Consider the following 144,179-nt stretch of genomic DNA (forward strand, 5'->3'; position numbering starts at 1 on the left):
CCTGTCTTGTCCTCCTAGTTTTTTAGGCTTCTTTTTGGTATTTATTTTGTTTGTTTGTTTATCTATGTAGGTATTGGTGTCATTTTTATAGTATTTGTTGTTGATTTATTCTTCATTAGAGTTTATTTTCTTGATCCTTCGTGTTTTTTATGTATTTTATCATCCTATTCGTTCTTAACTCCTTTTAGTATTTTTGTTATTTGTTCAATGGGCCTCAACCCCATATTTTATTGTTGACCATGTTTTATTTATTGATTACTTTTCTTTGGATATATATATATGTTTCTATTTTTATTTATTTATATATTTCTTTTGACTTGTGTATATTTTTGTTTTATTTTATTTATTTTTCCATTAATTATTTTTAATTTAGTTTATTTTATTTCTATTAATTATTTTATTTATCAAATGATCTTGTCTCGATTAGGGTCTTGACTCATTTTTATAATTTTTGACTTCCCTCCTTTAGAGTTTGACTTTGATTTTTTTAATAAATTAATTTAAATATTATTTCTCAAAAACTCGCTGTTTAATATAGCGGTTACTTGTTAATATTTGTTTTTAATAAATTAAAAAACTAATATCATAATTTAAATATTATTTTTCAGAAACTAATAATATTTGGTTTTAATAAATTAATTTAAATATTTTTTTCAAAAACTAGTCGTTTAATATTGTCATTACTTATTACTATTTTTTAATAAGTTAATAAACTAATATCATTATTTAAATATTATTTTTCAAAAAGTAGCCGTTCAATATAGCCGTTACCTATTAATATTTTTAATAAATTAATATCTTTATTTAAATATTTTTTCAAAAATTGTTTGTTTAATATAGCTGTTACTTAATAATATTTGTTTTTAATATATTAATAAATTAATATCATAATTTAAATATTATTGTTCAAATATAGCCATTACTTGAAATTATGTTTCTACATTGCTCTCTATTTAAGCCTTTGTCATGGTCTGCCTCTTCATCTGGCCCTGATGATGAACCACACTTGTTGGTTCGAAACGTGCCAGCTAATATTTTCTCTTATGTGATTTCTACTAAAAGACTTTGCTTATTCGAATTTTTGTTTTCTTTTGTATTATTTTTTGTGCTTTCTTTTTATTGTTTTTATTTTTTTCAATATTTGAATTTTGTTTTTTCTTTTTATCAATATTTGAATTTTTGTTTTCTTTTGTATTATTTTTTGTGTTTTTTATTGTTTTTATTTTTTTCGATATTTGATTTTTTTTATTTTTTTTGCAAGGTCCGTGTCAATGCTTGTCTAGCAACCCAATCCCATTATGTGCAATTTGATAGTTGATTTTAAAAATTTTGTTGTAATGAATCAAGTCTACCCCCACAATGTGTCAATTTCATGGTTGGTCTTTAAATTTTCATTACAACGGGTCGACTTCACCTACACCACATGTCAATTTGATGGTTGATTTTTAATTTTTCGCTGCAATGTATCAAGTTGTTTTAAGCTAAGATTTTAATATCGCTATATATTTAACATTTAAAAAATAAATTACTCTCAGTATAATAACTCTTTCATTTAGGTGTTCATTTTTAAAGGTTTTTTAGTCATAATTTTTTTCCATAAAGTCATGCTTGAAATATTTTGAAAACTTAAGATTTTTTTGTAGTCATAATCTTTGGTTATAATTGCACGGTTGAAAAATTGTCAAGATTTGAATGGTTTTCTAAGTCATGATATTTTATCTGTAATGCTATGGTTGAAAACAATTACAATTTCAGGTTTTTTTAGAGTCAAGATATTTTATCTTTAACAACATGGATGGAAATTGTTGGAATTATCAGAATTTGAGACATGATATTTTATCTTTAACATCATGTTTGAGAATTGTTGGAATTTTACAGTTTTTCAATGTCCAGATATTTTATCTTTAATTCCATTACTAAAAAGTGTCAAAATTGTAACCTGGTTTTTATTTTGTTATTCGAGAATCAACACTTATTTTTTTAAGGGTGCTTTTTTCATCCATTTTGCAAAAAAAAAAAATGGTTTTCACTTCCATTTAAAAAAAATGTTGAAAATTTACCCTAAAAAAATCATCGTTATGGCATACACAATTTTCGTTTTTGGGTTGTTTTTTCATGTTTTTTTTTGGGGTTTTGGCCTAGAGTACCCGTTTTGAGGTAATAGTTCCTGTTTGATCAGTAACTATGTTATATATGAAGCGTATCTAGAATATATTTTTGGTCTTTTGCTTTCTCTAAAAGTTCCTTTCGCAGCTCCATGTCCTTCGACATCTTCAATAGTAGCTTTTAACCAATTTGGTCTCTTCTTTGTGTCGAATATGATCACAGGTTGAATAGGCTCACTTGGTCCTTCTTCTTGTTCTTCTTGATTTGTAGTAGGATTGTCGTGATGCTCTTCTTCTTCTTCGAATAGTGGTATGTCTTCGTCATCAGAATCTATAGAAATATCTTTGTATATTTTGTAGGCATGATTTTTATCAAATATAACGTCCCTACTTACTTCAATATGTCTTCCTTTATTGATGTAGATTCTATATGCCTTTGAAGAAAGATTGTAGCCAATGAAAATCCCTTTATTGCTTGTAGAATCTAGCTTCTTTCATTTGTCCTTTGAAACGTGGATATAGGAGGGACATCCAAATATTTGGAGATGGTCCACACGTGGCTTCCTTCCTGTGAATGCTTCTTCGTGTTTCATATTATTGAGGATTCTATGAGGACTTCTATTTTGTATATATACATCAGCCATTGCTACTTCTCCCAATAGAATTTTTGGTATATCTTGATCAAAAATCATTGTTCGTATACACTCTTCAAGTGTTCTATTTATCCTTTCTACAACTCCGTTTTGTTCCGAATTGTAGGGAACAATAAGCTCCCTCTTAATCCCTGCTTCTTTACAATATGCAATTATTTCTTTTGAAGTGTATTCTCCACCATTATCAGATCTCAAAATTTTATTCTTCTTTCAGTTAAGGTCTCTACTTCAGAACTAAATTCCTTGAACTTTTCAAATACTTCGTCTGTTGTTTTGAGGAGATAGAGCGATGTCTTTCTAGAGTGATCATAAATGAAGGTTACATAATAAAGATGACCTCCAAGTGATTTGTCAGACATAGGCCCACACACATCTGAATGAATGAGGTCCAATATTTCTTTAGACCTTGTTTCGCTACTTGTAAATGGTTTCCTTGTGTTCTTTTCTAAGGCACATCCCTTGCATATTCCTTCATGATCTTCTTTAATATTGGGAATCTCATTTACCAATTTATTGAGAGAGGGAATAACCTTGTAATGTAAATGTCTGTTATGAAACCAGCGCAAGAAAAAGATAGAAAAGATAGATCAATGTCTTAAAATTTAGCCTCTTTGAGGGGGCAACCTCCTTTACATTACATAAATGAACAATTCTTGGATGATTCAAATGACAAAACCTCCTTTCTATATATAGGAGTCTAAGGAGTCACAATATAACCCAGCCGACCTAACAATAATAATATAAAGCCACAAAAATAACAATAGAGGGATTCTATGGGGCACAGTAATAACAATATGGGGACAATAGGGGCACAACAATATTAATAAGGGGTACAACTACAATAGTAATGGGGTAATCACTAGTATTATAGGGACCCAACATGCCCCTCTCCTTCAAAAAAGTGTTGTCCTCAACGCTTGAGTAGTTCTGGATGCTTCTGTATAAAATTCTCATCCTTCCATGTGGAATCTTCAGCAGATAAGTTCTTCCACTTGATAAGATACTCTGAAATTGATCGATTTCGTAGCTGTCGAGTTCTTGTTTCTGTGACTGCTTCTAGTTCCAATATAATTTTTTCTTCCTCGTCAAGTTCTGGAAATATTGTTTGAACTGGGAGCTTGTCGCCTATAACCTTCTTTAAACATGAAACATGGAAAACTGGGTGCAATCGAGAAGCTGCAGGAAGCTCCAATTTGTATGCCATAGTACCAATCTTTTGCAACACCTTGTACGAACCATAATACTTTGGTGATAATTTATTATCCTTCTTAGCTTGCTTGAGGGACATTTGCTTATATGGTTGTAGCCGTAGGAATACCCAATCACCTACATCAAAACTTCTTTCACTGCGATGTTGATCTGGCTGTTGTTTCATTCTATTCTGTGCCAACACGAGGTTATCCTTTAAGAGTTGGAGGACTTGTTGTTGATGTTCGATGTGATGTTCCACTGCTTGAACCTTAGAATTTTCTCTTAAATATGATGTGATGGATGGTGGCTGATACCCATAAAGTGCCATAAATGGGGTCATTTTTGTTGTTGTATGGAAGGAAGTGTTATACCACCATTCAGCCAGAGGCAACCATTTGACCCATTGTGTCTGTTTATCAGATACAAAGCAACGAAGATATCCTTCCAAACATTTGTTTACTATCTCAGTTTGCCCATCAGATTGAGGATGATAAGATGAGCTATGAGCTAACTGAGTACCAAGACAAGAAAATAATTCTGTCCAAAAATTTCCAGTGAAAATGGGATCTCTGTCACTTACAATAATCTTTGGGTTTCCATGTAGCTTTTGAATTGTTTCCATAAATGCAGTAGAAACTGTACTGGCTTTAAATGGATGTGATAATGCACAAAAGTGTGCATACTTGGTAAGTTTGTCAACTACCACCATGATGACACTCTTTCCCTCAGACTTGGGTAAACCTGTGATAAAATCCATTGAAACCTCCTCCCAACGTTGGCTTGGAATGGATAAAGGTTGTAATAGACCCGGTGTCTTAATTGTTTCAACTTTATTTTGTTGGCAAACCAAACATTCCGCCACAAACTTTTGAATATCTGATTTAAGGCCATCCCAAAAAAATTCCTTCTTAACCCTGTGGTAAGTTTTTAAAAATCCTGAGTGCCCTCCTAAGGGAGAAGTGTGCAATTCCATAAGAATCTTTTGTTTTAGTTGGGAATTCTTACAGAGGTATAAGCGATCTTTGTACCATAATGAATCATTTTTCCAGCTAAATGTATCAGACGTACTGGAATCTTGTTGTAACTTTTGAATAAGTGCCCACACTTCTTCGTCATTCTTCCATTCCTCCCTTGCTTCGTTTATCCAATCTGGTTGGATAATAGAAATGGCACACAACAATGCTTCCACATCCTCATCCTTTCTTGAGAGTGCATCTGCCACCACATTTTGCTTCCCTTTTTTGTAGATGATTTCAAAGTCATAACCCAACATCTTTGTGACCCACTTTTGTTGCTCTTCAGAGGATAATCTTTGTTCTAAAAAGTATTTAAGGCTATCATGATCCGTTTTTACCTTGAAGTGTCTTCCCATTAGGTAGGGTCGCCATTTCTTAAGTGCATGGAGTATTGCCAACATTTCCTTCTCATAAATAGCTTTGTGTAAAAACTTTCCCTTGATTGGACGACTTTCAAAAGCAATGGGTCTTTCATCTTGCATTAAAACAACACCAATTCCATTTCCTGAAGCATCACATTCCACAATAAAGGTTTTTGTGAAGTCCGGTGTAGCTAAGACAGGTGCTTGGCACATTGCCTCTTTAAGATGTTCGAAGGCCTTTGTTGCTTCTAAAGTCCATGAAAATGCATCTTTCTTCAATAATGTTGTTAGAGGTGCTGCTATTCTCCCATAATTCTTAAAAAACTTGCGATAATACCCTGTCAACCCGAGAAATCCTCGCAGATGCTTTATGGATGTGGGGATTTTCCATTCCTTAATGGCTTTAATTTTGCTAGGGTCTACCTTAACTCCTTCATGAGATACAATATGACCCAGATATTCCACCTCTTGTACTCCAAAGAAACATTTGGATCTTTTTGCATATAATTGTTTCTCCTCCAATAGTTGTAGCACCCTGTCAACATGTTCAACATGATCCTTCCAAGACTTGCTGTAGATTAGTATATCATCAAAAAATACTAACACAAATTTTCTAAGGAATGGTTTGAAAATTGAATTCATCAAACCTTGAAATGTTGAGGTGCATTGGTAAGGCCAAAAGGCATGACCAAAAATTCATAATGACCCTCATGAGTTCTAAATGTTGTTTTCGGAATGTCTTCAGTCTTCATTCTGATTTGATGATATCCTGAACGAAGATCCAACTTGGTGAAGTAAATTGATCCATGCAATTCATCCAGTAATTCATCAATGACAGGAATGGGAAACTTATCTTTAATAGTGAGCTTGTTGAGCTCCCTATAATCCGGACACATGCGCCATGATCCATCCTTCTTGTGCACCAATACTACTGGAGCAGAGAAAGAACTTTGACTCGGTTGAATTATACCAGCCTCTAGCATTTCTGCAACCATACGTTCAATTTCACTCTTTTGGGCATAGGGATATCTGTACGGCCTGATGTTTGGAGGAACACTTCCTGGAATCAGATGAATAGCATGATCATGATCACGAATAGGTGGGAGACCTTTGGGAGTCTCAAATACCTTGGAATGATTGTCCAAGACTTTTTGGAGATCTGGAGAAATAGATGATTCCAATGTGGAAACATCTAGCGAACATAATTGTGCAATTACACCTTTTCGTTCCTTTTTAGAAGCTTTGTCATACCGTTAGAGCTGATTATCTTTCTCGGTTTCCCTGCAATACCCCTTAATTCAACTTCCTTTCCTTCCACAGAAAATTTCATGAAAAGTTCTTGAAAATTAAAAGCTATTGTACCCAAGGATTGTAGCCATTGGACTCCTAGTACAACATCAACACCTCCCATTGGAATGGAAAGCATTGGGCTAGTCAATACATATTCTCCCATGGATAGCTTGATATTATGGCACTTTCCAGAGCAATTTATTGTTCCTCCATTTGCAACCATCACTTGACACTCTGGTGCTGGATATAAGAAGCAATTCAATTCTTTTGCTACCTTACAATGAATAAAATTGTGGGTACTTCCTGAATCAATCAACACTATTACCTTTTTCTTCTTGATTTTTCCTTCTATCTTGATGGTTTGAGGAGTGGTAATTCCCGCCAATGCATTACAAGATATGGTCGGATTCATTTGTTCTTCATCTAGGCTTTGTTTCTGGAGTATATCTTCTTCTTTTGACCTTTCTTGCTCCTTTTCTTCTTCCTCTTCACAATCTATGTAGAATAATTTCTTCTCAGCACACTTATGACCTTTAGTGTATTTGCTATCACAACTGTAACAAAGCCCTTTTGCTCTTTTTTCTTCCAATTGTTGTGGTGTCAACCTTATAGGTTGTGGAAGACTAGCGGCAACAACACTTCCGTCTTTATAGTTGTGAGTGGTATGCTTCCTGGTTGCCATAATTTTGCTTTCCATTTTTCTTGCTAACCTGAATGCCTTCTCTAATGAATCAGGTTCCCAAAGGCGAACATCATGTTGGATATTATCCTTTAAAGACCCTATGAACACATCAATCCTATGCTCCTCTGGAATATTTTTTACCCTTATGTTCAATTTTTGGAACTCCTCAATGTGCTCCATTATTGAACCCTTTTGTTTGAGACTTATCAATTGGCTAAAAAAAGTGTTGCTTTTTGTATCCTCATAATGTGCTATCAATTCTTCCGTAAAAATTGCCCAAGTGATAAATTGTTTACGAGAGAAAAGCCATTGATACCATACAAACTGATTTGGTTCCAAATATAAAGTTGCAATACGTACCTTTGTGTGTTTTGCACATTATTGAGATCGAAAAATTGCTCCATCTGTAATATCCATGTTGCGGGATCCTTGCCATCAAACTTCCTCATATCGATTTTTGGAATATGGTGCGTCTTCGATCCAACATTAGAGTCTATGAAATCATGATTAACATTTCTTTTGTTTGCATCATGAGTTTCCTTTACTCCCCTTTCACCATTAGTAAGTATTTCTTGTATAAAATTTGTCAAATCTGCCTTCAAATCTATCTTCAAATCGTCAATCTTGGCTTCCATGCCCTTTATCTTAGATTCCACTCCATTTATCTTAGCTTCTGTTAGCTTTTGTGAGAGTGAAATTTGTTGCACTTGGTCTTGTAATTTTGATATATCATGTAGCATTTCTTCCTCTTCTTCATGAGTCATGCTAGAGCTTTCAGATTGCTTACTAGGTGTTTGCATTTTCTTTCCTCGGGGCATCAGTTACCGATAATAATGCTCTACTATGCCCTTTGAATTCCTTCAAAATAATTTTTCAAACCAAGCTTAAGCAAAAATTTAAAAAATCTACACACCTTTTTTCACTTTGTAGGAGCTTGATATTGCCTCTGATGTATCTCTGTAATTTCGGATCATCCAATTTTAAAATTGCGACCTGTGGTAGCCCTCTGTGTCCTCTTTCCAATGCCACCATTCTGACCCCAATTGGATTCTCCAATGAAGAGTTATGCCAAATCTCCCACAGTGACTTAATTATAGACTAATTCAGTAGAGCGAACTTGTACGATGTGCCACGTGTCCCCGTTTTGACCTTTGGCTCTGAAAAATATATACAAGAAACTAAAGTCCATCCTCTTTCTGTAACTTCTTACAAAATTTCAATCCGATGCTCAGAGAGAAAGTTATGATGATTTTCCCCTGGTCACCTGTTTGGAATGTAATTTAGGAGTCTGCAAAAATACAAACTTCCTCAGATCATATCTCTACAAATATAGCGCGAAAAACTCTGAAATTCGGACCCGAGCTTCAGCGCGATGTCTTCTCAAATGGGTTTTTTTTTAGCTTCTGAAACATCGCAGAAAAAAGTTATAGTGAAAATTCCATGATGACCTGTTTGGAGCAGCGAAACCCTAGAATCCAAAGCTCTGATACCAAATGTTATGAAACCAGCTCAAGAAAAAGATAGAAAAGATAGATCAACGCCTTAAAATTCAGCCTCTTTGAGGGGGCAACCTCCTTTACATTACATAAATGAACAATTCTTGGATGATTCAAATGACAAAACCTCCTTTCTATATATAGGAGTCTAAGGAGTCACAATATAACCCAGCCGACCTAACAATAATAATATAAAGCCACAAAAATAACAATAGAGGGATTCTATGGGGCACAGTAATAACAATATGGGGACAATAGGGGCACAACAATATTAATAAGGGGTACAACTACAATAGTAATGGGGTAATCACTAGTATTATAGGGACCCAACAATGTCCATATCTTCTATGCCATAGTTTGATGGGATTGATTCCATTTGAACTAGGGCTTGAGGAGATGGTGTTATGACTCTATATGGACTTCCTTCTCGTATTCCAATAACCCTAGCTTTATCAATGCTTGAATCTTTACCCCAAGCCAAAAATTTTCCATCTACAAAAGAAAATCTATCACCTTTATCTTTTAAGCAATAAATTGAAAGTAAACACTTTTTCAAACCTGGAACATATAGTATATTTTTGAGATGTAGCCTTGCTCCATTGTGCAGCTTCAAAGAAGTTGATCCTAGGCCTTTAACAACATAGCCTTTGTTGTCTCCCAATTCCACTGCATGAGAATATTGTTCCTTTAATAGAGTGTGAATTTGTTTGCTATCTCATGTCATGTGTCTTGATGATCCACTATCAATAATCCATGCATTGTCATCATTGAGTGAACCTGTGAGTGCAGCCAAAAACTATTTTCTTTTGATCTTGTTAAATAAGTTGTAGATGATTCTTATGATCCAACTTCATATAATATTGAATCCCATTTTCAAGTATGTTATCATAGAGGGAGTAGTCATTTCTTACAAGCCAATAGAGTGATCTCCAATATTCCTTGACCTTAGCTCTTATACCATGTTGAGAAATCAATGCTAGTATAATTAGGGTTAGATTTCGCTTCCTTGATAATTACTTGTGAATTTTTTTTGCTTCTTTTATTTCTTTATTATATTCTTTCATCAAGAAATTACCAAATTATGTGTGTATGAAGATCACAAGAACAAGAGACACAAGATGTAGAGACTCTGCCAGCGAAAAAACCACGTCTAGGGGAAAACCCAATCCAACTTCTTCCTATAATAGTTAAGACGAGATAATCCAAGACTCTTCAACCTAGACATATACCTCCTCGAACCACCAAGTCAGCCCTTCCTTCCAGCAACTTCGATCTAGATATTTGACCTTGCAGAAACAACACTTTGACCCAGCAAATCCAAAATTTCAACCTTCCTAGTAGCAAAACTTCGACCCAACACATTCATAATTTCGACCTTCCGAGAAACATAACTTCGACCCAACAAATAACCCAGTAAATTCACATAAAATAGAGAGAAAGAAAACCCAGAAACTCTGACTTGTACTTCTTCCTTATTCTCAGTAAACTTCGCACTTTTTCTGCACTTCCTTGATGTGTATCGAACTTGTTGAGTTGATGTCCAAATAGATTGAACTACTCTTGTATATATAGCCTCTTCTGTGGGTTGAATTGTCCTCTTGTAGGCCGACTTCATCAGGCAAGGGTTGTCTTGGTGTGGAGGTGACAAATTACATTTTTGACTCAATAATAATTCTTTTTACATGATTGAAAAACCCAAGAAGGGTCTCATTAAATGGAAAATGACTCTAGTGACTCAAAATAAAACCTATAAGTCCTCAATGGGGACTTTGACCTATAAAATGATGACCCAAGCAAGAAACTCATGCTTTAATAAGTCATTGTAATAATAAATAAACAAATCTTTTTCATTCTTTGAATCAAATATAAATATGAATATTGAACCTAGTTACATTCTTCAACACTCCCTCTTAACTAGGGAGGTATTCATAATTTACACGTGTATATAAAAGTATAAGGAAGATCAAAAAACACAAGAAATACGAAGAACCTAGGCACACACGTTGCCACAGACTAGATTCCTGACCAAGGAAATCTATCCGAGTGGGACTAAGATGGACTAAAGCTTCCTGCCTCTCTAGGTACCATTAGGCTTACTTTCTAACCATCAACCGAGGGAACTAGGTTCGTAATTCAAGGCCAGCGCTCTATGACCAATGCCACCCTCCCTACTTTGGGAACTAGAAATCAACACGTATTTTGGCCAAATGTCCTCCTAGATATTTTGTATCACACAAGATACCTCCTCAAGTCTCTTCCAAACACTTTTCGTTAATGAAATCAGTGATATCAACCAAACCAAGCATGCTTCTCAAATATTCAAACTTCTTATTAGGAAGATACTTGGTCAGCACATCAACTACTTGTTCGTCAGTCAAAACATAGTGTAGCTTCATGATCCCATCTTGTACCAAAATTTTGATATAGTGGTACTTATTATTGATATGCTTTGTCCTTTCATGGAAAACATGATCTTCAAACATCTTAAAACTGCTTTGATTATCACAATTTATCACAGTAGGACTTATAGGTTTCTCAAACAAATCTGACAGAAGTTTCCTTAATCATACAACCTCCTTTCCTACTTGACATGCAGCCACATACTCAAATTCAACACTACTTAAAGTAACAGGATCTTGCTTTCTACTCATTCATGAAATCATTGCAAATCCCAAACTAAAACATCCACCAGTAATGCTTCTTCCATTAGTCTCACTGCCACCCCAATTAGAATCTGTAAAACATGTCAGCTTGACTTCCTTGCTATCCTACTTTAGGAAGTGATGAATATTAACACTTAGATATATTAATATATGCTTGGAAGCTATCCAATGATCATGATGAGGCTCCAACTGAAATTGACTAAGAATGTTCACAACAAAGCATGTATCTAGTCAAGTGTTTACCAGATATATCAGAGAACCCACCAACTTTTGATAGGAGGTAGGATCTACGAGACTTGATTCAGAGCTTATTTACTTCTTGAGATTTGTGATCATGGGAATAGTCATGGGCTTGGAATCCATCATATCGAATTTATGCAATAACTTAATTATATACTTTCTTTTCCCCAGATATATCTCCCCAGGTTCCTTCCATACTTCCAAACCTAGGTAATAATGCATCAGTCCCAGATCCAAGCAAGAAATTGAAAGTAAATTCTTTTTCAAACCTGGAACGTAGAGTATATTTTTGAGATGTAGCTTTGCTCCATTGTCCAGCTTCAAAGAATTTGATCCCAGGCCTTTAACAACATATCTTTTGTTGTCTCCCAATTCCACTGCATGAGAAGATTGTTCCTTTGATAGAGCGTGAAGTTGTTTGCTATCTCTTATCATGTGTCTTGATCACCCACTATCAATAATCCATGCATTTTCATCATTTAGTGAACCTGTGAGTGCAACCAAAAGCCCTTTGCTTTTGATCTTGTTAAATAAGTTGTAGATGATTCTTTTGATCCAGATTCCTGTAATATTGGATTCTATTTTCAAGTATCTTATCATAGAGGGAATAGTCCTTTCTTTCAAACCAATAGAGTGATCTCCAATATTCCTTAACCTTAGCTCTGATACCATGTTGAGAAATCAATGTTAGTATAATTAGGGTTAGATTTCTTTTCCTTGATAATTACTTGTGAATTATGTTGGCTTATTTTATTTCTTTATTATATTATCTTTCATCAAGCAATTACCAAATTATGTGTGTATGAATATCACAAGAACAAGAGACACAAGATGTATGCACTCTACTAGGGAAAAACCCAGTCAAAATTCTTCCTATAGTAGTTAAGACGAGATAATCCAAGACTCTTCAACCTAGACACAGACCTCCTCCAACCACCAAGTCAACCCTTCCTTCTAGCAACTTCGATCTAGATCTTCGACCTTGTAGTAACATCACTTCAACCCAGTAAATCCAAAATTTTGACCTTCCCAGCAGCAAAACTTCAACCCAACACATTTAGAATTTCGACCTTCCTAGTAGCAGAACTTCAATCCAACAAATAGCCTAGTAACTTCGCATAAGAGAGAGAGAGAGAGAGAGCCCAGAAACTTTGACTTGCACTTCTTCCTTCTTCTCCTTGAACTTCACACTTTTTCTGCACTTCCTTGATGTGTATCGAACTTGTTGAGTTGATGTCCAAATAGATTGAACTGCTCTTGTATATATAGCCTCTTATGTGGGTTGAATTGTCCTCTTGTAGGCCTACTTCATCAAGAAAGGGCCAACTTGGTGTGGAGGTGACAAATTACATTTTTGACTCAATAATAATTCTTTTCACATGGTTGAAAAGCCCAAGAAGGTTCTCATTAAATAGACAATGACTCTAATGACTTAGTATAAAACCTAGAAGTCCTCAATGGGGACTTTGACCTTTAAAATGATGACCCAAGCATGAAACCCATGCTTTAATAAGTCATTGTAATAATAATAAAAATTCATTTTTCATTCTTTGAATCAAATATAAATATGAAGACCAAACCTATTTACATTCTTCAACAACATTGCAGACCTAGCTCTAATAGAGTGGGTGGCGCAAGTTTTATTTATGCTTGTGTAAGCATTAGGTCTCGTAAGGCATGGAAAGGCATGGATGAGTTAGCAGATGGGGTCAAGTTGCCACATGGGTGTTGACTGAGTTGGCCATGTAGGCACCACATCAGTGCACGTTAGTGCCATGTCTCAGGTCAAGGTGACCCAACAGAGTTTAATAGGAAATCCTTATGGGGTTATAACTTATGAATTTGAAGCTCGATGGAGGAAAAATTATATATCGTCGGAATTATCTCGATGAGCAGAACACAATGGTATCGTTCATTCTAAATTTTGCAAGAGTGAAGGAGGAAAACCATTTGGACCTCATCTCCATAACTAGACTTTGGAGGTCGGGTCCAACATAAGATCTGCCTTCTACTACCTTAGGAAGGGATATGGATAGTAGGGGGTATGTCACAACAAAGGACTTAAGCTCGCATTAAAGATGGCTTTCCAAGCGATCCAAATGAGTATCTAAGCTAACCGAACATGAGCATCGATATCGATGCACTTGCTTGATCTGATTCAAGGAAGAAATGATGTCATTATGATCTTCATACTTCTCTTTTAAGACTCTACCCAAAAGAGTTTTCATTTTCCAATGGAGGGTGATGGATTTTAGGTACTAGATTTGTCTTCCCTTAGTATGACCATGGTCAGGAACCTAATGGTCTACCTCCTCTAGAATTTTAGAGTCGAAATATGCCTAGCAGTCATTAGTGGTGACAATTTCAAATTGGTGGATTTCTTCATGAATGTCAGGAGGTATAATAGAGTGGAATATGGATACAGGTTCCTTGGCTTAAGCTCGGGCACATGTCCGACCTTGCGATCCTCTACCATCGACTCCCTTCTGGCTATGCAGATATTGTCAACGTGTTTTGCACCAATAGGAAAGAAGTCGAACGAGATTACTAAACCCAAACAAACCAAAACTGAGGGGATTGATACTAAATAGGCTGAGACATAAGAAAGGTCAGAAGATATAGGGTATTTGGGACATCTCGATCCAACACAAATAAAATTACCAATAAACCAAAGGCAGATAAGGCCACCTCTAGGTAGAAACACTTGCTTTCTAGGAGAACCCAAGGCGTAGGACATTGTGAACCCGCATTAAATTAAAAGGAAATATCAAAACTTGAACCAAACAAACACATAGTAATAACAACAGATAACGAGGGTTAAGATAAAAGCATGTAACCTAAAAGCGCTAGCCCATTTTTCTGGAGCTGGAAAGGTTTTAGACGCTGAGTGGATGGTGGTGACACTGATAAGGTTTCAAAAATTGAGTGCAGGGTGGCGATGCCGATAGCTTCCGCCTTCAACCCCAATGAAATTTGTAGTGTTATGAGGCATAAACGCTTTGTATGCTTAGTTTCTGGCTTGATCCATAATCCATCCCTAGAAAGCAACTATTCCTACCAGACTTAGAAGTCAATTTGGCTTGCATGCAATCACAGGTCACTACCACTGTATAACCTTTGTAAAGCGACCCCTTCTCAGAAAAATGCCAAGAATCACGCCATAGCTCGAAATACTTTCCTTTGTGCATATGACTGACATTATCATACAACCAAGAAAATTAATCCCACCAACAATGGGGAAGGAGTCTAGGCACCATAAATTCTGATGAACAATGATACGCTTCATAAGACAAGTGAATTGAAAAAGGCTTAACACCATAGTGAATGGAGAATGAACTCACATGTGTTATGTATGGGGTGGGATGGCAATGCTAACCCCCTCTTAAATGCAGTGGGAGGTGGTAGGGTGGAGGGCGCACCCCCCTAACTCCATTGTCGCGTCACCAATCACCTTGATCAGGGGAAAACAATATTTCAGTCTAAATAATATACATTAAAAGAAGCAATAATTATGTCGATACACATAACTCTTTTGGAATAGGGCATTCATAATTTTAATTTACTTCTTAATAATTATTAGGTGGATGGTAGGCATTTAACCTCCATAGAATATTCTTAGTAGTATACACAAATCAAAGACTAAGATTTATTACCAAAGTAGTTATGATTTATTTACCCTTTTAATTAAATTCATTATTGCTCGGAGAGGCACTCTATAGCTCAATACATGAGGGAGATGATGTCACATAATGTTACATTAAAAAAAATTAATATATATATGTGTGTGTGTGTGTGTGTAGGCTAATATATGTATATGCAAGAGATGTTGTGTGTAACATTACTTTAGAAAAAAATAATAGTGTTACATTAAAAATCATTGTCGGCCATAAATAAAATACTTCAATTTTCACTTTTTTTTTTACATTAGACTTTATATAGTGAGATAAAGTAATTGAAATTAAAAATAAAAATAAAAATCAATTTTTAGTAATTGATTCAACATCTAATGCCTATAGTATGCTACAAATATAGTATGTTACAAATGTGTGAAAATAAAATAAAAATAACCCTATGAAAATTACTAATTAAAAATAAATAAAAAAGGCCCATGGTTTTAAGAATCCATGGTATTAACCCATGGTATTCAAGTGGAATATAACCTATATCAGGGGGAAATTAAACTAGCTTAGATACATCTTAGTTTGATGTTATATTTAGATACATAACTAGTCATAGAAAATGATGACATTGAACCCATGTAGCCTGTAAAGGTAAAAGTTCTTTTTTGATATGTTTGTGCTGGGAATTCATATGTATGTTAGAGGTAGATACATAACTAGTCATAGGAAATGATGACATTGAACCCATGTAGCTTGTAAAGGTTAAAAAAAAATTTGATATGTTTGTGCTGGAATTTGTATGTTATAGGTGGCTGGAATATTAGGAAAAATGTAATTATTACATTTTATCTAATATTTTTTCCTACATCCATCCACTTTTTACTAGGTTATATTGAGTAAAATATAATATTATAATATTACATTTTACCCAATATTTCCCCTCAATTGGTCCACTTCTCATTGTAATTTTTCTTTATGTTTGAAGTTTGAAAATAATCAAACTCAACTATAAAATTAGCACGTGTAGGAAGAAATATCGAATAAAATGTAATATTTAGGCTGAGGTGTGATGGGGAATATTACGTAAAATGTAATAATATTACATTTTAATTGGTATTTCGCCTCACCCATAGCCATTTTTTATTGGTTGGGGGTGGTGATAAATATTGTAATACTAGTATAACCACATTAAAAATATTAATGTGGTTGATATAGTCGAAGGCTTCATAAATATAACAAAAGAAAATATTGCAACATGCCTTACCAATCCACTCATTTACCTGATTAACCAAGTATAAAAAGATTATGGGCCAACTTTAACTTGAGAGGAAAAAGGAATGACACATCTTAGTGTAAAATGGACCATTACATTTACCTGATTAACCATGTATAAAAATATTATGGATAAACTTTAACTTGAGAAAAAATAATTTCCGCGTCTAATTAGAATATAAACTTATTAGAATTGGAATAATCTCAAATCCTTAGGAAATTGGTGTGCAAGGAGCTACATGACACGAATCTAATTTAACTTGAGAAAAAAAAGGAATTACATATCTTATTCTAAAATAGACCATTTTGTTAAATAAAATTTGCTTATATATTAATTTCCCCATCTAATTAGAATATGAACATATTAGAATTGGAATAATCTCAAATCCCTAGGAAAGCGGTGAGTAAGGAGCCACATGGCACAAATATAATCATATGCTGAGCATATTCCCTTGAGAATCAATCTAATCCGTAAATTAAAACAATAAAAAATAAAAAGTCAATTGATCCTATCCACCTTTAAGTTGAAATAAGAAGCCTCCAAGATTCCCCCTCACCTAATTCACTTTTTATTAAAAAATTTCATTAAAAGTTTTTGTTTTTTTTTGTTTTTTTTAATAATATTTGAGGTTCATAAATAAACCTAACTCGTATGTAAACATTTGATCCCATTGTGATAGAGATGTTGTAATCTCTAACATTTTGCCCGTAAAAATAAAATAAAAAACATAAAAATTAATAATTAAACCTGCTTAGATCCATCCTAAACATAAACTTAATAATTATATTTATATTTATAATTAATTATAATTAATAATTAAACCAGCCTAGATCCATCTTAATTCTGGATCTACCAAGCCGAGAGGGATCAAATATTTCTTGAGATGCAAACCTCTTTTAAAGTGAAAAGAGATTTGATCCCTATCTGCTGCGAGGAGTTAAAATGGATCTAGGCTGGTAAAAAGAAAAGTTGAGTTATGGTTTTTTTAGGCATATGGTATTGTTAAGCAATGATATTTGTAATTGATTTTCGAGATCCATCCCATTCAAGTGTTAGAAAATATAGAGAGTGATAATACAAAACATAAAGTTGAGTTATCGTTTTTTTAGGCATATGGTATTGTTTGATTTTTCGGATCCATCCCATTCAAGTGTTAGAAAATATAGAGAGTGATAATACAAAACACAAATCACACTTGAGTTAAAATGGATCTAGGCTAGTTAAAAGAAAAGTTGAGTTATGGATTTTTTAGGCATATGGTATTGTTAAGCAATAATATTTGTATTTTATTTTTTGGATCCATCCCATTCAAGTGTTAGAAAATATAGAGAGCGATAATACAAAACACAAATCACACTCACTGTATTTTATTGATCTCAATGGTTACATATTTATAGTATCTAGATTACTAACAACGACACATCTAGATAGCTATTACAACTCACACATAGGAAATTGACTACTTCTAGATTGACACCTAAGGACTCACAATGACAACCCACACATGACATGGAAGCATTACTTCCAACACCCTCCCTTAATGCTTAAATATTAAAAACACACATTACAACAACAATATGACATATGTCTTACTGGTCTTCATCAGCACTGGCATCCACTCTGGAATCTCGCAAACACTGTTCTTTCTTCACCACCACATCTTCGAGCTGCCACTTGACCTCTGTTTAAAACATAACTGCTTCAGACCATCTTTGACGTACTTTGCAGAATTGACGCTTCTTGACCTCCCGGAGTAGGACAAGTCAGTCTCAATACTGAACCGTCCTATGGACACACCTCCATCTGTTGAATACATGGCCTTGCGTTGTATTCCCCAGTTATCTAGGAAGGTAGTCTGAGTACTGAATGTATTCAGAAGTCAATTTGACAAGATGACCTCTTAAACACATAATCAAATTAACTAGTAAGTTGATGTTCTCGGTTCAATAGGTTGCCACCAGCTTATAACAAATTATACATAATCAAATTCGTGATATATTCTTATGTCACATATACATCAATAACCACCAATTTAAAATATATTAATATGTTTTACAATTTTACAATGATTACACTTTAACAATAACACATTAAAACACATTTCAACTCTCACCTTTCACCACTTAAAAAATTATTTTAAATCCTTTAAACCACATGCAATTTACTCTCCATAAAAACAAACTCACATTGTATGGGTTGGCTTGAAAATCAAAATCAACCCTTTGAAGAATATTAGCTTTATCGGCCACCATGTTCAAAGTAGATATTGGACCAAAAATCACCCAAGGATTAGACACTGCATTTCATGCCTATGATAATTGATATGAGATATGTTCACCATAGCTCATTGGCGAAATCAATGGTTGTTGTTTAGTATATTGCAGAGCTCTGCCCATTTCTTTCAATGGGGCAATATAATTGTAGATCTTTGTCCCAAATGACTGTGATGCAGCCATTCGATCTAGAATATTCCATGCTACATGTAGCCACAATGCCCTTCTGGAGCTCGATTTGGCTAAAAGTTCATAGACACAAAAAATACTTCTTCACTACTTGACTTGGTGAAATGAAACAAACAACCCTTTGCAGGCATAGTCATGAGCAACAATTAAACTCTACAGTTTTGCAGGCCGAGTAGACTGCTCGAGCCTTCTCCTTGAATGTCCTGATGACCCATGACAAGTCAAGAGCAGATCGAATTTTTTTCGAGCATCGATACATTGCAAGATGTATCTTTTGTCTTTCTTTTACACAGATCCTCTTTCCACTGTCAATCATCAAAGGCACAAAAACTCCAGATCTATTCAAGAAACAAATATACACACAACTCACTAAAAATAAACTCTCACACATTAAATATAAATGGTCACACACCTATACTAATACGTACAAAAACAATAACATTGAGGCTCTCTCACATCTTCCTAGCCCTCGTGTGAAGGAGTCAAGCCATAATAGGCTCGGATACCATGTTAGAAAATATAGAGAGTGATAATACACAACACAAATCACACTCATTGTATTTTATTGATCTTAATGGTTACATATTTATAGTATCTAGATCACTGACGACGACACATCTAGATAGCTATTACAACTCACACATAGGAAACTGACTACTTCTAGATTGACACCTAGGGGCTCACAATGACAACTCACACATGACATGGAAGCATTACTTCCAACATCAAGTTGATATTAAATCGACATTTCGAACCTGCCACTGAGGTTCATCATTAGGGAACAGAAATATATGGAAAATTGATTCAACCTTGGTATGATAAATAAGGGAATGTATTTTAGGTTTTACAAAAGCAATGATATTGTAACAAAGTTTATTTATAGATTAAGAATCTCCATAATAAAATGTCATATAAATTGAGATATGGTTTTTTGGGCATATAGTATTGTTAAACAATAATATTGTAACAAAATTTTATATAAATTAAAATCTCCATAATAAAATAAAGTGAATCTCTATAATTAAAAATTTTGTTACATGATATTTTTTTCAACTTATATATAAATTTTTTAATCATTAATAAAATAATTATCCTTTTAAATAAAATTATAATTTAGTTAATTATTATAATTTTTTAAATTTTAACCATTTAAAAATTACTTTGATTACTTTAATGAAAGCACTACTTCATAAATATATAATTTTAATTTCATATATTATAATCTTACCACAATCACCGTCAATACCAACCTTAAAAAATTTATTTAAATATTTTAAAAAATGACGGATAACGAAAAATTGGACACAAGTACAGCGTTTATGTTCCCACGCACTTTCCAAGCTCCTTCCGTTATCGGTATCATTACGTACTTTCATGTCTCAATTAAACGGTGGTAATGGTGATTGAAAAAATATCCACAAAATTTCGTTGACTTCTAAGGCTTTAACTAGTCGGAAGAATTGTCGGGAAAGTTATAGAAATTTTAGTTATATTTAGAGAAAATTTGACAAGGATTTTTGTAAATCTAAATTATAGTTGTTAAACTTCGAAATTTTAGGTGCCCTAGATGTTTTTGATGGCGCTGAATCATTTCCACCATCAAAAACATGATTCAAATATTGTTTCTACAAAATTTTTTGAAATATTTTTGCCCCGATTCGGACCACTTCCGCCTCGTACAATTCCTCCACATCGATAGACGACTCATATATCTAATCCCATTTAAACGCACATCCCAATGTTGTTCGACTAGCCTTCGCTTTCAACGAATTTGCAAGGAAGCTTCGTTGAGCTTCGTGACATCAAAATCTTGTTCCTCCTGGCTCGGAGCCGCAATAGTATATGATGTTTGTTCCATGCGTATGACGTCATCTGTTTGTCAGTTGTGCAGTATTAGCATATAAATTGTTCTCGTGTGACCAAAATGTGATAAATCTGAAGGTTCTAAGAACGTGGTCTGTGCGAGCTATTGGGGAATGAATTTGGGCTTTCATGGCTCTGTGTCCTGCACTGCCCATTAAGGTTTCTCTGCCATAAAAAGAGCGCTACTGACAACAGAGGATAGTTATACTACACATGTGAGTAACCTCCTCTTAACTTGGCAGGTTTAGTGTAACCTCCTCTTAACTTGGCAGGTTTAGATACTTTTAGAGGGAGTGTTTAGAGGATTTCAAGCATGCACCTTATAAAATAGAATGGAAATTTTTTGGTTTACTGTCATGGTTATAGAATACACTATTTGTATTTACGTCGTATAGAAGCATTTTAGTTTTTAATGGCTTTGTTAGCTAGGACTTTGGTTCCAAAGATTCCAAATTCATATTTCACTGGTCAAATTCAAGTTTCAATTGCCAATTGCCAATAGTTTTGTTAGCAAGAACTTTGGTCCCCAAAGATTCCAAATTCAAGGTTTCTAGTCTCGATGGCCAATGGTTTTGTTACCAAATATTTCGGTCCTAAAAATAATAATAATAAATATTATACATTATTTATATGTAAATGATTAGTTTAATAGATTTTTTGGACTTTCCTGTGCTGGAATCTAACACAAAAATTTGATATGAAATTTTGATTTGTGTTATTTAAACTTGCTTTTTGATTGTATATCTGGATTCAGCACCCTCAAAAACTTTTAGGACACATCAATTGTATAAGGGTTACTCATCAAACTTGTGATTTCAATAAATTCTTGCTAAATTTTTATAGAAATTGAAAAACTTCCAAAAAAATTACACTAAAAACCACTCGTTTTTATAAATATTACATTCATCTCATCAAATAAAATGAAAAAACAATAAATAATTATATTGCTTATTATTTATCCTCCTAAATCTATATTATAGATGTCTAATAATGTCCACTACATATAAGTCACAACTTCTAAAATCAAGTTGCTCTTTGGCTTTGGCCCAAAGGTAGAGATACCTTTGTTGTGGCACAATTCAGTAGGTAGCTGCATCTGTACAATAAAGTCATACGTTAAATTTAATGTGGTTACATTGTATATACAACAATAAAATAAAAGACCATTGATATCAGTGTTTTTATGGAGTTGTTAGGATTGGTGTGTGATAATATTATATATAAACCTTAATATCGGGAAAGGTATTATTAATATATAAATCGGAGTAATATACTCATAAATTAGTGTTTTTTATATGTTTTTTTATATTAAAATTTTAATATGAAGTTTATTATTTTTTATTTTCTGTATATATAAATTTTAATATAGAAAAACAAATAGTTCACCAAATCATTCTGGTTAAGATGAATTTATTATATTCTAAAATTTAAACAAACACGTTACGCATAAATTTTAAAAATTAATATGTAATAATATTATATATAAAATTATTATTAAAATATAAATCAGAGTAATATATATATCTTCACACATAAATTAATGTTTTTTTATATCATAATGATATATTATATAAATCTTAATATGGGATTTATTATTTTTTATATCCACAGTTTCACAATTTATATATAAACAAACTGTTAGTCAAACCAGTCTAGTTAAAATGAATTTATTAGGTTCTAATATAAAAATAATGTTGTGTTTTCTAACGTTTATTGGTTAGGAAGTGAGTGCGTTTGCTGGTTTATTTTCTCATTTTTTAATGTCTTTTTGAACATTATAAGGATTAATGTTTGGTTGATTAGGAAGTAAGCGTGTTTGTTGTTTATTTTTATTTTTTCTACTTTATAGCATCTGTAAGTATATATAAAATAAAATTTATTTATCATTTAAAAACTTTTTTTACAATTATGAAATGAAATCTCAGTCATAGTATATTGGTGTCAGATTTATGTGAGAGTTTTTACTTACATATTAGTGATGGCCACAGTGCAGTGACAGCTTTTATTAACTTATGTTTAATTTGTTGCAATTCATTGCTTGGTTCTGTTACTTTTTCCCTTTGGATTGATAGTCCTCTTGTTGGAGTGGCATTTTTTGGCACTTAGATTGTGGGAAACATTTTTTTTTGGTTGGGAGAAATTGTAAATTAGTTGACATTAGGTTAGGATATACTTAAAAATTATTAATTTATTAATACTAAATTGAAAAGATGTTAATTTGTTGACAGTATAATATTCTATCAAAAGTAAGAAAAATTTAGGTAAAAATCATATCATCAAAGTTTTGTCTATTTTCCAGCCATCTAATGTGGTTCATTGTCAGGATGAGATGAACCACAGGATAATTCTAGAAAAAACTCTGGTGATATAATTTTTACCAAAATTTTCTTACTTTTAATAATATAGATCACAAAAACCTAAATTCAATTAGTATAACATAGATCACAAAAACCTAAATTCAATTAGTATAACATTCTGTTTTAAATCGTACTCCAGAAATTATAACAGTTTGTTTATTGAGCCTTTTCATATGATTGTCTTGAAATTGTGAAGTGTTATTAATTTCAATATTCATTGGATTTTATCATATGCAGAACTGTTGCCTTGGTTTTAAGACAAATTTACTGAGTTTATTGTTCTATTCAAGTGATATCCATACTCAATTGGTTTTATTATAAGCAGAGATGTTTTATTGGTTCTGGTTTTAAGACAAATTTACAACTTAATTATTCTGTTTTTTATTTTTATTTTTTGCTTACCACTGATAGCCTTAAGTCTTGACTTGAATCTTTCCCATCCCTTGGACTCTTTGGTGTCAAAAACTGAGTTTTTTTGTTGGGCTCCAGGATCTCCTCAGTTTCATTTTGAAAATCAGAATTTATACAACATACCTAAGAGGTTGTTAATTTACTTTACTGACACTGAAACATTATGTTTCGAATCAAATCCTGAAGCTTGTAACTCTTTGTCTGTTGATTGTGAGCTTTATGTAATTTTCTTGAAATTGTACAGTTCTGCCTTTCTCCCTGCAATTGATTCACCATCCAGTTTCCTTGGGACTGCACTTTTTTTGGAGGTTGGATTCTTTAATGGCAATAATTGAATTTTTTTGGTTGGATTCGAGACTCTTTATTTGCTTCTAGTTTAGATTAGAAACATTGGTGCAACGATCTTTGTCTGTTGATTGTGAGCTTTATGTAATTTTCTTGAAATTGTACAGTTCTGCCTTTCTTCCTGCAACTGATTCACCATCCAGTTTCCTTGGCACTGCATCTTTTTTGGAGGTTGGATTCTTTAATGGCAATAATTGAATTTTTTTGGTTGGATTCGAGACTCTTTATTTGCTTCTAGTTTAGATAAGAAACATTGGTGCAACGATCTTGTTCTATATATATATATATCCCTTCAGCATTTGATCTATGAGCTTACATTATGTTCAATTTGAATGGTAACTTTTATTGTTCATTGAGTTTTTAGTTTCTTGATGTTTGAAAAGGAATCCATTGGCATGGTGGCTGCAGAACAAATGCTTTCAAGTTGTGTATATGAAATTGGATTTTCTTCATTCCAGAAGACCATTTGAGTTAGAACTTTGTTAGTACTTGAACAATATTTCTAAATTCAATCATTTTTTAGCATGTAGAATCGTAGTCAAAGCTCGTGTACTAAGTTATCAGGGTTCTTGAAAGTATTGATTCTGGAGTTTTTCACACACATTGTAGATATGTTAATGGTGGAGCAATTTGTTTGAATTCAGAATCTGATCATCTAATTCACAAAACATGGAGGACAAGATATTCCCTGCTTGGTCTAAAACTGTTGAAGAATGCTTAGAAGAATATGATGTGAGCTTAGAGAATGGTTTAAATTCTCATGAAGTGGAGAAACAACGTCAAATATATGGATGGAATGAGCTCCAGAAGAAAAATGGTACACCTTTGTGGAAGCTGGTAGTGGAGCAATTTGATGACACAGTTGTTAAAATACTTCTGGTGGCAGCTGGCATTTCATTTATTCTTGCCTATCTGCGTGATAATGTGTCTTCTGAGGAGGGTATAACAGCCTATGTAGAGCCCCTGGTCATTCTCTTGATTCTAATCCTTAATGCCATTGTTGGAGTATGGCAGGAGAATAATTCTGAGAAGGCTTTGGAAGCTCTCAAAGAAATGCAATCTGATAATGCAAAGGTCTTGAGAGATGGACATTATGTTGTAGATCTTCCCTCCAGAGAACTTGTTCCAGGAGATATAGTGGAACTGAAGGTGGGAGACAAGGTTCCTGCAGACATGAGAATTGTGTCCCTCAAGACATCCACCTTTAGGATGGAGCAGAGCTCCCTGACTGGAGAGAGCATGCCTGTGGTCAAAAGAACATATCCAGTCACCTTGTGTGACTGTGAGTTGCAGTCAAAAGAATGCATGGTGTTTGCAGGAACTACAGTTACCAATGGCTGCTGCACTTGTATTGTTGTGAGCACTGGCATGTTTACAGAAATAGGTAAAATTCAGGCACAAATTCAGGAAGCTTCAATGGAATGTCATGAGACCCCTTTGAAAAGAAAGTTAGATGAATTTGGTGAAAGACTGACAAAAGTGATTGGTGCTATTTGTATTCTTGTCTGGATCATGAACTACAAATATTTTCTTTCATGGGAAGTCATAGATGGGTGGCCAAAAAATATCAGGTTTTCCTTTGAGAAGTGTACTTACTACTTCAAGATTGCTGTAGCTCTGGCAGTTGCTGCTATACCAGAGGGATTGCCTGCTGTGATTACCACATGTTTGGCTCTTGGCACTCGTAAGATGGCACAAAAGAATGCTATTGTGCGTAAGCTACCTAGCGTGGAGACTTTGGGTTGCACCACAGTGATTTGCTCTGATAAGACAGGTACTCTTACAACCAATCAGATGTCTGTCAGTGAGTTTATAGCCATAGGGCACAGTGCTGGTTCACTTAGAGAGTTTACTGTTGAAGGAACAACATATAATCCTGAGGATGGAAAAATATTGGATTGGCCTGCACATAATATGGGGGCAAATTTAGAAACTCTAGCAGAAATTGCTGCAGTTTGCAATGATGCAGGGATATCTTGTCAAGGTCACCAGTTTCAAGCTACTGGTATTCCGACTGAGGCAGCCTTGAAGGTTAGTAATTGCTTAGATAATTGATTTGTTTGATTTGTTTACTAGTTTTCATGTTTTGTTTCACTATGTGAAAATGTCCAGCAATTTGGAAATACCTGGACTAGTAATGAATAGCAATGCAGAGGAATAATGAACAGAATGGAATCTCCACTTTGAAAAACCATCCTAAGGAACAATATATGACACATTTTTCCAATCAAGATAGAGAAGTCTGATTTCATGATCCATAGGTGATTCGTTATGAAATGGAACATCTGATATGATCTGCCATTTGTTGCTCTAATAACCTCCCCATTTGTTTCTGGCTTCTCGTGTGAAGGTATTGGTTGAAAAGATGGGAGTTCCAGATCCGATGGCAGGTGATACAAGTGTCATTTCTAACAGTAGCACAGTGAAATTAGGTGATTAATTATGCCCATAATCTGCTTAAAACATGTGATTCAGAATTTAAAAATCTTATCTTTTTGCAGGAAAGCATTGTATAATTGTGATTGGTTGGTTTTGTATAGGTAATTGTGATTGGTGGATACAAAGATCAAAGAGGTTGGCTTTAATGGAGTTTGATTGTGATCGGAAATCCATGGGTGTTATTGTCAAGGAACCATTGGGACAAAATCGTCTGCTAGTGAAGGTTCTCTTGTTTTATTCAGTTTTCCTCAATCTACTCAATGTTCGAAGGATTTCAATTGTGTACCTTGCATTGTTTCTATTTGATAATTATCATGATAATGTTACATTATCCCAGATTGCTTTGACCTTTCATTCGTGCACTTTGCCTTGTTTCTATTTGAAAATTATCTTGATAATGTTACATCATCCATGATTGCTCGTTAAAGGATAACTTTTAAACTAGGATTGGAAAAGTTCTAAAATTGCATATTTTCCCATACTTTGCCTTTATCTATTTGCAAAACATCATGATAATGTCATGTCCAAGATGTTTGGTTAAATGAATTGAAAAAGCCTAATATTGTAAATTTATATTTTCCTGTATGTTTTCTCAGTGCATTATGATAATGCCATGCCCAAGATACTATGATAATGTCATGTGGAAGATATTTCGGTAAAGTATAATTAATTTTAAAATTAGTAATTTCAAAATATTTATTATATTAGTGTAATTTTATATAATTATAAATAGTTATAATTTTAATATTTCTTAGAATTATTATGGAAATGATGATAGAAAATTATTGATGATATAGGCATGGAAATATATATTCAAAATATATATAGTTTAATTTCTAGTATTTGAAATGTAATCAAGATTATGGACACAGATGGCTTGCTACTTTGTATTGACTTTCTTAACATGTATTTTTTACTAAGAAAATAAGTCAAACCAACTTTGTTTGGCAATATTAAAGTTTAGCTATTTTTGCAGGGTGCCATTGAAAATTTGCTTGAAAGGAGTGCTTTTCAACAACTTGCAGATGGATCAGTGGTTGAATTAGACGATGCATCAAGGGAATTACTCTTGAGGAAGTTTCATCAAATGAGTTCAAAGGCTTTGCGTTGTTTGGGATTGGCATACAAGGAAGATTTGGGAGATTTCAATGATTATGATGGAGAGAAACATCCTGCTCATATGAAATTGTTGGACCCAACCAATTACTCTGATATAGAAAACAACCTTATCTTTGTTGGTCTTGTTGGATTAAGAGTAAGTTTTGGCATTTTTAAGGATTATTGTGCCTACATTTTTTCTTGAGTCTCTTATCTTTTATCTAATATGATGCTTGAAATATGGCCCATTGTGGGTTTGTGGTAGGATACCTTCTTTTCTCAATGCATTGTATTCTTTTCTAATGAACATACTAACATGGCCAACTTCAATTAATAGGATCCTCCTCGTAAAGAAGTTCGCAAGGCCATTGAGGATTGTGGAGATGCAGGTATTCGAGTAATGGTGATCACTGGTGATAGCAAGTCCACAGCAGAAGCCATATGTCAGGAAATAGGTGTGTTCTATGAAGGAGAGGATCTCGGTGGTAAAAGTTTTACTGGAAAAGAGTTCATGAAACTCCCTTTGGATAAGCGCGTTGAAATCTTGGCAAAACCAGGTGGTCGGGTTTTCTCTCGAGCAGAACCAAAGCATAAGAAGGATATAGTTTGGATGCTCAAAGAAATTGGTGAAGTTGTGGCAATGACTGGAGATGGTGTCAATGATGCCCCTGCTTTGAAGCTTGCAGACATTGGAATAGCCATGGGAATCGCTGGGACAGAGGTATGCTTACAATTTCTTCCACAAGATTTTCCATTTACTTCTTTTGTTTTTTTCATTCCCCACTGATTTCTTAGGAGTTTGCATTGACACGAAATTATAATTTATGTTTAGAAGGAGTATTTTATAATTTCTAATAAGGTTAGTGTCTCCTGCATGTGACCTAAAGGAAGAATTAAAAAAGATGCACATTAGATTTCACTAGCAGTATTATAAGGTTCTAACTTGTGATGTTGTTTTCATCGTTATTATTCACTACATTTACTATTCTTTTCAAAATATAAACATGTATTATAAATTTTCAATCTAAGTTGCTCATCTTAGTGTTTTTTTATCATGTTTTTACCTTAAAACAACTCAAATTTTTATTTAGGCATCATCTGAAATATTAGGAAAAAAATATTGAAGCCTCTAGGTTATTTTGAATTAGGGACCTGTGCTCTCGTAAGATGGATTGGTAGATGGTTTTATACCCATATTAGTTTTTGGTACACAGTTAAATGTGTGTGATATTATAGAAATATCACATTAATAAAGTAATCCCTTTCCAAAAGCTATAGAAATAAAAAAATTGGGGGATGAATGTTTTGTTACTTTCATAATTTTATCTTTTTTATTTAAAGTGAAAATTATAACAATTTAATGAAAGATCATTCTTCAATTACATTACTATGTAAGGAATTTGAGGCTTGTACATTGTGTACACATTTCTTTGTGTGTTTTAGGTTGCCAAGGAAGCATCAGATATGATATTAGCTGATGATAATTTCAGCACTATTGTTTCAGCTATTGCAGAAGGTCGTTCCATCTACAACAACATGAAATCTTTCATAAGGTATCCATTTCTATGTCTAGATACAAATATAAAAACTTTTTATCAAGTTCATTTTCTTCCAAGTTTAGTATACTCCTTTTTTGTACTCTTATTTTTTGGTATTCATTATAGGTACATGATATCATCTAATATGGGAGAGGTGGCTTCCATATTTATAACCGCTATGTTAGGCATGCCTGAAGGCTTGATACCTGTGCAACTTTTATGGGTGAATTTAGTCACGGATGGTCCTCCAGCAACAGCTCTTGGATTTAATCCCGCTGACAAAGATATAATGCAAAAACCACCTCGTAAAGGCAATGATGCCCTGATTAGTGCGTGGGTGTTTTTCCATTACATGGTATTCATCCTTTTATACATTTGGTTATTTTTTTCTTAAAATCTCAAAATTCTGTTTTTTTCTTCTTTAATCATCATCTTTAATGTTTTTCCCTCTCTTTCAACTGCAGGTTAGTGGTTTATATGTTGGAATTGCAACAGTAGGTGTTTTTGCTTTGTGGTACACACATGATTCATTTTTAGGGATACAATTCTCTACGGATGGCCACACATTGGTAACCTTTTCGCAGCTCAGGTCTTGGGGAGAGTGCCCATCTTGGGAGGGTTTCGAGGTTTCACCATTTTCCATCGGTGGGAAAACTCTCTCATTTTCCAATCCTTGCGATTATTTTTCAACTGGAAAAGTAAAAGCTACAACCCTTTCCCTCTCCGTATTGGTGTCCATTGAAATGTTCAACACATTAAATTCTCTATCAGAGGATAATAGTTTGCTCACTATGCCACCTTGGACTAATCCTTGGCTATTGGTGGCAATGTCTATTTCATTTGGACTTCACTTTCTGATCCTTTATGTTCCATTTCTAGCCAATATCTTTGGCATCGTACCCTTGACTTTAAGTGAATGGTGTGTAGTTATAGTAGTTTCATTTCCAGTGATTATGATAGATGAAGTGTTGAAACTAGTTCATAGGAGAATGCGTAAAGGACATAAAAAATACAAACTTGTTTAAACCACCTGGTCATATTAGTGTAAAACAATATATATTCAACCATACTTATTATATAAAGTGTGGATTGACATGTACATATTTTTTTATCTGGACTAATTGGGTGGATGAATGTATCAAGGGAATTATGTATCTACAGATGGCATACATGCCATAAACGTTTTTCTATGTTTGGAATAGTTCTAATTACCTCTATATTTTATAAATAAAAGGAGAGTTAGGGAAATGTAGTGTTGTTATGTCCTTTGAGATTTCAAAAAATACTTTAAAAACTTGTATTGCCTTAAAATTTCAATATAATCAATGGTTGAAAAGTTATTTAGACTTGTGGATTTTATTTTACAAGGATATGAATTCAAGATCTATATCTATGGTAACTCACTAAACTTAGACGCATGTTATTGAATTTTGAATTTTGAATATGAGAAGTTTTCTTATACCATAATTAGGACATGGTGTGGCTCAAACTAGGTTTCATGTCATAACTTGATACTTGAAACAAGTAACATTCAACATGTTTTTGTTGGATGTGAATATTATAACAAATGAGTATCCTATGTTTACATGATTTAAGTATTTTATGTTTATAAATTTATGAATTTATTGTATAATTTAACTTACCCATTATGTTAGAAAGTGGTAGATTTAATTGACTATTTAAATTATAAATATGAATTATTTTATTTAAAAGGAAATTTTAGATTTGGAGAATTGTTTAGATAAAGTAATTATTTGTTTGTAGCCTAAGGTCATTATAGATACAATATAGAGTATATTCAATTAAGGACACAACATATTGACTATATAAGTAGCCATATAATTAATGTAGAAATTATGTTGAGTTATAGCGCAATATTTATGAATATAATGAAGACTATCTGTAATGATAATTGCTATCATTGTGAAAGTTATCTGCAAGTCAAAATACTTGGAATTATAACAGTGAAAATTGTTGGCCATCGTATGTTGGAGCCGTGAAGGAAATTGCATGAGCCTAATGGAATGTTGATTTGTGAAACCGATCCCATTCATTGGATTACAAGCTAATGTGAAAGAGTGTTATGGATTGGGGTTGTTGTAGGTGAAAAAGTGATTGTGAATAAAGGAATTGGACTATATAAAGAAAGCTTAAGTCAACCATAGGTAAATCACCTTTGTGGATTCATAGTTTTAGCTTAAGGGTTGACCTCTATTACAGTGAGAGTTGGTGCAACAGGGAGACTATGGTTGGGTGGAGTGTCCCTTTTTCACAATCAGTTAGTAGATACTTCCTAGAAATGTAGGTGTTCATAACTTGTGATTATGTTGTGTTAATGTTGTTTTTTCATGGATTATATTACTTTCCAGTCTGTTAAATTCTATTTGCAAGTTTAAGCCTGCATTTTAAATTTATGATTTACGATGACCAAATGGTTTAATTATATTGTATAAGAAACTTATCTTAATTTCTCGCATCCCCTTATATCAAAGAATTTTGATCCGGAGCAATGTGCATTGGCATATAGAATGAACATGTTTGATTTGCAAGCCTAGAGAAAGACAAACATCCATGAAAGTTATCATTATTGGATTTAATAAGTAATTCAAATGATATCCTTGTTTGTTAAAATATTTGTTCAATTGCAATCTTTGGCTCTATTACTGCCAACCATCACATTAATAGGTGAATCTTCGAGTATACTTCTTAATTCATGCTAAGGTGCAACACACGATAATCATATTTTTCAGGTAAGGATTAACCTGGGTATTGCTTTAATATTATTCCATGTTAGAGGTTTATGGATGTTGTTTGATAGTTGTATTGCACAAATCATCTTGGTCGCAATTCCTTACATGTCACTCATTGAAAATTATTGCAATTAGGGTATGAGGATCGACGATTTCATCATATCATAACACTTTTTTGGCAATGTTCAATTTAGGTTCCAGAGATTCTTCGTCTCATAGAAGTTCTTTACTATTATCTATGCCCATAAGGATGATGTAGATATCTACATCACTGATTTTCCAACCACAACGTCATCAATCATGTTTTGAGATTATGTTATGACTGAATCAACCACTTTAGCCTCTTATCTATTACTGTAAATCATTTTTTTTAATATCATGATTGTGGGAGATTCCTTCCTCATTGTATAAAGCAATAAATTTGCTAATAATATTATGGTTTTGTAGGTGGTTTCTTCTCCTTTCTCCCAAGCCATCCTTGGTTCATTCTATCTCTCTCTCTCTCTCTCCAATATCATGATGATGTATTTTGGCTATATATTTGCTCCTAACCTTACATATGAGGGGGGAAATATTATCACCTAAAACTATATCATATCAAGATACAAGTGATTAATGAAACCAACATCATTAAGGTGAATTGTGGCATTAATATACCCACCAAATTAAGTGCTGAAAAATTATGGAACATTAGATTTTGTATATTTGTGCTAGTTTCCTTCATAAAACTCATGCAATTGCACAAGTTTTCTCCACAAAACTAACACAATTTTCACATTACCCTTCAAAGACATGAAAGTTAGTAAATTCATTCAAAACGACATAATTGATTCAGGAAAATATATCCACATTGCTTCAAGTCTAAGTTCCAAAAGGCTCTATTCCATTTTGTCTTTGGTGCATGTAAATCATGAAGAAACATAGAGATCACTTTGCCTTAAGTGACCAAAAAATTGTCAAGTCCAACGGGCATGAACCTCCTCCACAATTCAACTATAAAAACAATCCATGGGTATGCATTTCCAAAGTTTTCATCAGAGTTCATAGGTATTTTTATGATTGTACTTTAATTCTTGAGTTCCACCTTCTTGAGAATTATTTCATTTTGCATGTGTGTGTGGGGGGGAGGGGAGAGAGAGAGGGACTGAGAATCATCAAGAACCCTCCTAAGGAGGAGGAAGATCCCACTGCTTGTTGCTTCTTCATAGTGTTTTAAAACATCATTTTATGTTACCATTGGCTTAATAAAGGTATACTTGATTCATTATTCAATGTGTCATTTTTGCTTGGTCATTTTATTTTTTCATATTTGTTTTTCTTATTTATTTTTACGATGCATATTACTAAGTCCATTAATTGGACATATACTTTTTTTATCACCTTGGCTAAACAATTCTCTCAACACACATTCACTAAAATCTCAACTCTCAATGATTCATTATGGGAAATAATGGAACACTTACAAATCAAGGACTTCTAACTAAAATTGAGTGGGGCAATTCATTTACTGATCATCTTCCATGAATGATCACATCAATAATGATAATTAAACATGCACAAGTGTTACCAATAAAAACATTTAAAAATAAAACCTATACTAAAACCTCTAATGGCTCAAATTTTTAGTTATAGGAAACATTTGTTGAAACCTCGACTATGAATGACATAGGTTGTAGTAGATGGTTTTTCGAAAAAAAAATCTCAATCTTACAACACTAAAATCCTTTGTAAAAACATATGGGACAAGGTGTTTTTCTCCTGGTGATTGGGAGGGGAGGTGCATGTTCCTAGTTCTAGGTCCATCCATTAAAGCACCAATAGTCACACTTACTATGAATGACATAGGTGTTGGGAATAATACTGAGAGTGCTCGGGTGAATCAGTATATACAAATCAATAAATTTTTCATTTCCATAATCAGATTTATATACACTACTTCAGTGAAGGGAACTCGCGTGTGCACGCAACTATTCTTAAGGCAACCAACGTATATCCAGTGAACTTATGATTCAGTTAATTCATCATATGTTGATCTTTAATCAGTGCATCAATACTTTATTAAACATTAAACAGTAACCATGTGCAGTAATAATAGAATAAACCATCACACATAAGAAACACACATGAACACCAAGATTTAAGGTGGAAACCCAATGCAGGGGAAAAACCACCTGTTGTTGTTGTCTCTATCTTCTTTTAATATAAAGAATAATATGTTAACAATCTTGTACTGGTGCTGACTCATACCAGTACGCAGGCACCCACTTGCAAAAGGCTACAACCTTCTCTCGTTTTCCAACTTCTAATGGAAGGGAGCTACAACCCCCTAGCTCTTGTACTAGCCGATGTGTTTACTAGTACGTAGGTGTCAGCCTATAGAAGGCTATGACCTTCTCTCTTCTTCCAGGGACCACGTTTCATTAATTTTCATATTGGATGCTCCTGGTACTATTGATGGGCTGGAATTCTCCGCCAACAGCAAGGGGTACCTCCCCGGTGTAGGTTCCCAACTAGAGCATGCACCGTTTGTGATAGGGATCCCTTCTGGTATGTAGGCCCGGTTGCCGTTCAGTTTTGTTGAGATTTCTTCGGAAGGAGGCGAAATATGAACTAAATTGAAAGCATGTACCTCAATAAATACAAGGAAATAATTGACAAATATTTTATGCCACATAAACCATGAATAGCCAGACTATAAACAACATAAATCTTATGTAAAGTTACTGTTAGTAGGCTTCAAATAAGACTCATGTTTTCCAAGATAAAATTCTTAGTAATTGTAAATCAATTCACAATGATCAAACATTTATGAGCATAAACAAAGGTGCAGTCAAACAGATTATACCAATACCAAAGAAATAGTTCACCAGCATGAGCATAGAGTTAGTGAATCAAATACCATTCATACGAAGCAACACAAATTTTGGAGTATGAGACAGCATATGAGGAAACCGCACATCAAAGAGCTTTCAGGAACATTCGATCCATCAAGTGAAGAAAATACTCATGGCATTAGAACATAAAATATCTGAGGAATCCAATATTGGAAATGTACAATCACTCCTTGTATCAATTAGAAGGACATAAATTCTCTTAAGCAATGTATATATCTCCAAAAGAGTCCTTAGAAAAATCCATTTACAAATGAGGCATGAGGGTATATTTATAGGGTGAGAGTGACTCTTGGCCTACCCTTGACTCTTGAACTTCCTCATGACTTTTCATCTACCTGGTGACTTTTGGTATTCCACGTGACCTTTCATATTCACAAAAATGTTCTATGCTACTACAGAAGATGGCAATATATTTCTACCTTCCTTCTGCCTTGGAGCTAGCTTGACTTCAATATCTGTTGTTGACCAAGATCATGCATTTCCACAACATCGATCCCTTGGGTCATTTTAGCAACAAATTGGGCTCAAGTGTCTGCATAAATGACAGGGACTTGCCTTCGCCACTTCAATCCTACACATGTACAAAATCATAAATTAATCATCAAGAAAAAATGTACTTTGATGAAATACAAGATATAAATATCACAATTAATAACGAGCCAAAATTCTTAGCCTTGACATCTCTTGCAATTTCATGGTCACAAATCTGTGCGTTGATACGTTCCATGTCTTGGCATCAATCGTTTCTTTCCTTGAGTGGTTAGATTATCATTGTTATATCACCTTTCACGCTCCTGTTCATCCTCATTGTACATGTTGGCCATTGTTGCATTATGTTGCTTTTAAACATTTGCAAAGGTGCTAAGTAAATGATCGGTTGAGGCCTATATTTATAGTCTTAGGTCGTGCATGTGGGGTCGCATGGGTCATAGGGCCTGATATAGGTTAGTGTGCGACCTTTGTGACCCATGCGACCTATGCGACCTGTGTGACCTATGTGAACTTTGCTACATGTGCGACCTATGCGACCTGTGTGACCTGTGTGACCTGTGTGACCTATGCGACATGTGCGACTTGTGTGACCTTTGCGACCTTTGCGACCTGTGTGTCATGTGTGACCTATGCGACCTATGCGACCTATGCGACCTATGCGACCTATGTGACCTATGCGACCTTTGCTACCTATGTGACCTATGTGACCTTTGCGACCTGTGTGACTCGTGTGACCTGTGCAACCTGTGCGACCTTTGTGGTCCTGCGACCTATGCGACCTTTGCTACCTGTGACCTGTGACCTGCGACCTTTACGACCTGTGCAACCTATGCAACCTGTGACTGACTTATGTGACCTTTGCGACCTATGTGACCTGTGCGACCTGTACGATCTTAGCGACCTATGCGACCTTTGCGACCTCCGTGACTTGTGCGACCTGTGCAATCTTTGCGACCTTTGCGACCTATGTAATCTTTGCGACCTTTGTGACCTTTGCGACCTGTGCGACCTGTGTGACCTATGCGAATTTTGCTACCTATACGACCTTTGTGACCTATGCGACTTATGCGATCTTTGCGATCTTTGCGACCTATGTGACCTTTGCGACCTTTGCGACCTGTGCGACCTTTGCGACTTGTGCGACCTGTGCGACCTATGCGACCTGTGCGACCTATGCGACTTGCAACCTACATGACCTATGTGACCTTTGTAACCAAGGCGACCTGTGCGACTTGTGCAACCTATGTGACCTGTGCAACTTGTGTGACCTTTGCGACCTTTGTGACCTTTGCGACTTGTGTGACCTGTCCAACCTGTGCGACCTGTGAAATCTTTGCGAACTTTGCGACCTTGTGACCTTTGCGAGCTATGCGACCTATGCGACCTATGTAACCTTTGCGACCTATGTGACTTTTGCGACTTGTGTGACCTGTGTGACCTATGCGACCTATGCGACCTGTGCGACTTGTGTGACCTGTGGGATCTTTGTGACCTGTGTAACCTTTGCAACTTGTGCAACCTGTGCAACCTATGCGATCTTTGCGACCTTTGAGACCTATGCAACGTGTGCGACCTTTATGACCTGTGTGACCTATGTGACCTGTGCGACCTATGTGACCTTTGCGACCTATGCAACCTTTGCGACCTGTGCGACCTGTGTGATCTTTGCGACCTTTGTGACCTATGCGACCTTTGCAATCTTTGCGACCTGCGCGACCTATGTGACCTACGACCTATGCAACCTTTGCGACCTGTGCGACCTGTGCGACCTGTGTGACCTTGCGACTTGGTTTGGCTTATGAAAGAGACATGAGTCTTTTCCAGACTTTTATGGGGATTCCCGGTGGTAGCTACAGAAAAGGTGAAGGGGCTTCAAAATTTAGAAGAGTTGGAAAATTTTGGAGGGGTTGTTGTAGCAGCTACAATAATTTGCGATTCACTGGTAGAATTCATCATCTCGGCCCACATCCCTACAATAGTTTGAGTCTAGATAACGATGCAAGGGAATATTAAACAGTTACTATGGGTACCTGTTACCTTGACCTTTATAGATATGCCTTCTCTTTGTGTCTCATCCAGGTCCTGTTAGTTAGTAAACATCCAATTAGGATTTCACACGTGCCAATAGTCGATGATGATGCAGAGAATGAGGCAGAGGGATTATTATATTTATAATTTTAAAATAAGTTTGTGGTGTTGCTCCACTGCCAGCAGGCCTGGACAGTACCCCGATGGAGTCACTCCAAGAAATCACAAATGTTTCTCCGCTGCCAACGAGGCTGGACATTACCCCGACGGAGTCGTTCCATTACCTCTATGCGCAAGAAGCCTTTATCAATCCTTTACCCTTTATTTAACTTCATTTTCTTTTATGTGTAAATTTATACTTATTACTGGGCGTTCATTGCGCTAGGGTGGACGAGGGATCCTGACTTATTTTATGAGCAGAGGAGGTTGTTTCTTGTTTGAAAGAAACTAAAATATATCCTTATTTAGGTTTTCCTTCATGTCAAGCTTCCACGTCTCATCTCCAGTTAACAAGTGAACAAACAAAACAAGTCATTGAAATAGTCATGACCATGGTGAGCACAAGGTTCAGGTTAAGGGTATAGGTCATTCAAACTGATTAGGGTTCACCACGAGCAATGTTCTTATCTCCCTTGTAAGTAAATTAGACTTGTAGTAAAGATATCCAGGAGGAAACTTTGACGGTTGGTTCTAAGAGAAGCTACCCATTGGCGTGACCATCACAACTTCACACAATCATTAGGGCTCGAGTTTTAATTCTAGCGTTTCTGATGACAAGGGAAGCTCTCCTATGGCTTCAACATGTGCGAAGAGGTCGAAGTAACGCAGTTTAAGGTTTGAGCAAGTGAAAAGAAGGCATGAGAAATATATTCACAGTACCAAAGGTTCGAAAGCTTCAGGTTCATGGAGACTCAATCAGGTGGTATGCGAAATAGAGGGAATTTCCAGGTTAGGTCCAAGGCAAGTGTTTGTTAAGCAAGAAAAAGATGTATGATGTAATGCAGTGGATAGGGCTTATGATGCAATGTAATGCTATGTACATAAGAGATAAGCTAATTGCAATTAAAAGACCAATGCAATGCATATGCAGAGGTTTCACAGATTCCATGTAATAATAAGAAAATGCAAGGACATGAGTGCAAAATAAACATGCAGGGAACTAACTACCTACAGTAAAGAAAATGAAGCATGAAAAATTTAAATCATAAAGCAAATTCCAATTAGCCAACTAATAAGAAAAACTAAAACCTAACTAGTCTAAAACCCTAAATCCTAATTTAACCAAAGCATAGGTCGGGTTATGTGAAATCAAACTTCCAATGTAGCCACCGCAGCAGTTCCCAACCTGCAAAAACAAAGATGACAACAATTAGAATTTGTGGAAAGAGTTGTGCAAAACATAACATGTTTACCTGTAAAGCATGCACAACAGCAAGAACATCTCGTCCACCTACAGGGAAATGTGTTAGAGAATACCTTTCAAGGCGAACTGCAACCCAATCCTGGTAAATCAAAACACAAGCGTGAAATTTATATTCATCCAGCCATAACATACATCCATTTGTGCTTAACCCTAAATCCAATGCAAGTAAGGCAAGATGATGTCAGATAATAAAGGAATATGCCAGATTAATCCAATCAGCAACCTTATCATGATGAAGAGGATGATCAACTTGATAACCCTGAAAAGAGGGGCCTTTGTCAGGTGTAACTGAGATCCCTGAGGATTCAAACACAGAAACCCTAATTTCAGAAACCCTAGTTTGAAATTGTTCATGGACTTCGTCAAGGACGTGAGGACCTGACATAACCATCAGTGGAAGTTGAAGTGCCTCATTGTCCTGGCCAACCTCTGAACCTTCAAACGACACACCATCCAATATTGGTAGCTTCGTAAGATTTGTAGATGGGTGTATACGGTTATTGTTGGTTGTGACCGAGAAATTATCAGTGAAAATATTGTGGATTGGATTCATCGTCTAAATATGAATAGATCGGCAGCTCGACAGATCAGATTCTTTAGATTCCCAAAAATGAACTGAATCAACCGAAAGAGTCTCAGGTAGAGGGGAGGTCAAGAGATTTTCCCCTTCCCCTATAGGGGATTGTAAGACATCATTTGATTGTGTATGTTGACAGACTGTATTGGTTGGGAGACAATAAAAAATATTCGTGACAATGGCCAGAGCACCCCCTTCAGCAAACAAATTAGGATATAGAGGTTAATGTGCATCAGTCAAAAGGTGATGGAAATATTTTCTGAGAGAGACATTTCTTGAATTAGAGGGTTTGCAAGATGAGCTTGCATCCAACGAGGTGACGTTGAGAGGAGGGTGATGTGCAGAAACCCTAATTCAACTTGGTTCAGGGGTCTCATCAGGAACGTGAGAACCTGACATAACCATCAGCGGAAGATGAAGTGCCTCAACTTCTTGATGAGTCCCTAAACGTTCGAAAGGCGGGTCAACAAATTTTGGTGGCTTCATAGGATCAACAGACGAATACGTAGGATAATCACTAGAGGCATGAGCAAATATATTTATGGTAAAATGAGAATCGATGAAACCACCAGTTTGATCAAGTTGGGTATCTGATACATAAGGCTCCTCTTGGCTTGGGGGTGAAGAGGGATTAATGAGGGAACGAACTTGAGTTGGAAAGGATGAAGGGCCCTCTTCTTCACCTATTAAATATTGTGAGTGGCAAAGATCAAGCATAAGGGATTCAGACTCTGCATCCCTTGATTGTGAAACCTCACCCCCATGCACATGATTGCAATTAATGTGAGCAAGATAAAGATATGAATGATCTGAAGGAACCGCCGATGTAGTAGACCCATGGACTAAATCAGGGTAGAATGGATGCACAGGGTCAGATGAAGGAGCACTAATCAGACCCAGACTCATATCTTGCCCATTTATGTTCGCCAAAGAGAAAGACGGATTTACAGGCTTGATGTGTTTCGTGGATTTGATAAGACAGTCAACATTACCTGAGACAAGACCAAAGTCATCATGCACAGGTGAATGAGATCCCAGAATATAGTGAGACGTATGTTGAATGGACTCGATTGGGGTTCCATAAGCAGGAAGAGATGTTATGTGATTTTCATATTCAAGACCAAAAGAATGTATGAGGGATTTAGAGGCAAGACCATCAGATATGTTTCCCAGAAAGCATTGTTCATCGTTTGAACCATTTATAGCCACAATCTTATTATGTAACAAGTCAAAATGAGGATGAGAAATCCCACAAACAATAATCTCTTCCTCAGGGGGTTGAGGTTGTTCCAGATTCAAAGAGATAGGCAAAAAAAAATTACGGGTAGAATCTAGACACTTTGTAATCTACAAATTATGATAATACTCATATGAAACAGGACTTGTTTCTAATTGAAAATATTGTAAAGAAACGAGAACCAATTGTTGAAAATTTATATTCAAATACACCCAGTCGACATCACTTTCAGGAAATTCAAAACAAAGATTGCTTTAACTTTTCATTGGTGTATTTTGCCTTGGTTCTATTTTGAAAGTTATCTTGATAATGTTACATCATCCAAGATTTCTGGTTAAAGGATAATTTTTAAACTATGATTGGAAAAGTTCTAAAATTGCATATTTGGAAAAGTTCTAAAATTGCATATTTTCCCATACTTGGCCTTGTATCTATTTGCAAAACATCATGCTAATGTCATATCCAAGATGCTTTGTTAAATGAATTGAAAAAGCCTAATATTGTATATTCTTTTATATTTTTCCTTGTATGTTTTTCCAACGCATTAGGATAATGTCATGATCAAGATACTATGATAATATCAGGTCGAAGATAATAGTAATTTCAAAATATATTTATTATATTAGTGTAGTTTTACATAATTATGAATAGTTATAATTTTAATTTTTTTTTTGAAAAATTATTATAAAAATGATGATAGAAAAATATTAATGATATAGACATGGAAATCTATACTAAAAAAATATGTACTTTAATTTCTAGTTTTTTAAACGTAATCAAGATCATGGATACAAATGGCTTGCTACTTTGTATTGACTTTCTTAACATGTATTTTTTACTAAGAAAATAAGTCAAACCAACTTTGTTTGGCAATATTAAAGTTTAGCTATTTTTGCAGGGTGCCATTGAAAATTTGCTTGAAAGGAGTGCTTTTCAACAACTTGCAAATGGATAAGTGGTTGAATTAAACGATGCATCAAGGGAATTACTCTTGAGGAAGTTTCATTGAATGAGTTCAAAGGATTTGTGTTGTTTGGGATTGGCATACAAGGAGGATTTGGGAGATTTCAATGATTATGATGGAGAGAAACATCTCGCTCATATGAAATTGTTGGACCCAACCAGTTACTCTGATATAGAAAACAACCTTATCTTTGTTGGTCTTGTTGGATTAAGAGTAAGTTTTGACATTTTTAAGGATTATTGTGCCTACATTTTTTTCTTGACTCTCTTATCTTTTATCTAATATGATGCTTGAAATATGGCCCATTGTGGACATTTTTATATTTTTTCCTCCCTGCTTTTTCCCCTAGATTTGTGGTAGGATACCTTCTTTTCTCAATGCATTGTATTCTTTTCTAATGAACATACTAACATGGCCAACTTCAATTAATAGGATACTCCAAGTAAAGAAGTTCTCAAGGCCATTGAGGATTGTGGAGATGCAGGTATTCGAGTAATGGTGATCACTAGTGATAGCAAGTCCACAACATAAGCCATATGTCAGGAAATAGGTGTGTTCTATGAAGGAGAGGATCTTGGCAGTAAAATTTTTACTGTAAAAGAGTTCATGACACTCCCTTTGGATAAGCGCGTTGAAATCTTGGAAAAACCAGGTGGTCGGGTTTTCTCTCGAGTAGAACCAAATCATAAGAAGGATATAGTTTGGATGCTCAAAGAAATTGATGAAGTTGTGGCAATGACTGGAGATGGTGTCAATGATGCCCCTACTTTGAAGCTTGCAGACATTGGAATAGCCATGGGAATTGCTGGGACAAAGGTATGCTTACAATTTCCTCCACAAGATTTTCCATTTACTTCTTTTGTTTTTTTCATTCCCCACTGATTTCTTAGGAGTTTGCATTGACACGAAATTATAATTTATGTTTACAAGGTGTAATTTATAATTTCTAATAATGTTAGTGTCTCCTGCATGTGACCTATTAAGGAAGAATTAAAAAATATGCACATTAGATTTCAGTAGCAGTATTATAAGGTTCTAACTTGTGTTGCTGTTTTCATCGTTATTATTCACTACCTTTACTATTCTTTTCAAAATATAAACATATATTATAAATTTTCAATCTAAGTTGCTCATCTTGGTGTTTTTTTATCATGTTTTTACCTTAAAACAACTCAAAATTTTATTTAGGCATCATCTGAAATATTAGGAAAAAATACTGAAGCCTCTAGGTTATTTTGAATTAGGGACTTGTGCCCTAGTAAGATGGATTAGTAGTTGGTTTTATACCCATATTAGTTTTTGGTACACAATTAAATGTGTGTGATATTATAGAACTATCACATTAATAAATCAATCCCTTTCCAAGAGGTAATGAAATAAAAAATTGGGGGATGGATGTTTTGTTACTTTTATAATTTTATCTTTTCGATTTAAAGTGAAAATTATAACAATTTAATGAAAGATCATTTGTCAATTACATTACTATGTAAGGAATTTGAGGCTTGTACATTGTGTACACATTTCTTTGTGTGTTTTAGGTTGCCAAGGAAGCATCAGATATGATATTCGCTGATGATAATTTCAGCATTATTGTTTCTGCTATTGCAGAAGGTCGATCCATCTACAACAACATGAAATATTTCATAAGGTATCCATTTCTATGTCTAGATACAAATATAAAAACTTTTTATCAAGTTCATTTTCTTCCAAGTTTAGTATACTCCTTTTTTGTACTCTTATTTTTTGGTATTCATTATAGGTACATGATATCATCTAATATGGGAGAGGTGGCTTCCATATTTATTACCACTATGTTAGGCATGCCTGAAGGCTTGATACCTGTGCAACTTTTATGGGTGAATTTAGTCACAAATGGTCCTCTAGCAATAGATCTTGGATTTAATCCCGCTGACAAAGATATAATGCAAAAACCACCTCGTAAAAGCAATGATGCCCTGATTAGTGCATGCGTGTTTTTCCATTACATGGTATTCATCCTTTTATACATTTGGTTATTTTTTTTTCTTAAAATCTCAAAATTCTGTTTTTTATTCTTTAATCATCATCTTTAATGTTTTTCCCTCTCTTTCAACTACAGATTAGTGGTTTATATGTTGGAATTGCAACAGTAGGTATTTTTGCTTTGTGGTACACACATGATTCATTTTTAGGGATACAATTCTCTACGAATGGCCACACATTGGTAACCTTTTCGTAGCTTAGGTCTTGGGGAGAGTGCCCATCTTGGGAGGGTTTCGAGGTTTCACCATTTTCCATCGGTGGGAAAACTCTCACATTTTCAAATCCTTGCGATTATTTTTCAACTGGAAAAGTAAAAGCTACAACCCTTTCCCTCTCCGTATGGTGTCCATTGAAATGCTCAACACATTAAATTCTCTATCAGAGGATAATAGTTTGCTCACTATGCTACCTTGGACTAATCCGTGGCTATTGGTGGCAATGTCTATTTCATTTGGACTTCACTTTCTGATCCTTTATGTTCCATTTCTGGCCAATATCTTTGGCATCGTACCCTTGACTTTAAGTGAATGGTGTGTAGTTATAGTAGTTTCATTTCCAGTGATTATGATAGATGAAGTGTTGAAACTAGTCGATAGGAGAATACGTAAAGGACATAAAAAATACAAACTTGTTTAAACCACCTAGCCATATTAGTGTAAAACAATATATATTCGACCATACTTATTATATAAAGTGTGGATTGACATGTGCATATTTTTTTATCTGGACTAATTGGGTGGATGAATGTATCAAGGGAATTATGTATCTACAGATGGCATACATGCCATATACGTTTTTCTATGTTTGGAATAGTTCTAACTACCTCTATATTTTATAAATAAAAGGAGAGTTATGGAAATGTAGTGTTGTTATGTCCTTCTGAGATTTCAAAAAATACTTTAAAAACTTGTTTTTCCTTAAAATTTCAATATAATCAATGGTTGAAAAGTTAATTAGACTTGTGGATTTTATTTTACAAGGATATGAATTCAAGATCTATATCTATGGTAACTCACTAAACTTAGACACATGTTATTGAATTTTGAATTTTGAATATGAGAAGTTTTCGTATACCATAATTAGGACAGGGTGTGGCTCAAACTAGGTTTCATGTCATAGCTTGAAACTTGAAACAAGTAGCATTCAACATGTTTTTGTTGGATGTGAATATTATAACAAATGAGTATATGTTTACATGATTTAAGTATTTTATGTCTATAAATTTATGAATTTATTTTATAATTTAACTTGCCCATTAGGGGTAGAAAGTGTTAGATAGGTCATTATTTTCTTTATTCTAGTAGCATAATATTTAAACATTACTGACCTTTAAATTTAAGGTTTCTTGATATTGATATGGTCTTTTTGTATATTCATTATATTGATAGACATGCTTTGAATGGGATCCACATATTTTTCAAATTTAAACATAAACTAGCAATTGCACCAAATGTTGCAAAGGAAACGATGTAAGGCTGTAGCATAGGAAAGAGTAGCATAGAAGTAAGAAGATGTGATATATTATGTGATTTAATTGACTATTTAAATTATAAATATGAATTATTTTATTTAAAAGGAAATTTTAGGTTTGGAGAATTGTTTGGATAAAGTAATTATTTTTTGTAGCCTAAGGTCATTATAGATACAATATAGAGTATATTCACTTAAGGACACAACAGATTGACTATATAGGCAGCCATATAATTAATGTAGAAATTATGTTGAGTTATAGCGCAATATTTATGAATATAATGAAGACTATATGTAATGATAATTTCTATCATTGTGAAAGTTATCTACAAGTCAAAATACTTGGAATTATAGCAGTGAAAATTGTTGGCCATCGTATCTTGGAGCCGTGAAAAAAATTGCATGAGCCTAATGGAATGTTGATTTGTGAAACCGATCCCATTAATTGGATTACAATCTAATGCGAAAGAGTGATATGGATTGGGGTTGTTGTAGGTGAAAAAGTGATTGTGAATAATGGAATTGGACTATATAAAGAAAGCTTTAGTCAACCATAGTTAAATCACCTTTGTGGATTTATAGTTTTAGCTTAAGGGTTGACCTCTGTTACAGTGAGAGTTGGTGCAACAGGGAGACTATGGTTGGGTGGAGTGTCCCTTTTTCACAATCAGTTAGTAGATACTTCCTAGAAATGTAGGTGTTCATAACTTGTGATTATGTTGTGTTAATGTTGTTTTTTCATGGATTATATTATTTTCGAGTCTGTTAAATTCTATTTGCAAGTTTAAGCTTGCATTTTAAATTTATGATTTACGATGACCAAATGGTTTAATTATATTGTATAAGCAACTTATATTAATTTCTTGCATCCCCTTTTATCAAAGAATTTTGATCCAGAGCAATGTGCATTGGCATATAGAATGAACATGTTTGATTTGCAAGCCTAGAGAAAGACAAACATCCATGAAAGTTATCATTATTGGATTTAATAAGTAAGTCAAATAATATCTGTGTTTGTTAAAATATTTGTTCAATTGCAATCTTTGGCTCTATCATTGCCAACCATAACATTAATAGGTGAATCTTCGAGTAAAATTCTTAATTCATGCTAAGGTGCAACACAAGATAATCATATTTGTCAGGTAAGGATTAACCTGGGTATAGATTTAATATTAGTCCATGTTAGAGGTTTATGGATGTTGTTTGATAGTTGTATTACACAAATCACCTTGGTCGCAATTCCTTACATGTCACTCATTGAAAATTATTGCAATTAGGGTATGAGGATCGACGATTTCATCATATCATAACAATTTTTTGGCAATGTTCAATTTAGGTTCCAGAGATTGTTCATATCATAGAAAGTCTTTACTATTATCTATGCCCATAAGGATAATGTAGATATCTACATCACTGATTTTCCAACCACAATGTCATCAATCATGTTTTGAGATTATGTTATGACCGAAGCAACCACTTTAGCCTCTTATCTATTACTGTAAATCATTTTTTTAATATCATGATTGTGGGAGATTCCTTCCTCATTGTATAACTCAATAAATTTGCTAAGAATATTATGGTTTTGTAGGTGGTTTCTTCTCCTTTCTCCCAATATATCCTTGGTTCTCTCTCTCTCTCTCTCTCCCCAATATCATGATGATGTATTTTGGCTATATATTTGCTCCTAAACTTACACATGAGGGGGAAATATTATCACCTAAAACTATCTCATATCAAGATACAAGTGATTAATGAAACCAACATCATTAAGGTGAATTGTGGCATTAATATACCCACCAAATTAAGTTCTGAAAAATTATGGAACATTAGATTTTGTATATTTGTGCTAGTTTCCTTCATAAAACTCATGCAATTGCACAAGTTTTCTCCACAAAACTAACACAATTTTCACATTATCCTTCAAAGGCATGAAAGTTAGTAAATTCATTCAAAACAACATAATTGATTTAGGAAAATATGTCCACATTGCTTCATGTCTAAGTTCCAAAAGGCTCTATTCCATTTTGTCTTTGGTGCATGTAAATCATGAAGAAACATAGAGATCATTTTTCCTTAGGTGACCAAAAAATTGTCAAGTCCAACGGGCATGAACCTCCTCCACAATTCAATTATAAAACAATCCATAGGTATGCATTTCCAAAGTTTTCATCAGAGTTCATAGGTATTTTTATGATTGTACTTTAATTCTTGAGTTCCACCTTCTTGAGAATTATTTCATTTTACATGTGTGTGCGGGGGGGAGAGAGAGATTGAGAATCATCAAGGACCCTCCTAAGGAGGAGGAAGATCCCACTGCTTATTGCTTCTTCTTAGTGTTTTAAAACATCATTTTATGTTACCATTGTCTTAAATAAGGTATACTTGATTCATTATTCAATGTGTCATTTTTGCTTGGTCATTTTATTTTTTCATATTTGTTTTTCTTATTTATTTTTATGATGCAACATACTAAGTCCATTAATTGGACATATACTTTTTTTATCACCTTGGCTAAACAATTCTCTCAACACACATTCACTAAACTCTCAACTCTCAATAATTTATTATGGGAAATAATGGAACACTTACAAATCAAAAACTTCTAACTAAAATTGAGCGGGGCAGTTCATTTACTAATCATCTTCCATGAATGATCACATCAATAATGATAATTAAAAATGCACACGTGTTACCAATAACAACAATTTGAAAATAAAACCTATACTAAAACCTCTAATGGCTCAAATTTTTTAGTTGTAGGAAACATTTGTTGAAACCTCGACTATGAATGGCATAGGTTGCACTAGATGGATTTTCGAAAAAAAAATCTCAATCTTACAACACTAAAATCCTCTGTAAAAACATATGGGACAAGGTGTTTTTCTCCTGTTGATTGGGGGGGGGGGGGGGGGGGGGGGGGGGGTGTAGGTTCATAGTTCTAGGTCCATCCATTAAAGCACCAATAATCACACTTGCTATGAATGACATAGGTGTTGGCAATAATACTAAGGGAAAGTGGGGGGGGTGGGGCGGGGAGGGGGCGGGTGGGTGTGAATCAGTATTTACAAATCAATAACTTTTTCATTTCCATAATAAAATTTATATATGCTACTTCAGTGAAGGGAACTCGCATGTGCACACAACTATTATTAAGGCAACCAACGTATATCCAATGAATTTATGATTCATTTAATTCATCATATGCTGATCTTTAATCAGTATCAATACTTTATTAAACATTAAATAGTAACCATGTGCAGTAATAACAGAATAAACCATCACACATAAACAACACACATGAACACCAAGATTTAAGGTGGAAACCCAATGCAAGAGAAAAACCACCTGTTGTTTTTGTCTCTGTCTTCTTTTAATATAAAGAATAATCTATTTACAATCTTGTATTGATGCAGACTCATACCAGTACGCAGGCACCCACCTGCAGAAGGCTACAACCTTCTCTCATTTTCCAGCTTCTAATGGAAGGGAGCTACAGCCCCCTAGCTCTTGTACTAGCCGATGTGTTTACTAGTACATAGGCACCGACCTACAGAAGGCTATGACCTTCTCTCTTCTTCTAGGGACCACGTTTCATTAATTTTCAGACTGGATACTCCTGGTACACAACAACACAATATGAAGGCCTCGTTTCATCAAATTTTCACACTAGACCCATCAGTAACATTGAAGCTCAAAATCAATCACCATTGCAATACATCCATCAAATACATTTGCATCAACCAATCACTGAAACTCAATCATGAATCTCTGATATAACTGAAACCCAATCATCAATCTCTGAATCAACCATAACTTAATCAGTCAATCACTGAAACCTCTGACATATTGAAGCAAACAATCTCTGAACCTCTCACACCACTGAATCAATCATCACTGAAACCTCTGACATATAGAATCAAACAATCACAACTGAATCAACCATTCATTCAAACTTAATCAAATCCAACCAATCAATTGGAACAAACAGATCACTATAGTCAGTACACATATTTGAACCCAGAACATTGCAATAACAACCAGAACCAACTGTAACATCAAAAGTCATGTGTCAGAATGTATACGCTCCTTCAATGAAGCCAACCTGCGTGTATACGCTACATCCTTTAGCCCAACCTGTGTAGACCTCTAAAGATATTGAATCATAAAACCTCTGAACCACAATTGTACCAACAAGTAACAATCTGAAGATCTATTGTCAAATCACAGATATCCAAATAGACAACAACAAAGATCACCCTTCTCACTTAATCAATCAATCAATCATACTCAATCTCCTTATGTATTCAGTTCTACTTTCAGATCTAAGAAGACATCATTGGCAGACATCGGTAAAACAACAACACTGGTTAGATAGATTAGTCATCTCTGAACAATAGGCTTTTCTTTTGCATACGATTCTTGGAAGTGTCGAACCAGCGTATAAATGCGACTTCACCAAGGCAAACCAACGTACAAATCTGCAGATAAAAACTTATAACTTCGCAGCGATTCCAGTCTTCAGATATACCCATATAATAGCATTTAAAGCACAAAACATTTGTTAACACTCAGATCTAGCCTATTCATTATTAGATCTCATAATGATAAGTCATTATGATCCTGATCCATCATTAGATCTCATCCATCATCAAACACTCAGGTGAATACTTAGTCTAGATCAAGCATAGCATCAGAAACGCATAACATGCATAATTGCTTTTGATCTAACACTTCATAATGTAGAAATTCCCACTGTAGATCAATAGATTATGCAATATACTAAAACACAATACAAGATCTACTTCTACAACACTTTGTGGAAGCTTAATTAATTTGAGCACGATCAATGAGAACACATATAACTGAGAATGAGAAGCAATCACACATAACACAGAAGAAACAACCTGGGGAAAGCCTCAACCTAAAACCCTAATCTCTGTATTATCATACAAGTGGAAAATAGTCACAAAATTAAACAAAGCCTTAGCTTGGAAGCCAACCAGCTCTCAGTATAATCCCTCTGCTGCTCATAGACAATCAAAGGCCTCTTACAAACCTTCTCCTCTGCCCTCCAAGCCTCCTATTTCTTTGCGCAATTTTCCTTGGGGTCCAGTGCAACCACTTGTGTGAATTGGCTTCTTCACACACTCACTAACCTCTGATCCAACTGCGCAATCCTGAAGGAGATAAATCCTCATCATGGATGAGTTTCCTTTCTAGCAAAAATATTCATCCAACTAATAGTACACTGTCCCTTCTTTGATCTCAACTGGATCTCTGTCTGAACTGACATGCATGAGTTATTCATGAGAGAATATTTAGTTATCTGAAGTGCAGCAGTTATATGAAAGCATACATTAACTTGACTCAGTTAACTGAGCCAACTAATTACTACTCAATTTAGAACTCATCCTTATCTCTTTAACTAATGGATAAATTCCTCAATTAATAGATAAATTGTTGCATGTCCTCACATAGACTTCATGTTTGATTTTTCACAACTAATTAACTCATGGATAATTAATTTATTTATTTTCAAATAGCTGCTAAGTTCAAATTCGAATTTTACTTCCTATTTTTAGTCCAGGGACTGACTAAAATAGGAATCTGTCCTAAACTGCTAAAATTAGAATGCTATTTTTAGCACTTCCATTTTTCATTCCCTATTGCTCAATCCAGCACTGGTACCCAAATTGCTATTTATAGTAGTTCTATTTTTAGCACTTTTATTTTTAGCATTTCTTGTTGCCATTTTCAACACTCCCTCTCAACAAGAAAGGCTTCAACTCGAACCTGGTCCTATACCTTTGGAATGTTCTGCATGCAACACTTCTACCAAGTGTGGTTGCTCCAGCAACTCTCAGAAAAAAAGCTGCCCACTAACCTCTCAATTGGGATAGAAACATACTTTGATGCTAAAGCTCTACCTACTGCTAACAAGTGCTCCCTCTCTGACCTCTGAGCTACTGCAACACTCCATGCATCTCGCACCATTTCACACCTCTCTGTGCCATCCTGCACTGGTGCAACACTCTTGTGCCTCTCGCATTGTTGCAGCCTGCTAGCTCTACACAGTCCTAGGACTCCTGCACTGTAGCTCTCTCTGCCGCTCCATCCGCATCTGTCTCTACCCACTCAGCTAGTCCTGCTACTCCTCATTGGGGCTCCTGTAGCAAAGTCAAATCAAAGAGGTTGGGTACCTCAAGGATCCTGCCCCTATTCCAGCCTTCTTGGGACGATCACTCCACATCACCCCACCTCCTACCTGGAGGTATGGATGCATGTGATCCCTCTACCCACCTGGCTCGAAATTTCCCCCTACTGGAGGTCTCTGCATGAGTGGATGCCTCCACTCGGTCTCCTCTCGGCTTCCCTAGTTGTGACTGCTCCACAACCTCCTGAAGCTGCTTCACCAATTGTGGCTCCTCCACAATTGTCTGAGACTTCTTCTGGCACTGCATGTTAAGAGGTAATGTACTTTCCCTCTCAACCATCAAGTATCTAACCTTTGCCTTGCTCCTCAAGGCTTTGCATGCATCTTGTACCTCAAGTGCATACAGGTTCTTCGCTAGCACACCAATCTGTTTCATCTTTCCCGCCGTCACGAAATTTTCTGGAAAATGCGCTAATTTTAAATCAGTGATATCTCCCTCATTCGAACTTTGATTCAGCTGATTTTTTTTTTTTGAATTTGGGTCTTTTTCCGCAAGGAATCCAAATTTGCTATTTGTTTCTGAAAATTTTGTACATAAATTTTCAGATCTTCTCTGCAAACTCTCGGCCCAAAACTCAAAACTTTGAAATCTTCTCTCAGTATACTGTTCTCTCATTTGATCACCTTTGCTCTGATACCATGTAGAACTTTTTCTACAAAACCTCACTCTGATACCATTTTTCAACACATAAGATATTCATTACTTATGCACTTAGCCCTTTGATCTTCTCCTCCTTATATAGTTTTAGCCTTTCTCAATACCTCGGATCAAAACAACCCTTAGGACCTATGGTATTCTTAGACGAGATCAAATAATTGTTACCCCACTCAATATTGTGGGCTAATACCATGGTATTGACCCTTGGTATTCTTTAATCCTAAATTTCCTTTATTTTCCAACCCATACGTGTTTTTCCTCTTGTGAAAGTGTGTGCATATGTATACACTCTTTTTGTATAGTGAACCCACATGTATGCACTCTTTTTGTACAGTGAACCTACGTATACAACTTAACATACCTGAAAATGTCATTTTTCTTCAACTTCTTGATTCTGATCTGTAGTCCTTTGTTCCTTCATCTTATTCTTTTGTACCATTACTTTGTTCCCTCTAAACAGACCTGTTATAATATGATTTGTCATTGTACATTACTTCTGAACTGATTCCTTTGAACTGCCCTGCATTTTGTCACATATGTAAACCCAACTGCCATGCATTCTGTCACATCTAATAACTCACCTGTAGATTCATCTAGTTACGTAGAGTCATCTAGTTACCATATACAAGTGAGTTGTTCTGCTACAAGTGGGTTGCCATCAAGTACAAAACATGTATCATAATGCCAACAATATCCCCCTTTGGACTTGATGGCAACCATATTGGTGTTGATTACTTCAAGCTGTAGAACCTATTAGATGTATCAAGCAACACCAAGATACTCTCTCCCTTTGACATCAAGGGAAAACAACAGACCAAGATATTCTCTCCTTTTGAGATCAAGGGCAAAGGGTTGACCAAAATGAGGACTTCCATATCTGAACAGTTGAATATGAGCATTGATCATGCTTCCCCTAGGCACACGCTAAATTCTCTGATTAAACTCCCCCTTTGTACATGCTGAGGTGCACTAAACCGACCATGCTCCCCCTGACCACATGCAGGGTTTGCAAAATATCTTCTAAAAAGAATAACATGAATCTATAACTCAACTATGTGAGTATGACCTTCTTATCACCAATGACTCATACATACATAAATCTTCCAACCAAGTGGGAATATACCAAATTTGACTCATCTACCCAACCAAGTGGGGATATACCAATTGTTTATACATCACTGAAATATAGCAATTATTACATCATCCTTCCCATGCATAGTGGGGGTACAAATTACATTAGATGACCAAAAAAGACTCATTAAAAGACTATGACATACAGAGACATATTATTACATCATGGGCCTTTACATGACCTTTACATCAAACGATATTACATTTATAACAAAGACCAAATATCTAAACAAGACCATGATAGTCATCAGCAACTATCATACACCATATATGCTCTGCACCATAAGCATCTGTCAGCAGCATCCAAACCAACAACCTATATATGTCCATCATCAGTTCACAAGATATGACAATGTAAATATCATCAACCTATGACAAAGTATTCTGCATATAGATATCAACTCATCCTCTTGATCTCATCAAGATCAACTTGCTTCGTTTTCTTAGTAGAAAGAGCCTTATCATAACCTTGCATGTCCAAGCAGTAACACAAAATCATTCACATCATATCATATGTATGTGAAAACACCATAGTCATCATATATGATCATAACATCATCATCAAGAACTGCATGATCTTTCCACAAGAACCCTCAATATATCAACCATGTAGCATCACTAGGGAACATCCCACATCTAATAAGCATCAACCATGATAATCAACATATGTGAATATCAAACCTATCATCATAAAGTCTGGAAAGCATCGGATAATTCTACATCTTCCCCCCTTACAACCATAAGCATGCAACCCTTACTGGAATTCACCAACCTCTTCATTTGTCCTGCACTTACAAGGCTGGCATTGATTTTCGTTTGATGAGCCCTTACAATATATTCTACCCCATCTTTTGTGATTTGGTATTTGTTTTCATGACAGAAGAAGATTGCCTTTTTATCATATAGATATGGACTCCCTAACACCATGCCATAGATATCCAATGGTATCACATCAAGTTTTACCTCATCCGCTAACTTAGAAGCGATCACAAATTTAACCTTACACTACTTAGTTACATTCAGTTTTGCTTTATCATGTATCCATCCAAGTGAGTAAGGTTTTGGATGTGGTTTGGTTTCCAAGCCTAGCTTCTTTACCAAAGACTTTGAAATTAAGTTTGTTTGGGATCCGGTATCAAATAGAGTTTCCACTTTTGTATGATTTATGATAACTCTAATATGAAATAGCTCAATTCTCTTTCGTTCATTAGGAAGAGACTCATATATTGAACTAGTGCCTTCATGTGATTCAGAATTAACATGAGGTGTAAGAGTACCTTTTGTTCCTGCTGCTGTGATTAATGCTTCATCTCCAGAATCAGATCCAAGGTCTTGCTGCACAGTTGCCACTGTCTTCTACTTGCCTTTTCCTCCATACTTCTTTGGTCTCTTTTCTGGGTACAGTTTCCAACAATGATCGTCGTCATGACCTTCCTTTTTGCAATGAGTGCAATAAGGTCTTTCTCCTTCATCTTTCTTGGTTGATGCCATCCTCTTCTCCTTTCCTTTTCCTTTCACTTTGGGTTTGCCATTTTGAGGTTTGAAAGGTGGTTTCTTGAAATGAACATCTCTTTCATTTTTGCCTTTGTTCTCAAGATGAATGGCCTTTACATTGGCCGAGTCAATAGTAGTTGGTTCAAACAATAATAATGAATGTCTAAGGTAACTATGTAATGATCCAATATACTTAGTTACTACTTCAGGTGAGTCCAATGCAATGCCCAAATTAAGTGCCTGTTTTCTAAATTCCTCTATAAAGCTTTGAACATCCTGACCTCTGCCTTGCCTTAAGTATTGCCAATCCATTAAGGCTTTTTGTTTATAACCCAAGGGATAAAATTATTCCTTTAATGCATAAATGAAACTAGGCAATGAGGAAAGAAGATTACCCACACTCTTATTGCGTCGCAATTTTCTCTCCCACCAAACGAGAGCGGTGCTACTCAGCGGAAGAGAGGCCAGTTGAATATTTGCCTCGTCCTCTTCGATCCGCTGAATCCTGCATTAGATTTCAATCTGCCTAATCCAGTTATTAAGCTTTTCTGCATTACTTTCATCGTTAAACATGGAAAGATCAAATTTGACATCTAATTTAAAGAAAGGTTTCTTAGATGCATCCCTTAAATTTCTATGATGATGGTGATGAGAGGAAGAAGAACTTTCACTCGTGGAAGGAGAAGGAGGGGGTTCTTCTCCACCATTTCCATGCATTGAACCTTGTTCTTCTAGATTAATCTCTTCTACTTTATCCAGCCTTGAAAGCAACTGACTGACATTTTCTGCCATTGTATAGAAGGTTTTGCGGAAATTGCGCTCCTCTTCATGACGAGCCTCTTCATTTGCCATGTTTCTCCTTCGATGTGCACGCCTCGCTTCAGGATCGAAAGACTTTAGTTTCCCTTCGCCTCTTCGGAGCTTGTTTCTTGTTAGGATACAAACATGCAATTCACATCTAAAAAGACCTGCTCTGATACCACTTGATCCAAGATCTTTTGCTTATAGGTGTGTTAAAGAATTACATGCATAAATTGTAACTTAACATAGAAACTTAATGTGCACATGAGAGAAGAGGAGAAACACATAAAATATGAAAGAAGACAACAAGACTTGATAACGAAGTTTGTCTGACTTGGACTACGTCTCCCGGCCCTACTCAATTAGTGGAGAGGCCTTCATTCATTAAGTGGCATGAGAAAAAAGAGTACAAGCATCAGTTACAAAAAAGGAGTTTTATACCTCCATACTGAAAAATGACCGAAAAATGCAGAACTCTGATGGAGAAATGGATAGCGCCATTGTGTTCGTGGCATCGAGAAATGCTGAAACCATATAAACTTTGTCAAAATCTAACAAAGTGAAAATACAACCCTCATACAAAATCTGCCTCGAACTACGTGCATTGCCTCCTCTCTGCCTAGGTGCACTGATAAACTGAGTTTTAAATAAAAAAAATGCTAAAAGACTTCTCATTAATTTCGTTGGCTGAGTTGGTTCTAAGATTCGGTTATGATGGAGGAGGTCAAGTGGTCAAACCCCGCCTCCTCTTTTTTTAATATAACAAATCCTTTATTTAAAATATGAGTTGGGTTGGGCCCACCTTGGGCGGCCCGCCCACCATACCTACCTCTGGCTCCAAAATTTTTAGGCGGTGGTTGAGGCTGGGTCCGTGCCCCAAGGGTCGGCCCATGCTTTACTTGGAAATGGTGGTTCGCTTTTGTTTTGAATGGGTTGGGTCTGCACCCCAAGCGTCGGCCCACCCAAACTCTCCAATTAATACGATGGTTCCTTGGGATGTGGGGAGGGGCCGGAGGTCGTGGCCTGCCCCTCCATAAATATTACATTGAATGGTTGGGGTGGCGGGGTTGGTGGCTCGCCACCCCCCTTTTTTTAATTTTTTGTTTAATAAAACAATATGTTCGTTTGTAAAAATACCAATTTTAAGCCGAAGGAGTCATTTTAACGAGGCGATAATTTCACTCGGAATCTGGCCAAAGTTGGCCAGATTCCATCTGTTGGAAAAATCCAAATTGTGTCTTCATTAATCCTGCCAGTGAGCAAAAAGTCAACCCAACTTTGACTACCTCTATCTTCCTCATCCGGATATCTTCCTCATCCGAACTCGGATTGGAGTGTGATTCACACCGTTGGAATCAAGGCGACCGGTACTTTGATCTGATGTCAAGTTAATCATCTTTCCACCACTTTGAATTTTGAGCCTTTTCCATGCAACTAGTGTCTAGAGATCCACCTGAATTAGCTGAGGTCTACTTCTACACATATACCTGCAAAGGTGTAAACTCTTTCCTCCACTCGTTGGATATCAGTCTTGATGTACTGCCCAATGTTGTTTCCTATGCCTGCTAGGACCAGGGTGTCCCAAAAATGGAGGGGAAGTTTGTGCAGCCGAACCCAAACCGGCATTTTGGAGATGACCATGGTATTTGCATCAAATTCTGGAAATCGGGGAATGGTGAAGAGGCCCGTCGAACCCCAGAACCATGGTCCTTCCTGTAAGATTGTGTCTCTAGCCTCAGATGTTGGAAACTTTACAATAAAGAAACCTTTGCAGCATAGATGAATTTCACAATCTAATGAACAGTTAGTTAAATTCTAGTGAAAATTTTCTACTGGTTTTGGCCAGAAGCAATTGAATCGACATATAATGGTTTGTGATTCCAATAAGGCACAATGCTCATCTGTTTCTGGAGTGTCTATGTTTAGTTCTGGGGTGTAGTTTAGTTTCTCCACTATGTATGGGCTTGGTGAATTTCCTACTTGTTTTGTTGGTTCTATGGCTGCCTTTTTTCCCTATAATATGCTCTTGAAGGATAGTCCCCCATTTGAATGCTTCTGTTTTTAAATCTGTGCCTTTTGATGTGTTGCACCCAAAACCCCTACCTGCGTTTTTTTATTTTACTAAGTGCCGCAACTCCTCCCCTGAGTCTCGAGTTAAGGATTATGGTGGAAACTGGTAAGATGTGATAATCCATTAGGAGCTAGTTATGCTGCAATTTTATGCCCCCATATAACAAGTTTTGAATATGCACGGGGTATCCAGTTTTTAGTGTGATATATTGCTTCAGATGCATCACTATGTCTGATATATTTACCCAAATGAATAACGAACTCTCCACGGGGATTTTTAGGAAAATTTGAATGCAGGCCATAATTACCAGTTGCTTGGAGCCGATATCTTCCTTGTTGCCACAGGGTTGTACTGCTTAACAAATTTATAATTTTAATTTCATATATTATAATTTTACCACAATCACCGTCAATACCAAAATTAAAAAAAAAATATTTAAATATTTTAAAAAATGGCGGATAACCAAAAATTGGACACAAGCAGAGCGTTTATGTTCGCACGCACTTTCCAAGCTCCTTCCGTTCTCGTTATCATTACGTACTTTCATGTCTCACTTAAACAGTGGTAATGGTGATTGAAAAAATAACCACAAAATCCCATTGACCTCCAATGCCTCAACTCTTTATTTGGGGACGCATACATCTAATCCCAATGTTGTTCGACTAGCCTTCGCTTTCTAACGAATTTGCAAGGAAGCTTCGTTGAGCTTCGTGACATCAAAATCTTGTTCCTCCTGGCTCGGAGCCGCAATAGTATATGATGTTTGTTCCATGCGTATGACGTCATCTGTTTGTCAGTTGTGCAGTATTAGCATATAAATTGTTCTCGTGTGACCAAAATGTGATAAATCTGAAGGTTCTAAAAACGTGGTCTGTGCGAGCTATTGGGGAATGAATTTGGGCTTTCATGGCTCTGTGTCCTGCACTGCCCATTAAGGTTTCTCTGCCATAAAAAGAGCGCTACTGACAACAGAGGATAGTTATACTACACATGTGAGTAACCTCCTCTTAACTTGGCAGGTTTAGTGTAACCTCCTCTTAACTTGGCAGGTTTAGATACTTTTAGAGGGAGTGTTTAGAGGATTTCAAGCATGCACCTTATAAAAATAGAATGGAAATTTTTTGGTTTACTGTCATGGTTATAGAATACACTATTTGTATTTACGTTGTATAGAAGCAATTTAGTTTTTAATGGCTTTGTTAGCTAGGACTTTGGTTCCCAAAGGTTCCAAATTCATATTTCAATGGTCAAATTCAAGTTTCAATTGCCAATAGTTTTGTTAGCCAGAACTTTGGTCCCCAAAGATTCCAAATTCAAGGCTTCTAGTCTCAATCGCCAATGGTTTTGTGACCAAAAACTTCTGTCCCAAAAATTCCAAATTCAACTCTTTTACTTATAATAAATTTATGTTTATATTAATAAATATTAATCAATAATAATAATAAATATTATATGTAAATGATTAGTTTAGTGGATTTTTTGGATTTTTAGGTACCAGAATCGGACACAAAAATTTGACATGAAATTTTGATTTGTGTTATTTAAACTAGTTTTTTCACTGTATATATGGATTCAGCACCCTGAAAAACTTCTAGGGCACATTAATTGTGTAAAAGTTACTCATCAAGCTTGTAATTTCAATAAATTTTTACTAGATTTTATTGAAATTACACCAGAAAAACCCACTTAAAAAACTTCCAAAAAATTACACTAAATCACATCAAATAAAATGAAAAAGCAATAAATAATTATATTGCTTATTATTTATCCTCCTAAATCTATATTATAGATGTCTAATAATGTCCACTGCATATAAGTCACAACTTCTAAAATCAAGTTGTGCTTTGGCTTTCGCCCAAAGGTACAGATACCTTTGGTGCAGTACAATTCAGTAGGTAGCTGCATCGGTACAGTAAAGTCAGACTTTTCAATTTAATGCGATTACATTTTATATACAACAATAAAATAAAAGAGCATTGATCAGTGTTTTTATGCTTTGGAATTGTTTTTATTAACATTAATGATAAGTTCTGAGGATGTGGGTGTAATAATATTATATATAAACCTTAATATCGAGAAAGTTATTATTAATATATAAATTGGAATAACATATAAATCTTCACTTCCATAAATTAGTGTTTTTTTATATTAAAATTTTAATATGAAATTTATTATTTTTTATATCCAGTATATATAAATTTTAATATAGAGAAACAAATGGTTCACTAATTTACTCTAGTTAAATTGAATTTATTATCTTTTAAAATTTAAACAAACATTAGTATGTAATAATATTATATATAAAGTTATTATTAAAATATAAATCAGAGTAATATATAAATCTTCACACATAAATTAATTTTTTTATATCATAATGTTATATTATAAAATTTTAATATGAAATTTATTATTTTTTATATCCACAATTTCACAATTTATATATAAAGTTTAATATAGAAACAAATGGTTAGTCAAACCAATCTAGTTAAAATCAATTTATTAAGTTCTAAAATAAAAATAATATTATGTTTTCTAATATTCTATTGGTTTGCTGGTTTATTTACTCATTTTTTAATGTTTTTTAAATCTTATAAAGATTAATGTTTAATATTTGGTTGATTAAGAAGTAAGTAAGTTTAATATGGAAACAAATGGTGAGTAAAACCAGTCTAATTAAAATGAATTTATTAGGTTTTAATATAAAAATAATGTTGTGTTTTCTAATGTTTTATTGCTTAGGAAGTAGAATGTTTGCTGGTTTATTTTCTTATTTTTTAATGTTTTTTAAACATTTTAAAGATTAATGTTTGATTGATTAGGAAATAAGTGTGTTTGTTGTTTATTTTTATTTTTTCTACTTTATAGCATGTGTAAGTATATATAAAATAAAAATAATTTATCATTTTAAAAATGTTTTTACAATTATGAAATGAAATCTCTACTTATGGTATATTAGTGTCAGATTTATGTGAGAGTTTTTACTTACATATTAGTGATGGCCATGGTGCAGTGACAGCGTTTTTTAACATAAGCTTAATTTGCTGCAATTCATTGCTTGGTTCTGTTAATTTTTTCCCTTTGGATTGATAGTGGTTTTGTTGGAGTTGCATATTTTGGTATATAGATTGTTGGCAGTTTTTTTGGTTGGGCTCTAGGTTTGTTTAGTTGGTTTTTTTTGGAAACCCGTACATTGAGAAATTGTTAATGTGTTGATATTAAGTTAGGATATATATTTAAAAACTACTATTTGTTGATATTAGATTGAAAAGATGTTAATTTGTTGATAGTATAATATTCTATGAAAAGTAAGAAAATTTTAGGTAAAAATCATATTATCAGAGTTTTGTTTAAGTTTGAATCATCCAGTGTGGTTTATAGTCAAGACAAGATGAATCACACTAGATGGTTCCAAACTGTCAACAAAACTATGATGACGTGATTTTTACCAAAACTTTTCATACTTTTCATAATATAGATCACAGAAGCCTAAATTCAATTAATATAACATTTTATTTTGAATCATATTCTAGAAATTGTAACAGTTTGTTTATTAAGCCATTGTGTATGATTGTCTTGGAATTGTAGTGTTATTAATTCAATATTCATTGGATTTTATCATACGCAGAACTGTTGCCAAGACAAATTTACTGAGATTATTGTTCTATTCAAGTGATATCCGTATTCAATCGGTTTTATTATACGCAGATATGTTTTATTGATTTTAAGACAAATTTACAACTGAATTATTCTGTTTTTTGCTTTTGTATTTTGCTTATCACTGATAGCCTTTAAGTCTTGAGTTCAATCTTTCCCATCCCTTGGATTCTTTGGTGACAAAAATTGAATTTTTTTGGTTGGGCTCCAGGATCTTCTCAGTTTCTTTTTGAAAATCGAATTTATACAGCATACCTAAGAGGTTGTTAATTTACTGACACTGAAACATTATGTTTCGAATCAAATCCTGAAGCTTGTAACTCTTTGTCTGTTGATTGTGAGCTTTATGTAATTTTCTTGAAAATGTACAGTTCTGCCTTTCTTCCAGCAACTGATTCACCATCCAGTCTCCTTGGCACTGCATCTTTTTCGGAGGTTGGATTCTTTATTGGCAATAATTGAATTCTTTTAGTTGGATTCTATAGTTTGTTCAGTTGATTTGAATGGAAACGCTGGTACAAAATACTAAAAAGTAGAATATTATGTTCAGAATCATATTTTACAAACTTTTGTAAGAGCTTGTCTTGATTGTGAGTGGCAAGCAGGGTTGGAATTTCAAAACAGAGTCACTCGTCAAATTTAATGGTTTTAACACTTTCTCGACCTTTTTCCTAATATCAAGTAAAGATTTTAACAGCTTTGCAAAATTTTGAACTATATTTATGGACAAATCACCCCATAACAAATAAATTGCCTATCAAATTCCATCCCTGGTAGCAATAGTTTCATCTGATATTCTCTTGAAATTGCATTACTTTGTTCCTTTTTGCCACCAAATGATCAGCCATGAGGTCTCTTCGGAGTCCAAATTTTTTCAGCATGTGGAATCTTTGTTCGGGGGTGGTAACGATTGAATTTTTGGGTTGGATTCAAGACTTTTTATTTGCTTCGAGTTTGGATTAGAAACATTGGTGCAACATTCTTGTTATAGAAATTTATATATAGAGATATATAGAATCAATGCCTATTGTTTATCATAGCACAATGTTATGGCCTTATTGAATTGATGAGAATAGGAGTCAGAGGAGTCATGGTCTATTTTGTATCAAAAGATATTTCTGAGATGTCTGATATGTAGTTTGTGATATGTAAATATTTTTTTTAAATACAAGTATTGGTTTTTTTCTTCTAGAATCAATCTATTTATCTATTCATCCATAACTACAGCATTTAATCTATGAGCTTACATTGTGTTCAATTTGAATGGGTTTTGTTGTTTGTTGAGTTTTATTTTTCTTAATATTTGAAATGGAATCCATTGGCATGGTGACTGTAAGAACAAATGTTTTCAAGTTTGTGTATATGAAATTGGATTTTCTTCATTCCAGAAGACCATTTGAATTAGAACTTTGTTAGTACTTGAACCATATTTCTAAATTCAACCCTTTTTTGGCATGTAGAATCGTAGTCAAAGCTCGTGTACTAAGTTATCAGGGTTCTTGAAAGTATTGATTTTGGAGTTTTTCACACACATTGTAGATATGTTAATGGTGGAGCAATTTGTTTGAATTCAGAATCTGATCATCTAATTCACAATCCATGGAGGACAAGATATTCCCTGCTTGGTCTAAAACTGTTGAAGAATGCTTAGAAGAATATGATGTGAGCTTAGAGAATGGTTTAAATTCTCATGAAGTGGAGAAACAACGTCAAATATATGGATGGAATGAGCTCCAGAAGAAAAATGGTACACCTTTGTGGAAGCTTGTAGTGGAGCAATTTGATGACACAGTTGTTAAAATACTTCTGGTGGCAGCTGGCATTTCATTTATTCTTGCCTACATGCGTGATAATGTGTCTTCTGAGGAGGGTATAACAGCCTATGTAGAACCCCTGGTCATTCTCTTGATTCTAATCCTTAATGCCATTGTTGGAGTATGGCAGGAGAATAATTCTGAGAAGGCTTTGGAAGCTCTCAAAGAAATGCAATCTGATCATGCAAAGGTCTTGAGAGATGGACATTATGTTGTAGATCTTCCCTCCAGAGAACTTGTTCCAGGAGATATAGTGGAACTGAAGGTGGGAGACAAGGTTCCTGCAGACATGAGAATTGTGTCCCTCAAGACATTCACCTTTAGGATGGAGCAGAGCTCCCTGACTGGAGAGAGCATGCCTGTGGTCAAAAGAACATATCCAGTCACCCTGTGTGACTGTGAGTTGCAGTCAAAAGAATGCATGGTGTTTGCAGGAACTGCAGTTACCAATGGCTGTTGCACTTGTATTGTTGTGAGCACTGGCATGTCTACAGAAATAGGTAAAATTCAGGCACAAATTCAGGAAGCTTCAATGGAATGTCATGATACCCCTTTGAAAAGAAAGTTAGATGAATTTGGTGAAAGACTGACAAAAGTGATTGGTGCTATTTGTATTCTTGTCTGGATCATGAACTACAAATATTTTCTTTCATGGGAAGTCATAGATGGGTGGCCAAAAAATATCAGGTTTTCCTTTGAGAAGTGTACTTACTACTTCAAGATTGCTGTAGCTCTGGCAGTTGCTGCTATACCAGAGGGATTGCCTGCTGTGATTACCACATGTTTGGCTCTTGGCACTCGTAAGATGGCACAAAAGAATGCTATTGTGCGTAAGCTACCTAGCGTGGAGACTTTGGGTTGCACCACAGTGATTTGCTCTGATAAGACTGGTACTCTTACAACCAATCAGATGTCTGTCAGTGAGTTTATAGCCATAGGGCACAGTGCTGGTTCACTTAGAGAATTTACTGTTGAAGGAACAACATATAATCCTGAGGATGGAAAAATATTGGATTGGCCTGCACATGATATGGGTGCAAATTTAGAAACTCTAGCAGAAATTGCTGCAGTTTGCAATGATGCAGGGATATCTTGTCAAGGTCACCAGTTTCAAGCTACTGGTATTCCGACTGAGGCAGCCTTGAAGGTTAGTAATTGCTTAGATAATTGATTTGTTTACTAGTTTTCATGTTTTGTTTCACCATGTGAAAATGTCCAGGAATTTGGGAATACCTGGACTAGTAATGAATAGCAGTGCAGAGGAATAACGAACAGAATGAAATCTCCACTTTGAAAAGCAAACTATGGAAAGGAAACAAAAACCATCCTAAGGAATAATATATGACACATTTTTCCAATCAAGATATAGAAGTCTGATTTCATGATCAATACGTGATTCGTTATGAAATGGAATGTCTGATTTGATCTGATTTCATGTTTTGTTTCACCATTTATTTCTGGGTTCTCGTGTGAAGGTATTGGTTGAAAAGATGGGAGTTCCAGAACCGATGGCAGGTGATACAAGTGTCGTTCTTAACAGTGGCACAGTGAAATTAGGTGATTAATTATGCCCATAATCTGCTTAAAACATGTGATTCAGAATTTAAAAATCTTATCTTTTTGCAGGAAAGCATTGTATAATTGTGATTGGTTGGTTTTGTATAGGTAATTGTGATTGGTGGATACAAAGATCAAAGAGGTTGGCTTTAATGGAGTTTGATTGTGATCGGAAATCCATGGGTGTTATTGTCAAGGAACCATTGGGACAAAATCGTCTGCTAGTGAAGGTTCTCTTGTTTTATTCAGTTCTCCTCAATCTACTCATTCGAAGGATTTCAATTGTGTACTTTGCATTGTTTCTATTGGATAATTATCATGATAATGTTACATTATCCCAGATTGCTTTGACCTTTCATTCGTGCACTTTGCCTTGTTTCTATTTGAAAATTATCTTGATAATGTTACATCATCCATGATTGCTCGTTAAAGGATAACTTTTAAACTAGGATTGGAAAAGTTCTAAAATTGCATATTTTCCCATACTTTGCCTTTATCTATTTGCAAAACATCATGATAATGTCATGTCCAAGATGTTTGGTTAAATGAATTGAAAAAGCCTAATATTGTAAATTCTTTTATATTTTCCTGGTATGTTTTCTCAGTACATTATGATAATGCCATGCCCAAGATACTATGATAATGTCATGTGGAAGATATTTCGGTAAAGTATAATTAATTTTAAAATTAGTAATTTCAAAATATTTATTATATTAGTGTAATTTTATATAATTATAAATAGTTATAATTTTAATATTTCTTAGAATTATTATGGAAATGATGATAGAAAATTATTGATGATATAGGCATGGAAATATATATTCAAAATATATATAGTTTAATTTCTAGTATTTGAAATGTAATCAAGATTATGGACACAGATGGCTTGCTACTTTGTATTGACTTTCTTAACATGTATTTTTTACTAAGAAAATAAGTCAGACCAACTTTGTTTGGCAATATTAAAGTTTAGCTATTTTTGCAGGGTGCCATTGAAAATTTGCTTGAAAGGAGTGCTTTTCAACAACTTGCAAATGGATCAGTGGTTGAATTAGACGATGCATCAAGGGAATTACTCTTGAGGAAGTTTCATCAAATGAGTTCAAAGGCTTTGCGTTGTTTGGGATTGGCATACAAGGAAGATTTGGGAGATTTCAATGATTATGATGGAGAGAAACATCCTGCTCATATGAAATTGCTAGACCCAACCAATTACTCTGATATAGAAAACAACCTTATCTTTGTTGGTCTTGTTGGATTAAGAGTAAGTTTTGGCATTTTTAAGGATTATTGTGCTTACATTTTTTCTTGAGTCTCTTATCTTTTATCTAATATGATGCTTGAAATATGGCCCATTGTGGACATTTTTATATTTTTTCCTCCCTACTTTTTCCCCTAGGTTTGTGGTAGGATACCTTCTTTTCTCAATGCATTGTATTCTTTTCTAATGAACATACTAACATGGCCAACTTCAATTAATAGGATCCTCCTCGTAAAGAAGTTCGCAAGGCCATTGAGGATTGTGGAGATGCAGGTATTCGAGTAATGGTGATCACTGGTGATAGCAAGTCCACAGCAGAAGCCATATGTCAGGAAATAGGTGTGTTCTATGAAGGAGAGGATCTCGGTGGTAAAAGTTTTACTGGAAAAGAGTTCATGAAACTCCCTTTGGATAAGCGCGTTGAAATCTTGGCAAAACCAGGTGGTCGGGTTTTCTCTCGAGCAGAACCAAAGCATAAGAAGGATATAGTTTGGATGCTCAAAGAAATTGGTGAAGTTGTGGCAATGACTGGAGATGGTGTCAATGATGCCCCTGCTTTGAAGCTTGCAGACATTGGAATAGCCATGGGAATTGCTGGGACAGAGGTATGCTTACAATTTCTTCCACAAGATTTTTCATTTACTTCTTTTGTTTTTTCATTCCCCGCTGATTTCTTAGGAGTTTGCATTGACACGAAATTATAATTTATGTTTAGAAGGTGTATTTTATAATTTCTAATAAGGTTAGTGTCTCTTGCATGTGACCTAAAGGAAGAATTAAAAAAGATGCACATTAGATTTCACTAGCAGTATTATAAGGTTCTAACTTGTGATGTTGTTTTCATCGTTATTATCCACTACATTTAATATTCTTTTCAAAATATAAACATGTATTATAAATTTTCAATCTAAGTTGCTCATCTTAGTGTTTTTTTTATCAAGTTTTTACCTTAAAACAACTCAAATTTTTATTTAGGCATCATCTGAAATCTTAGGAAAAAAATATTGAAGCCTCTAGGTTATTTTGAATTAGGGACCTGTGCTCTCGTAAGATGGATTGGTAGATGGTTTTATACCCATATTAGTTTTTGGTACACAGTTAAATGTGTGTGACATTATAAAAATATCACATTAATATAGTAATCCCTTTCCAAAAGCTATAGAAATAAAAAAAATTGGGGGATGAATGTTTTGTTACTTTTATAATTTTATCTTTTTTATTTAAAGTGAAAATTATAACAATTTAATGAAAGATCATTCTTCAATTACATTACTATGTAAGGAATTTGAGGCTTGTACATTGTGTACACATTTCTTTGTGTGTTTTAGGTTGCCAAGGAAGCATCAGATATGATATTGGCTGATGATAATTTCAGCACTATTGTTTCGGCTATTGCAGAAGGTCGTTCCATATACAACAACATGAAATCTTTCATAAGGTATCCATTTCTATATTTAGATACAAATATAAAAACTTTTTATCAAGTTCATTTTCTTCCAAGTTTAGTATACTCCTTTTTTGTACTCTTATTTTTTGGTATTCATTATAGGTACATGATATCATCTAATATGGGAGAGGTGGCTTCCATATTTATAACCGCTATGTTAGGCATGCCTGAAGGCTTGATACCTGTGCAACTTTTATGGGTGAATTTAGTCACGGATGGTCCTCCAGCAACAGCTCTTGGATTTAATCCCGCTGACAAAGATATAATGCAAAAACCACCTCGTAAAGGCAATGATGCCATGATTAGTGCATGGGTGTTTTTCCATTACATGGTATTCATCCTTTTATACATTTGGTTATTTGTTTTTCTTAAAATCTCAAAATTCTGTTTTTTTTTCTTCTTTAATCATCATCTTTAATGTTTTTCCCTCTCTTTCAACTGCAGGTTAGTGGTTTATATGTTGGAATTGCAACAGTAGGTGTTTTTGCTTTGTGGTACACACATGATTCATTTTTAGGGATACAATTCTCTACGGATGGCCACACATTGTTAACCTTTTCGCAGCTCAGGTCTTGGGGAGAGTGCCCATCTTGGGAGGGTTTCGAGGTTTCACCATTTTCCATCGGTGGGAAAACTCTCTCATTTTCCAATCCTTGCGATTATTTTTCAACTGGAAAAGTAAAAGCTACAACCCTTTCCCTCTCCGTATTGGTGTCCATTGAAATGTTCAACACATTAAATTCTCTATCAGAGGATAATAGTTTGCTCACTATGCCACCTTGGACTAATCCTTGGCTATTGGTGGCAATGTCTATTTCATTTGGACTTCACTTTCTGATCCTTTATGTTCCATTTCTAGCCAATATCTTTGGCATCGTACCCTTGACTTTAAGTGAATGGTGTGTAGTTATAGTAGTTTCACTTCCAGTGATTATGATAGATGAAGTGTTGAAACTAGTTCATAGGAGAATGCGTAAAGGACATAAAAAATACAAACTTGTTTAAACCACCTGGTCATATTAGTGTAAAACAATATATATTCAACCATACTTATTATATAAAGTGTGGATTGACATGTACATATTTTTTTATCTGGACTAATTGGGTGGATGAATGTATGAAGGGAATTATGTATCTACAGATGGCATACATGCCATAAACGTTTTTCTATGTTTGGAATAGTTCTAATTACCTCTATATTTTATAAATAAAAGGAGAGTTAGGGAAATGTAGTGTTGTTATGTCCTTTGAGATTTCAAAAAATACTTTAAAAACTTGTATTGCCTTAAAATTTCAATATAATCAATGGTTGAAAAGTTATTTAGACTTGTGGATTTTATTTTACAAGGATATGAATTCAAGATCTATATCTATGGTAACTCAATAAACTTAGGCGCATGTTATTGAATTTTGAATTTTGAATATGAGAAGTTTTCTTATACCATAATTAGGACATGGTGTGGCTCAAACTAGGTTTCATGTCATAACTTGATACTTGAAACAAGTAACATTCAACATGTCTTTGTTGGATGTGAATATTATAACAAATGAGTATCCTATGTTTACATGATTTAAGTATTTTATGTTTATAAATTTATGAATTTATTGTATAATTTAACTTACCCATTATGGTTAGAAAGTGGTAGATTTAATTGACTATTTAAATTATAAATATGAATTATTTTATTTAAAATGAAATTTTAGATTTGGAGAATTGTTTAGATAAAGTAATTATTTGTTTGTAGCCTAAGGTCATTATATATACAATATAGAGTATATTCACTTAAGGATACAACAGAGTGACTATATAGGCAGCCATATAATTAATATAGAAATTATGTTGAGTTATAGCGTAATATTTATGAATATAATTAAGACTATCTGTAATGATAATTGCTATCATTGTGAAAGTTATCTGCAAGTCAAAATACTTGGAATTATAACAGTGAAAATTGTTGGCCATCGTATGTTGTAGCCGTGAAGGAAATTGCATGAGCCTAATGGAATATTGATTTGTGAAACAGATCCCATTCATTGGATTACAAGCTAATGTGAAAGAGTGTTATGGGGTTGTTGTAGGTGAAAAAGTGATTGTGAATAATGGAATTGGACTATATAAAGAAAGCTTAAGTCAACCATAGTTAAATCACCTTTGTGGATTCATAGTTTTAGCTTAAGGGTTGACCTCTATTACAGTGAGAGTTGGTGCAACAGGGGGACTATGGTTGGGTGGAGTGTCCCTTTTTCACAATCTGTTAGTAGATACTTCCTAGAAATGTAGGTGTTCATAACTTGCGATTATGTTGTGTTAATGTTGTTTTTTCATGGATTATATTACTTTCCAGTCTATTAAATTCTATTTGCAAGTTTAAGCCTGCATTTTAAATTTATGATTTACGATGACCAAATGGTTTAATTATATTGTATAAGAAACTTATCTTAATTTCTCGCATCCCCTTATATCAAAGAATTTTGATCCGGAGCAATGTGCATTGGCATATATAATGAATATGTTTGATTTGCAAGCCTAGAGAAAGACAAACATCCATGAAAGTTATCATTATTGGATTTAATAAGTAATTCAAATGATATCCTTGTTTGTTAAAATATTTTTTCAATTGCAATCTTTGGCTCTATTACTGCCAACCATCACATTAATAGGTTTCGAGTATACTTCTTAATTCATGCTAAGGTGCAACACACGATAATCATATTTTTCAGGTAAGGATTAACCTGGGTATTGCTTTAATATTATTCCATGTTAGAGGTTTATGGATGTTGTTTGATAGTTGTATTGCACAAATCATCTTGGTCGCAATTCCTTACATGTCACTCATTGAAAATTATTGCAATTAGGGTATGAGGATCGATGATTTCATCATATCATAACACTTTTTTGGCAATGTTCAATTTAGGTTCCAGATATTCTTCGTCTCATAGAAGTTCTTTACTATTATCTATGCCCATAAGGATAATGTAGATATATACATCACTGATTTTCCAACCACAATGTCATCAATCATGTTTTGAGATTATGTTATAACTGAATCAACCACTTTAGCCTCTTATCTATTACTGTAAATCATTTTTTTTAATATCATGATTGTGGGAGATTCCTTCCTCATTGTATAAAGCAATAAATTTGCTAATAATATTATGGTTTTGTAGCTGGCTTCTTCTCCTTTATCCCATGACATCCTTGGTTCATTCTATCTCTCTCTCTCTCTCTCCAATATCATGATGATGTATTTTGGCTATATATTTGCTCCTAACCTTACATATGAGGGGGGAAATATTATCACCTAAAACTATATCATATCAAGATACAAGTGATTAATGAAACCAACATCAATAAGGTGAATTGTGGTATTAATATACCCACCAAATTAAGTGCTGAAAAATTATGGAACATTAGATTTTGTATATTTGTGCTAGTTTCCTTCATAAAACTCATGCAATTGCACAAGTTTTCTCCACAAAACTAACACAATTTTCACATTACCCTTCAAAGACATGAAAGTTAGTAAATTCATTCAAAACGACATAATTGATTCAGGAAAATATATCCACATTGCTTCAAGTCTAAGTTCCAAAAGGCTCTATTCCATTTTGTCTTTGGTGCATGTAAATCATGAAGAAACATAGAGATCACTTTGCCTTAAGTGACCAAAAAATTGTCAAGTCCAATGGGCATGAATCTCCTCCACAATTCAACTATAAAAACAATCCATGGGTATGCATTTCCAAAGTTTTCATCAGAGTTCATAGGTATTTTTATGATTGTGCTTTAATTCTTGAGTTCCACCTTCTTGAGAATTATTTCATTTTGCATGTGTGTGTAGGGGAGGGGGGGAGGGGGGAGAGAGAGGGACTGAGAATCATCAAGAACCCTCCTAAGGAGGAGGAAGATCCCACTGCTTGTTGCTTCTTCATATTGTTTTAAAACATCATTTTATGTTACCATTGGCTTAATAAAGGTATACTTGATTCATTATTTAATGTGTCATTTTTGCTTGGTCATTTTATTTTTTCATATTTGTTTTTCCTATTTATTTTTACGATGCATATTACTAAGTCCATTAATTGGACATATACTTTTTTTATCACCTTGGCTAAACAATTCTCTCAACACACATTCACTAAAATCTCAACTCTCAATGATTCATTATGGGAAATAATGGAACACTTACAAATCAAGGACTTCTAACTAAAATTGAGTGGGGAAATTCATTTACTGATCATCTTCCATGAATGATCACATCAATAATGATAATTAAACATGCACCAGTGTTACCAATAAAAACATTTAAAAATAAAACCTATACTAAAACCTCTAATGGCTCAAATTCTTTAGTTATAGGAAACATTTGTTGAAACCTCGACTATGAATGGCATAGGCTATAGTAGATGGCTTTTCGAAAAAAAAATCTCAATCTTACAACACTAAAATCCTTTGTAAAAATATATGGGACAAGGTGTTTTTCTCCGGTGATTGGGAGGGGAGGTGCATGTTCCTAGTTCTAGGTCCATCCATCAAAGCACCAATAGTCACACTTACTATGAATGACATAGGTGTTGGGAATAATACTGAGAGTGCTCGGGTGAATCAGTATATACAAATCAATAAATTTTTCATTTCTATAATCAGATTTATATACACTATTTCAGTGAAGGGAACTTGCGTGTGCACGCAACTATTCTTAAGGCAACCAACGTATATCCAGTGAACTTATGATTCAGTTAATTCATCATATGTTGATCTTTAATCAGTGCATCAATACTTTATTAAACATTAAATAGGTACCATGTGCAGTAATAATAGAATCAACCATCACACATAAGCAACACACTTGAACACCAAGATTTAAGTTGGAAAGCCAATGCAGGGGAAAAACAACCTGTTGTTGTTGTCTCTATATTCTTTTAATATAAAGAATAATATGTTAACAATCTTGTACTGGTGCTGACTCATACCAGTACGCAGGGACGCACTTGCAAAAGGCTACAGCCTTCTCTCGTTTTCCAACTTCTAATGGAAGGGAGCTACAACCCCCTAGCTCTTGTACTAGTCGATGTGTTTACTAGTACGTAGGTGTCAGCCTATAGAAGGCTATGACCTTCTCTCTTCTTCCAGGGACCACGTTTCATTAATTTTCATATTGGATGCTCCTGGTACTATTGATGGGCTGGAATTCTCCGCCAACAGCAAGGGGTACCTCGCTGGTATAGGTTCCCAACTAGAGCATGCACCGTTTGTGATAGGGATCCCTTCTGGTATGTAGGCCCGGCTGCCGTTCAATTTTGTTGAGCTTTCTTCAGAAGGAGGCGAAATATGAACTAAATTGAAAGCATGTACCTCAATAAATACAAGGAAATAATTGACAAATATTTTATGCCACATAAACCATGAATAGCCAGACTATAAACAACATAAATGTTATGTAAAGTTACTGTTAGTGGGCTTCAAATAAGACTCTTGTTTTCCAAGATAAAATTCTTAGTAATTGTAAATCAATTCACAATGATCAAACATTTATGAGCATAAACAAAGGTGTAGTCAAACAGATTATACCAATACCAAAGAAATAGTTCACCAACATGAGCATAGAGTTAGTGAATCAAATACCATTCATACAAAGCAACAAAATTTTTGGAGTATGAGACAGCATATGAGGAAACCGCACATCAAAGAGCTTTCAGGAACATTCGATCCATCAAGTGAAGAAAATACTCATGGCATTAGAACATAAAATATTTGAGGAATCCAATATTGGAAATGTACAATCACTCCTTGTATCAATTAGAAGGACATAAATTCTCTTAAGCAATGTATATATCTCCAAAAGAGTCCTTAGAAAAATCCATTTACAAATGAGGCATGAGGATATATTTATAGGGTGAGAGTGACGCTTGGCCTACCCTTGACTCTTGAACTTCCTCATGACTTTTCATCTACCTGGTGACTTTTGGTATTCCACGTGACCTTTCATATTCACAAACATGTTCTATGCTACTGCAGAAGATGGCAATATATTTCTACCTTCCTTCTGCCTTGGAGCTAGCTTGACTTCAATATCTGTTGTTGACCAAGATCATGCATTTCCACAACATCGATCCCTTGGGTCATTTTAGCAACAAATTGGGCTCAAGTGTCTGCATAAATGACAGGGACTTGCCTTCGCCACTTCAATCCTACACATGTACAAAATCATAAATTAATCATCAAGAAAAAATGTACTTTGATGAAATATAAGATATAAATATCACAATTAATAACGAGCCAGAATTCTTAGCCTTGACATCTCTTGCAATTTCATGGTCACAAATCTGTGCGTTGATACGTTCCATGTCTTGGCATCAATCGTTTCTTTCCTTGAGTTGTTAGATTATCATTGTTATATCACCTTTCATGCTCCTATTCATCCTTGTCGTACATGTTGGCCATTGTTGCATTATGTTGCTTTTAACATTTGCAAAGGTGCTAAGTAAATGATCGGTTGAGGCCTATATTTATAGTCTTAGGTCATGCATGTGGGGTCGCATGGGTCGCAGGGCCTGATATAGGTTAGTGTGCGACCTTTGAGACCCATGCGACCTATGCAACCTGTGAAACCTATGTGACTTATGCGACCTGTCTGACCTATGCGACTTGTGTGACCTGTGCGACCTATGCGACCTGTGTGACCTATGTGAACTTTGCTACATGTGCAACCTATGTGACCTATGTGACCTACGCGACATATGCGACATGTGCGACTTGTGTGAGCTTTGCGACCTTTGCGACTTATGTGTCCTGTGCGACCTGTGCGACCTATGCGACCTATGTGACCTATGTGACCTTTGCTACCTGTGTGACCTATGCGACCTTTATGACCTGTGTGATTCGTGTGACCTATGTGACCTGTGCCGCCTTTGTGATCTTGTGACCTATGCGACCTATGTGACCTGTGCAACCTATGCGACCTTCGCTACCTGTGCAACCTATGCAACCTTTACGATCTGTGTGACCTATGCAACCTATGTGACTTGTGTGACCTTTGCGACCTGTGTGACCTGTGCAACCAGTGCAATCTTTGCGACCTGTGCGACCTTTGCGACCTCTGTGACCTGTGCAATCTTTGTGACCTTTGTGACCTATGCGACCTTTGCGACCTCTGTGACCTGTGCAATCTTTGTGACCTTTGCGACCTATGCGACCTTTGCGACCTTTGTGACCTTTGCGACCTGTGCAATCTTTGCGACCTTTGCGACCTATGCGACCTTTGCGACCTTTGTGACCTTTGCGACCTGTGCAACCTATGTGACCTATGCGACCTATGTGACCTATGTGACTTTTGCTACCTATACGACCTTTGTGACCTATGCGACCTATGCGATCTTTATGATCTTTGCGACCTATGTGACCTGTGCAACCTTTGTGACCTGTGCGACCTTTGTGACCTATGCGACCTGTGCGACTTATGCGACCTGTGCGACCTATGCGACCTGCGACCTACGCGACCTATGCGACCTTTGCAACCAAGGTGACCTGTGCGACCTGTGCAACCTGTGTAACTTGTGCAACTTGTGTGACCTTTGCGACCTTTGTGACCTTTGCGACTTGTGCGACCTATCCAACCTGTGCGACCTGTGAAATCTTTGCGACCTTTGCGACCTTGCGACCTGTGCGAGCTATGCGACCTATGTAACCTTTGCGACCTATGTGACCTTTGCGACCTGTGTGACCTGTGTGACCTGTGCGACCTATGCGACCTGTGCGACTTGTGTGACCTGTGCGATCTTTGCGACCTTTGCAACTTTTGCGACCTGTGCAACCTATGCGATCTTTGCGACCTTTGAGACCTATGCAATGTGTGTGACCTTTGTGACCTGTGCGACCTGTGTGACCTGTGCGACCTATGTGACCTTTGCGACCTATGCAACCTTTGCGACCTGTGTGACCTGTGTGATCTTTGCGACCTTTGTGACTTATGCGACCTTTGCAACCTTTGCGACCTATGCAACCTATGCGACTTATGCGACCTTTGCGACCTGTGCGACCTATGCGACCTGTGACCTATGCGACCTTTGTGACCTTGCGACTTGGTTTGGCTTATGAAAGAGACATGAGTCTTTTCCAGAATTTTATGGGGATTCCCGGTGGTAGCTATGGAAAAGGTGAAGGGGCTTCAAAATTTAGAAGAGTTGGAAAATTTCGGAAGGGTTGTTGTAGCGGCTACAATAATTGGCGATTCACTGGTAGAATTCAGCATCTCGGCCCACATCCCTACAATAGTTTGAGTCTAGATAATGATGCAAGGGAATATTGAACAGTTACTATGGGTACCTGTTACCTTGACCTTTATAGATATGCCTTCTCTTTGTGTCTCATCCAGGTCCTGTTAGTTAGTAAACATCCAATTAGGATTTCACACGTGCCAATGGTCGATGATGATGCAGAGAATGAGGCAGAGGGATTATTATATTTAGAATTTTAAAATAAGTTTATGGTGTTGCTCCACTACCAGCAAGCCTGGAAAGTACCCCGATGGAGTCACTCCAAGAAATCACAAATGTTGCTCCGCTGCCAGCGAGCCTGGACAGTACCCGTGCAGAGTCGTTCCATTACCTCTCTGCGCAGGAAGCCTTTATCAATCCTTTACCCTTTATTTAACTTCATTTTCTTTTATGTGTAAATTTACACTTATTACTGGGTGTTCATTGCGCTAGGGTGGACGAGGGATCCTGACTTATTTTACGAGTAGGAGAGGTTGTTTCTTGTTTGAAAGAAACTAAAATATATCCTTATTTAGGTTTTCCTTCATGTTAAGCTTCCACATCTCATCTCCAGTTAACAAGTGAACAAACAAAACAAGTCATTGAAATAGTCACGACCATGGTGAGCACAAGGTTCAGGTTAAGGGTATAGGTCATTCAAACTGATTAGGGTTCGCCACGAGCAATCTGTTCTTATCTTCCTTGTAAGTAAATTAGACTCGTAGGAAAGATATCCAGGAGGAAACTTTGATGGTTGGTTCTAAGAGAAGCTACCCATTGGCGTGACCATCACAACTTCACACAATCATTAGGGCTCGAGTTTTAATTCTAGGGTTTCTGATGACCAGGGAAGCTCTCCTATGGCTTCAACATGTGCGAAGAGGTCGAAGTAACGCAGTTTAAGGTTTGAGCAAGTGAAAAAAAGGTGTGAGAAATATAGTCACAGTACCAAAGGTTCAAAAGCTTCAGGCTCATGGAGGCTCAATCAGGTGGTATGCGAAATAGAGGGAATTTCCAGGTTAGGTCCAAGGCAAGTGTTTGTTAAGCAAGAAAAAGATGTATGATGTAATGCAGTGGATATGTTAGAAAATTATATATTACAGAGCAATGGAACACATAAAATATTGCAGAAATATAAACACAGAAAACACATAAAACAAGAGAGACACGGATATACGTGGTTCACCCAGTTTGGGCTACATCCACGGAGAAACAGCCAGTCCTTATTTATTGTATTATCCAGCAAACTGAAGAGATACAAGCTACATCAGATCTGTTGTAACACCCTCTTTGCTCTCAATCTCCTCTCTCTTCCTCACCCAAAATATAGATGTGCATAGACGCAGTACAATTCCCTCATATATAGTGAGGGATTGCCTTCTAGGGCAAAAAACCCTAAATTAACCATAACTTCTACCGTCAGATCATCCGCCTAATGAACGGCCCAGATTGACTAGAAATTACTAGACTTTTACAAGGCAATTTTACATCTATTTTTAGCTTCGGGGGCACTGCCCCCGAACCCCCGCCGGGGGACTACTGGCCCTCGGACCCCCCAGCCAAGGGGGATTAGTCCCCCCGCGTGGAGGGGTGTACAGTCTTCCTGGGCTATACATCCGATTGAGACATTTGAATATAGAAGATAGTCAGGCTCCACACCCAACAAGATAGGGCTTATGATGCAATGTAATGCTATGTACAAAAGAGATAAGATAATTTCAATTAAAAGACAAATGTAATGCATATGCAGAGGTTTCACAGATTCCATGTAATAATAAGAAAATGCAACGACATGAGTGCAAAATAAACATGCAGGGAACTAACTACCTACAATAAAGAAAATGAAGCATGAAAAATTTAAATCATAAAGCAAATTCCAATTAGCCAAATAATAAGAAAAACTAAAACCTAACTAGTCTAAAACCCTAAATCCTAATTTAACCAAAGCATAGGTCGGGTTATGTGAAATCAAACTTCCAATGCAGCCACCGCAGCAATTCCCAACCTGCAAAAACAAAGATGACAACAATTAGAATTTGTGGAAAGAGTTGTGCAAAACATAACATGTTTACCTGTAAAGCATGCATAACAGCAAGAACATCTCGTCCACCTACAGGGAAATGTGTTAGAGAATATCTTTCAAGGCGAACTGCAACCCAATCCTGGTAAATCGAAACACAAGCATGAAATTCATATTCATCTAGCCATAACATACATCCGTTTGTGCTTAACCCTAAATCCAATGCAAGTAAGGCAAGATGATGTCAGCTAATAAAGGAATCTGCCAGATTAATCCAATCAGCAACCCTATCATGATGAAGAGGATGATCAACTTGATAACCTTGAAAAGAGGGGCCTCTGTCAGGTGTAACTGAGATCCCTGAGGATTCAAACACAGAAACCCTAATTTCAGAAACCCTAGTTTGAAATTGTTCATGGACTTCGTCAAGGACGTGAGGACCTGACATAACCATCAGCGAAATTTGAAGTGCCTCATCATCCTAGCCAACATCTGAACCTTCAAACGACACGCCATCCAATATTGGTAGCTTCGCAAGGTTTGTAGATGGGTGTATACAGCTATTGTTGGTTGTGACCAGACAATTATCAGTGAAAATATTGTGGATTGGATTCATCGTCTGAATATGAATAGATCGGCAGCTCGACATATCAGATTCTTTAGATTCCAAAAAATGAATTGAATCAACCGAAAGAGTCTCAGGTAGAGGGGAGGTCAAGAGATTTTATCCTTCCCCTATAGGGGATTGTAAGACATCATTTGATTGTGTATGTTGACAGACTGTATTGGTTGGGAGACAATCAAAAATATTCATGACAATGGCCATAGCACCCCCTTCAGCAAACAAATTAGGATATAGAGGTTGATGTGCATCAGTCAAAAGGTGATGGAAATATTTTCTCAGAGAGACATTGCTCGAATCAGAGGGTTTGCAAGATGAGATTGCATCTGACGAGGTGATGTTGAGAGGAGCGTGATGTGCAGAAACCCTAATTTCAGAAACCCTAATTCGACTTGGTTCAGGGGTCTCATCAGGAACGTGAGAACCTGACATAACCATCAGCGGAAGCTGAAGTGCCTCAACTTCCTGATGAGTCCCTAAATGTTCGAAAGGTGGGTCAACAAATTTTGGTGGCTTCGTAGGATCAATAGACGAATACGTAGGATAATCACTAGAGGCATGAGCGAATATATTTCCGGTAAAATGAGAATCGATGAGACCACCAGTTTGATCAAGTTGGGTATCTCATACATAAGGCTCCTCTTCGCTTGGGGGTGAAGAGGGATTAATGAGGGAACAACTTGAGTTGGACAAGATGAAGGGCCCTCTTCTTCACCTATCAAATATTGTGAGTGGCAAAGATTAGGCATAAGGGATTCAGACTCTGCATCCCTTGACTGTGAAACCTCACCCCCATGCACATGATTGCAATTAATGTGAGCAAGATAAAGATATGAATGATCTGAAGGAATCGTCGATGCAGCAGACCCATGGACTAAATCAGGGTAGAATGGATGCACAGGGTCAGATGAAGGAGCACTGATCAGACCCAGACTCATATCCTGCCCATTTATGTTCGCCAAAGAAAAAGACAAATTTACAGGCCTGATGTGTTTCGTGGATTTGATAAGATAGTCAACATTACCTGAGACAAGACCAAAGTCATCATGCACAGGTGAATGAGATCCCGCTATATAGTGAGACGTATGTTGAATGGACTCAATTGGGGTTCCATAAGCAGGAAGAGATGTTATGTGGTTTTCATATTCAAGACCAAAAGAATGTATGAGGGATTTAGAGGCAAGACCATTAGATCCGTTTCCCAGAAAGCATTGTTCATCATTTGAACCATTTACAGCCACAATCTTATTATGTAACAAGTCAAAAGGAGGATGAGAAATCCCACAAACAATAATCTCTTCCTCAGGGGGTTGAGGTTGTTCCAGATTCAAAGAGATAGGCAAAAAAAAATACGGGTAGAATCTAGACACTTTGTAATCTACAAATTATGATAATACTCATGTGAAACAGGACTTGTTTCTAATTGAAAATGTTGTAAAGAAACGAGAACCAATTGTTGAAAATTTATATTCAAATACACCCAGTCGACATCACTTTCAGGAAATTCAAAACAAAGATTGCTTTAACTTTTCATTAGTGTATTTTTCCTTGTTTCTATTTTGAAAGTTATCTTGATAATGTTACATCATCCAAGATTTCTGGTTAAAGGATAATTTTTAAACTATGATTGGAAAAGTTCTAAAATTGCATATTTGGAAAAGTTCTAAAATTGCATATTTTCCCATACTTGGCCTTGTATCTATTTGCAAAACATCATGCTAATGTCATATCCAAGATGCTTTGTTAAATGAATTGAAAAAGCCTAATATTGTATATTCTTTTATATTTTTCCTTGTATGTTTTTCCAACGCATTAGGATAAAGTCATGCTCAAGATACTATGATAATATTAGGTTGAAGATAATAGTAATTTCAAAATATATTTATTATATTAGTGTAGTTTTATATAATCATGAATAGTTATAATTTTAATTTTTTTTTTGAAAAAATATTATAAAAATGATGATAGAAAATATTAATGATATAGACATGGAAATCTATACTCAAAAAATATGTAGTTTAATTTCTAGTTTTGTAAATGTAATCAAGATCATGGATACAAATGGCTTGCTACTTTGTATTGAATTTCTTAACATGTATTTTTTACTAAGAAAATAAGTCAAACCAACTTTGTTTGGCAATATTAAAGTTTAGCTATTTTTGTAGGGCGCCAATGAAAATTTGCTTGAAAGGAGTGCTTTTCAACAACTTGCAAATGGATTAGTGGTTGAATTAGACGATGCATCAAGGGAATTACTCTTGAGGAAGTTTCATTGAATGAGTTCAAAGGCTTTGCATTGTTTTGGATTGGCATACAAGGAAGATTTGGGAGATTTCAATGATTATGATGGAGAAAAACATCCTGCTCTTATGAAATTGTTGGACCCAACCAATTACTCTAATATAGAAAACAACCTTATCTTTGTTGGTCTTGTTGGATTAAGAGTAAGTTTTGACATTTTTAAGGATTATTGTGTCTACATTTTTTCTTGAGTCTCTTATCTTTTATCTAATATGATGCTTGAAATATGGCCCATTGTGGACATTTTAATATGTTTTCCTCCCTACTTTTTCCCCTAGCTTTGTGGTAGGATACCTTCTTTTCTCAATGCATTGTGTTCTTTTCTAAGGAACATACTAACATGGCCAACTTCAATTAATAGGATCCTCCTTGTAAAGAAGTTCGCAAGGCCATTGAGGATTGTGGAGATGCAGGTATTCGATTAATGGTGATAGCAAGTCCATAGTAGAAGCCATATGCCAGGAAATAGGTGTGTTCTATGAAGGTGAGGATCTCGGCGGTAAAAGTTTTACTGGAAAAGAGTTCATGACACTCCCTTTGGATAAGCGCATTGAAATCTTGGCAAAACGAGGTGGTCGGGTTTTCTCTCGAGCATAACCAAAGCATAAGAAGGATATAATTTGGATGCTTAAAGAAATTGGTGAAGTTGTGGCAATGACTGGAGATGGTGTCAATGATGCCCCTGCTTTGAAGCTTGCAGACATTGGAATAGCCATGGGAATTGTTGGGACAAAGGTATGCTTACAATTTCCTCCACAAGATTTTCCATTTACTTCTTTTGTTTTTTTCATTCCCCAATGATTTCTTAGTAGTTTGCATTAACATGAAATTATAATTTATGTTTACAAGGTGTAATTTATAATTTCTAATAATGTTAGTGTCTCCTGCATGTGACCTATTAAGGAAGAATTAAAAAATATGCACATTAGATTTCAGTAGTAGTATTATAAGGTTCTAACTTGTGCTGTTGTTTTCATCGTTATTATTCACTACATTTACTATTCTTTTCAAAATATAAACATGTATTATAAATTTTCAATCTATGTTGCTCATCTTGGTGTTTTTTTGTCGTGTTTTTACCTTAAAACAACTCAAAATTTTATTTAGGCATCGTCTGAAATATTAGGAAAAAAATATTGAGGCCTCTAGGTTATTTTGAATTAGGGACTTGTGCCCTAGTAAGATGGATTAGTAGATGGTTTTATACCCATATTAGTTTTTGGTACACAATTAAATGTGTGTGATATTATAGAAATATCACATTAATAAATCAATCCCTTTCCAAAAGCTAATGAAATAAAAAATTGGGGGATGAATGTTTTGTTACTTTTAAAATTTTATCTTTTCGATTTAAAGTGAAAATTATAACAATTTAATGAAAGATCATTCTTCAATTACATCACTATGTAAGGAATTTGAGGCTTGTACATTGTGTACACATTTCTTTGTGTGTTTTAGGTTGCCAAGGAAGCATCAGATATGATATTCGTTGATGATAATTTCAGCACTATTGTTTCTGCTATTGCAGAAGGTTGTTCCATCTACAACAACATGAAATCTTTCATAAGGTATCCATTTCTATGTCTAGATACAAATATAAAACTTTTTATCGAGTTCATTTTCTTCCAACTTTAGTATACTGCTTTTTTGTACTCTTATTTTTTGGTATGCATTATAGGTACATGATATCATCTAATATGGGATAGGCAGCTTCCATATTTATTACCGCTATGTTAGGCATGCCTGAAGGCTTGATACCTGTGCAACTTTTATGGGTGAATTTAGTCACAGATGGTCCTCCAACAACAACTCTTGGATTTAATCCTACTGACAAAGATAAAATGCAAAAACCACCTCATAAAAGAAATGATGCCCTGATTAGTGCATGCATGGTTTTCCATTACATGGTATTCATCCTTTTATACATTTGGTTGTTTGTTTTTCTTAAAATCTCAAAATTCTGTTTTTTATTCTTTAATCATCATCTTTAATGTTTTTCCCACTCTTTCAATTGCAAATTAGTGGTTTATATGTTGGAATTGCAACAGTAGGTGTTTTTGCTTTGGGGTACACACATGATTCATTTTTAGGGATACAATTCTCTACGAATGGCCACACATTGGTAACCTTTTCATAGCTCAGGTCTTGGGGAGAGTGCCCATCTTGGGAGGGTTTCGAGGTTTCACCGTTTTCCATCGGTGGGAAAACTCTCTCATTTTCAAATCCTTGCGATTATTTTTCAACTGGAAAAGTAAAAGCTGCAACCCTTTCCCTCTTCGTATTGGTGTCCATTGAAATGTTCAACACATTAAATTCTCTATCAGAGGATAATAGTTTGCTCACTATGCTACCTTGGACTAATCCTTGGCTATTGGTGGCAATGTCTATTTCATTTGGACTTCACTTTCTGATCCTTTATGTTCCATTTCTGGCCAATATCTTTGGCATCGTACTCTTGACTTTAAGTGAATGGTGTGTAGTTATAGTAGTTTCATTTCCAGTGATTATGATAGATGAAGTGTTGAAACTAGTCAATAGGAGAATGCGTAAAAGACATAAAAAATACAAACTTGTTTAAACCACCTAGCCATATTAGTGTAAAACAATATATATTCGACCATACTTATTATATAAAGTGTGGATTGACATGTACATATTTTTTTATCTGGACTAATTGGGTGGATGAATGTATCAAGGGAATTATGTATCTACAGATGGCATACATGCCATAAACGTTTTTCTATGTTTGGAATAGTTCTAACTACCTCTATATTTTATAAATAAAAGGAGAGTTAGGGAAATGTAGTGTTGTTATGTCCTTCTGAGATTTCAAAAAATACTTTAAAAACTTGTTTTGCCTTAAAATTTCAATATAATGAATGGCTGAAAAGTTCTTTAGACTTGTGGATTTTATTTTACAAGGATATGAATTCAAGACCTATATCTATGGTAACTCACTAAACTTAGACGCATGTTATTGAATTTTTAATTTTGAATATGAGAAGTTTTCTTATACCATAATTAGGACAGGGTGTGGCTCAAACTAGGTTTCATGTCATAGCTTGAAACTTGAAACAAGTAACATTCAACATGTTTTTGTTGGATGTGAATATTATAACAAATGAGTATCCTATGTTTACATGATTTAAGTATTTTATGTTTATAAATTTATGAATTTATTTTATAATTTAACTTGCCAATTATGGGTAGAAAGTGTTAGATAGGTCATTATTTTCTTTATTCTATTATCAAAATATCTAAACATTACTGACCTTTAAATTTAAGGTTTCTTGATATTGATATGGTCTTATTGTATATTCATTATATTGATAGACATGCTTTGAATGGGATCCACATATTTGTCAAATTTAAACATAAACTAGCATTTGCACCAAATGTTGCAAAGGAAACGATGTGAGGCTGTAGCGTAGGAAAAAGTAGCATAGAAGTAAGAAGATGTGATATATTATGTGATTTAATTGACTATTTAAATTATAAATATGAATTATTTTATTTAAAAGGAAATTTTAGGTTTGGAGAATTGTTTGGATAAAGTAATTATTTTTTGTAGCCTGAGGTCATTATAGATACAATATAGAGTATATTCACTTAAGGACACAATAGATTGACTATATAGGCAGCCATATAATTAATGTAGAAATTATGTTGAGTTATAGCGCAATATTTATGAATATAATGAAGACTATATGTAATGATAATTGCTATCATTGTGAAAGTTATCTACAAGTCAAAATACTTGGAATTATAACAGTGAAAATTGTTGGCCATCGTATGTTGGAGCCGTGAAAGAAATTGCATGAGCCTAATTGAATGTTGATTTGTGAAACCGATCCCATTAATTGGATTACAAGCTAATCTGAAAGAGTGATATGGATTGGGGTTGTTGTAGGTGAAAAAGTGATTGTGAATAATGGAATTGGACTATACAAAGAAAGCTTAAGTCAACCATAGTTAAATCACCTTTGTGGATTTATAGTTTTAGCTTAAGGTTTGACCTTTGTTACAATGAGAGTTGGTGCAACAGGGAGACTATGGTTGGGTGGAGTGTCCCTTTTTCACAATCAGTTAGTAGATACTTCCTAGAAATGTAGGTGTTCATAACTTGCGATTATGTTGTGTTAATGTTGTTTTTTCATGGATTATATTACTTTCAAGTCTGTTAAATTCTATTTGCAAGTTTAAGCCTGCATTTTAAATTTATGATTTACAATGACCAAATGGTTTAATTATATTGTATAAGCAACTTATCTTAATTTCTTGCATCCCCTTATATCAAAGAATTTTGATCCAGAGCAATGTGCATTGACATATAGAATGAACATGTTTGATTTGCAAGCCTAGAGAACGACAAACATCCATTAAAGTTATCATTATTGGATTTAATAAGTAAGTCAAATGATATCCGTGTTTGTTAAAATATTTGTTCAATTGCAATCTTTGGCTCTATTACTGCCAACCATAACATTAATAGGTGAATCTTCGAGTAAAATTCTTAATTCATGCTAAGGTGCAACACACGATAATCATATTTGTCAGGTAAGGATTAACCTGGGTATTGATTTAATATTAGTCCATGTTAGAGGTTTATGGATGTTGTTTGATAGTTGTATTGCACAAATCACCTTGGTCGCAATTTCTTACATGTCACTCATTGAAAATTATTGCAATTAGGGTATGAGGATCAATGATTTCATCATATCATAACAATTTTTTGGCAATGTTCAATTTAGGTTCCAGAGATTGTTCGTCTCATAGAATTTCTTTACTATTATCTATGCCCATAACGATAATGTAGATATCTACATCACTGATTTTCCAACCACAACGTCATCAATCATGTTTTGAGATTATGTTATAACCGAATCAACCACTTTAGCCTCTTATCTATTACTGTAAATCATTTTTTTAATATCATGATTTTGGGAGATTCCTTCCTCATTGTATAACTCAATAAATTTGCTAAGAATATTATGGTTTTGTAGGTGGTTTCTTCTCCTTTCTCCCAATATATCCTTGGTTCTCTCTCTCTCTCTCTCTCTCTCTCTCTCTCTCTCTCTCTCTCTCTCTCTCTCTCTCCAATATCATGATGATGTATTTTGGCTATATATTTGCTCCTAAACTTACACATGAGGGGGGAAATATTATCACCTAAAACTATCTCATATCAAGATACAAGTGATTAATTAAACCAACATCATTAAGGTGAATTGTGGCATTAATATACCCACCAAATTAAGTGCTGAAAAATTATGGAACATTAGATTTTGTATATTTGTGTTAGTTTCCTTCATAAAACTCATGCAATTGCACAAGTTTTCTCCACAAAACTAACACAATTTTCACATTATCCTTCAAAGGCATGAAAGTTACTAAATTCATTCAAAACGACATAATTGATTCAATAAAATATGTCCACATTGCTTCATGTCTAAGTTCCAAAAGGCTCTATTCCATTTTGTCTTTGGTGCGTGTAAATCATGAAGAAACATAGAGATCATTTTTCCTTAAGTGGCCAAAAAATTGTCAAGTCCAACGGGCATGAACCTCCTCCACAATTCAATTATAAAAAAATCCATAGGTATGCATTTCCAAAGTTTTCATCAGAGTTCATAGGTATTTTTATGATTGTACTTTAATTCTTGAGTTCCACCTTCTTGAGAATTATTTCATTTTACATGTGTGTGCGGGGGGGAGAGAGAGACTGAGAATCATCAGGGACCCTCCTAAGGAGGAGGAAGATCCCACTGCTTGTTGCTTCTTCTTAGTGTTTTAAAACATCATTTTATGTTAGCATTGTCTTAATAAAGGTATACTTGATTCATTATTCAATGTGTCATTTTTTCTTGGTCATTTTATTTTTTCATATTTGTTTTTCTTATTTATTTTTACGATGCAACATACTAAGTCCATTAATTGGACAGATACTTTTTTTATCACCTTGGCTAAACAATTCTCTCAACACACATTCACTAAACTCTCAACTCTCAATAATTCATTATGGGAAATAATGGAACACTTACAAATCAAGAACTTCTAACTAAAATTGAGCGGGGCAGTTCATTTACTGATCATCTTCCATGAATGATCACATCAATAATGATAATTAAAAATGCACAAGTGTTACCAATAACAACAATTTGAAAATAAAACCTATGCTAAAACCTCTAATGGCTCAAATTTTTTAGTTATAGGAAACATTTGTTGAAACCTCGACTATGAATGGCATAGGTTGCACTAGATGGTTTTTCGAAAAAAAATCTCAATCTTACAACACTAAAATCCTTTGTAAAAACATATGGGACAAGGTGTTTTTCTCCTGTTGATTGGGAGGGGGGGTGCATGTTCATAGTTCTAGGTCCATCCATTAAAGCACCAATAATCACACTTGCTATGAATGACATAAGTGTTGGGAATAATACTAAGGGGGGTTCGGGGGGGGTGAATCAGTGTTTACAAATCAATAACTTTTTCATTTCCATAATCAGATTTATATATGCTACTTCAGTGAAGGGAACTTGCGTGTGCACGCAACTATTATTAAGGCAACCAACGTATATCCAATGAACTTATGATTCAGTTAATTCATCATATGTTGATCTTTAATCAGTGCATCAGTACTTTATTAAACATTAAATAGTAACCATGTGCAGTAATAACAGAATAAACCATCACACATAAGCAACACACATGAACACCAAGATTTAAGGTGGAAACCCAATGCAGGAGAAAAACCACATGTTTTTTTTGTCTCTATCTTCTTTTAATATAAAGAATAATCTATTTACAATCTTGTATTGGTGCAGACTCATACCAGTACGCAGGCACCCACCTGCAGAAGGCTACAACCTTCTCTCGTTTTCCATCTTCTACTGGAAGGGAGCTACAACCCCCTAGCTCTTGTACTAGCCGATGTGTTTACTAGTATGTAGGCGCCGACCTACAGAAGGCTACGACCTTCTCTCTTCTTCCAGGGACCACGTTTCATTAATTTTCAGACTGGATGCTCCTGGTACAAAACAACACAATATGAAGGCCTCGTTTCATCAAATTTTCACACTGGACCCATCAGTAACATTGAAGCTCAAAATCAATCACCACTGCAATACATCCATCAAATGCATCTGCATCAACCAATCACTGAAACTCAATCATGAATCTCTGATATAACTGAAACCCAATCATCAATCTTTGAATCAACCATAACTTAATCAATCAATCACTGAAACCTCTGACATACTGAATCAAACAATCACTGAACCTCTCACACAACTGAATCAATCATTCACTGAAACCTCTCACATACATAATCAAACAATCACAACTAAATCAACCATTCATTCAAACTTAATCAAATTCAACCAATCAATTGGAATAGAAAGATCACTGTAGTCAGTACACAGATCTGAACCTAGAACATTGCATTAACAACCAGAACCAACTGTAACATCAAAAGTCATGTGTCAAAATGTATACGCTCCTTCAATGGAGCCAACCTGCATGTATACGCTACATCCTTTAGCCCAACCTGCGTATACCTCTAAAGATACTGAATCATAAAACCTCTGAACCACAATTGTACCAACCAGTAACAATTTGAAGATCTACTGTCAAATTATAGATATCTAAATAGACAACAACAAAGATCACCCTTCTCACTTAATCAATCAATCAATCATACTCAATCTCCTTATGCATTCAGTTCTACTTTCAGATCTAAGAAGACATCATTGGCAGACAGCAATTAAACAACAACACTAGTTAGATAGATCAGACATCTCTGAACAATAGGCTTTTCTTTTGCATACGATTCTTGGAAGTGTCGAACCAGTGTATAAACGTGAATTTACCAAGGCAAACCAATGTACAAATCTGTAGATAAAAACTTATAACTTCACAGCTTTTCTAGTCTTCAGATATACCCATATAATAGCATTTAAAGCACAAAACATTTGTTAACACTCAGATCTAGCCTATCCATTATCATATCTCATAATGATAAGTCATTATGATCCTGATCCATCATTAGATCTCATCCATCATCAAACACTCAGGTGCATACTTAGTCTAGATCAAGCAAAGCACCAGAAATGCATAACATGCATAATTGCTTTTGATCTAACACTTCATAATGTAGAAATTCCTACTATAGATCAACAGATTATGCAAGATACTAAAACACAATACAAGATCTACTTCTACAACACTTTGCGGAAGCTTAATTAATTTGAGCACGATTAATGAGAACACGTATAACTGAGAATGAGAAGCAATCACACATAACACAGAAGAAATAGCCTAGGGAAAGCCTCAGCCTAAAACCCCAATCTCTATATTATCATACAAGTGGAAAATAGTCACAGAATTACACAAAGCCTTAGCTTGGAAGCCAACCAGCTCTCAGTATAATCCCTCTGCTGCTCATAGACAGTCAAAGGCCTCTCACAAACCCTCTCCTCTGCCCTCCAAGCCTTCTATTTCTTTGCGCAATTTTCCTTGGGGTCCAGTGCAGCCACTTGTGTGAATTGGCCTCTTCACACACTCACTAACCTCTGATCCAACTGCGCAATCCTGAAGGAGATAAATCCTCATCATGGATGAGCTTCCTTTATAGGAAAAATATTCATCCAACTGATAGTACACTGTCCCTTCTTTGATCTCAACTGGGTCTCTGTCTGAACTGACATGCATGAGTTATTCATGAGAGAATATTCAGTTATCTGAAGTGCAACAGTTATATGAAAGCATGCATTAACTAACTAAACTTACTTAATTTAAACAAATTGTTTAAATCAATTATAACTGGACTTGACTCAGTTAACTGAGCCAACTAATTAATACTCAATTTAGAACTCATCCTTATCTCTTTAACTAATGGATAAATTCCTCAATTAATAGATAAATTGTTGCATGTCTTCACATAGACTTCATGTTTGATTTTTCACAACTAATTAACTCATGGAGAATTAATTAATTTATTTTCAAATAGCTATTAAGTTCAAATTCGAATTTTACTTCCTATTTTTATTCCAGGGACTGACTAAAATAGGAATCCATCCTAAACTGCTAAAAATAGAATGTTAATTTTTGCACTTCCATTTTTCATTCCCTGTTGCTCAATCCAGCACTGGTACCCAAATTGCTATTTATAGTAGTGCTATTTTTAGCACTTCTATTTTTAGCATTTATTGTTTCCATTTTCAACACTCCCTCTCAACAAGAAAGGCTTCAACTCGAACCCGGTCCTGTACCTTTGGAATGTTCTGCATGCAACACTTCTACCAAGTGTGGTTGCTACAGCAACTCTCGGAACAAAAAAAAGCTCCCCACTGACCTCTCAGTTGGGATAGAAACATACTCTGACGTTGAAGCTCTACCTGCTGCTGACAAGTGCTCCCTCTCTGACCTCTGAGTTGCTGCAACACTCCATGCATCTCGCACCGTTGCACACCTCTCTGTGCCATCCTGCACTGGTGCAACACTCTTGTGCCTCTCGCATTGTTGCATCCTGCTAGCTCTACACAGTCCTGGGACTCCTGCATTGTAGCTCTCTCTACTGCTCCATCCGCATCTGTATCTACCCACTCAGCCAGTCTTGCTACTCCTCATCGGGGCTCCTATAGCAAAGTCAAATCAAAGAGGTTGGGTACCTCAAGGATCCTGCCCCTATTCTAGCGTTCTTGGGACGATCACTCCACATCGCCCCACCTCCTACCTGGAGGTATGGATGCATGTGATCCCCCTACTCACCTGGCTCGAAATTTCCCCCTACTGGAGGTCTCTGCATGAGTGGATGCCTCCACTCGGTCTCCTCTCGACTTCCCCAGTTGTGACTGCTCCACAACTTCCTGAAACTGCTTCACCAATTGTGGCTCCTCCACAATTGTCTGAGACTTCTTCTGGCGCTGCATGTTGAGAGGTAATGTACTCTCCCTCTCAACCACCAAGTACCTAAGCTTTGCCTTGCTCCTCAAGGCTTTGCATGCATCTTGTACCTCAAGTGCATACAGGTTCTTGGCTAGCACACTAATCTGTTTCATCTTTCCCGCTGTCATGAAATTTTCTGGAAAAAGAGCTGATTTTAAATCAGCGATATCTCCCTCATCCGAACTCCGATTCAACTGATTTTTTTTTTTTTGAATTTGGGTCTTTTTCCACAAGGAATCCAAATCTGTTATTTGTTTCTGAAAATTTTGTACATAAATTTTCAGATCTGCTATGCAAACTCTCGACCCAAAACTTAAAACTTTGAAATCTCCTCTTAGTATACTGTTCTCTCATTTGATCACCTTTGCTCTGATACCATGTAGAACCTTTTCTACAAAACCTCACTCTAATACCATTTTTCAACACATAAGATATTCATTACTTGTGCACTTAGCCCTTTGATCTTCTCCTCGTTATATAGTTTTAGCCTTTCTCAATACCTCGGAACAAAATAACCCTTAGAACCTATGTATTCTTAGACAAGATCAAATAATCGTTACCTCGCTCAATATTGTGGGCTAATACCATGGTATTGACCCTTGGTATTATTTAATCTAAAATTTCCTTTATTTTCCAGCCCATACACGTTTTTCCTTTTGTGAAAGTGCGTGCATATGTATACACTCTTTTTGTACAGTGAACCTGCTTATACAACTTAACATACCTGAAAATGTCATTTTTCTTCAACTTCTTGATTCTGGTCTATAGTCCTTTGTTCTTTCATCCTATTCTTTGTACCATTACTTTGTTCCCTCTGAATAGACCTATTATAATGTGATTTGCCATTGTACATTACCTCTGAACTAATTCCTTTGAACTGCCCTGCATTCTGTCACATCTGATAACTCTCCTGTAGATTCATCTAGTTACCATATACAAGTGAGTTGTTCTGCTACAAGTGGGTTGCCATCAAGTACAACACATGTATCATAATGCCAACAATATCCCCCTTTGGACTTGATGGCAACCATATTGGTGTTGATTACTTCAAGTTGTAGAACCTATTAGATGTGTCAAGCAACACCAAGATACTCTCTCCCTTTGACATCAAGGGAAAACAACGGACCAAGATATTCTCTCCTTATGAGATCAAGGGCAAAGGGTTGACCAAAATGAAGACTTCCATATCTCAACAGTTGAATATGAGCATTGATCATGCTTCCCCTAGGCACATGCTAAATTCTCTGATTAAACTCCCCCTTTGTACATGCTGAGGTGCACTAAACCGACCATGCTCCCCCTGAGCACATGCAGAGTTTGCAAAATATCTTCTAAAAAGAATAACATGACTCTACAACTCAACTATGTGAGTATGACCTTCCTATCACCAATGACTCATACATACATCAATCTTCCAACCAAGTGGGGATATACCAAATTTGCTTCATCTACCCAACCAAGTGGGAATATACCAATTGTTTATACATGACTGAAATATAGCAATTATTACATCATCCTTCCCATGCATAGTGGGGGTACAAATTACATTAGATGACCAAAAAGGACTCATTAAAAGACTATGACATACAGAGACATATTATTACATCATGGGCCTTTACATGACCTTTACATCAAACGCTATGACATTTATAACAAAGACCAAATATCTAAACAAGACCATGATAGTTATCAACAACTATCATACACCATATATGCTCTGCACCATAAGCATCTGTCAGCAGCATCCAAACTAGCAACCTATATATTTCCATCATCAGTTCCCAAGATATGATAATGTAAATATCATCAATCTATGACATAGTATTCCGCATATAGATATCAACTCATCCTCTTGATCTCATCAAGATCAACTTGCTTCGTTTCCTTAGTAGAAAGAGCCTTATCATAACCTTCCATGTCCAAGAAGTAACACAAAATCATTCACATCATATCATATGTATGTGAAAACACCATAGTCATCATATATGATCATAACATCATCATCAAGAACTGCATGATCTTTCCACAAGAACCCTCAATATATCAACCATGTAGCATCACTAGGGAACATCCCACATATGATAAGCATCAACCATGATAATCAACGTATGTGAATATCAAACCTATCATCATAAAGTCTGGAAAGCATCGGATAATTCTGCATCTTCCCCCCTTACAACCATAAGCATGCAACCCTTACTGGAATTCACCAACCTCTTCATTTGTCCTGCACTTACAAGGCTGGCATTGATTTTAGTTTGATGAGCCCTTACAATATATTCTACCCCATCTTTTGTGATTTGGTATTTGTTTTCATGATGGAAGAAGATTGCCTTTCTATCATAGAGATATGGACTCCCTAACACCATGCCACAGATATCCAATGGTATCACATCAAGTTTTACCTCATTCGCTAACTTAGAAGCGATCACAAATTTAACCTTACACTGCTTAGTTACATTCAGTTTTGCTTTATCATGTATCCATCCAAGAGAGTAAGGTTTTGGATGTGGTTTGGTTTCCAAGCCTAGCTTCTTTACCAAGGACTCTGAAATTAAGTTTGCTTGGGATCCGGTATCAAATAGAGTTTCCACTTTTGTATGATTTATGATAACTCTAATATGAAATAGCTCAATTCTCTTTCGTTCATTAGGAAGAGACTCATATATTGAACTAGTGCCTTCATGTGATTCAGAATTAACATGAGTTGTAAGAGTACCTTTTGTTCCTGCTGCTATGATTAATGCTTCATCTCCAGAATCAGATCCAAGGTCTTGCTACACAGTTGCCACTATCTTCTGCTTGCCTTTTCCTCCATACTTCTTTGGTCTCTTTTCCGGGTACAGTTTCCAACAATGATCGTCGTCATGACCTTCCTTTTTGCAGTGAGTGCAATAAGGTCTTTCTCCTTCATATTTCTTGGTTGATGCCATCCTCTTCTCCTTTTCTTTTCCTTTCACTTTGGGTTTGCCAATTTGAGGTTTGAAAGATGGTTTCTTGAAATGATCATTTCTTTCATTTTTGCCTTTGTTCTCAAGATGAATGGCCTTTACACTGGCCGATTCAATAGTAGTTGGTTCAAACAATAATAATGAATGTCTAAGGTAACTATGTAATGATCCAGTATACTTAGTTACTACTTCAGGTGAGTCAAGTGCAATGCCCAAATTAAGTGTCTGTTTTCTAAATTCCTCTGTAAAGCTTTGAACATCATGACCTCTGCCTTGCCTTAAGTATTTCCAATCCATTAAGGCTTTTTGTTTATAACCCAAGGGATAAAATTGTTCCTTTAATGCAGAAATGAAACTAGGCCATGAGGAAAGAAGCTTACCCACACTCTTACTGCTTCGCAATTTTCTCTTCCACCAAACAAGAGCGGTGCTACTCAGCCGAAGAGAGGATAGCTTAATATTTGCCTCGTCCTATTCAATCTGCTAAATCCCGCAGTAGATTTCAATCTGCCTAATCCAGTTATTAAGCTTTTCTGCATTACTTTCATCGTTAAACATGGGAAGATCAAATTTGACATCTAATTTAAAGAAAGGTTTCTTAGATGCATCCCTTGAATTTCTATGATGATGGTGATGAGAGGAAGAAGAATTTTCACTCGTGGAAGGAGGAGGGGGTTCTTCTCCACCATTTCCATGCACTGAACCTTGTTCTTCTAGATTTCTCTCTTCTTCTTTCTCCAGCCTTGAAAGCAACTGACTGACATTTTTTGCCATTGTATAGAAGGTTTTGCGGAAATTGCGCTCCTCTTCATGACAAGCCTCTTCATTTGCCATGTTTCTCCTTCGATGTGCACGCCTCGCTTCGGGATCGAAAGACTTTAGTTTCCCTTCGCCTCTTCAGAGATTGTTTCTTGTTAGCATACAAACATGCAATTCACATCTAAAAAGACCTGCTCTGATACCACTTGATCCAAGATCTTTTGCTTATAGATGTGTTAAAGAATTACATGCATAAATTGTAGCTTAACATAGAAATTTAATGTGCACATGAGAGAAGAGGAGAAACACATAAAACATGAAAGAAGACAACAAGACTTGATAACAAAGTTCGTCTGACTTGGACTACGTCTCCGAGCCCTGCTCGATCAATGGAGAGGCCTTAATTCATTAAGTGGCATGAGAAAGAAGAGTACAAGCATCAGTTACAAAAAAGGAGTTTTATACCTCCATATTGAAAAATGGCCGAAAAATGCAGAACTCTAATGGAGAAATGGATAGCGCCATTGCATTCGTGGCATTGAGAAACGCTGAAACCATATAAAATTTGTCAAAATCTGACAAAGTGAAAATTCAGCGCTCCTGCAAAATCTGCCTTGAACTGCGTGCACTGCCTCCTCTCTGCCTGGGCGCACTGATGAACTGAGTTTTAAACTAAAAAAATGTTGACAAACTTCTCAATAATTTTGTTGGCTGAGTTGGTTCTAGGATTCGGTTATGATGGAGGAGGTCGGGTGGTCAAACCCCACCTCCTCCTTTTTTAATATAACAAATCCTTTATTTAAAATATGGGTTGGGTTGGGCCCGCTTTGGGCAGCCCGCCCACCGTACCTACCTCCGGCTCCAACTTTTTTAGGCAGTGGTTGAGGCTGGGTCCACGCCCCAAGGGCTGGCCCATGCTTTACTTGGCAATGGTGGTTTGCTTTTGTTTTGAATGGGTTGGGTCTGCGCCCCAAGCGCCGGCCCACCCAAACTCTCCAATTAATACGATGGTTCCATGGGATGTGGGGAGGGGTCAAAGGTCGTGGCCCGCCCCTCCATAAATATTACGTTGAATGGTTGGGGTGGCGGGGTTGGTGGCCTGCCACCCCCCTTTTTTATATTTTTTTATTTAATAAAACAATATGTTTGTTTGTAAAAATTCCAATTTTAAGCCGAAGGAGTCATTTTAACAAGGCGAAAATTTCGCCCAGAATCTGGCCGGAGTTGGCCAGATTCCATCCGTCGGAAAAGTCCAAATTGTGTCTTCATTAATCCTGCCCAGTGAGCAAAAAGTCAACCCAACTTTGACTACCTCTATCTTCTTCATCCGAACTCGGATTGGAGTGTGATTCACACCATTGGAATCAGGGCGACCGGTACTTCGATCTAATGTCAAGTTAATCATCTTTCCACCACTTTGAATTTTGAACCTTTGGCATGCCACTGGCGTCTAGAGATCCACCTGAATTAGCTAAGGTCTACTTCTACACATATACCTGCAAAGGTGTAAACCCTTTCCTCCACTCGTTGGATATCAGTCTTGATATACTACCCAATGTTGTTTCCTATGCCTGCTAGGACCAGGTTGTCCCAAAAATGGAGGGGAAGTTTGTGCAGCCGAACCCAAACCGGCATTCTAGAGATGACCATGGTATTTGCATCAAATTCTGGAAACCAGGGAATGGTGAAGAGGCCCGTCGAACCCCGGAACTATGGTCCTTCCTGTAATATTGTGTCTCTAGCCTCAAATATTGGAAACTTTACAATAAAGTAATCTTTGCAGCATAGATGAATTTCACAATCTAATAAACAGTTAGTTAAATTCTAATGAAAATTTTCTACTGGTTTTGGCCAGAAGCAGTTGAATCGACATATAATGGTTTGTGATTCCAATAAGGCACAATGCTCATCTATTTCTGGATTGTCTATGTTTAGTTTTTGGGTGTAGTTTAGTTTCTCCACTATGTATGGGCTTGGTGAATTTCCTACTTGTTTTGTTGGTTCTATGGCTGCCTTTTTTCCCTATAATATGCTCTTGAAGGATAGTCCCCCATTTGAATGCTTCTGTTTTTACTCTGTGCCTTTTGATGTATTGCACCCAAAACCCCCACCTGCGTTTTTTTATTTTACTAGGTGCCGCAACTCCTCCCTTGAGTCTCGAGTTTAGGATTATGGTGGAAACTGGTAAGATGTGATAATCCATTAGGAGCTAGTTATGCTGCAATTTTATGCCCCCATATAACAAGTTTTGAATATGCACAGGGTATCCAGTTTTTAGTGTGATATATTGCTTCAGATGCATCACTATGTTTGATATATTTACCCAAATGAATAACGAACTCTCCACATGGATTTTTAGGAAAATTTCAATGCAGGCAGTGATTACCAGTGGCTTGGGGCCGATATCTTCCTTGTTGCCACATGGTTGTATTGCTTAACAAATATATAATTTTACCACAATCACCGTCAATACCAAAATTAAAAAATTTATTTAAATATTTTAAAAAATGGCGGATAACCAAAAATTGGACACAAGTAGAGCGTTCATGTTACCATGCACTTTCCAAGCTCCTTCCGTTCTCGTTATCATTACGTACTTTCATGTCTCACTTAAATGGTGGTAATGGTGATTGAAAAAATATCCCCAAAATCCCATTGACCTCTAATGCCTCAGCTCTTTACTTGGGGACGCATACATCTAATCCCATAGATTTAAACGAACATCGCAATGTTGTTCGACTAGCCTTTGTTAAGCTCCACTAATTTATGAATAATTGCTGCCTACAATTATGGAATTTAAACTGCAGTCTTTCCTTAACTAAATGTAAAATAATTATAACAACGATTCTGCATGCGGAAAAAATTCAATGAATCGTTGAAACTTAATGCCCAGGGATACGAATTACCTCCAGCCATTGGTGAAACTCTTGATGCAACTTCTTTATGAAAAACCACGCTCCAGCTATCCAAGTAAAAAGAAAAGAATGCAGAAATTCTGAAGGCACTTCCAAGCTCTGCTATCTCAGCTAGATGGTGTAAAAAACTGAAGGGGATTGAGATGAGAGCTTGGGGACCAAACAGATGAATTTATAGCCAAGCTTCCATCAAGCTTCTGATAGCTATGTGTCAGATGTCCCACAGATCAAGGCAGAGAACTCCAGATGGAGTAATGGACCACTTCAGTAGCTCCCAACAATAAATTTATTAACTGCAGTTGATTTCCTTAACTTAAGGAAACTACTGCAACGATTCTGCATGCGGAAAAAATTCAATGAATCGTTGAAACTTAATGCCCAGGGATACGAATTACCTCCAGCCATTGGTGAAACTCTTGATGCAACTTCTTTCTGAAAAACCACGCTCCAGCTATCCAAGCAAAAAGAAAAGAATGCAGAAATTTTGAAGGCACTTCCAAGCTCTGCTATCTCAGCTAGATGGTGTAAAAAACTGAAGGGGATTGAGATGAGAGCTTGGGGACCAAACAGATGAATTTATAGCCAAGCTTCCATCAAGCTTCTGATAGCTATGTGTCAGATGTCCCACAGATCAAGGCAGAGAACTCCAGATGGAGTAATGGAGCACTTCAGTAGCTCCCAACAATAAATTTATTAACTGCAGTTGATTTCCTTAACTTAAGGAAACTACTGCAGTTGGTTTCCATAAGTTAAGGAAAGACTGCAGTTTAAATTCCATAATTGTAGGAAGCAATTATTCATAAATTAATGGAGCTTAACATTCTCCCACTTGGTCCATACTTCCAAACTTAATGTCTCAACTTAAAAACCATTGATAATCTATATTAAGTAATAGATACATGAATCATGGTGATAAGTCCTCTAATAACGAGTATTATCTTCCATGTATTACTATGTATTTATTCTTATTATAATTTATGTGGCAACAATTTCTTAATGAATAAACCTTATGTTTATTCTTGGTCCTTCTTAAATGAATTTTCTCAAATCAACTTAAGGTGCACATAAATATGAGAAAAAACATCACAATAATTAAGAATTTCATTAAAATAACATTGTCCATACAATGAGAAACTACATAATGGAACCAAGTCCCATATTCATTACATGATCTTTGAATTTAAACGGTGGCATGCCCTTAGTCAAAGGATCAGCGATCATTAACTCAGTGCTGACATGCTCAATGACCACTTTCTTTTCTTTAACACGTTCCCTTATAGCTAAATACTTAATGTCGATGTGTTTATTTCGACTCCCACTTTTATTGTTTTTAGCCATAAAAACAGCAGCTGAATTATTACAATATATTCTCAATGGCTTAGAGATAGAATCCATAATTCTAAGCCCAGAAATGAAACTCCTAAGCCATACACCATGTAAAGTAGCCTCAAAACAGGAGACGAACTCGGCTTCCATAGTGGAAGTGGCAATCAAGGTCTGCTTGGCACTCCTCCATGATACAGCTCCACCGGCCATCATAAAAATGTAACCTGATGTTGATTTACGTGAATCAACACATCCAGCAAAGTCAGAATCTGAGTAGCCAATTACTCCCAAGTTGTCCGTCCGTCTATACATAAGCATGTAGTCTTTGGTTCCTTGAAGGTACCTCATTACTTTCTTTGCAGCGCTCCAGTGGTCTAAACCTGGATCACTCTGATATCGTCCCAACATTCCCACAACAAATGCAATGTCAGGTCTTGTGCAGACTTGAGCATACATTAGGCTTCCGACAGCAGAAGCATATGGAATGTTCTTCATTTGTTCCCTTTCAAGGTCGTTCCTTGGGCATTGGTTCAAATTGAACCTATCACCCTTCACAATGGGAGCTACACTTGGTGAACAATCCTTCATCCGAAATCTCTCTAAAATTTTATTAATATAGGTTTCCTGTGACAGACCCAAGATGCCTCGAAATCTGTCTCTATGGATCTTAATGCCAATGACATAAGATGCCTCACCCATATCCTTCATATCAAAATTTTTAGAGAGGAATTGTTTCACCTCATGTAGCAAACCCTTATCATTGGTTGCTAGCAAAATGTCATCCACATATAAAACAAGAAAACAAATTTTACTCCCACTAACTTTCAGGTATATACATTGATCCATAATGTTTTCTACAAACCCAAAAGAAGAAATTATATTATGGAATTTCAAATACCATTGGCGGGATGCTTGTTTTAAACCATATAATGACTTTTTGAGCTTGCAAACCAATTGCTCACCATCACTAGAGGGGAATCCTTCAGGTTGTTTCATGTAAACCTCCTCCTCTATATCTCCATTAAGAAAAGCCGTTTTCACATCCATTTGTTGCAACTCCAAGTCAAAATGGGCTACTAATGCCATAATAATGCGCAAGGAATCTTTCTTAGATACAGGAGAAAAAGTCTCCGTGTAGTCGATTCCTTCTTTCTGAGTGAATCCCTTAGCAACAAGTCTTGCCTTGTATCTCTCAATGTTGCCTAATGAGTCTTTCTTTGTCTTAAAGACCCATTTACATCCAATGGCTTTTGCACCATTAGGCAACCCAACAAGATCCCAAACTTCGTTACTATTTATGGAATTCATCTCTTCCTTCATGGCATTGTACCATAGTTCTGATTCTTTGCAACTCATGGCTTGTGAAAATGACTCGGAATCATTTTCGGCTCCAATCTTGTAGTCAGATTCTTGTAGATACACAATATAATCATTAGGAATTGCTGATCTCTTAGGTATAGTAGATCTTCTTAATGTTGTACCATCATCTTCCTGAGAAGTATGTGGTTCACAAAAGTTCTTGGCAACTCTTGAACTCCTTGATCTACTGGAATATCGTCAGCAGCTTGTGGAACTTCAACAATTGGTTATTCAACACCAGTTTGTACTTGAGGGGTGATATGAACAATAACCAATCTATCACTTGAAGTGGAAGGTTGAGATTCTGAATGATCCTTCTCAGAAACTATGTTTCTGGTTTGATCGCTCCCACTGATCAAGTCATTTTCAAGAAACGTTGCATTTCTTGATTCCACAATCCTAGTGCTGTGAGATGGACAATAAAATCTGTAACCTTTAGACCTTTCAGCATATCCAATGAAATACCCACTAATGGTCATTGGGTCCAGCTTCTTCTCTTGTGGATTATAAATTCTCACTTCAGACGGGCATCCCCAAACGCGCATATGTCCCAAACTTGGTTTCCAACCTTTCCATAATTCAAATGGCATTTTAGGAACCGCCTTGGTTGGAACTCGGTTTAATATATACACTGCCGTCTTAAGTGCTTCAATCCACAAGGATTTAGGAAGATTGGAGCTGCTAAGCATACTCCGCACCATGTCCAATAATGTTCGATTTCTTCTTTCTGCTACACCATTCTGGTCGGGTGAACCAGGCATGGTGTATTGGGCAACAATCCCATGCTCTTGAAGAAATTTAGCAAATGGCCCAGGTGCTTGTCCATCTTCTGTGTATCTACCATAATATTCTCCACCTCTATCTGATCTCACGATCTTAATTTGCTTGCCGCATTGTTTCTCTACTTCAGCCTTAAATATCTTAAAGGCATCTAATGCTTCGCTCTTTTTATGAAGCATGTAGAGATACATATATCATGAGTAATCATCTATAAAGGAGATGAAGTATCTCTGACCATGTGAGTCCATGTCTGGACTACATATATCAATATGTATGATCTCTAATATGTCCGAACTCCTTTTGGCACCTTTCTTTGACTTGTTGGTCTGCTTTCCCTTTATGTAGTCCATACAAGTCTCAAAATCAGTAAAATCTAGAGTATTAAGTACCCCTTCATTTACCAATCTTTTAATTCTTTCTATGGAGATATGACCTAGTCTCCGGTGCCATAATTTAGAGGAATCTTCATTAATAACACATCTTTTAGTGCCAGTGTGAACATGCATTGAATCATAAGTGACATCGTTTTGTAAATTAATGCAGTAAAGACCATTAGACAAAATACCATTCCCAACATAATCAGATTTATAGAATAGACTGAAAGATTTTTCTGAAAAGTTTAAGGAATATCCAAAAGGTACAAGCCTTGAAACTGAAATCAAGTTTCTAGAAAAACTTGGAACATAGAAGGTCTTTTCTAATTCTAAAACAAAGCCACTACTTAAAGTTAAATAACATGTTCCTATAGCTTCTACACGCGAGCCCATCATGTTTCCTGATAAGATGCTTTGCTCACTTCCCACTGGCTTCCTTAGGTTTTGCAAACCTTGCAAGGAATTCGAAATGTGAATTGTTGATCCAGAATCAATCCACCATGTGTTAATATTAACGTTAACCATATTAGATTCATAACAAACAAACGAGATTACTTCCTTAAGTTCGGGAATGTCACAACGAATTTCAGAGAAATTTGCAGGTTGTACTACTGCATTAAAAAATCACATGCTTATGTTAAAATTGAGGCTTAATAAACTTTCATGTTTTACCAATGTAAATCATGCTAAAAAAATTGAATCTAATGACATAAAAATTGCCTGTGGGCTAAATTTTCATTTCAAACAGATTCAATAAAACTTTATGATAAAACTTATTAATTCATAACTCCTGTGGGTAGGTTATGAAATTTTATCCTAATTAATTACATAAATATAATAAAAATTCATGTGGGATAAAATTTATTATATTCAATGTAAATCATGCTAAAACGAACTGAATCTAATGACATAAAAATTGCCTGTGGGCTAAATTTTCAATTCAAACAGATTCAATAAAACTTTATGATAAAACTTATTAATTCATAACTCCTGTGGGTAGGTTATGAAATTTTATCCTAATTAATTAGATAAATATAATAAAGATTCCTGTGGGATAAAATTTATTATATTCAGTCTAATTAATTACAATTTAATGTCTAAATAATCTTTATGTGATCTAACCAATCAAAATATATAATTTTATTTAATTAAAGATGCTGTGGCTATTCTCTAATTAATTAAAATTATATGGATCACTAGACATTATTTTTGTTGCATAAACAAAACTTAACCAGAGAAAAAATAATGTTTACTGAAAAGAGTAAGTCAAAATGACATTTTAAATAAACTCCATATAACTGTAATAATTCTTCACAAAATCAAAATTAAGGTTAAAGCAGTCAGCATTACCGTAAATCACTGCAAATAGATTGTTCACTTTATAAACAAAATCCGGAGATTGACTGAAGCAGCGTTGATCTACTTTGCACTTGCATAGCAAAAGCAGTTCGAAGGCTAGCTGGCTTGACTTCAGGCTCCGTCCTTAAGTTTATAAAACAAACAAAATAGACCAGCAAACAAGCTATTTTGCTCAGAATTTTTAGAAGGCCCGACTAATAGATTCAAATCCCGAAACCAGTTAATTTAATCCGGATTTGGGATTCAATTCTTTATAAGCATGTGTATGTACTTATATGCGTAAGTTTGGTTGATATGTCTCTACACTCTGTTTTTAGTAAAAAAAATTTAAAAGAAATCCATATTTGCTCAAAGCAATATATTAAAACTTTTGCATAGCTTACTATCTGTAGCCCATAGGTAGGCTTGGAATTTTAATTACTGGACTATAATAGACAGCCTCTGATTAGTGCACTACAGTCCAAAAATAAACTATGCACTAGAGTCCAAGAAACTATCTTATGGTCCAGAATGTCCACGAAGCATCTAATGTAGTAACCCATAGGTGTAGACAAACTGTAGTTAAAATGGCAAATAGATGCTTTTATACCATCAGTCACACTTGAAATAACAAATGGGCCATGTTGTGTGTAACCACCAGAGGTTACTCGTGTAACCAATAGATCTCAGTAATCATTTAAGTATTTTAAAGAAAGCAACACCTGCAAAATACAGGTGTTCATGTCTTACCTGAGACTTACTTTAATCGCAGGATATTTATGCAATCATAAGGCTCTAACACAGATATGCATGGTTCAAACATTAAACAAATCCACACCAACCGAATGCAAGTAAACCCTAATGAAGTTAGATTGACGCAGAGAGACAGGGTTGAATACAATTGCAAAAATAATAATATTTATTACAGCTGCGGGCTGCTGCAGAATCCCCTGTAATAAAATTGGGTGTGTGATTGGAAACTAGAAGTATAAAAATTGAAGACAGAAACCAAGAAATGTGGAAAGCTAATTGACTGAATTGCGTAAAAAAAAAACGACAAAAAAAGGAAACAAAACAAGCCAAAATTTTACATCTAATGGCGTTCTAAGTTTCGTTCGGTGCGTTTGGAGTGGCTGATCTTAAAACAAGGAAAATCCAAGTGGAGTCAGAAATGCTTTCACAAATGAGTGTTACGTTTAATAGAAGGCTTTCACGAGTTTTAAGATTTATATGTGCATATATATGTAGTGGCATCTCCATTAGATGGGAATGAGACAATTCCGTTAAAACAAGAGAATGCCAAGAAATTACGACCAACAAAATGCCCAAATGAATTGAACCACATCATTTCAACGCAATGGGCGGAAGGAGCAATTAAATAGATTATGTTTACGGCTTGACAATTCCTTTGATGGCACGGGCTGAATAGAGGAAGATAGTCTATCAGGCAGCAAACAACCTCACATAATATGGTTAACGCATACTTCAATTAGTCAAATGCACAGGCAGCGCTCCTCCAAATGCATGACGGGCTCGAAACCACTCAATATTTTAGCCAACACACAGCAAGGCAGAGGTAAAAGGGCTCTGATACCAAATGTAAAATAATTATAACAACGATTCTGCATGCGGAAAAAAATTCAATGAATCGTTGAAACTTAATGCCCAAGGATACGAATTACCTCCAGCCATTGGTGAAACTCTTGATGCAACTTCTTTCTGAAAAACCACGCTCCAGCTATCCAAGCAAAAAGAAAAGAATGCAGAAATTCTGAAGGCACTTCCAAGCTCTGCTATCTCAGCTAGATGGTGTAAAAAACTAAAGGGGATTGAGATGAGAGCTTGGGGACCAAACAGATGAATTTATAGCCAAGCTTCCATCAAGCTTCTGATAGCTATGTGTCAGATGTCCCACAGATCAAGGCAGAGAACTCCAGATGGAGTAATGGACCATTTCAGTAGCTCCCAACAATAAATTTATTAACTGCAGTTGATTTACTTAACTTAAGGAAACTACTGCAGTTGGTTTCCATAAGTTAAGGAAAGACTGCAGTTTAAATTCCATAATTATAAGCAGCAATTATTCATAAATTAATGGAGCTTAACAGCCTTCACTTTCAATGAATTTGCAAGGAAGCTTCGTTGAGTTTCGTGACATCAAAATCTTGTTCCTCGTGGTTCGGAGCCGCAATAGCATATGATGTTTGTTCCATGCGTATGACGTCATCTGTTTGTCAGTTATGCAGTATTAGCATATAAATTGTTCTCGTGTGACCAAAATGTGATAAATCTGAAGGTCCTAAGAACGTGGTCCGTGCGAGCTACTGGGAATGAATTTGGGCTTTAATGGCTGTGTGTCCTGCACTGCCCATTAAGGTTTCTCTGCCATAAAAGGAGCGCTATTGACAACAGAGGATAGTTATACTACACATGTGAGTAACCTCCTCTTAACTTGGCAGGTTTAGATACTTTTAGAGGGAGTGTTTAGAGGATTTCAAGCATGAATGGAAATTTTTTGGTTTACTGTCATGGTTATAGAATACACTATTTGTATTTACGTTGTATAGAAGCATTTTAGTTTTTAATGGCTTTGTTAGCGAGGATTTTGGTTCCCAAAGATTCCAAATTCATATTTCAATGGTCAAATTCAAGTTTCAATGGCCAATAGTTTTGTTAGCAAGAATTTTGGTCCCCAAAGATTCCAAATTGAAGGCTTCTGGTCTCAATTGCCAATGGTTTTGTTACCAAAAACTTCGGTTCCAAAAATTCCAAATTCAACTCTTTTATTTATAATAAATTTATATTTATATTAATAAATATTAATCAATAATAATAATAAATATTATATGTAAATGATTAGTTTAGTGGATTTTTTGGATTTTTAGGTGTCAAAATCCGACACAAAAATTTGACATGAAATTTGGATTTGTGTTATTTAAACTAGTTTTTTCACTGTATATATAGATTAAAACTTCTAGGGCACATCAATTGTGTAAAGGTTACTCATCAAGCTTGTAATTTCAATAAATTTTTGCTGGATTTTATTGAAATTACACCGGAAAAACCCACCTGAAAAACTTCCAAAAAAATTACACTAAAAACAACCCGTTTATACAAATATTACATTCATCATGAAAAAACAATAAATAATTATATTGCTTATTATTTATCCTCCTAAATCTATATTATAGATGTCTAATAATGTCCACTGCATATAAGTCACAACTTCTAAAATCAAGTTGTTCTTTGGCTTTCGCCCAAAGGTACAGATACCTTTGGTGCGGTACAATTCAGTAGGTAGTTGCATCGGTACAGTAAAGTCAGACTTTTCAATTTAATGCGATTACATTGTATGTAAAACAATAAAATAAAAGACCATTGATCAGTTTTTCTATGCTTTGGAATTGTTTTTATTAACGTTAAGGATAAGTTCTGAGGATGTGGGTGTAATAATATTATATATAAACCTTAATATCGAGAAAGTTATTATTAATATATAAATTGGAATAACATATAAATCTTCACTTCCATAAATTAGTGTTTTTTTATATTAAAATTTTAATATGAAATTTATTATTTTTTATATCCATTATATATAAATTTTAATATAGAGAAACAAATGGTTCACTAATTTACTCTAGTTAAATTGAATTTATTATCTTTTAAAATTTAAACAAACACGTTTAAGTTCTAAAAATTAGTATGTAATAATATTATATATAAAGTTATTATTAAAATATAAATCAGAGTAATATATAAATCTTCACACATAAATTAATTTTTTTATATCATAATGTTATATTATAAAATTTTAATATGAAATTTATTATTTTTTATATCTACAATTTCACAATTTATATATAAAGTTTAATATAGAAACAAATGGTTAGTCAAACCAATCTAGTTAAAATGAATTTATTAGGTTCTAAAATAAAAATAATATTGTGTTTCCTAATATTCTACTGGTTTGCTGGTTTATTTACTTATTTTTTAATGTTTTTTAAACCTTATAAAGATTAATGTTTAATGTTTGGGTGATTAAGAAGTAAGTGAGTTTAATATGGAAACAAATGGTTAGTCAAACCAGTCTAGTTAAAATGAATTTATTAGGTTTTAATATAAAAATAATGTTGTGTTTTAAAATGTTTTATTGGTTAGGAAGTGAGAATGTTTGCTAGTTTATTTTCTCATTTTTTAATGTTTTTTAAACATTTTAAGGATTAATGTTTGGTTGATTAGGAAATAAGTGTGTTTGTTGTTTATTTTTATTTTTTCTACTTTGTAGCATGTGTAAATATATATAAAATAAAAATAATTTATCATTTTAAAATTGTTTTTACAATTATGAAATGAAATCTCTATTTATGGTATATTGGTGTCAGATTTATGTGAGAGTTTTTACTTACATATTAGTGATGGCCACAGTGCAGTGACAGCGTTTTTTAACATAAACTTAATTTGCTGCAATTCATTGCTTGGTTCTGTTAATTTTTTCCCTTTGGACTGATAGTGGTTTTGTTGGAGTTGCATATTTTGGTATATAGATTGTTTGCAGTTTTTTTGGTTGGGCTCTAGGTTTGTTTAGTTGGTTTTTTTTGGAAACCCGTAGATTGAGAAATTGTTAATGTGTTGATATTAAGTTAGGATATATATTTAAAAACTACTATTTGTTGATATTAGATTGAAAAGATGTTAATTTGTTGATAGTATAATATTCTATGAAAAGTAAGAAAATTTTAGGTAAAAATCATATTATTAGAGTTTTGTTTAAGTTTGAATCATCCAGTGTGGTTTATTGTAAGACAAGATGAACCACACTAGATGGTTCCAAACTGTCAACAAAACTGTGATGATGTGATTTTTACCAAAACTTTTCATACTTTTCATAATATAGATCACAGAAGCCTAAATTCAATTAATATAAAATTTTATTTTGAATCATATTCTAGAAATTGTAACAGTTTGTTTATTAAGCCATTGTGTGTATGATTGTCTTGGAATTGTAGTGTTATTAATTCAATATTCATTGGATTTTATCATACGCAGAACTGTTGCCCAGACAAATTTACTTTGCTTATTGTTCTATTCAAGTGATATCCATATTCAATCGGTTTTATTATACGCAGATATGTTTTATTGATTTTAAGACAAATTTACAACTGAATTATTCTGTTTTTTGCTTTTGTATTTTGCTTGTCACTGATAGCGTGATATCCATATTCAATCGGTTTTATTATACGCAGATATGTTTTATTGATTTTAAGACAAATTTTGCTTGTCACTGATAGCGTTTAAGTCTTGAGTTCAATCTTTCCCATCCCTTGGATTCTTTGGTGACAAAAATTGAATTTTTTTTGTTGGGCTCCAGGATCTTCTCAGTTTCTTTTTGAAAATCGAATTTATACAGCATACCTAAGAGGTTGTTAATTTACTGACACTGAAACATTATGTTTCGAATCAAATCCTGAAGCTTGTAACTCTTTGTCTGTTGATTGTGAGCTTTATGTAATTTTCTTGAAAATGTACAGTTCTGCCTTTCTTCCTGCAACTGATTCACCATCCAGTCTCCTTGGCACTGCATCTTTTTCGGAGGTTGGATTCTTTATTGGCAATAATTGAATTCTTTTAGTTGGATTCTATAGTTTGTTCAGTTGATTTGAATGGAAACGCTGGTACAAAATACTAAAAAGTAGAATATTATGTTCAGAATCATATTTTACAAACTTTTGTAAGAGCTTGTCTTGATTGTGAGTGGCCAGCAGGGTTGGAATTTCAAAACAGAGTCACTCGTCAAATTTAATGATTTTAACACTTTCTCGATCTTTTTCCTAATATCAAGTAAAGATTTTAACAGCTTTGCAAAATTTTGAACTGTATTTATGGGCAAATCACCACATAACAAATAAATTGCTTATCAAATTCCATCCCTAGTGGCAATAGTTTCATCTGATTCTCTTGAAATTGCATTATTTTGTTCTTTTTGCCACCAAATGATCAGCCATGAGGTCTCTTCGAAGTTCAAATTTTTTCAGCATGTGGAATCTTTGTTCGGGGGTGGTAACGATTGAATTTTTGGGTTGGATTCAAGACTCTTTATTTGCTTCGAGTTTGGATTAGAAACATTGGTGCAACATTATTGTTATAGAAATTTATATATAGAGATATATAGAATCAATGCCTATTGTTTATCATAGGACAATGTTATGGCCTTATTGAATTGATGAGAATAGGAGTCAGAGGAGTCATGGTCTATTTTGTATCGAAAGATATTTCTGAGATGTCTGATATGTAAATATTTTTTTTTTTAAATACAAGTATTGGTTTTTTTCTTCTGGAATCAATCTATTTATCTATTCATCCATAACTTCAGCATTTAATCTATGAGCTTACATTGTGTTCAATTTGAATGGGTTTTGTTGTTTGTTGAGTTTTTAGTTTCTTAATATTTGAAATGGAATCCATTGGCATGGTGACTGTGGAACAAATGTTTTCAAGTTTGTGTATATGAAATTGGATTTTCTTCATTCCAGAAGACCATTTGAATTAGAACTTTGTTAGTACTTGAACCATATTTCTAAATTCAACCCTTTTTTGGCATGTAGAATCGTAGTCAAAGCTCGTGTACTAAGTTATCAGGGTTCTTGAAAGTATTGGTTTTGGAGTTTTTCACACACATTGTAGATATGTTAATGGTGGAGCAATTTGTTTGAATTCAGAATCTGATCATCTAATTCACAATCCATGGAGGACAAGATATTCCCTGCTTGGTCTAAAACTGTTGAAGAATGCTTAGAAGAATATGATGTGAGCTTAGAGAATGGTTTAAATTCTCATGAAGTGGAGAAACAACGTCAAATATATGGATGGAATGAGCTCCAGAAGAAAAATGGTACACCTTTGTGGAAGCTTGTAGTGGAGCAATTTGATGACACAGTTGTTAAAATACTTCTGGTGGCAGCTGGCATTTCATTTATTCTTGCCTACATGCGTGATAATGTGTCTTCTGAGGAGGGTATAACAGCCTATGTAGAACCCCTGGTCATTCTCTTGATTCTAATCCTTAATGCCATTGTTGGAGTATGGCAGGAGAATAATTCTGAGAAGGCTTTGGAAGCTCTCAAAGAAATGAAATCTGATCATGCAAAGGTCTTGAGAGATGGACATTATGTTGTAGATCTTCCCTCCAGAGAACTTGTTCCAGGAGATATAGTGGAACTGAAGGTGGGAGACAAGGTTCCTGCAGACATGAGAATTGTGTCCCTCAAGACATCCACCTTTAGGATGGAGCAGAGCTCCCTGACTGGAGAGAGCATGCCTGTGGTCAAAAGAACATATCCAGTCACCCTGTGTGACTGTGAGTTGCAGTCAAAAGAATGCATGGTGTTTGCAGGAACTGCAGTTACCAATGGCTGTTGCACTTGTATTGTTGTGAGCACTGGCATGTCTACAGAAATAGGTAAAATTCAGGCACAAATTCAGGAAGCTTCAATGGAATGTCATGATACCCCTTTGAAAAGAAAGTTAGATGAATTTGGTGAAAGACTGACAAAAGTGATTGGTGCTATTTGTATTCTTGTCTGGATCATGAACTACAAATATTTTCTTTCATGGGAAGTCATAGATGGGTGGCCAAAAAATATCAGGTTTTCCTTTGAGAAGTGTACCTACTACTTCAAGATTGCTGTAGCTCTGGCAGTTGCTGCTATACCAGAGGGATTGCCTGCTGTGATTACTACATGTTTGGCTCTTGGCACTCGTAAGATGGCACAAAAGAATGCTATTGTGCGTAAGCTACCTAGCGTGGAGACTTTGGGTTGCACCACAGTGATTTGCTCTGATAAGACAGGTACTCTTACAACCAATCAGATGTCTGTCAGTGAGTTTATAGCCATAGGGCACAGTGCTGGTTCACTTAAAGAGTTTACTGTTGAAGGAACAACATATAATCCTGAGGATGGAAAAATATTAGATTGGCCTGCACATGATATGGGTGCAAATTTAGAAACTCTAGCAGAAATTGCTGCAGTTTGCAATGATGCAGGGATATCTTGTCAAGGTCACCAGTTTCAAGCTACTGGTATTCCGACTGAGGCAGCCTTGAAGGTTAGTAATTGCTTAGATAATTGATTTGTTTGATTTGTTTACTAGTTTTCATGTTTTGTTTCACCATGTGAAAATGTCCAGCAATTTGGAAATACCTGGACTAGTAATGAATAGCAGTGCAGAGGAATAATGAACAGAATGAAATCTCCACTTTGAAAAACAAACTATGGAAAGGAAATAAAAACCATCCCAAGGAATAATATATGACACATTTTTCCAATCAAGATAGAGAAGTCTGATTTCATGATCAATACGTGATTCGTTATGAAATGGAATGTCTGATTTGATCTGATTTCATGTTTTGTTTCACCATTTATTTCTGGGTTCTCGTGTGAAGGTATTGGTTGAAAAGATGGGAGTTCCAGAACCGATGGCAGGTGATGCAAGTGTCATTTTTAACAGTGGCACAGTGAAATTAGGTGATTAATTATGCCCATAATCTGCTTAAAACATGTGATTCAGAATTTAAAAATCTTAATCTTTTTGCAGGAAAGCATTGTATAATTGTGATTGGTTGGTTTTGTATAGGTAATTGTGATTGGTGGATACAAAGATCAAAGAGGTTGGCTTTAATGGAGTTTGATTGTGATCGGAAATCCATGGGTGTTATTGTCAAGGAACCATTGGGACAAAATCGTCTGCTAGTGAAGGTTCTCTTGTTTTATTCAGTTCTCCTCAATCTACTCATTCGAAGGATTTCAATTGTGTACTTTGCATTGTTTCTATTGGATAATTATCATGATAATGTTACATTATCCCAGATTGCTTTGACCTTTCATTCGTGCACTTTGCCTTGTTTCTATTTGAAAATTACCTTGATAATGTTACATCATCCATGATTGCTCGTTAAAGGATAACTTTTAAACTAGGATTGGAAAAGTTCTAAAATTGCATATTTCCCCATACTTTGCCTTTATCTATTTGCAAAACATCATGACAATGTCATGTCCAAGATGTTTGGTTAAATGAATTGAAAAAGCCTAATATTGTAAATTTATATTTTCCTGGTATGTTTTCTCAGTGCATTATGATAATGCCATGCCCAAGATACTATGATAATGCCAAGATACTATGATAATGTCATGTGGAAGATATTTCGGTAAAGTATAATTAATTTTAAAATTAGTAATTTCAAAATATTTATTATATTAGTGTAATTTTATATAATTATAAATAGTTATAATTTTAATATTTCTTAGAATTATTATGGAAATGATGATAGAAAATTATTGATGATATAGGCATGGAAATATATGTTCAAAATATATATAGTTTAATTTCTAGTATTTGAAATGTAATCAAGATTATGGACACAGATGGCTTGCTACTTTGTATTGACTTTCTTAACATGTATTTTTTACTAAGAAAATAAGTCACACCAACTTTGTTTGGCAATATTAAAGTTTAGCTATTTTTGCAGGGTGCCATTGAAAATTTGCTTGAAAGGAGTGCTTTTCAACAACTTGCAAATGGATCAGTGGTTGAATTAGACGATGCATCAAGGGAATTACTCTTGAGGAAGTTTCATCAAATGAGTTCAAAGGCTTTGCGTTGTTTGGGATTGGCATACAAGGAAGATTTGGGAGATTTCAATGATTATGATGGAGAGAAACATCCTGCTCATATGAAATTGCTAGACCCAACCAATTACTCTGATATAGAAAACAACCTTATCTTTGTTGGTCTTGTTGGATTAAGAGTAAGTTTTGGCATTTTTAAGGATTATTGTGCTTACATTTTTTCTTGAGTCTCTTATCTTTTATCTAATATGATGCTTGAAATATGGCCCATTGTGGACATTTTTATATTTTTTCCTCCCTACTTTTTCCCCTAGGTTTGTGGTAGGATACCTTCTTTTCTCAATGCATTGTATTATTTTCTAATGAACATACTAACATGGCCAACTTCAATTAATAGGATCCTCCTCGTAAAGAAGTTCGCAAGGCCATTGAGGATTGTGGAGATGCAGGTATTCGAGTAATGGTGATCACTGGTGATAGCAAGTCCACAGCAGAAGCCATATGTAAGGAAATAGGTGTGTTCTATGAAGGAGAGGATCTCGGTGGTAAAAGTTTTACTGGAAAAGAGTTCATGAAACTCCCTTTGGATAAGCGCGTTGAAATCTTGGCAAAACCAGGTGGTCGGGTTTTCTCTCGAGCAGAACCAAAGCATAAGAAGGATATAGTTTGGATGCTCAAAGAAATTGGTGAAGTTGTGGCAATGACTGGAGATGGTGTCAATGATGCCCCTGCTTTGAAGCTTGCAGACATTGGAATAGCCATGGGAATTGCTGGGACAGAGGTATGCTTACAATTTCTTCCACAAGATTTTTCATTTACTTCTTTTGTTTTTTCATTCCCTGCTGATTTCTTAGGAGTTTGCATTGACACGAAATTATAATTTATGTTTAGAAGGTGTATTTTATAATTTCTAATAAGGTTAGTGTCTCTTGCATGTGACCTAAAGGAAGAATTAAAAAAGATGCACATTAGATTTCACTAACAGTATTATAAGGTTCTAACTTGTGATGTTGTTTTCATCGTTATTATCCACTACATTTAATATTCTTTTCAAAATATAAACATGTATTATAAATTTTCAATCTAAGTTGCTCATCTTAGTGTTTTTTTTATCATGTTTTTACCTTAAAACAACTCAAATTTTTATTTAGGCATCATCTGAAATCTTAGGAAAAAAATATTGAAGCCTCTAGGTTATTTTGAATTAGGGACCTGTGCTCTCGTAAGATGGATTGGTAGATGGTTTTATACCCATATTAGTTTTTGGTACACAGTTAAATGTGTGTGACATTATAAAAATATCACATTAATATAGTAATCCCTTTCCAAAAGCTATAGAATAAAAAAAATTGGGGGATGAATGTTTTGTTACTTTTATAATTTTATCTTTTTTATTTAAAGTGAAAATTATAACAATTTAATGAAAGATCATTCTTCAATTACATTACTATGTAAGGAATTTGAGGCCTGTACATTGTGTACACATTTCTTTGTGTGTTTTAGGTTGCCAAGGAAGCATCAGATATGATATTGGCTGATGATAATTTCAGCACTATTGTTTCGGCTATTGCAGAAGGTCGTTCCATATACAACAACATGAAATCTTTCATAAGGTATCCATTTCTATATCTAGATACAAATATAAAAACTTTTTATCAAGTTCATTTTCTTCCAAGTTTAGTATACTCCTTTTTTGTACTCTTATTTTTTGGTATTCATTATAGGTACATGATATCATCTAATATGGGAGAGGTGGCTTCCATATTTATAACCGCTATGTTAGGCATGCCTGAAGGCTTGATACCTGTGCAACTTTTATGGGTGAATTTAGTCACGGATGGTCCTCCAGAAACAGCTCTTGGATTTAATCCCGCTGACAAAGATATAATGCAAAAACCACCTCGTAAAGGCAATGATGCCATGATTAGTGCATGGGTGTTTTTCCATTACATGGTATTCATCCTTTTATACATTTGGTTATTTGTTTTTCTTAAAATCTCAAAATTCTGTTTTTTTTCTTCTTTAATCATCGTCTTTAATGTTTTTCCCTCTCTTTCAACTGCAGGTTAGTGGTTTATATGTTGGAATTGCAACAGTAGGTGTTTTTGCTTTGTGGTACACACATGATTCATTTTTAGGGATACAATTCTCTACGGATGGCCACACATTGTTAACCTTTTCGCAGCTCAGGTCTTGGGGAGAGTGCCCATCTTGGGAGGGTTTCGAGGTTTCACCATTTTCCATCGGTGGGAAAACTCTCTCATTTTCCAATCCTTGCGATTATTTTTCAACTGGAAAAGTAAAAGCTACAACCCTTTCCCTCTCCGTATTGGTGTCCATTGAAATGTTCAACACATTAAATTCTCTATCAGAGGATAATAGTTTGCTCACTATGCCACCTTGGACTAATCCTTGGCTATTGGTGGCAATGTCTATTTCATTTGGACTTCACTTTCTGATCCTTTATGTTCCATTTCTAGCCAATATCTTTGGCATCGTACCCTTGACTTTAAGTGAATGGTGTGTAGTTATAGTAGTTTCACTTCCAGTGATTATGATAGATGAAGTGTTGAAACTAGTTCATAGGAGAATGCGTAAAGGACATAAAAAATACAAACTTGTTTAAACCACCTGGTCATATTAGTGTAAAGAAATATATATTCAACCATACTTATTATATAAAGTGTGGATTGACATGTACATATTTTTTTATCTGGACTAATTGGGTGGATGAATGTATGAAGGGAATTATGTATCTACAGATGGCATACATGCCATAAACGTTTTTCTATGTTTGGAATAGTTCTAATTACCTCTATATTTTATAAATAAAAGGAGAGTTAGGGAAATGTAGTGTTGTTATGTCCTTTGAGATTTCAAAAAATACTTTAAAAACTTGTATTGCCTTAAAATTTCAATATAATCAATGGTTGAAAAGTTATTTAGACTTGTGGATTTTATTTTACAAGGATATGAATTCAAGATCTATATCTATGGTAACTCAATAAACTTAGGCGCATGTTATTGAATTTTGAATTTTGAATATGAGAAGTTTTCTTATACCATAATTAGGACATGGTGTGGCTCAAACTAGGTTTCATGTCATAACTTGATACTTGAAACAAGTAACATTCAACATGTCTTTATTGGATGTGGATATTATAACAAATGAGTATCCTATGTTTACATGATTTAAGTATTTTATGTTTATAAATTTATGAATTTATTGTATAATTTAACTTACCCATTATGGGTAGAAAGTGGTAGATTTAATTGACTAATTAAATTATAAATATGAATTATTTTATTTAAAATGAAATTTTAGATTTGGAGAATTGTTTAGATAAAGTAATTATTTGTTTGTAGCCTAAGGTCATTATATATACAATATAGAGTATATTCACTTAAGGATACAACAGAGTGACTATATAGGTAGCCATATAATTAATATAGAAATTATGTTGAGTTATAGCGCAATATTTATGAATATAATGAAGACTATCTGTAATGATAATTGCTATCATTGTGAAAGTTATCTGCAAGTCAAAATACTTGGAATTATAACAGTGAAAATTGTTGGCCATCGTATGTTGGAGCCGTGAAGGAAATTGCATGAGCCTAATGGAATATTGATTTGTGAAACAGATCCCATTCATTGGATTACAAGCTAATGTGAAAGAGTGTTATGGGGTTGTTGTAGGTGAAAAAGTGATTGTGAATAATGGAATTGGACTATATAAAGAAAGCTTAAGTCAACCATAGTTAAATCACCTTTGTGGATTCATAGTTTTAGCTTAAGGGTTGACCTCTATTACAGTGAGAGTTGGTGCAACAGGGGGACTATGGTTGGGTGGAGTGTCCCTTTTTCACAATCTGTTAGTAGATACTTCCTAGAAATGTAGGTGTTCATAACTTGCGATTATGTTGTGTTAATGTTGTTTTTTCATGGATTATATTACTTTCCAGTCTATTAAATTCTATTTGCAAGTTTAAGCCTGCATTTTAAATTTATTATTTACGATGACCAAATGGTTTAATTATATTGTATAAGAAACTTATCTTAATTTCTCGCATCCCCTTATATCAAAGAATTTTGATCCGGAGCAATGTGCATTGGCATATATAATGAACATGTTTGATTTGCAAGCCTAGAGAAAGACAAACATCCATGAAAGTTATCATTATTGGATTTAATAAGTAATTCAAATGATATCCTTGTTTGTTAAAATATTTGTTCAATTGCAATCTTTGGCTCTATCACTGCCAACCATCACATTAATAGGTTTCGAGTATACTTCTTAATTCATGCTAAGGTGCAACACACGATAATCATATTTTTCAGGTAATGATTAACCTGGGTATTGCTTTAATATTATTCCATGTTAGAGGTTTATGGATGTTGTTTGATAGTTGTATTGCACAAATCATCTTGGTCGCAATTCCTTACATGTCACTCATTGAAAATTATTGCAATTAGGGTATGAGGATCGACGATTTCATCATATCATAACACTTTTTTGGCAATGTTCAATTTAGGTTCCAGAGATTCTTCGTCTCATAGAAGTTCTTTACTATTATCTATGCCCATAAGGATAATGTAGATATATACATCACTGATTTTCCAACCACAACGTCATCAATCATGTTTTGAGATTATGTTATAACTGAATCAACCACTTTAGCCTCTTATCTATTACTGTAAATCATTTTTTTTAATATCATGATTGTGGGAGATTCCTTCCTCATTGTATAAAGCAATAAATTTGCTAATAATATTATGGTTTTGTAGCTGGCTTCTTCTCCTTTATCCCATGACATCCTTGGTTCATTCTATCTCTCTCTCTCTCTCTCTCCAATATCATGATGATGTATTTTGGCTATATATTTGCTCCTAACCTTACATATGAGGGGGGAAATATTATCACCTAAAACTATATCATATCAAGATACAAGTGATTAATGAAACCAACATCATTAAGGTGAATTGTGGTATTAATATACCCACCAAATTAAGTGCTGAAAAATTATGGAACATCAGATTTTGTATATTTGTGCTAGTTTCCTTCATAAAACTCATGCAATTGCACAAGTTTTCTCCACAAAACTAACACAATTTTCACATTACCCTTCAAAGACATGAAAGTTAGTAAATTCATTCAAAACGACATAATTGATTCAGGAAAATATATCCACATTGCTTCAAGTCTAAGTTCCAAAAGGCTCTATTCCATTTTGTCTTTGGTGCATGTAAATCATGAAGAAACATAGAGATCACTTTGCCTTAAGTGACCAAAAAATTGTCAAGTCCAACGGGCATGAATCTCCTCCACAATTCAACTATAAAAACAATCCATGGGTATGCATTTCCAAAGTTTTCATCAGAGTTCATAGGTATTTTTATGATTGTGCTTTAATTCTTGAGTTCCACCTTCTTGAGAATTATTTCATTTTGCATGTGTGTGTAGGGGAGGGGGGGAGGGGGGAGAGAGAGGGACTGAGAATCATCAAGAACCCTCCTAAGGAGGAGGAAGATCCCACTGCTTGTTGCTTCTTCATATTGTTTAAAAACATCATTTTATGTTACCATTGGCTTAATAAAGGTATACTTGATTCATTATTTAATGTGTCATTTTTGCTTGGTCATTTTATTTTTTCATATTTGTTTTTCCTATTTATTTTTACGATGCATATTACTAAGTCCATTAATTGGACATATACTTTTTTTATCACCTTGGCTAAACAATTCTCTCAACACACATTCACTAAAATCTCAACTCTCAATGATTCATTATGGGAAATAATGGAACACTTACAAATCAAGGACTTCTAACTAAAATTGAGTGGGGAAATTCATTTACTGATCATCTTCCATGAATGATCACATCAATAATGATAATTAAACATGCACCAGTGTTACCAATAAAAACATTTAAAAATAAAACCTATACTAAAACCTCTAATGGCTCAAATTTTTTAGTTATAGGAAACATTTGTTGAAACCTCGACTATGAATGGCATAGGCTATAGTAGATGGCTTTTCGAAAAAAAAATCTCAATCTTACAACACTAAAATCCTTTGTAAAAATATATGGGACAAGGTGTTTTTCTCCGGTGATTGGGAGGGGAGGTGCATGTTCCTAGTTCTAGGTCCACCCATCAAAGCACCAATAGTCACACTTACTATGAATGACATAGGTGTTGGGAATAATACTGAGAGTGCTCGGGTGAATCAGTATATACAAATCAATAAATTTTTCATTTCTATAATCAGATTTATATACACTATTTCAGTGAAGGGAACTTGCGTGTGCACGCAACTATTCTTAAGGCAACCAACGTATATCTAGTGAACTTATGATTCAGTTAATTCATCATATGTTGATCTTTAATCAGTGCATCAATACTTTATTAAACATTAAATAGGTACCATGTGCAGTAATAATAGAATCAACCATCACACATAAGCAACACACATGAACACCAAGATTTAAGGTGGAAAGCCAATGCAGGGGAAAAACAACCTGTTGTTGTTGTCTATATATTCTTTTAATATAAAGAATAATATGTTAACAATCTTGTACTGGTGCTGACTCATACCAGTACGCAGGCACGCACTTGCAAAAGGCTACAACCTTCTCTCGTTTTCCAACTTCTAATGGAAGGGAGCTACAACCCCCTAGCTCTTGTACTAGCCGATGTGTTTACTAGTACGTAGGTGTCAGCCTATAGAAGGCTATGACCTTCTCTCTTCTTCCAGGGACCACGTTTCATTAATTTTCATATTGGATGCTCCTAGTACTATTGATGGGCTGGAATTCTCCGCCAACAGCAAGGGGTACCTCGCTGGTATAGGTTCCCAACTAGAGCATGCACCGTTTGTGATAGGGATCCCTTCTGGTATGTAGGCCCGGCTGCCGTTCAATTTTGTTGAGCTTTCTTCGGAAGGAGGCGAAATATGAACTAAATTGAAAGCATGTACCTCAATAAATACAAGGAAATATTTGACAAATATTTTATGCCACATAAACCATGAATAGCCAGACTATAAACAACATAAATGTTATGTAAAGTTACTGTTAGTGGGCTTCAAATAAGACTCTTGTTTTCCAAGTTAAAATTCTTAGTAATTGTAAATCAATTCACAATGATCAAACATTTATGAGCATAAACAAAGGTGCAGTCAAACAGATTATACCAATACCAAAGAAATAGTTCACCAACATGAGCATAGAGTTAGTGAATCAAATACCATTCATACGAAGCAACAAAAATTTTGGAGTATGAGACAGCATATGAGGAAACCGCACATCAAAGAGCTTTCAGGAACATTCGATCCATCAAGTGAAGAAAATACTCATGGCATTAGAACATAAAATATTTGAGGAATCCAATATTGGAAATGTACAATCACTCCTTGTATCAATTAGAAGGACATAAATTCTCTTAAGCAATGTATATATCTCCAAAAGAGTCCTTAGAAAAATCCATTTACAAATGAGGCATGAGGATATATTTATAGGGTGAGAGTGACTCTTGGCCTACCCTTGACTCTTGAACTTTCTCATGACTTTTCATCTACCTGGTGACTTTTGGTATTCCACGTGACCTTTCATATCCACAAACATGTTCTATGCTACTGCAGAAGATGGCAATATATTTCTACCTTCCTTCTGCTTTGGAGCTAGCTTGACTTCAATATCTGTTGTTGACCAAGATCATGCATTTCCACAACATCGATCCCTTGGGTCATTTTAGCAACAAATTGGGCTCAAGTGTCTGCATAAATGACAGGGGCTTGCCTTCACCACTTCAATCCTACACATGTACAAAATCATAAATTAATCATCAAGAAAAAATGTACTTTGATGAAATATAAGATATAAATATCACAATTAATAACGAGCCAGAGTTCTTAGCCTTGACATCTCTTGCAATTTCATGGTCACAAATCTGTGCGTTGATACGTTCCATGTCTTGGCATCAATCGTTTCTTTCCTTGAGTTGTTAGATTATCATTGTTATATCACCTTTCATGCTCCTATTCATCCTTGTCGTACATGTTGGCTATTGTTGCATTATGTTGCTTTTAACATTTGCAAAGGTGCTAAGTAAATAATCGGTTGAGGCCTATATTTATAGTCTTAGGTCATGCATGTGGGGTCGCATGGGTCGCAGGGCCTGATATAGGTTAGTGTGCGACCTTTGAGACCCATGCGACCTGTGAAACCTATGTGACTTATGCGACCTGTCTGACCTATGCGACTTGTGTGACCTGTGCGACCTATGCGACCTGTGTGACCTATGTGAAATTTGCTACATGTGCAAGCTATGTGACCTGTGTGACCTGCGCAACATATGCGACATGTGCGACTTGTGTGAGCTTTGCGACCTTGCGACCTGTGTGTCCTGTGCGACCTGTGCGACCTATGCGACCTATGTGACCTATGTGACCTTTGCTACCTGTGTGACCTATGCGACCTTTTTGACCTGTGTGATTCGTGTGACCTATGTGACCTGTGCCGCCTTTGTGATCTTGTGACCTATGCGACCTATGCGACCTGTGCAACCTATGCGACCTTCGCTACCTGTGCAACCTATGCAACCTTTACGATCTGTGTGACCTATGCAACCTATGTGACTTGTGTGACCTTTGCGACCTGTGTGACCTGTGCAACCAGTGCAATCTTTGCGACCTGTGCGACCTTTGCGACCTCTGTGACCTGTGCAATCTTTGTGACCTTTGCGACCTATGCGACCTTTGCGACTTTTGTGACCTTTGCGACCTGTGCAATCTTTGCGACCTTTGCGACCTATGCGACCTTTGCGACCTTTGTGACCTTTGCGACCTGTGCAACCTATGTGACCTATGCGACCTATGTGACCTATGTGACTTTTGCTACCTATACGACCTTTATGACCTATGCGACCTATGCGATCTTTATGATCTTTGCGACCTATGTGACCTTTGCAACCTTTGTGACCTGTGCGACCTTTGTGACCTGTGCGACCTGTGCGACTTATGCGACCTGTGCGACCTATGTGACCTGCGACCTACGCGACCTATGTGACCTTTGCAACCAAGGTGACCTGTGCGACCTGTGCAACCTGTGTAACTTGTGCAACTTGTGTGACCTTTGCGACCTTTGTGACCTTTGCGACTTGTGTGACCTATCCAACCTATGCGACCTGTGAAATATTTGCGACCTTTGCGACCTTGCGACCTGTGCGAGCTATGCGACCTATGTAACCTTTGCGACCTATGTGACCTTTGCGACCTGTGTGACCTGTGTGACCTGTGCGACCTATGCGACCTGTGCGACTTGTGTGACCTGTGTGATCTTTGCGACCTTTTCAACTTGTGCGACCTGTGCAACCTATGCGATCTTTGCGACCTTTGAGACCTATGCAATGTGTGTGACCTTTGTGACCTGTGCGACTTGTGTGACCTGTGTGACCTATGTGACCTTTGCGACCTATGCAACCTTTGCGACCTGTGTGACCTGTGTGATCTTTGCGACCTTTGTGACTTATGCGACCTTTGCAACCTTTGCGACCTATGCAACCTATGCGACTTATGCGACCTTTGCGACCTGTGCGACCTATGCGACCTGTGACCTATGCGACCTTTGCGACCTGTGTGACCTTGCGACTTGGTTTGGCTTATGAAAGAGACATGAGTCTTTTCCAGACTTTTATGGGGATTCCCGGTGGTAGCTATGGAAAAGGTGAAGGGGCTTCAAAATTTAGAAGAGTTGGAAAATTTCGGAAGGGTTGTTGTAGCGGCTACAATAATTGGCGATTCACTGGTAGAATTCAGCATCTCGGCCCACATCCCTACAATAGTTTGAGTCTAGATAATGATGCAAGGGAATATTAAACAGTTACTATGAGTACCTGTTAGCTTGACCTTTATAGATATGCCTTCTCTTTGTGTCTCATCCAGGTCCTGTTAGTTAGTAAACATCCAATTAGGATTTCAAACGTGCCAATGGTCGATGATGATGCAGAGAATGAGGCATAGGGATTATTATATTTAGAATTTTAAAATAAGTTTATGGTGTTGCTCCACTACCAGCAAGCCTGGAAAGTACCCCGATGGAGTCACTCCAAGAAATCACAAATGTTGCTCCGCTGCCAGCGAGCCTGGACAGTACCCCTGCAGAGTCGTTCCATTACCTCTCTACGCAGGAAGCCTTTATCAATCCTTTACCCTTTATTTAACTTCATTTTCTTTTATGTGTAAATTTACACTTATTACTGGGTGTTCATTGCGCTAGGGTGGACGAGGGATCCTGACTTATTTTACGAGTAGGAGAGGTTGTTTCTTGTTTGAAAGAAACTAAAATATATCCTTATTTAGGTTTTCCTTGATGTCAAGCTTCCACATCTCATCTCCAGTTAACAAGTGAACAAACAAAACAAGTCATTGAAATAGTCACGACCATGGTGAGCACAAGGTTCAAGTTAAGGGTAGAGGTCATTTAAACTGATTAGGGTTCGCCACGAGCAATCTGTTCTTATCTTCCTTGTAAGTAAATTAGACTCGTAGGAAAGATATCCAGGAGGAAACTTTGATGGTTGGTTCTAAGAGAAGCTACCCATTTGCGTGACGATCACAACTTCACACAATCATTAGGGCTCGAGTTTTAATTCTAGGGTTTCTGATGACCAGGGAAGCTCTCCTATGGCTTCAATATGTGCGAAGAGGTAGAAGTAACGCAGTTTAAGGTTTGAGCAAGTGAAAAAAAGGTGTGAGAAATATAGTCACAGTACCAAAGGTTCAAAAGCTTCAGGCTCATGGAGGCTCAATCAGGTGGTATGCGAAATAGAGGGAATTTCCAAGTTAGGTCCAAGGCAAGTGTTTGTTAAGCAAGAAAAAGATGTATGATGTAATGCAGTGGATATGTTAGAAAATTATATATTACAGAGCAATGGAACACATAAAATATTGCAGAAATATAAACACAGAAAACACATAAAACAAGAGAGACACGGATATACGTGGTTCACCCAGTTTGGGCTACATCCATGGAGAAACAGCCAGTCCTTTTATTGTATTATCCAGCAAACTGAAGAGATACAAGCTACATCAGATCCGTTGTAACACCCTCTTTGCTCTCAATCTCCTCTCTCTTCCTCACTCAAAATATAGATGTGCATAGACGCAATACAATTCCCTCATATATAGTGAGGGATTGCCTTCTAGGGCAAAAAACCCTAAATTAACCATAACTTCTACTGTCAGATCATCCGCCTAATGAACGGCCCAGATTGACTAGAAATTACTAGACTTTTACAAGGCAATTTTACATCTATTTTTAGCTTCGGGGGCACTGCCCCCGAACCCCCGTCGGGGGACTACTGGCCCTCGGACCCCCTAGCCAAGGGGGATTAGCCCCCCCGCGTGGAGGGGTGTACAGTCTTCCTGGGCTAGAGATCCGATTGAGACATTTGAATATAGAAGATAGTCAGGCTCCACACCCAACAAGATAGGGCTTATGATGCAATGTAATGCTATGTACAAAAGAGATAAGATAATTTCAATTAAAAGACCAATGCAATGCATATGCAGAGGTTTCACAGATTCCATGTAATAATAAGAAAATGCAACGACATGAGTGCAAAATAAACATGCAGGGAACTAACTACCTACAATAAAGAAAATGAAGCATGAAAAATTTAAATCATAAAGCAAATTCCAATTAGCCAAATAATAAGAAAAACTAAAACCTAACTAGTCTAAAACCCTAAATCCTAATTTAACCAAAGCATAGGTCGGGTTATGTGAAATCAAACTTCCAATGCAGCCACTGCAGCAGTTCCCAACCTGCAAAAACAAAGATGACAACAATTAGAATTTGTGGAAGGAGTTGTGCAAAACATAACATGTTTACCTGTAAAGCATGCATAACAGCAAGAACATCTCGTCCACCTACAGGGAAATGTGTTAGAGAATATCTTTCAAGGCGAACTGCAATCCAATCCTGGTAAATCGAAACACAAGCATGAAATTCATATTCATCTAGCCATAACATACATCCGTTTATGCTTAACCCTAAATCCAATGCAAGTAAGGCAAGATGTTGTCAGCTAATAAAGGAATCTGCCAGATTAATCCAATCAGCAACCCTATCATGATGAAGAGGATGATCAACTTGATAACCCTGAAAAGAGGGGCCTCTGTCAGGTGTAACTGAGATCCCTGAGGATTCAAACACAGAAACCCTAATTTCAGAAACCCTAGTTTGAAATTGTTCATGGACTTCGTCAAGGACGTGAGGACCTGACATAACCATCAGTGGACTTTGAAGTGCCTCATCATCCTAGCCAACATCTGAACCTTCAAACGACATGCCATCCAATATTGGTAGCTTCGCAAGGTTTGTAGATGGGTGTATACAGTTATTGTTGGTTGTGACCAGACAATTATCAGTGAAAATATTGTGGATTGGATTCATCGTCTGAATATGAATAGATTGGCAGCTCGACATATCAGATTCTTTAGATTCCAAAAAATGAATTGAATCAACCGAAAGAGTCTCAGGTAGAGGGGAGGTCAAGAGATTTTATCCTTCCCCTATAGGGGATTGTAAGACATCATTTGATTGTGTATGTTGACAGACTGTATTGGTTGGGAGACAATCAAAAATATTCATGACAATGGCCATAGCACCCCCTTCAAAAAACAAATTAGGATATAGAGGTTGTTGTGCATCAGTCAAAAGGTGATGAAAATATTTTCTGAGAGAGACATTGCTCGAATCAGAGGGTTTGCAAGATGAGATTGCATCTGACGAGGTGATGTTGAGATGAGCGTGATGTGCAGAAACCCTAATTTCCGAAACCCTAATTCGACTTGGTTCAGGGGTCTCATCAGGAACGTGAGAACCTAACATAACCATCAGCGGAAGCTGAAGTGCCTCAACTTCCTAATGAGTCCCTAAATGTTCGAAAGGTGGGTCAACAAATTTTGGTGGCTTTGTAGGATCAATAGACGAATACGTAGGATAATCACTAGAGGCATGAGCGAATATATTTCCGGTAAAATGAGAATCGATGAGACCACCAGTTTGATCAAGTTGGGTATCTCATACATAAGGCTCCTCTTTGCTTGGGGGTGAAGAGGGATTAATGAGGGAACAACTTGAGTTGGACAAGATGAAGGGCCCTCTTCTTCACCTATCAAATATTGTGAGTGGCAAAGATTAGGCATAAGGGATTCAGACTCTGCATCCCTTGACTGTGAAACCTCACCCCCATGCACATGATTGCAATTAATGTGAGCAAGATAAAGATATGAATGATCTGAAGGAATCGTCGATGCAGCAGACCCATGGACTAAATCAGGGTAGAATGGATGCACAGGGTCAGATGAAGGAGCATTGATTAGACCCAGACTCATATCCTGCCCATTTATGTTCGCCAAAGAAAAAGACAAATTTACAGGCCTGATGTGTTTCGTGGATTTGATAAGATAGTCAACATTACCTGAGATAAGACCAAAGTCATCATGCACAGGTGAATGAGATCCCGCTATATAGTGAGACGTATGTTGAATGGACTCAATTGGGGTTCCATAAGCAGGAAGAGATGTTATGTGGTTTTCATATTCAAGACCAAAAGAATGTATGAGGGATTTAGAGGCAAGACCATTAGATCCGTTTCCCAGAAAGCATTGTTCATCATTTGAACCATTTACAGCCACAATCTTATTATGTAACAAGTCAAAAGGAGGATGAGAAATCCCACAAACAATAATCTCTTCCTCAGGGGGTTGAGGTTGTTCCAGATTCAAAGAGATAGGCAAAAAAAATACGGGTAGAATCTAGACACTTTGTAATCTACAAATTATGATAATACTCATGTGAAACAGGACTTGTTTCTAATTGAAAATGTTGTAAAGAAACGAGAACCAATTGTTGAAAATTTATATTCAAATACACCCAGTCGACATCACTTTCAGGAAATTCAAAACAAAGATTGCTTTAACTTTTCATTAGTGTATTTTTCCTTGTTTCTATTTTGAAAGTTATCTTGATAATGTTACATCATCCAAGATTTCTGGTTAAAGGATAATTTTTAAACTATGATTGGAAAAGTTCTAAAATTGCATATTTGGAAAAGTTCTAAAATTGCATATTTTCCCATACTTGGCCTTGTATCTATTTGCAAAACATCATGCTAATGTCATATCCAAGATGCTTTGTTAAATGAATTGAAAAAGCCTAATATTGTATATTCTTTTATATTTTTCCTTGTATGTTTTTCCAACGCATTAGGATAAAGTCATGCTCAAGATACTATGATAATATCAGGTCGAAGATAATAGTAATTTCAAAATATATTTATTATATTAGTGTAGTTTTATATAATCATGAATAGTTATAATTTTAATTTTTTTTTGAAAAAATATTATAAAAATGATGATAGAAAATATTAATGATATAGACATGGAAATCTATACTCAAAAAATATGTAGTTTAATTTCTAGTTTTTTAAATGTAATCAAGATCATGGATACAAATGGCTTGCTACTTTGTATTGAATTTCTTAACATGTATTTTTTACTAAGAAAATAATTCAAACCAACTTTGTTTGGCAATATTAAAGTTTAGCTATTTTTGTAGGGCGCCATTGAAAATTTGCTTGAAAGGAGTGCTTTTCAACAACTTGCAAATGGATTAGTGGTTGAATTAGACGATGCATCAAGGGAATTACTCTTGAGGAAGTTTCATTGAATGAGTTCAAAGGCTTTGCATTGTTTTGGATTGGCATACAAGGAAGATTTGGGAGATTTCAATGATTATGATGGAGAGAAACATCCTGCTCTTATGAAATTGTTGGACCCAACCAATTACTCTAATATAGAAAACAACCTTATCTTTGTTGGTCTTGTTGGATTAAGAGTAAGTTTTGACATTTTTAAGGATTATTGTGTCTACATTTTTTCTTGAGTCTCTTATCTTTTATATAATATGATGCTTGAAATATGGCCCATTGTGGACATTTTAATATGTTTTCCTCCCTACTTTTTCCCCTAGGTTTGTGGTAGGATACCTTCTTTTCTCAATGCATTGTGTTCTTTTCTAAGGAACATACTAACATGGCCAACTTCAATTAATAGGATCCTCCTTGTAAAGAAGTTCGCAAGGCCATTGAGGATTGTGGAGATGCAGGTATTCGATTAATGGTGATAGCAAGTCCATAGCAGAAGCCATATGCCAGGAAATAGGTGTGTTCTATGAAGGAGAGGATCTCGGCGGTAAAAGTTTTACTGGAAAAGAGTTCATGACACTCCCTTTGGATAAGCGCATTGAAATCTTGGCAAAACCAGTTGGTCGGGTTTTCTCTCGAGCATAACCAAAGCATAAGAAGGATATAATTTGGATGCTCAAAGAAATTGGTGAAATTGTGGCAATGACTGGAGATGGTGTCAATGATGCCCCTGCTTTGAAGCTTGCAGACATTGGAATAGCCATGGGAATTGCTGGGACAAAGGTATGCTTACAATTTCCTCCACAAGATTTTCCATTTACTTCTTTTGTTTTTTTCATTCCCCACTGATTTCTTAGTAGTTTGCATTAACATGAAATTATAATTTATGTTTACAAGGTGTAATTTATAATTTCTAATAATGTTAGTGTCTCCTGCATGTGACCTATTAAGGAAGAATTAAAAAATATGCACATTAGATTTCAGTAGTAGTATTATAAGGTTCTAACTTGTGCTGTTGTTTTCATCATTATTATTCACTACATTTACTATTCTTTTCAAAATATAAACATGTATTATAAATTTTCAATCTATGTTGCTCATCTTGGTGTTTTTTTGTCATGTTTTTACCTTAAAACAACTCAAAATTTTATTTAGGCATCGTCTGAAATATTAGGAAAAAAATATTGAAGCCTCTAGGTTATTTTGAATTAGGGACTTGTGCCCTAGTAAGATGGATTAGTAGATGGTTTTATACCCATATTAGTTTTTGGTACACAATTAAATGTGTGTGATATTATAGAAATATCACATTAATAAATCAATCCCTTTCCAAAAGCTAATGAAATAAAAAATTGGGGGATGAATGTTTTGTTACTTTTAAAATTTTATCTTTTCGATTTAAAGTGAAAATTATAACAATTTAATGAAAGATCATTCTTCAATTACATCACTATGTAAGGAATTTGAGGCTTGTACATTGTGTACACATTTCTTTGTGTGTTTTAGGTTGCCAAGGAAGCATCAGATATGATATTCGCTGATGATAATTTCAGCACTATTGTTTCTGCTATTGCAGAAGGTTGTTCCATCTACAACAACATGAAATCTTTCATAAGGTATCCATTTCTATGTCTAGATACAAATATAAAACTTTTTATCGAGTTCATTTTCTTCCAACTTTAGTATACTGCTTTTTTGTAATCTTATTTTTTGGTATTCATTATAGGTACATGATATCATCTAATATGGGAGAGGCGGCTTCCATATTTATTACTGCTATGTTAGGCATGCCTAAAGGCTTGATACCTGTGCAACTTTTATGGGTGAATTTAGTCACAGATGGTCCTCCAACAACAACTCTTGGATTTAATCCTGCTGACAAAGATAAAATGCAAAAACCACCTCATAAAAGAAATGATGCCCTGATTAGTGCATGCATGGTTTTCCATTACATGGTATTCATCCTTTTATACATTTGGTTGTTTGTTTTTCTTAAAATCTCAAAATTATGTTTTTTATTCTTAATCATCATCTTTAATGTTTTTCCCTCTCTTTCAATTGCAAATTAGTGGTTTATGTTGGAATTGCAACAGTAGGTGTTTTTGCTTTGGGGTACACACATGATTCATTTTTAGGGATACAATTCTCTACGAATGGCCACACATTGGTAACCTTTTCATAGCTGAGGTCTTGGGGAGAGTGCCCATCTTGGGAGGGTTTCGAGGTTTCACCGTTTTCCATCGGTGGGAAAACTCTCTCATTTTCAAATCCTTGCGATTATTTTTCAACTGGAAAAGTAAAAGCTGCAACCCTTTCCCTCTCTGTATTGGTGTCCATTGAAATGTTCAACACATTAAATTCTCTATCAGAGGATAATAGTTTGCTCACTATGCTACCTTGGACTAATCCTTGGCTATTGGTGGCAATGTCTATTTCATTTGGACTTCACTTTCTGATCCTTTATGTTCCATTTCTGGCCAATATCTTTGGCATCGTACTCTTGACTTTAAGTGAATGGTGTGTAGTTATAGTAGTTTCATTTCCAGTGATTATGATAGATGAAGTGTTGAAACTAGTCAATAGGAGAATGCGTAAAAGACATGAAAAATACAAACTTGTTTAAACCACCTAGCCATATTAGTGTAAAACAATATATATTCGACCATACTTATTATATAAAGTGCGGATTGACATGTACATATTTTTTTATCTGGACTAATTGGGTGGATGAATGTATCAAGGGAATTATGTATCTACAGATGGCATACATGCCATAAACGTTTTTCTATGTTTGGAATAGTTCTAACTACCTCTATATTTTATAAATAAAAGGAGAGTTAGGGAAATGTAGTGTTGTTATGTCCTTCTGAGATTTCAAAAAATACTTTAAAAACTTGTTTTGCCTTAAAATTTCAATATAATGAATGGCTGAAAAGTTCTTTAGACTTGTGGATTTTATTTTACAAGGATATGAATTCAAGACCTATATCTATGGTAACTCACTAAACTTAGACGCATGTTATTGAATTTTTAATTTTGAATATGAGAAGTTTTCTTATACCATAATTAGGACAGGGTGTGGCTCAAACTAGGTTTCATGTCATAGCTTGAAACTTGAAACAAGTAACATTCAACATGTTTTTGTTGGATGTGAATATTATAACAAATGAGTATCCTATGTTTACATGATTTAAGTATTTTATGTTTATAAATTTATGAATTTATTTTATAATTTAACTCGCCAATTATGGGTAGAAAGTGTTAGATAGGTCATTATTTTCTTTATTCTATTATCAAAATATCTAAACATTACTGACCTTTAAATTTAAGGTTTCTTGATATTGATATGGTCTTATTGTATATTCATTATATTGATAGACATGCTTTGAATGGGATCCACATATTTGTCAAATTTAAACATAAACTAGCATTTGCACTAAATGTTGCAAAGGAAACGATGTGAGGCTGTAGCGTAGGAAAAAGTAGCATAGAAGTAAGAAGATGTGATATATTATGTGATTTAATTGACTATTTAAATTATAAATATGAATTATTTTATTTAAAAGGAAATTTTAGGTTTGGAGAATTGTTTGGATAAAGTAATTATTTTTTGTAGCCTAAGGTCATTATAGATACAATATAGAGTATATTCACTTAAGGACACAATAGATTGACTATATAGGCAGCCATATAATTAATGTAGAAATTATGTTGAGTTATAGCGCAATATTTATGAATATAATGAAGACTATATGTAATGATAATTGCTATCATTGTGAAAGTTATCTACAAGTCAAAATACTTGGAATTATAACAGTGAAAATGTTGGCCATCGTATGTTGGAGCCGTGAAAGAAATTGCATGAGCCTAATTGAATGTTGATTTGTGAAACCGATCCCATTAATTGGATTACAAGCTAATGTGAAAGAGTGATATGGATTGGGGTTGTTGTAGGTGAAAAAGTGATTGTGAATAATGGAATTGGACTATACAAAGAAAGCTTAAGTCAACCATAGTTAAATCACCTTTGTGGATTTATAGTTTTAGCTTAAGGGTTGACCTTTGTTACAATGAGAGTTGGTGCAATAGGGAGACTATGGTTGGGTGGAGTGTCCCTTTTTCACAATCAGTTAGTAGATACTTCCTAGAAATGTAGGTGTTCATAACTTGCGATTATGTTGTGTTAATGTTGTTTTTTCATGGATTATATTACTTTCAAGTCTGTTAAATTCTATTTTCAAGTTTAAGCCTGCATTTTAAATTTATGATTTACGATGACCAAATGGTTTAATTATATTGTATAAGCAACTTATCTTAATTTCTTGCATCCCCTTATATCAAAGAATTTTGATCCAGAGCAATGTGCATTGACATATAGAATGAACATGTTTGATTTGCAAGCCTAGAGAAAGACAAACATCCATGAAAGTTATCATTATTGGATTTAATAAGTAAGTCAAATGTTATCCTTGTTTGTTCAAATATTTGTTCAATTGCAATCATTACTACCAACCATAACATTAATAGGTGAATCTTCGAGTATAATTCTCAATTCATGCTAAGGTGTAACACACGATAATCATATTTGTCAGGTAAGGATTAACCTGGGTATTGATTTAATATTAGTCTATGTTAGAGGTTTATGGATGTTGTTTGATAGTTGTATTGCACAAATCACCTTGGTCGCAATTTCTTACATGTCACTCATTGAAAATTATTGCAATTAGGGTATGAGGATCAATAATTTCATCATATCATAACAATTTTTTGGCAATGTTCAATTTAGGTTCCAAAGATTGTTCGTCTCATAGAATTTCTTTACTATTATCTATGCCCATAACGATAATGTAGATATCTACATCACTGATTTTCCAACCACAACGTCATCAATCATGTTTTGAGATTATGTTATAACTGAATCAACCACTTTAGCCTCTTATCTATTACTGTAAATCATTTTTTTAATATCATGATTGTGCGAGATTCCTTCCTCATTGTATAACTCAATAAATTTGCTAAGAATATTATGGTTTTGTAGGTGGTTTCTTCTCCTTTCTCCCAATATATCCTTGGTCTCTCTCTCTCTCTCTCTCTCTCTCTCTCTCTCTCTCTCTCTCTCTCTCTCTCTCTCCAATATCATGATTATGTATTTTGGCTATATATTTGCTCCTAAACTTACACATGGGTGGGGGGAAATATTATCACCTAAAACTATCTCATATCAAGATACAAGTGATTAATTAAACCAACATCATTAAGGTGAATTGTGGCATTAATATACCCACCAAATTAAGTGCTGAAAAATTATGGAACATTAGATTTTGTATATTTGTGTTAGTTTCCTTCATAAAACTCATGCAATTGCACAAGTTTTCTCCACAAAACTAACACAATTTTCACATTATCCTTCAAAGGCATGAAAGTTACTAAATTCATTCAAAACGACATAATTGATTCAGCAAAATATGTCCACATTGCTTCATGTCTAAGTTCCAAAAGGCTCTATTCCATTTTGTCTTTGGTGCGTGTAAATCATGAAGAAACATAGAGATCATTTTTCCTTAAGTGGCCAAAAAATTGTCAAGTCCAACGGGCTTGAACCTCCTCCACAATTCAATTATAAAAAAATCCATAGGTATGCATTTCCAAAGTTTTCATCAGAGTTCATAGGTATTTTTATGATTGTACTTTAATTCTTGAGTTCCACCTTCTTGAGAATTATTTCATTTTACATGTGTGTGCGGGGGGGAGAGAGAGACTGAGAATCATCAGGGACCCTCCTAAGGAGGAGGAAGATCCCACTGCTTGTTGCTTCTTCTTAGTGTTTTAAAACATCATTTTATGTTAGCATTGTCTTAATAAAGGTATACTTGATTCATTATTCAATGTGTCATTTTTTCTTGGTCATTTTATTTTTTCATATTTGTTTTTCTTATTTATTTTTACGATGCAACATACTAAGTCCATTAATTGGACAGATACTTTTTTTATCACCTTGGCTAAACAATTCTCTCAACACACATTCACTAAACTCTCAACTCTCAATAATTCATTATGGGAAATAATGGAACACTTACAAATCAAGAACTTCTAACTAAAATTGAGCGGGGCAGTTCATTTACTAATCATCTTCCATGAATGATCACATCAATAATGATAATTAAAAATGCACAAGTGTTACCAATAACAACAATTTGAAAATAAAACCTATGCTAAAACCTCTAATGGCTCAAATTTTTTAGTTATAGGAAACATTTGTTGAAACCTCGACTATGAATGGCATAGGTTGCACTAGATGGTTTTTCGAAAAAAAAATCTCAATCTTACAACACTAAAATCCTTTGTAAAAACATATGGGACAAGGTGTTTTTCTCCTGTTCATTGGGGGGGGGGGGGGGGGGGGTGGGGGTGCATGTTCATAGTTCTAGGTCCATCCATTAAAGCACCAATAATCACACTTGCTATGAATGACATAGGTGTTGGGAATAATACTGAGGGGGTTCGGGGGGGGGTGAATCAGTGTTTACAAATCAATAACTTTTTCATTTCCATAATCAGATTTATATATGCTACTTCAGTGAAGGGAACTTGCGTGTGCACGCAACTATTATTAAGGCAACCAACGTATATCCAATGAACTTATGATTCAGTTAATTCATCATATGTTGATCTTTAATCAGTGCATCAGTACTTTATTAAACATTAAATAGTAACCATGTGCAGTAATAACAGAATAAACCATCACACATAAGCAACACACATGAACACCAAGATTTAAGGTGGAAACCCAATGCAGGAGAAAAACCACATGTTGTTGTTGTCTCTATCTTCTTTTAATATAAAGAATAATCTATTTACAATCTTGTATTGGTGCAGACTCATACCAGTACGCAGGCACCCACCTGCAGAAGGCTACAACCTTCTCTCGTTTTCCATCTTCTAATGGAAGGGAGCTACAGCCCCCTAGCTCTTGTACTAGCCGATGTGTTTACTAGTATGTAGGCGCCGACCTACAGAAGGCTACGACCTTCTCTCTTCTTCCAGGGACCATGTTTCATTAATTTTCAGACTGGATGCTCCTGGTACAAAACAACACAATATGAAGGCCTCGTTTCATCAAATTTTCACACTGGACCCATCAGTAACATTGAAGCTCAAAATCAATCACCACTGCAATACATCCATCAAATACATCTGCATCAACCAATCACTGAAACTCAATCATGAATCTCTGATATAACTGAAACCCAATCATCAATCTTTGAATCAACCATAACTTAATCAATCAATCACTGAAACCTCTGATATACTGAAGCAAACAATCACTGAACCTCTCACACAACTGAATCAATCATTCACTGAAACCTCTCACATACATAATCAAACAATCACAACTAAATCAACCATTCATTCAAACTTAATCAAATTCAACCAATCAATTGGAATAGAAAGATCATTGTAGTCAGTACACAGATCTGAACCTAGAACATTGCATTAACAACCAGAACCAACTGTAACATCAAAAGTCATGTGTCAGAATGTATACGCTCCTTCAATGGAGCCAACCTGCATGTATACGCTACATCCTTTATCCCAACCTGCGTATACCTCTAAAGATACTAAATCATAAAACCTCTGAACCACAATTGTACCAACCAGTAACAATTTGAAGATCTACTGTCAAATTATAGATATCTAAATAGACAACAACAAAGATCACCCTTCTCACTTAATCAATCAATCAATCATACTCAATCTCCTTATGCATTCAGTTCTACTTTCAGATCTAAGAAGACATCATTGGCAGACAGCAATTAAACAACAACACTAGTTAGATAGATCAGACATCTCTAAACAATAGGCTTTTCTTTTGCATACGATTCTTGGAAGTGTCGAACCAGCGTATAAACGTGACTTTACCAAGGCAAACCAACGTACAAATCTGTAGATAAAAACTTATAACTTCGCAGCTTTTCTAGTCTTCAGATATACCCATATAATATCATTTAAAGCACAAAACATTTGTTAACACTCAGATCTAGCCTATCCATTATCATATCTCATAATGATAAGTCATTATGATCCTGATCCATCATTAGATCTCATCCATCATCAAACACTCAGGTGCATACTTAGTCTAGATCAAGCAAAGCACCAGAAACGCATAACATGCATAATTGCTTTTGATATAACACTTCATAATGTAGAAATTCCTACTATAGATCAACAGATTATGCAAGATACTAAAACACAATACAAGATCTATTTCTACAACACTTTGCGGAAGCTTAATTAATTTGAGCACGATCAATGAGAACACGTATAACTGAGAATGAGAAGCAATCACACATAACACAGAAGAAATAGCCTAGGGAAAGCCTCAGCCTAAAACCCCAATCTCTATATTATCATACAAGTGGAAAATATTCACAGAATTACACAAAGCCTTAGCTTGGAAGCCAACCAGCTCTCAGTATAATCCCTCTGCTGCTCATAGACAGTCAAAGGCCTCTCACAAACCCTCTCCTCTGCCCTCCAAGCCTTCTATTTCTTTGCGCAATTTTCCTTGGGGTCCAGTGCAGCCACTTGTGTGAATTGATCTCTTCACACACTCACTAACCTCTGATCCAACCGCGTAATCCTGAAGGAGATAAATCCTCATCATGGATGAGCTTCCTTTATAGGAAAAATATTCATCCAACTGATAGTACACTGTCCCTTCTTTGATCTCAACTGGGTCTCTGTCTGAACTGACATGCATGAGTTATTCATGAGAGAATATTCAGTTACCTGAAGTGCAACAGTTATATGAAAGCATGCATTAACTAACTAAACTTACTTAATTTAAACAAATTGTTTAAATCAATTATAACTGGACTTGACTCAATTAACTGAGCCAACTAATTAATACTCAATTTAGAACTCATCCTTATCTCTTTAACTAATGGATAAATTCCTCAATTAATAGATAAATTGTTGCATGTCTTCACATAGACTTCATGTTTGATTTTTCACAACTAATTAACTCATGGAGAATTAATTAATTTATTTTCAAATAGCTATTAAGTTCAAATTCGAATTTTACTTCCTATTTTTATTCCAGGGACTGACTAAAATAGCAATCCATCCTAAACTGCTAAAAATAGAATGTTAATTTTTGCACTTCCATTTTTCATTCCCTGTTGCTCAATCCAACACTGGTACCCAAATTGCTATTTATAGTAGTGCTATTTTTAGCACTTCTATTTTTAGCATTTATTATTTCCATTTTCAACACTCCCTCTCAACAAGAAAGGCTTCAACTCGAACCCGGTCCTGTACCTTTGGAATGTTCTGCATGCAACACTTCTACCAAGTGTGGTTGCTACAACAACTCTCGGAACAAAAAAAAGCTCCCCACTGACCTCTCAGTTGGGATAGAAACATACTCTGACGCTGAAGCTCTACCTGCTGCTGACAAGTGCTCCCTCTCTGACCTCTGAGTTGCTGCAACACTCCATGCATCTCGCACCGTTGCACACCTCTCTGTGCCATCCTGCACTGGTGCAACACTCTTGTGCCTCTCGCATTGTTGCATCCTGCTAGCTCTACACAGTCCTGGGACTCCTGCATTGTAGCTCTCTCTACTGCTCCATCCGCATCTGTATCTACCCACTCAGCCAGTCTTGCTACTCCTCATCGGGGCTCCTATAGCAAAGTCAAATCAAAGAGGTTGGGTACCTCAAGGATCCTGCCCCTATTCTAGCGTTCTTGGGACGATCACTCCACATCGCCCCACCTCCTACCTGGAGGTATGGATGCATGTGATCCCCCTACTCACCTGGCTCAAAATTTCCCCCTACTGGAGGTCTCTGCATGAGTGGATGCCTCCACTCGGTCTCCTCTCGACTTCCCCAGTTGTGACTGCTCCACAACTTCCTGAAACTGCTTCACCAATTGTGGCTCCTCCACAATTGTCTGAGACTTCTTCTGGCACTGCATGTTGAGAGCTAATGTACTCTCCCTCTCAACCACCAAGTACCTAAGCTTTGCCTTGCTCCTCAAGGCTTTGCATGCATCTTGTACCTCAAGTGCATACATGTTCTTGGCTAGCACACTAATTTGTTTCATCTTTCTCGCTGTCATGAAATTTTCTGGAAAAAGAGCTGATTTTAAATCAGCGATATCTCCCTCATCTGAACTCCGATTCAGCTGATTTTTTTTTTTTGAATTTGGGTCTTTTTCCACAAGGAATCCAAATTTGTTATTTGTTTCTGAAAATTTTGTACATAAATTTTCAAATCTGCTATGCAAACTCTCGACCCAAAACTTAAAACTTTGAAATCTCCTCTTAGTATATTGTTCTCTCATTTGATCACCTTTGCTCTGATACCATGTAGAACTTTTTCTACAAGACCTCACTCTAATACCATTTTTCAACACATAAGATATTCATTACTTGTGCACTTAGCCCTTTGATCTTCTCCTCCTTATATAGTTTTAGCCTTTCTCAATACCTCGGAACAAAATAACCCTTAGAACCTATGTATTCTTAGACGAGATCAAATAATCGTTACCTCGCTCAATATTGTGGGCTAATACCATGGTATTGACCCTTGGTATTATTTAATCTTAAATTTCCTTTATTTTCCAGCCCATACACATTTTTCCTTTTGTGAAAGTGCGTGCATATGTATACACTCTTTTTGTACAGTGAACCTGCTTATACAACTTAACATACCTGAAAATGTCATTTTTCTTCAACTTCTTGATTCTGGTCTATAGTCCTTTGTTCTTTCATCCTATTCTTTGTACCATTACTTTGTTCCCTCTGAATAGACCTATTATAATGTGATTTGCCATTGTACATTACTTCTGAACTGATTCCTTTGAACTGCACTGCATTTTGTCACATATGTAAACCCAACTGCCATGCATTCTGTCACATCTGATAACTCTCCTGTAGATTCATCTAGTTACCATATACAAGTGAGTTGTTCTGCTACAAGTGGGTTGCCATCAAGTACAACACATGTATCATAATGCCAACAATATCCCCTTTGGACTTGATGGCAACCATATTGGTGTTGATTACTTCAAGTTGTAGAACCTATTAGATGTATCAAGCAACACCAAGATACTCTCTCCCTTTGACATCAAGGGAAAACAACGGACCAAGATATTCTCTCCTTTTGAGATCAAGGGCAAAGGGTTGACCAAAATGAAGACTTCCATATCTCAACAGTTGAATATGAGCATTGATCATGCTTCCCTAGGCACATGCTAAATTCTCTGATTAAACTCCCCCTTTGTACATGCTGAGGTGAACTAAACCGACCATGCTCCCCCTGAGCACATGCAGAGTTTGCAAAATATCTTCTAAAAAGAATAACATGACTATACAACTCAACTATGTGAGTATGACCTTCCTATCACCAATGACTCATACATACATCAATCTTCCAACCAAGTGGGGATATACCAAATTTGCTTCATCTACCCAACCAAGTGGGAATATACCAATTGTTTATACATGACTGAAATATAGCAATTATTACATCATCCTTCCCATGCATACTGGGGGTACAAATTACATTAGATGACCAAAAAGGACTCATTAAAAGACTATGACATACAGAGACATATTATTACATCATGGGCCTTTACATGACATTTACATCAAACGCTATGACATTTATAACAAAGACCAAATATCTAAACAAGACCATGATAGTTATCAACAACTATCATACACCATATATGCTCTGCACCATAAGCATCTGTCAGCAGCATCCAAACCAGCAACCTATATATTTCCATCATCAGTTCCCAAGATATGATAATGTAAATATCATCAATCTATGACATAGTATTCCGCATATAGATATCAACTCATCCTCTTGATCTCATCAAGATCAACTTGCTTCGTTTCCTTAGTAGAAAGAGCCTTATCATAACCTTCCATGTCCAAGCAGTAACACAAAATCATTCACATCATATCATATGTATGTGAAAACACCATAGTCATCATATATGATCATAACATCATCATCAAGAACTGCATGATCTTTCCACAAGAACCCTCAATATATCAACCATGTAGCATCACTAGGGAACATCCCACATCTGATAAGCATCAACCATGATAATCAACGTATGTGAATATCAAACCTATCATCATAAAGTCTGGAAAGCATCGGATAATTCTGCATCTTCCCCCCTTACAACCATAAGCATGCAACCCTTACTGGAATTCACCAACCTCTTCATTTGTCCTGCACTTACAAGGCTGGCATTGATTTTAGTTTGATGAGCCCTTACAATATATTCTACCCCATCTTTTGTGATTTGGTATTTGTTTTCATGATGGAAGAAGATTGCCTTTCTATCATAGAGATATGGACTCCCTAACACCATGCCACAGATATCCAATGGTATCACATCAAGTTTTACCTCATTCGCTAACTTAGAAGCGATCACAAATTTAACCTTACACTGCTTAGTTACATTCAGTTTTGCTTTATCATGTATCCATCCAAGAGAGTAAGGTTTTGGATGTGGTTTGGTTTCCAAGCCTAGCTTCTTTACCAAGGACTCTGAAATTAAGTTTGCTTGGGATCCGGTATCAAATAGAGTTTCCACTTTTGTATGATTTATGATAACTCTAATATGAAATAGCTCAATTCTCTTTCGTTCATTAGGAAGAGACTCATATATTGAACTAGTGCCTTCATGTGATTCAGAATTAACATGAGTTGTAAGAGTACCTTTTGTTCCTGCTGCTATGATTAATGCTTCATCTCCAGAATCAGATCCAAGGTCTTGCTACACAGTTGCCACTGTCTTTTGCTTGCCTTTTCCTCCATACTTCTTTGGTCTCTTTTCCTTGTACAGTTTCCAACAATGATCGTCGTCATGACCTTCCTTTTTGCAGTGAGTGCAATAAGGTCTTTCTCCTTCATATTTCTTGGTTGATGCCATCCTCTTCTCCTTTCCTTTTCCTTTCACTTTGGGTTTGCCAATTTGAGGTTTGAAAGGTGGTTTCTTGAAATGATCATCTCTTTCATTTTTGCCTCTGTTCTCAAGATGAATGGCCTTTACACTGGCCGAGTCAATAGTAGTTGGTTCAAACAATAATAACGAATGTCTAAGGTAACTATGTAATGATCCAGTATACTTAGTTACTACTTCAGGTGAGTCAAGTGCAATGCCCAAATTAAGTCCCTGTTTTCTAAATTCCTCTGTAAAGCTTTGAACATCCTGACCTCTGCCTTGCCTTAAGTATTGCCAATCCATTAAGGCTTTTTGTTTATAACCCAAGGGATAAAATTGTTCCTTTAATGCAGAAATGAAACTAGGCCATGAGGAAAGAAGATTACCCACACTCTTACTGCTTCGCAATTTTCTCTCCCACCAAACGAGAGTGGTGCTACTCAGCCGAAGAGAGGCTAGCTGAATATTTGCCTCGTCCTCTTCAATCTGCTAAATCCTACAGTAGATTTCAATCTGCCTAATCCAGTTATTAAGCTTTTCTGCATTACTTTCATCGTTAAACATGGGAAGATCAAATTTGACATCTAATTTAAAGAAAGGTTTCTTAGATGCATCCCTTGAATTTCTATGATGATGGTGATGAGAGGAAGAAGAACTTTCACTCGTGGAAGGAGGAGGGGGTTCTTCTCCACCATTTCCATGCACTGAACCTTGTTCTTCTAGATTTCTCTCTTCTTCTTTATCCAGCCTTGAAAGCAACTGACTGACATTTTTTGCCATTGTATAGAAGGTTTTGCGGAAATTGCGCTCCTCTTCATGACAAGCCTCTTCATTTGCCATGTTTCTCCTTCGATGTGCACGCCTCGCTTTGGGATCGAAAGAATTAGTTTCCCTTCGCCTCTTCAAAGCTTGTTTCTTGTTAGCATACAAACATGCAATTCACATCTAAAAAGACCTGCTCTGATACCACTTGATCCAAGATCTTTTGCTTATAGATGTGTTAAAGAATTACATGCATAAATTGTAGCTTAACATAGAAATTTAATGTGCACATGAGAGAAGAGGAGAAACACATAAAACATGAAAGAAGACAACAAGACTTGATAACAAAGTTCGTCTTACTTGGACTACGTCTCCAGGCCCTGCTCGATCAATGGGAGGCCTTCATTCATTAAGTGGCATGAGAAAGAAGAGTACAAGCATCAATTACAAAAAAGGAGTTTTATACCTCCATACTGAAAAATGGCCGAAAAATGCAGAACTCTAATGGATAAATGGATAGCGCCATTGCGTTCGTGGCATCGAGAAACGTTGAAACCATATAAAATTTGTCAAAATCTGACAAAGTGAAAATTCAGCCCTCCTGCAAAATCTGCCTCGAACTGCGTGCACTGCCTCCTCTCTGCCTAGGCGCACTGATGAACTGAGTTTTAAATTAAAAAAATGTTGACAAACTTCTCAATAATTTTGTTGGCTGAGTTGGTTCTAGGATTCGGTTATGATGGAGGAGGTCGGGTGGTCAAACCCCACCTCCTCCTTTTTTAATATAACAAATCCTTTATTTAAAATATGGGTTGGGTTGGGCCCGCTTTGGGCAGCCCGCCCACCGTACCTACCTCCGGCTCCAACTTTTTTAGGCAGTGGTTGAGGCTGGGTCCACGCCCCAAGGGCTGGCCCATGCTTTACTTGGCAATGGTGGTTTGCTTTTGTTTTGAATGGGTTGGGTCTGCGCCCCAAGTGCCGGCCCACCCAAACTCTCCAATTAATACGGTGGTTCCATGGGATGTGGGGAGGGGCCAGAGGTCGTGGCCCGCCCCTCCATAAATATTACGTTGAATGGTTGGGGTGGCGGGGTTGGTGGCCCGCCACCCCCCTTTTTTATATTTTTTTTGTTTAATAAAACAATATGTTTGTTTGTAAAAATTCAAATTTTAAGCCGAAGGAGTCATTTTAACAAGGCGAAAATTTCGCCCAGAATCTGGCCGGAGTTGGCCAGATTCCATCCGTCGAAAAAGTCCAAATTGTGTCTTCATTAATCCTGCCCAGTGAGAAAAAAGTCAACCCAACTTTGACTGCCTCTATCTTCTTCATCCGGACTCGGATTGGAGTGTGATTCACACCGTTGGAATCAGGGCGACCGGTACTTCGATCTAATGTCAAATTAATCATCTTTCCACCACTTTGAATTTTGAACCTTTTGCATGCCACTGGCGTCTAGAGATCCACCTAAATTAGCTAAGGTCTACTTCTACACATATACCTGCAAAGGTGTAAACCCTTTCCTCCACTCGTTGGATATCAGTCTTGATATACTACCCAATGTTGTTTCCTATGCCTGCTAGGACCAGGTTGTCCCAAAAATGGAGGGGAAGTTTGTGCAGCCGAACCCAAACCGGACCGCATTCTAGAGATGACCATGGTATTTGCATCAAATTCTGGAAACCAGGGAATGGTGAAGAGGCCCGTCGAACCCCGAACTATGGTCCTTCCTGTAATATTGTGTCTCTAGCCTCAAATATTGGAAACTTTACAATAAAGTAATCTTTGCAGCATAGATGAATTTCATAATCTAATAAACAGTTAGTTAAATTCTAATGAAAATTTTCTACTGGTTTTGGCCAGAAGCAGTTGAATCGACATATAATGGTTTGTGATTCCAATAAGGCACAATGCTCATCTATTTCTGGATTGTCTATGTTTAGTTTTTGGGTGTAGTTTAGTTTCTCCACTATGTATGGGCTTGGTGAATTTCCTACTTGTTTTGTTGGTTCTATGGCTGCCTTTTTTCCCTATAATATGCTCTTGAAGGATAGTCCCCCATTTGAATGCTTCTGTTTTTACTCTGTGCATTTTGATGTACTGCACCCAAAACCCCCACCTGCGTTTTTTTATTTTACTAGGTGCCGCAACTCCTCCCTTGAGTCTCGAGTTAAGGATTATGGTGGAAACTGGTAAGATGTGATAATCCATTAGAAGCTAGTTATGCTGCAATTTTATGCCCCCATATAACAAGTTTTGAATATGCACAGGGTATCCAGTTTTTAGTGTGATATATTGCTTCAGATGCATCACTATGTCTGATATATTTACCCAAATGAATAATGAACTCTCCACATGGATTTTTAGGAAAATTTCAATGCAGGCAGTGATTACCAGTGGCTTGGGGCCGATATCTTCCTTGTTGCCACATGGTTGTATTGCTAAACAAATTATAATTTTACCACATCACCGTCAATACCAAATTAAAAAATTTATTTAAATAATTTTAAAAAATGGCGGATAACCAAAATTGGACACAAGTAGCGTTCATGTTACTACGCACTTTCCAAGCTCCTTCCGTTCTCGATATCATTACGTACTTTCATGTCTCACTTAAACGGTGGTAATGGTGATTGAAAAAATATCCCCAAAATCCCATTGACCTCTAATGCCTCAGCTCTTTACTTGGGGACGCATACATCTAATCCCATAGATTTAAACGAACACGCAATGTTGTTCGACTAGCCTTTGTTAAGCTCCATTAATTTATGAATAATAATTGCTGCCTACAATTATGGAATTTAAATGCAGTCTTTCCTTAACTAAATGTAAAATAATTATAACAACGATTCTGCATGCGGAAAAAATTCAATGGATCGTTGAAACTTAATGCCCAGGGATACGAATTACCTCCAGCCATTGGTGAAACTCTTGATGCAACTTCTTTCTGAAAAACCACGCTCCAGCTATCCAAGCAAAAAGAAAAGAATGCAGAAATTCTGAAGGCACTTCCAAGCTCTGCTATCTCAGCTAGATGGTGTAAAAAACTAAAGGGGATTGAGATGAGAGCTTGGGGACCAAACAGATGAATTTATAGCCAAGCTTCCATCAAGCTTCTGATAGCTATGTGTCAGATGTCCCACAGATCAAGGCAGAGAACTCCAGATGGAGTAATGGACCACTTCAGTAGCTCCCAACAATAAATTTATTAACTGCAGTTGATTTCCTTAACTTAAGGAAACTACTGCAACGATTCTACATGCGGAAAAAATTCAATGAATTGTTGAAACTTAATTCCCAGGGATACGAATTACCTCCAGCCATTGGTGAAACTCTTGATGCAGCTTCTTTCTGAAAAACCACGCTCCAGCTATCCAAGCAAAAAGAAAAGAATGCAGAAATTCTGAAAGCACTTCCAAGCTCTGCTATCTCAGCTAGATGGTGTAAAAAACTGAAGGGGATTGAGATGAGAGCTTGGGGACCAAACAGATGAATTTATAGCCAAGCTTCCATCAAGCTTCTGATAGCTATGTGTCAGATGTCCCACGGATCAAGGTAGAGAACTCCAGATGGAGTAATGGACCACTTCAGTAGCTCCCAACAATAAATTTATTAACTGCAGTTGATTTCCTTAACTTAAGGAAACTACTGCAGTTGGTTTCCATAAGTTAAGGAAAGACTGCAGTTTAAATTCCATAATTGTAGGCATCAATTATTCATAAATTAATGGAGCTTAACATTCTCCCACTTGGTCCATACTTCCAAACTTAATGTCTCAACTTAAAAACCATTGATAATCTATATTAAGTAATAGATACATGAATCATGGCGATAAGTCCTCTAATAACGAGTATTATCTTCCATGTATTACTATGTATTTATTCTTATTATAATTTATGTGGCAACAATTTCTTAATGAATAAACCTTATGTTTATTCTTGGTCCTTCTTAAATGAATTTTCTCAAATCAACTTAAGGTGCACATAAATATGAGAAAAAAACATCACAATAATTAAGAATTTCATTAAAATAACATTGTCCATACAATGAGAAACTACATAATGGAACCAAGTCCCATATTCATTACATGATCCTTGAATT

General features: G+C 35.5%; 3 protein-coding genes and 3 pseudogenes across 3 annotated transcripts; all 6 read left to right on the top strand.

Moving 5' to 3' along the window:
• The first annotated feature begins 20,994 nt into the window (after positions 1-20,994).
• Positions 20,995-30,257, top strand: LOC149219971 (calcium-transporting ATPase, endoplasmic reticulum-type-like). Its single transcript, XM_089382702.1, has 9 exons — positions 20,995-21,131; positions 24,674-26,060; positions 26,380-26,461; positions 26,570-26,691; positions 27,445-27,723; positions 27,904-28,287; positions 29,010-29,119; positions 29,231-29,459; positions 29,569-30,257. Exons 2-9 carry the CDS (start codon positions 24,699-24,701, stop codon positions 30,127-30,129), a joined length of 3,129 nt encoding a protein of 1,042 aa, XP_089238828.1. The 5' UTR covers positions 20,995-21,131; positions 24,674-24,698; the 3' UTR covers positions 30,130-30,257.
• Positions 30,258-41,299: 11,042 nt separating this feature from the next.
• LOC149219972 (calcium-transporting ATPase 2, endoplasmic reticulum-type-like) lies at positions 41,300-51,058 on the top strand (annotated as a pseudogene).
• Positions 51,059-62,571: 11,513 nt separating this feature from the next.
• Positions 62,572-68,185, top strand: LOC149219973 (calcium-transporting ATPase, endoplasmic reticulum-type-like). The gene is made up of 8 exons (XM_089382703.1): positions 62,572-63,945; positions 64,274-64,355; positions 64,464-64,585; positions 65,341-65,619; positions 65,838-66,221; positions 66,945-67,054; positions 67,166-67,394; positions 67,508-68,185. Exons 1-8 carry the CDS (start codon positions 62,584-62,586, stop codon positions 68,066-68,068), a joined length of 3,129 nt encoding a protein of 1,042 aa, XP_089238829.1. The 5' UTR covers positions 62,572-62,583; the 3' UTR covers positions 68,069-68,185.
• A 5,076-nt stretch (positions 68,186-73,261) lies between these two features.
• Positions 73,262-82,840, top strand: LOC149219974 (calcium-transporting ATPase 2, endoplasmic reticulum-type-like; annotated as a pseudogene).
• Positions 82,841-108,734: 25,894 nt separating this feature from the next.
• LOC149219975 (calcium-transporting ATPase, endoplasmic reticulum-type-like) lies at positions 108,735-114,258 on the top strand. The gene is made up of 8 exons (XM_089382704.1): positions 108,735-110,112; positions 110,450-110,531; positions 110,641-110,762; positions 111,533-111,811; positions 112,030-112,413; positions 113,136-113,245; positions 113,357-113,585; positions 113,698-114,258. The coding sequence occupies exons 1-8, from the start codon at positions 108,751-108,753 to the stop codon at positions 114,256-114,258; spliced, it is 3,129 nt and encodes a 1,042-aa protein (XP_089238830.1). The 5' UTR covers positions 108,735-108,750.
• A 5,736-nt stretch (positions 114,259-119,994) lies between these two features.
• Positions 119,995-128,970, top strand: LOC149219976 (calcium-transporting ATPase 2, endoplasmic reticulum-type-like; annotated as a pseudogene).
• Positions 128,971-144,179: the final 15,209 nt, after the last annotated feature.

This window comes from Pinus tabuliformis, chromosome Q (assembly GCF_031772625.1).
Source record: "Pinus tabuliformis cultivar Carrire ecotype Pingquan chromosome Q, CPIR1, whole genome shotgun sequence".
In the NCBI taxonomy this organism is placed as follows: Eukaryota; Viridiplantae; Streptophyta; class Pinopsida; order Pinales; family Pinaceae; genus Pinus; species Pinus tabuliformis.

Coding starts and splice junctions, on each gene's coding strand:
- LOC149219971 (XM_089382702.1), top strand. CDS start 24,699: ATGGAGGACAAGATATTCCCTGCTTGGTCTAAAACTGTTGAAGAATGC. Junction 26,692..27,444: donor AAAATCGTCTGCTAGTGAAG/GTTCTCTTGTTT, acceptor CTATTTTTGCAG/GGTGCCATTGAAAATTTGCT. Junction 29,120..29,230: donor AACATGAAATCTTTCATAAG/GTATCCATTTCT, acceptor TATTCATTATAG/GTACATGATATCATCTAATA.
- LOC149219973 (XM_089382703.1), top strand. CDS start 62,584: ATGGAGGACAAGATATTCCCTGCTTGGTCTAAAACTGTTGAAGAATGC. Junction 63,946..64,273: donor CGACTGAGGCAGCCTTGAAG/GTTAGTAATTGC, acceptor TCTCGTGTGAAG/GTATTGGTTGAAAAGATGGG. Junction 66,222..66,944: donor TGGGAATTGCTGGGACAGAG/GTATGCTTACAA, acceptor TGTGTGTTTTAG/GTTGCCAAGGAAGCATCAGA.
- LOC149219975 (XM_089382704.1), top strand. CDS start 108,751: ATGGAGGACAAGATATTCCCTGCTTGGTCTAAAACTGTTGAAGAATGC. Junction 110,113..110,449: donor CGACTGAGGCAGCCTTGAAG/GTTAGTAATTGC, acceptor TCTCGTGTGAAG/GTATTGGTTGAAAAGATGGG. Junction 111,812..112,029: donor TTGGTCTTGTTGGATTAAGA/GTAAGTTTTGGC, acceptor TTCAATTAATAG/GATCCTCCTCGTAAAGAAGT.